Source organism: Nothobranchius furzeri, chromosome 4 (assembly GCF_043380555.1).
Source record: "Nothobranchius furzeri strain GRZ-AD chromosome 4, NfurGRZ-RIMD1, whole genome shotgun sequence".
NCBI classification, from domain to species: Eukaryota; Metazoa; Chordata; class Actinopteri; order Cyprinodontiformes; family Nothobranchiidae; genus Nothobranchius; species Nothobranchius furzeri.
In genome coordinates, this window is record NC_091744.1 from 59,067,250 (window position 1) to 59,172,909 (window position 105,660).

At 43.6% G+C, this 105,660-nt stretch overlaps 4 protein-coding genes and 1 long non-coding RNA gene across 5 annotated transcripts; 2 read left to right on the top strand and 3 right to left on the bottom strand.

Annotated features, from left to right (window-relative positions):
* The first annotated feature begins 7,709 nt into the window (after window positions 1–7,709).
* Window positions 7,710–13,469, top strand: LOC107388452 (ETS transcription factor ELK3). The gene is made up of 5 exons (XM_015963992.3): window positions 7,710–7,849; window positions 9,958–10,166; window positions 10,381–11,127; window positions 12,393–12,515; window positions 13,140–13,469. Exons 2-5 carry the CDS (start codon window positions 9,960–9,962, stop codon window positions 13,236–13,238), a joined length of 1,176 nt encoding a protein of 391 aa, XP_015819478.1. The 5' UTR covers window positions 7,710–7,849; window positions 9,958–9,959; the 3' UTR covers window positions 13,239–13,469.
* Window positions 13,470–14,392: 923 nt separating this feature from the next.
* On the bottom strand, window positions 14,393–59,045 carry LOC107388451 (cyclin-dependent kinase 17). The gene is made up of 17 exons (XM_015963991.3): window positions 58,836–59,045; window positions 43,296–43,444; window positions 29,117–29,275; window positions 28,544–28,677; window positions 24,896–25,021; window positions 21,478–21,534; window positions 21,284–21,398; window positions 21,011–21,105; window positions 20,812–20,874; window positions 18,229–18,352; window positions 17,455–17,575; window positions 17,189–17,286; window positions 16,992–17,097; window positions 16,559–16,601; window positions 16,360–16,450; window positions 16,161–16,238; window positions 14,393–14,686 (listed from the first exon to the last, which is right to left on the bottom strand). Exons 2-17 carry the CDS (start codon window positions 43,420–43,422, stop codon window positions 14,649–14,651), a joined length of 1,575 nt encoding a protein of 524 aa, XP_015819477.1. The 5' UTR covers window positions 43,423–43,444; window positions 58,836–59,045; the 3' UTR covers window positions 14,393–14,648.
* On the bottom strand, window positions 36,105–37,259 carry LOC129153656 (uncharacterized). The gene is made up of 2 exons (XR_008559632.2): window positions 37,081–37,259; window positions 36,105–36,351 (listed from the first exon to the last, which is right to left on the bottom strand). It is a non-coding gene; the product is annotated as an uncharacterized lncRNA (long non-coding RNA).
* A 2,565-nt stretch (window positions 59,046–61,610) lies between the features above and the next one.
* On the top strand, window positions 61,611–65,153 carry ucmab (upper zone of growth plate and cartilage matrix associated b). Its single transcript, XM_015963993.3, has 5 exons — window positions 61,611–61,790; window positions 61,892–61,954; window positions 62,030–62,125; window positions 64,697–64,795; window positions 64,873–65,153. The coding sequence occupies exons 1-5, from the start codon at window positions 61,685–61,687 to the stop codon at window positions 64,968–64,970; spliced, it is 462 nt and encodes a 153-aa protein (XP_015819479.1). The 5' UTR covers window positions 61,611–61,684; the 3' UTR covers window positions 64,971–65,153.
* Window positions 65,154–69,157: 4,004 nt separating this feature from the next.
* LOC107388454 (calcium/calmodulin-dependent protein kinase type 1D) lies at window positions 69,158–103,102 on the bottom strand. Its single transcript, XM_015963994.3, has 11 exons — window positions 102,873–103,102; window positions 84,496–84,627; window positions 83,463–83,537; window positions 80,174–80,312; window positions 78,779–78,905; window positions 76,567–76,642; window positions 75,858–75,970; window positions 73,072–73,150; window positions 72,309–72,396; window positions 72,052–72,214; window positions 69,158–69,523 (listed from the first exon to the last, which is right to left on the bottom strand). The coding sequence occupies exons 1-11, from the start codon at window positions 102,965–102,967 to the stop codon at window positions 69,375–69,377; spliced, it is 1,236 nt and encodes a 411-aa protein (XP_015819480.1). The 5' UTR covers window positions 102,968–103,102; the 3' UTR covers window positions 69,158–69,374.
* Window positions 103,103–105,660: the final 2,558 nt, after the last annotated feature.

Consider the following 105,660-nt stretch of genomic DNA (forward strand, 5'->3'; position numbering starts at 1 on the left):
TCAGGACGGATCTTCGAGCCCGCCGCTGGCGGTTTGGACACGCCCCTGGCAGACGCACCGCATCCGGTCCAGCCTGTCCAGGCAGCTCTCCCAGCCGCGGCTCTGCCTTCGGCCCAGAAGCAGACAGTACCGGCCCATAAGCTGACGGATTGGGCCTAGAAGCAGAGGGTACCGGATCTGGTCCAAGAATCTGCGGTCCAAAAGTCGGCGGTCCAGAAGTCGAGGAACCAGAAGTCGAGGTACCAGAAGCAGAGTTCCCCGGACCAGAAGCCGATGCCCCCAGATGGTGGTCGACGCTCCTTCCTGTTCTGAAGTCGACGTGGCCGAAGTCGTCTCCCAAGTCGACGTGGCCGAAGTCGTCTCCCAAGTCGACGTGGCCGAAGTCGTCTCCCAAGTCGACGTGGCCGAAGTCGTCTCCCAAGTCGACGTGGCCGAAGTCGTCTCCCAAGTTGACGTGGCCGAAGTAGTCTCCCAAGTCGACGTGTATGGCAAGCCAAAACCGTCACAATACGCCACTTTCCCAACCCGTCAAGTTAAGAAATGGCGAAAAAAACGCCGTTTGATGTGCCAAGACGTCGTAAAATACGGCGAAAACTCTGCCAGAACGCCGTAATTTACGCCGTTCTGAACGGCCCCGTAGAACGCCCGTAAAATACGCCGTTTTTTCCGTACATTGAACGCCGTTTTTTACGTCACCCTAATCCCAGACACGTTCTCTGTGTGGGTGTCGTAAAATACGGCGTTTGGTACGGACATGGAACGCCGCTTTTTTCGCCGTTCTGTGACATAAAACGCCGCTTTTAACGCCACTTTGTGACAGTTTTAACGCGTTTAAAATTCAACTTTACTCTCATTTATGCAGAGCCCTCCCCATGGGTTTCTCAGCCACTTAATTTAAACTCCAGTGACCCAATGAAAGACGAGGAGGTTGAGGCAGCATTAATTCATCCCAGATTCGCCGGGCTGTCGGGCTGTGCGGATTGCTGTTTTCTAATACAACTCGGCTCCGTTTCAACTAATTTCACTGTATTGAAAAAGCCTTGAAATGTAGTAATATTATCAACAATGTGTCAACATTATTATTTTTTCTGTCCACCTGTAAAAGGCAGAAACGCTGTTTCAGTCAGACCTGATGATTACTTAAAAGTGTGGCTGCCGTATCAGTCTGTCCTCGTGGCTCGTGAGTCCAGCTGAAACATCAGTGCTCTTTCTGTCCAAAACTCCATTCTTCTTAAGTTCATCCACTTTCAGTATTTACTATTGTGTGTGTGTGTGTGTGTGTGTGTGTGTGTGTGTGTGTGTGTGTGTGTGTGTGTGTGTGTGTGTGTGTGTGTGTGTGTGTGTGTGTGTGTGTGTGTGTGTGTGTGCGCGCGCGCGCGCTGTCGCAACGTCCCGATTGATCATGTGCCCTGGCTACTTGGCCAAGAGGTTGTCCCTTTGGCTGACTGGTTGGAGCGTATGGCTCTTACCCGGGAGTTCGGGGATCGAATCCCGCCCTAGCCCTCGTTTGTCCACCTGGCCACACTATTGTTTTTTTTTTTTTTTTAACGACTGTTATACTTGTCTTACAGGAGCTTCTGAAGATGTTCTGTCTTGCTTCTCCATCATCACTCTCCAGCTCCTCAGACCAGCCACTCCAGAACCTTCCCAGATCCAGGATCAGAGCACTTTAATTAAAGTTTGAAACATGTCTGCTTGTTGTTCTCCTATAGAAGCCTTAAACTAGAATTTGCTAATGAGCTTTCTTGGCTAAAATATGCTCTTAAATGTTTTTATTTACATAATCAAGAAACACGTTTTTCTTTGCTGCTTCACCAAGACATGACTGAAAATGTCCTCATGATCCTGAAACGCTGGTTAAAACAAATTACTTTTAACCAGGGCCGTGCAGAGACCTTTGAAGGGGCGGGTGCTCATATTTAAAAAGGGGCACACAGAATAATATTTTCTAACACCATGACATAACCACAGTATACCCGGCTGAATAACAAATCACATTTATTAGAAATTCAAAATGGAAGTGAATCATTATATACACCCTTACCACATAAGGACAATGTAAAGCAAAAGTAACTTGTTTGGTAAATGGTCGGTATTTGTATAATGCCTTCTTAGGGTTCTACAACCCCCCAAGGCACATTACAACACAGTCAGTCATTCACACACACACATTAAAACACTGATGGTGATGAGCTATGATGTAGCCATAGCTGCTCTGGAGCGCACTGACAGAGGCGAAGCTGCTGAGCACAGGCGCCACCAGTCCCTCCGACCACCACCAGCAGGCAAAGCAGGTTAATTGTCTTGCCCAAGGACACAACAGCATCAATCTCTGATTACAGTCAGGATCAAACCTGCAACCTTCTTATTACTGGACAACCTGCTCCACCTCCTGATCTGTTGCTGTCCTATTTTACCTGATGATATGGGGTATAATGTAGCTGTTGCAGGGTTGCTCCTCTTGCTGCTGCTGGTGATGCTGGAGGGCAAGGCTGTGTTGATCTCAGACTGTAGTAAAACGAACAGAGGAGAAATGTTAGTCAATTACAAAATTAATGTAAGATAATAAAAACTTCAAAGACCTGACAGTCTGATCTGCTTTGTGTCATAAGGTGCAAACACGAGAAACCTATTTAACATCCAGAGATTCTTACAGAAGGAACAACTCCAGCTGATGTTGCATTCATTCGATGTCTTCCTAAATCTATATCTAATTATAAATTTGTAAATATTTTTCATAAATTGTAGTGCTCAAAACCTAAAGAGACAGTTGCTTCAGTCGATCTGTTCTGCTTCTGCAGCCAGACACTAAGCCAATCCAATAAAAGTACAGGCACTGACTCTGTATGCCTTAGTAAACAGCCATTTACAGTATCGATGCATAAAATGTAAATAGTAGGAACTTGAAGTAATCAATTGTAAATATCTTTTCACTTTATTTTATTATTATAGTTTGAAGAATGCCATAACTGTGAAAACCAGTGCAGATTATTATACATGTGCAACACTGTTAAACCATTTTTCAGTAAGATAATTGTAATTTTTCCATGTGTTTATTGAAAAGGAAAAAGCTGACTAATCACAGAAATAATGATTAGTTGATTAGAAACAAGTGCTCAACTAGAACATTTGGAATTTGTGTTACAGCAGTTCATGTTTTCAACTTAAATATCAAATATTACAGAAAGTTAGCAAATCGGTAGCAAGTATGCAGGTGCTTCAGTATAGTGGCATAATCATCAACAGACACGTTTGTTTTATAAGAGGTTAAAAGTAATTTGTTTTAACCAGCGTTTCAGGATCATGAGGACATTTTCAGTCATGTCTTGGTGAAGCAGCAAAGAAAAACGTGTTTCTTGATTATGTAAATAAAAACATTTAAGAGCATATTTTAGCCAAGAAAGCTCATTAGCAAATTCTAGTTTAAGGCTTCTATAGGAGAACAACAAGCAGACATGTTTCAAACTTTAATTAAAGTGCTCTGATCCTGGATCTGGGAAGGTTCTGGAGTGGCTGGTCTGAGGAGCTGGAGAGTGATGATGGAGAAGCAAGACAGAACATCTTCAGAAGCTCCTGTAAGACAAGTATAACAGTCGTTAAAAAAACAAAACAAAAAAAAAAAAAAAAAAAAAAAAAAAAACAATAGTGTGGCCAGGTGGACAAACGAGGGCTCGGGCGGGATTCGATCCCCAGACTCCCGGGTGAGAGTCATACGCTCTAACCAGTCAGCCAAAGAAACATCACTTTGACCAATCAGCCAGGGCGCATCATCAATCGGGACGTTGCGACAGCACACACACACACACACACACACACACACACACTGTCATAATAGTAAATACTGAAAGTGGATGAACTTAAGAAGAATGGAGTTTTGGACAGAAAGAGCACTGATGTTTCAGCTGGACTCACGAGCCACGAGGACAGACTGATACGGCAGCCACACTTTTAAGTAATCATCAGGTCTGACTGAAACAGCGTTTCTGCCTTTTACAGGTGGACAGAAAAAATAATAATGTTGACACATTGTTGATAATATTACTACATTTCAAGGCTTTTTCAATACAGTGAAATTAGTTGAAACAGAGCCGAGTTGTATTAGAAAACAGCAATCCGCACAGCCCGACAGCCCGGCGAATCTGGGATGAATTAATGCTGCCTCAACCTCCTCGTCTTTCATTGGGTCACTGGAGTTTAAATTAAGTGGATGAGAAACCCATGGGGAGGGCTCTGCATAAATGAGAGTAAAGTTGAATTTTAAACGCGTTAAAACTGTCACAAAGTGGCGTTAAAAGCGGCGTTTTATGTCACAGAACGGCGAAAAAAGCGGCGTTCCATGTCTGTACCAAACGCCGTATTTTACGCCACCCACACAGAGAACGCGTCTGGGATTAGGGTGACGTAAAAAACGGCGTTCAATGTCCGGAAAAAACGGCGTATTTTACGGGCGTTCTACGGGACCGTTCAGAACGGCGTAAATTACGGCGTTCTGGCAGAGTTTTCGCCGTATTTTACGACGTCTTGGCACATCAAACGGCGTTGTTTTCGCCATTTCTTAACTAGACGGGTTGGGAAAGTGGCGTATTGTGACGGTTTTGGCTTGCCATAGTCGCCTCCCCTGAAGTCGGCTCGTCTGAAGACGTCGCCTCCCCTGAAGTCGGCTCGTCTGACGACGTCGCCTCCCCTGAAGTCGGCTCGTCTGACGACGTCGCCTCCCGTGAAGTCGGCTCGTCTGACTGACGTCGGCTCGTCTGAGAAGTCGGCTCGTCTGACGACGTCGCCTCCTCTGAAGTCGGCTCGTCTGACGACGTCGCCTCGTCTGAGGATGCTCTCTGCACTCAAGAGGTTGACGCTCCGTCCAGTCCAACATCTCCGGTTCTGATGGTGGTTTTGAAGGCCGCTCCGGCCCAGCCTGCAGAGACTATGTCACCGGTCCAGCCTGCAGGAACTTTGTCACCGGTCCAGCCTGTGTCCCTGGCCCAGCCTGCAGGGCTCCTCTACCGCAGGCGCCGCCCTCCCAGGGCCCATCGCCCCCTCATCTGCCCCAGGCGCAGGCCCCCAAGGGTCCGTCCTCGCCTCCTCATCTGCCCCAGGTGCAGGCCCCCAAGGGTCCGTCCTCGCCTCCTCATCTGCCCCAGGCGCAGGCCCCCAAGGGTCCGTTCTCGCCTCCTCATCTGCCCCAGGCGCAGGCCCCCAAGGGTCCGTCCTCGTCTCCTCATCTGCCCCAGGCGCCGGCCTCCCAGGACCCATCGCCTCCTCTTCTGCCGCAGGCGCCGGCCTCCTGACTCTGCTGATCCCTGCCGCCTCTCCTGTGGTCCCTCTGTTCCTCTGGGCCCTCCCTCCGGGTCCCCCTCCTCCGCCCTGCTCCTGGTTCCTGTGGGCGTCTGGGATACACCCTTTGAGGGGGGGGGTACTGTCACGTCCCGTCCTGTCTACTCTTAGGTTTTGTCTGTGTCTCCGTTAATTGCTCCCACCTGCCTCTTGTTTCCCAATCACCTTAGCTCCCGGTCCTCCTGTATTTAAACACCGTCTGTTTTGTGTCCTTTGTGGAGTCATTGTTTCAGTGTCCAGCGTGTCTCTTCAATAAACTTATGTTAAACGGACTCACCTGTTCGCCTTCTTCCTCCCTGCACTTGGATCCTCCTCTGATCACCACCTCGCTGCCCGGCACGCACGTGACAGCGCCTGGCTCTGGTGTTAATCAAGTTTAAGTTGTAACAATTTTCACAAGAAAACAGAACAGTTAAAAGCAGGGCTTGTGTTGACCGGACAGTTCCCGTATTTGGACGTTTATTTTGACGGAGAAAGAATAGAAATAATTACCCCGACGCATGCAGACGAACTGACACTTCATTCTACGCAAATCGCAGATGTAGCTAAATCACTCAAGAAAAGATTTCCTCCCTTCAGCTCACTGTCAGCGCGTACATAAGGTGCACAGTGAGCTGAAGATGTGGAGAGGGGCTTGGAGCGCATCGCAGAACCAGAGCGCATGTGGGAAGATTCCTTCCACTGAAGCGAGAGTTTTCCAAACCCGGTCTCTCAGAGAGACTTGTCACTTAGAAAATGTTCCCTGATGATTAAACTTTGGCTGAATTGTGCTTGTTCCTGTCTCCAATGTGGCGACACATCCAGGAGCCGTCTGAGGAGAAGCCCAGAATCTCACATCCTCTTCAGCTCATAAAGCGCATATGATTACGCACAAGCGTGACGCGTCAACCCGATCACACAGTAGACCGGGTTGGACGTTCAGGTTTACGCAGACAATCTTTACATTTAGAATTAGCTTACAGATGTAAAATTAATGCAGTAAAATATAAAGCATTTTATTTAAATATCCATTCATTATTTTACAAGCACAGAGAGCCGTATCAGATGGATGGAAGAGCCGCATGCGGCTCCAGAGACGCGGATTGCCGACCCCTGAGCTAGGGCATGTGCGGAGGACACACACACACACACACACACACACACACACACACAAGCAAAATATACTTGTTTTCAATTACTTTTTCTTAGGCCCACTCACAAATGAGTTTATGGCTACGCTAATGGTGACTTTTGACAGACTTCTCTGAGCTCCGCAGCCATTACACTTTTCACCTCGCGCACCCCCTAGCGTCAGCTTGCGCACCCCCAGGGGTGCGCGCACCACACTTTGGGAATCCCTACATCTTCTCCTTCTACTCCTTAATGTTAATTTTCCAAGAAGTAAAAAGAAAGATAAAATTTATTTTAAGGCTGTATGATAGTGAGGCTAATGTATCCCTTTTGATTTAGCCATTTTCTTTATACTTTCAAGGCTGCAATCATGTTTGGAAGTTATTAGTGGCTGTTTCTAATGAACTCTTTAACTTTGTAAATCCAGTTCCTTCTTTTTCTTCTACTCTTCCACCTCTTTCTAAATATTAAGATTCCAAGAGAGCAAAAAGACAGAAAGATAGAAAAAAAGAAAGAAAGAAAACAATTTTTATATAGTGCTTCTAGTCAGTTGTGTAACAGTGACAGCTTAGACATCTACTGAGGAAGCAGGTAGAAGAGGAAGAGCAGAGGCCCCAGCACAGAAGGTGATGGTCAACAGTGTCAAAGGCCGCAGTCAGGTCCAGCAGGACCAGGAGAGAAAAATAAAGATTAAGATTTAACCATTTTTAAGGCTCCATTAAGACAAGGAAGCTAAAATATTCGAATCTAAAATGCTTAAAACAACACAAGTGCAGTTATAGCTGTCAGACATTAGAGAGCAGCAATTCCCCTTCTAAATGCTGCTGGAAACCAGTGTTGTTCTATTTTTTGCCAGCAGAGGGCACAAATTCCCCATTGCGTCAAGGCAACACTGCACAATGCTGGGAAGGAACAAATATTATACATAAACAAACAAATAAATAAATATGGAAGTTTAGAGCAAAAAGCTAGAAACGCCCTAACCCTAACCCTGACTTGTTTCGTTTTTGTTTTATAACACGTTGTTATGGTTTGTTTATTTATTGCGATGGTCTGTAAAGTTCAGATTGATAATGTTTATTTTATAAAGTTTACTACGCTATGAGTTTGTGACTGCTCGTGAGTAGGAGGCCCACTGCTGGCCGTCATCGGGCAGGCAGGAGGAGAGGAGGGGAGGAAAAGTGTGTTTACACAGACGGCTAACTGCCTGGGGAATCGTAGGGGAGAGGAAGTCAGCCGGCTCTGCGTCTGCCTGCTCCAACTTCCTGCTCAGTAAGAGAAAAAGACCAGGATCCTATTTCAGTCCAGCACAACCGTGCAGACCAGAAGTAAGCATGGAAAAACGAGGAATCTCTCAGGCTTCGCCGTAAACTTTCACGGACTGAAGAGACCGACTCACAAATCGCAGGTAAACCCGAAAAGAGTCGCTTCCCCCACAAAAGGCGCTTTGTTAGCTAGTAGTTTGTAGCTAATGATTAACGCAACACCGGGGCGTGCGCGTTAATGACCGTTATTACGGTCTTATTCGGCCTCCGTAAGCTTCTGGTTAGCGTTTCGCTCCTCGAGAGGAGTCCGTTTTTAGGTTTTAGTGAAGAATAGTGCAGATTTGAGGCGGCTTCCGGTTCGAGCCACATCTTGAAAATGAGTCAGTGGGGCAGAAAGATGATCCGGACTTCATGACTAACTTTTACCAGTGCAGATTAAACCAGATTAAAAGGGAATGGCAGAATTAATCCAGACTCTGGCTGTATCCATGATCGCTGTGTGAGAGATGCTTTTCTTATGGGTCCTTGTTGAATTTTCCACCGCCTGTGAACAGGAAGAGAACAGATTTGGTCATGGCTAAGTAATGTCTGCGCACGCACGCACGCACGCACGCACGCACACACACACCACACACACACACACACACACACACACACACACACACACACACACACACACAGTCTAATCTCATTAGGAGTTTCCGTCCAGCCAACACACTGTGTGTCTTTGTGCTTCTCATCCCAGCATCAGTAGAACCCTGACACAAAACACCTCAGAGTTGTTGTGATGTTCCTAGAAAGACCAGGACCATGTTTGGTGTCTTGATTAATCCACGTCCATCTCCAGCTCACTGGTCCCAGTGAAAGACTCTGGGGTCACAGTGGGTCACAGGGTGGAGCTGTGGGCTGGGGACAATGATCTGATCTTTTGACCTTGTTCCTCTGTGGGAAGTGTGGCCCGGATTGGGGAAACGCTCCCCTGCAGTGGGATCCCCTCTCCTCCTTACCATTTGTCCTTGGAAGTAGAATAGCAGGAAGTCCTGAGTCTGACAGGTTTGTAGTTTCACACAGGAGAGGGAAAACTCGGGGGATGGCTGGTGTCGGAAACCAGCTCAGCCCTCTCCGGACGGAGATACAAAAGCTGCTCCGTTATCTTTGTTGGTCATTTGTTGCTCCTCAGATAAGAGAAAAGATCACAGAAGCCTCATTGACGCATTTGTCTACACAGCCATGTTCATTATTCATCTTGTTTAGGAGTCTGAGGCAACACATAAAAGTTAAATCCTGGACTAAAGGTTGCTCAGATAATCTTCTTTATATTAGATTATTCATATTTGCACTTAAGTCAGTTCTAATTTCTGATTCTTCTACAGATCTGACCAGCTGGTACCAACTATGAGGAGATCCCATTAATCTGGTATTGCCAGGGTGAACTAGTGCTATGATGCATTCATGGACAACAACACTAGATTAGGGGTGTGTATTGGCAATAATCTGGTGATACAATATACATCACAATACAGGGGATACAATACAATATATTATAATATTATAAAAGAGGATATTTGCGATTTTTAAGACATAATTTAACTGGAAAACTCGGGCCAGACACTTCCAAACACATCCAGTGTTATTGTGAGATCTCGTTCCGTCAGAATGAAGGCGCCTGAATTAGAAAAACTTGCATCAGCATCAGTCAACTCCAGTTCTTATCGTGTTTACCCACAGAACAGCTGATTACCTGATCTTTTTGTTTTGTTTTTAACAAGCTTATTATTATTATTTAAGGACCACATTGGTTTCTGTCTGTTAGAACTAGAGCAGGATCTTAGAGGCTGGTTGTCATTTTTAGAGGATTAAATAAAACCAGACTATAATCTTGATGTGCCACAGAGTCTATTACAGGTGGTTTAAAATAACTTTATTCAGATTGGGTCTGTGTGCGATGCAGCTTGTCATGGACAAAAGCTGCTCCAGCGTCAGCCGAGCTCCCAGTAGGCAGATGGGATTCTAGAGGCTGCACATTCCTCTATTAGAGGAATAACCAACCCCGGGCCCGCCGTACTTCCTGTGGAGAGAGGGCCAGGTTGAACCGCAGCATATTTCTGGCTTGAGATGTTGTTCCTCCTCTGCTGATGCTACGTTACTCACACATTCTGTTCATGAGGAGCCGAATCATCCTCCCCAGCAGCACATGCTTTTTGCTGCTCAAATGATTGAGTAGTGTGTGTGTGTGTGTGTGACGCTGCAGGCATGGACAGCGCCATCACCCTGTGGCAGTTCCTGCTGCAGCTGCTGCTCGACCAGAGCCACAAACACCTGATCTGCTGGACGTCCACGGATGGCGAGTTCAAGCTCCTGAAGTCAGAGGAAGTGGCCAAGCTGTGGGGTCTGCGCAAGAACAAGACTAACATGAACTACGACAAGCTGAGCCGAGCCCTGCGCTACTACTACGACAAGGTGAGCTGCTCTGTGATCAGCTGCAGGGTTTTTATCCAGCTGGGCTCAAAGATTGAATTATCATCTCCGTCCTTAAGCCACCACCTCCTGTGACGCACACTTTCACTTCCTCTTCCGCTTTGAGCAGCAATCCGGATATCAAAGACGACATCCTGAGAACCCAGTTCCAGTTTGTTTATTGCTGTTTTGTTTGTTTTCTTTTGTTTTGTTGCAGAACATCATCAAAAAGGTGATCGGACAAAAGTTTGTCTACAAGTTTGTTTCCTTCCCTGAGATCCTTAAGATGGACCCGCAGGCGGTGGAGATGGGTCTAGCCTCGGGGAGGTTCCCCCTCCAAGAAGAGGAGGTCCAGGAGCTGGAACCAGAGGAGGAGGAAGAAGAGGAGGTAGAGGAGGAGGCTCAGAGGAAGAGCCTTTCAGCGTTGGGGGTGCAGCAGTGCCGGAGGGATTACCTCCACTCGGGTCTCTACTCGTCGTTCAGCATCAACTCTTTGCAGAACCAACCAGAGCTCCTCCGCGCCCTGCGCGAGCATCAGGAGGAGCCACGCTCTGTCATCCGCTTCGGCACCAATGCCAGCGAGAGGAGCTCTCCTAGACCGGCCAAACTCTCCTCTCACTCCCCGTCTTCCCCAAGTGTCCAGCCCGGCCGGAGCAGGAGCCCTGCTGCCGAGGAGGCGGCGGAGGAGGAAGAGGTAGACTCTGACCAGAGCGCTCAGCCCCTCAACCTGTCCTCATCCCACAGAGAGCGGGCCTTGCCACCTCCAGAGAAGAGGAGTGGCAGCAAATCCGCTAACAGTGGTGCTAACCAAGGAGATGGACTCCCCCCTAAAAGCAAAAAGCCCAAAGCTCTGGAGATCTCCTCCCCGTCCCTACTGCTGGCCGGGAGCGACATCGGCTCCATCGCCCTCAACAGCCCAGCGCTGCCGTCCGGCTCCCTCACCCCCGCCTTCTTCACGGCACAGGTGAGACACTTACCTGAACCATAAAAACAACATTCCTCTCAGGGAGACCAGCGAAGTTCAAACGTGACACGGTGTCCTTGTTCCTAGAGGTGAGTCTTGTAGGTGAGAGATCTGGAAACTGTTGACTCACTCCTGTAGTTTCTGAAGGTGCTTTCCAGCTTTATGGAGGTCAGATGCAGAAACAGAAGTTACACAATCAGCCACAACATTACGTCCACCAAGGCTGGTTGTGCAACATTCTGCTGGGAAACCTGTAGTCGGTGCAGGCCAGAAGGTAAACCACGCCGTGAGACAAGCACGGTCTCTGTCGTGTCTCAGCACGTTTTCACACCCGCTCGAACACCAGCACTCACACTGAACCTGAGGAGGACGGGTCTGTGGTCCGTTTTGGGTGCGGTGCTGTCTCCTGAGGAACCCGACAAACTACAAATTATTTTATTCCATACTCGAGTCTTCACAGAGAGTTAAGAGGCTGAACGGGTAAATATTCCAATCATCTCCCACTTTTACTGCATTGAATTTAGCTAATGGCTAATATTACTGAATTATTCTGCATAAATGCAAATGAGCGCAAACCAAACATGACAACGGCCCATTTTCTGTGTTTTTGCTGCTTAAGCCTCCTTTAGGCGTTACCACAGGCTTCGGCCGGTGTTGGTCACCGTCTTTAGGTAAAGATCTTCTGCTTTGGGACGATTACTGCAGAGCGATCGCTTTGTGAAAAGCATCAGAAGTAAAAACTTAGATCAGAGGAAAACAAGTGGTTTATAGAAATCTTCTGAGTCCAGCCTCCTGGTGGTGGAGGGTGGAGCAGAGTCCCTAAGTGATGCCACATGCTCCAATAATTCCATTAATAATGGGAGCCGGCGGGCTGGTCCCTCCTCAGCAGCTCTGCCTCACTTCACTGAGGTGACACGGGGGAAAGCAGAGGGGGAAGGGATGAGAGCAAGAAATTGATTTCATATGTTTTCTCTGTGGCTGCGTGAGGATCAATGCCTACTCCCCCCCCCCCCCCCCCCCCCACACACACACACACACAATCACCCCTGTATTCTGGACGAGGAACCAGACTTCCTTCCTGCTCCTTCAGTTTGTTTTTCCAAACGCTAATGCGTGTCCATTTACTACTTCAGCGTGTTTTGCATTAACCAAAGTGCTCGGAGTGCCGCTCCTCATACTATTTTGTATAAAATTTGTTTTTTTAGACAATCACTTTCACTAGTTTTCTTATTTATACCGGCCTGTGGACCTGTACTCCCTCACAGACTCCCTCGGGTTTGCTGCTGGCTCACAGCCCCCTGCTGTCAGGGATCCACTTCTGGAGCAGCCTGAGCCCCGTGGCCCCGCTCAGCCCCGCCCGGCTGCAGGGCCACAACTCCCTGTTCCAGGTAAGAAGCCCACAGTTAAAGCGGAAGGAGGCGGCTCTAAATAAAAAAAGACATTGTATTCAAAGGTTTATCGTTTACTGGAAGTTCTCAGAACCAGAGGAGGAAGTTGTGAGTTGTGCAGCAAAATCCTCTTTCTGGTTTGCCAGATATGAAACAAAGATTCAGCTCTGGTTATAAGCAGCACATCTGACCCAGCCTACAGGAGTTTACTCAAGAGGAAGCACGTTGGGAGAAATACCCACAACATGATGTTTTGGTTATCTGAAGTGTCAGACTCCAGCTTCGGGGAAACAAGTTAGGACTTTGTAAGCAGGTCCTGCAGAGGTGTCCTGTTTCAGTGCTTGTGAGAGGGAGAGGAAATCCTGTGAATACTTCCTGTTTGAGCCCAGGGGAGCCGGTCCGAACAGGGCGGACTGGTTTAAGAGCTGCTCCTCATTTATGAAACACACACACACACGATCAGCCTCTTTGTGCACCAGTAACACTTCTGCTGTTGTAGAGTAGAAATGAATCACAGCAGAAACACAAACATGGTTAAATAAAACTAAAGACAGGAAACCGGAACGGTGACGATGCTGCAGTTCCTCACTTGAGAGCTAACTCTCACCCCCTCTTCCTCCACAGTTCCCCAGCCTAATCAACGGACACATGCCTGTCCCCCTCCCAAACCTGGAAGGACCTCCCTCCTCTCTGCTCCTGTCCCCCACCACCCACAAATCCTGATCCAACAACAGTGAGAGAACCATCACCTTCATCATCATCATCAGATGTGCTCTTTATCAAAGTCGGCTTCAGAAAAATGGAACTCTGACCTCACCTTTTGTGTTTTTTGCACTTGAGCTGCTTCAGACTGAAAGCTCTTGGTAAAAGCCATACAGCCCCGTGTCTGAGAGACGTTACAGGACATGTCCGCCCGGCCCGGCCCCTCCATGGGCCTAAACTACCGCTCCGTCTGTGCTGATTTTCTTCTTTTATTCTTTCAAAAAAAAAAAAACTATTTTTTGCTCTTAAATGACCAGTGCGAACGGCCGTTTCGCTGACGTGGTTTTGTATGTAACATACGCACTAAGCTTCTCAGATAGTACCAGCTGTGCCTTTTTGTTTTATTACAAAATCTTTTAATGAAGACGAGATTTCAAATCAATGAAAAAACCTTTTTAACTGTTTCTTATTGTACTTTTTATACTGGACTTGGCATACAGTTTGTAATCTGTGTGTTTTTGTAAAAAAATGTTATTTTCAAATAAAGACAGCATTGAATGCTCAAGCTGTTTTATGTTTAAATTTAATTTTACTCTGAAAAAGAAAAAACTCATGTATGGGATGGGGCGCTTGTGACAAAAATCCCACACCAACAACAGTTATTCACAAATAAAGTTATACAAAAAAACAAAAACCATGATGTAACACTGTTAAATGAACTCACTCGCCGAGGTCAGGACTCGTCACACAACAGAGCAGGCATGCAACAACGACGGAGACAACTCAGGACAACGGGAATCACAGAGGAGTAGGATATCTGCAAAACAAAGGCAGCGATGCAGATTCCCAATAGGAACGCGCGCGCCTGGTAAATCACGGGCGTGATCGAGACCTCGGCATCCTGGAATGGGGCTCCAGAAATCCGCAACAGTCCTCGCCGCTCCTGTTTTGTATCCTCCGATCGGGGTAGAAGTGATCCGGTTTTGGGGTGAAAGGTGAACCCTTCAGAGTAAATGGTCACAGACGATTAGTAACGACCACCGTTGAACTGCTACAGAAACGTTCCTCCGGCTGTGAGCCTCACACGCACCGAGACACACACACAGGAACGCCGAGGTGGTCGTTAAAGACAAAACTAAACACACACCACTTCAAAAAAGAAATCAAAAACAGTCTTTAAAACCTATACACATGGCATGTATTCATTAAAGTGACTGAGCCAGTTAGAAATCTAAACCAGTAGTTGGATTTAGCAGCAAATTCTCTTCTCAATAAATATCCATGTACAGAATATAAACGTCTCTTATTGGAGTCAGGATCGCTAATCCAGCCTGGGAGGAGCCCCCCCACCACGATGTGGATGGTCACCGGTCACCGATGCGCCTGCATGCCGGTGAGCGATCCTTCTCACCAGAAAAAAGTCCAGAAGCTTTAAAACAGCATGCTCTGTCTTCTGCTCTTCCCGTTGCCTGGTGGGAAAAAAGAAACATTATTGGAAATTACTTTATTCATTTTCTGGTCTTTTACTGGATTTCCTGATTTCCTGCAAGTGGAACGTAAAAACGTTGTTACGCTGTGTATCAAGCAAGAAAAAAACTAATAGTATTGCAATATTTAACAATAATGTTAAACAGTTCTTGTTAGTCCAGTGTTAGATCTGAATTTGTTCAGAAATTGTCTTATTTATTTATTTATTTATTTTTGTAAAAAAACAGATAAAAACAGCTCAAATCTCCAGAATTTGCTTTAAAATCAGGTTTAACTGCAATTCCTGGAAAATGTTTCATTTCTCATCTTCTGAAACATCCATCCGTCTATTATCTTTACCCACTTATCCTCGCAGGGGGCTGCTGCCTATCTCCAGCTGCCTCTGGGCATGCAGGCGGGGTACACCCAGGACAGTCCATCGCAGGGCAACACAGAGACACACAGGACAAACAATCACACACACACACACCTAAGGACAATTTACAGAAACCAATCAACCTGACAGTCATGGTTTTTTGGGACTGTGGGAGGAAGCCGGAGTACCCGGGGAGAACCCACGCATGCACAGGGAGAACATGCAAACTCCATGCAGAAAGACCTTGGGTCGGGATTTGAACCCACGACCTTCTTGCTGCAAGGCAACAGCGCTAACCACTGCACCACTGTAAAATAAACAAATCTTTAACTTGAAAACAATGTCTTGAAAAAGTTAAATGTGATGCTAAAGTTGCATTAAGGGTGTACGGAACACACTTAAGCCCTTTTTACATGATGCACCGCACCTGCAAGTCAGCGTAATATTACTGCAACTGTGTTTTCTAAACGCGCCATGCCGGAGTGGCGGTCGCTCGGTAGTAATATTGCGGTAATTGTCTGTCTTATAAACAGTGATTGCACCTTGGTACAACAGAGGAAGATGTCATGACCACGTGGGGAGTTACCGGTCCGCAACTATATTGAAAATGAAAGTGAACACGTGCCGTAAGTTTTGCTTTTGTAAACAGAATCAGCTGAGATGGCAAACTGGTGCAATGCAGCGCTCCTGGAGCTTTTCTCCATTAGATCTGGAGCTCAGATCACCAGAGACTGCACGGGGACTGTGGAGGACAGACACCTTTAGGTGCAGCTTGTTAAAAAAACGTAGTGAGCGTGGCTTCAATCGCAATAAGTTATGTCCAAGAGAAATGGAAGTTCGTGGCGGTGCAGGGACTGCCCCATACCCCCTTTTTACCTCCATCTCGTAATCTTATGTGAAGGACACGATTGCGCCCCATTACCACCATAGTCTGACCACTTACAAATGATCTAAGGCTCCCTGATGCCGCCACGGCGTAGCAGCAAATTGACGGCATTGTTTTGTAAAAATGGCTTTAATGTTTTGATGGGTCGAATTTGTATGTTTTTTGTAGTTCTTCACTCTGCTTCTCAATCAGCGGTCCCCCCTCTGCTGCTCACCTGACTCAGGGTACGATGAGTTCCTGTAGCCGGGGTCTTTCTGCAGCTGCAACCCCCTCAGCGTAAATATGGACATGTCTGCCAAAGATAGAGTCGGTTACAGCAACAACAGTCACCTGAAGAGTCTATCATGAAGCTGGGGTGGATTGAAACCAAGCTCTGAAGGGTTACGTTACTTCATCACAATGTGATTACTCACTCTCTGGCAGCATGTGCACACGCTGCCCCAGGCTCCTGAAGTACGGGTGCCTCATCGCCTCATCAGCAGAAATACGCTTCTTTGATTCGTACTGAAATGTAGGACAGAGAAACAAACTTAGAGAAATAGATAAACGAGTCAGGAAAGGGTTGGATGGTCCAAAAACAAGTCCCCTTGCTTGTCTGGAAGGTGAACTTACTTTTAGAAATGACATGAGCAGAGATATGCCATCACTGTCCAGCCTGTGTGGAGAAGAGCAGAGGAGGAGAGCAAGGTCAGCAAGGTGGGGTGACTCACCGATGCTGCCGGGTGTAAGGAAGGAAGCCGAGCCAAACACAGTCAACTATTCCACAGGATTTCCTCACAGGAAGTGACACAGAGCACACACTCCCAGCTAAACAACCCGACGTCTAAACGCAGAAATACTCAACAGATGGCCTCTTCTTTTCATTACCTGGGTCTCTGGGGAAATATCTGCTCATTTCCTTCTCCAGAAGTTAGTGAACTAACAAGAAAGGTGAGCCGGTTGTGTCAGCTAAATGGTAAACTTGCAGTAAAAATGGCTAAAGTACAAACGTGTTAAATGTTTTCCACATTAGGGCCATAAAAGGGTTGGAACGACTCCGTCGTACCTGGGAGCGTGATTGATCAGAGGCTGGGGCTTGTACTTCTGGAACTTGTAGGACTTGAACTCGTCGACTGAGGAGATCCCAGGCCAGGTGTCTTCAGTGGGAGTGCCTGTGGAGGGACGTTCAAACAGTTAAAGGGGGTTCACGTGCCATGTTTGCTGTGATTAAACCTTCCCCCGTCAGCAGGGGGCAGCACTGACCCAACAGCCTGAAGATGAGGTGCAGCTCATCCTCCACTGTGGAACCAGGGAACAGGGGTCTGCCAGCAGCCATCTCAAAGAATATGCAGCCCACACCCCTGTGGGTTAGGGGGGTGTCAAAGGTTATCAGGGGACTGTTCTCAATCTGACTCTCAATGAAAATAATGTTTGATTCCAACAAATTATTAGTGATGACTCTATTTTCAGATGATCCTATCTGCGTCTTCGACATGTTAACATATGGAAGTGCAACCCCACACACTCACCACATGTCTATCTGTGTGGAGTACTCGGAGGAGCCCAGCAGCACGTCGGGGGGCCGGTACCACAGCGTTACCACCTCATTAGAGTAGGTTTTAGTGGGCACGGACTTGGCCCTTGCCAGGCCTGTGGAGCAGGTGACAAATGCAGAAATGTGGATAAAAAGGCTTTAAAATGAAGAATAAAGCAATAACTGGATTCACTGGAAGGAGAAATTAAGATGTTTCAAATCGTCTGAATATATTAATTAAATACAAGAATATTCTCTGATGTCAGAAAGACTCACATTTGTGAGAAAAAGTCAAATTTCCACCAAATAAAGGAATTCAACTGTTATTATCTGATCTCTAAATAGTCACAGTTTCTGAGGTCATTCTTATAATTGAAGCACTCGTTTTACTCTACAGTAGGGTTGGGCATGCAGCACTGATTAGAACCAGGACTCATTTTCAGTTTTTCCCAGATTTGATTCCAGTTTCAATGCCCAGTAGCTGCCGAATGCTGATGAAGAATCCACCGGAAGTGTTTTTGTTACCATGTTCTAAAGTGCGGATTCACTTTGGCACATCCACAGAATAAAACTTCATGGAGACGTTCAGACCATTTCATCGAGCAAGACCCTAGGTTAGCTGGTTCATTTCAATAATATTATATAATTTATTATATAATTCCTTTTTTGACCCTGCCTCTTGGAAGAATTGAGAATTGCAAAGAGCCAGAATTGTTCAAGCGAGGCACAGCCCTAATCTACCGTGGCCTTATGAAATAACTGATTTTACCAAAATCAGCCAGTTTGAGTTCTCCTCTGTCGTTGATGAGCAGATTTTGGGGCTTGAGGTCTCTGTGGAGAACTTTCCGTCTGTGACAGTAAGCCAAACCTCTGAGGATCTGGTATAGAAACAGCTAAAGAAAGAAAAGGTATAATCAGTTAAATATTATTTAATATGATGATTAAATGCACATTTTCCACTCATTTAAAGGTTCCAGATCATGCTATTTTAAACATTCTAGAGCAAAGGTAGGCACAATACGTGATTAAATATTAGTTTGCACTATTGAGATGTTATTGATCCTAAATATTAGTTTGCACTATTGAGATGTTATTGATCCTAAATATTAGTTTTTTTTTTCGTCAGCCTGAATTTATTTTGCAGTTTTATTCTCACAGGTGGAGCGTTATAGCTTCTGCTATAACACTACTGATACCAAAACATTATTAGAAATATTTTTGTTTTATTTAAATACCAACGAACACGGAGACAGAAGTGTAAGAAAAAGGGGGAGAAGCAAGGAAGTGGTGGGGGAGGGGGGATTAAAAAAATAAACCACAAATGATGAACAAGATTCTGCTTCTAGACCTGCAGAAAGAGAGAGAGAGAGAGAAAAAGGGGACACATAAAATACAAGAAGACCAAGCACGTAAACGGAAGTGACGCCACGAACAGCTGGTGGCCCAGACGACGGCGGAAGTTCCGGCCGAAACATGTCAGCCGAAGGCAAAAAAACAACATCTAATTACTGGGCTGTGTTAAATAAGAAAAAAGAAGATGACAACAAGACCTAAATATCACTGCACCAACAACATGAGGATATATAAAAGTAACAATTTTTTGCTGAGAAACACACGCTAATAATTCATAGTGGATTTAGTGTAAACCACACAGGTGATGTGTTGAAAATGCCCAAGTCCATCCTTGAGAGAGCACCATGTGAGCACCTGTGTGTGTGCACTGGCTTTCTCTATAAGAGTGTCCAACAGTGAGTGTGAGGGGCCACAGACCTGCTCCCAAGGACGTGTGGAAGATGGAGGAGTTCCAAGCCCTAGAGATCCATGGGTCTCCCCGAAGCACAGAAACCCCAGGGAGACAGCCACCGGACTCCCCCCCCCCCCCCTTTCCTGTTTATGAGGATAGTTTTCTTTGTGATGCATATGGCAGTCAGAACCACGTGAACAAAATTGGTTTCAATCAGGACAGCCTGATTTTATACCTGGAGCTGAAACAGTTTGTTTTAGCGAAGCTCCAACAAAACGTGCCTACAACAGTGTCTTTGAGGCTAACTTATGCTTCTGCGTCCACACAGAGACATGCGTCATTGTGAGGGCTCTCCAACAGGTTGCAAGGATGGACGGAGTTGAGCCCACTTTTCTAAACGTTTGTCAAACAAGACAGAGAACCCAAGCTTGTGATTTGCCAGGACTCTTCTTCCTTTAAACTCGTCAACATCACCGCCATTGACCTCTCAAAAACATTAATAAAAAGAGAGCCAAAGATATCTAGCGTCAGATACAGAGCAGCTTGAAGAATACCTCGCGGAAAGAAAACGTTTATTCACCCGTGACTGGAGGAGTAAAAAGATACGCAGCCAGCATTTTATTTGAGGACGGAAATGACTGGAAACGTGGGTTTAGAGGTGGCGAGCGCATGCGAGGTGGAGAAGAATAAGGGACAAATGTGTCCGTGTTAAAAAAGTCTCTGAAATACAAAAACACAATATAAACACAATAGTAAATAATCTTGGACCGGATGCATGACATATATTTTAGTTTTATTGATTATTCTCTGCATAATATTTTGTGTCTCTAAAGATCTTTGAGTTTGGTCATTTCCAAGCAGCATTTTAGTTGATTTACTCTGCTCACCTCACATGGTCTCACACTGGCTAAATAAACAAAGAATTAAAAAGAATAAAAACAGATTAGTCCTTATTTTTTAAATAGTTTACCAATAAAGAGTTGAAAACATAATACTGGTAAGTGTAGCTAAAACCATGAAGAAGAACATTACTGCTGCAGCTGGGAGGCTAACCCTAACCCTAACCTGCACACAATTACATGCCAGTCTGGCGTTTTAACCTCAAAATTACCAAGTTTGTTACAAAACAAACGTCGCCTAACACACCTGTGCTGGCCATTATGTGCATCTTTATACAAGATGCATGGTTTTTAAGAGCAGTGTTTTGTCCCCAACGCAGAAGTCATTTGTCAGAATATCCAAAGAATATTCAGGTTTCAGAACTGAGACCAGACCAGGTTCAGGGGGAGGAGAAATGCCCGATGATGCAAGTGGGATAATCTCTTCCGTTTGCAGGAAAAATCTTTTACATCTATTAAATTGCAGCTGAGACAGGGAAATGCATGAATGCAGCCATACAGGGTTTGGAGGTATTTCTTATAAGGAAATGACAATAACACGTGGTAAAAAGCTCCAAAAAGTGGATTTTTCATGATATGGAACCTTTAAACTTCTAAATAAAATAAAGACAGACAAGACTACATTTCCCCACCAGGGGGCAAACAAACGGGATTCTGGCATCATCTTGATGAAGGTGGCTGGGCCAGCGGGCCATCTGCAAAGGCTCACCTTGACATTCTGCATGCTCAGGATGTTCCCGCAGTCGTCCATGTACTGCTTCAGGTCTTTGTCCTGGAAAAAAGGAGGGCAGAGAGCAACAGTTGGTAAACAAGCAGTACTCTCCAGAAGGTAATGAATAATAATACGTTTGAGCATCCATGAAAAAAAGTCTGAAGCAAGGTGACTGCAGACGTTCACCCAGCCTCACCAGGTATTCAAACACCAGAGTGAGCGACTTATCCGTGTGGACGATGTCGTGCAGTGTTACAATGTTGGCGTGTTTCAGGTCCTTCAGTAGAGACACTTAGAAAAACAACAGGAAAAAGACAAATAGGATTAATTGGAAAACTGGAGCAAATAAGTCAGAAATGATGTTGTGATTTTGAACTCCTTTACATTCAGGTCAAACACAAACTCATGTTAAGAGTTGAGTAAGGATGAACTCTATAGATCCGCCGGAGCGTGATTTTTTTATTCTAACCTTCTCTGATAGCCGTGCATGGAGCCCCCTCCTCGTGCTCAAGCCGGATCTCCTTCAGCGCCACGAGGTTGTCCGTCAGTTTACTCCTCCCTTTGAAGACGGTTGCGTATGTGCCCTAGAGAGCAGGAGAAGGGGGGAGTTTTACAACTTTCACAGCTGCATTTATGTTTAATTAGGTGAGCTATCTCACATACCTCCCCCAGTTTGTCCAGTTTGACGTAAGTCTCCAGCTTCCCAAATCCAATTTCTGACTGGAGGATGGAAAGGGACAGACAGAGTTAACATTTGAGGCTTTTTTATTTGCAGCGACGAGCTAAACGGACACCATCTGCCTGTCCAGCAGCATCTGAGAGGAGGAGTAAGGAGGCCAAACACCATCCTAACTAATGTGTTGTGACTGTTAACTTTACAAAGTGTTTATCTGTAGAAGAAACATAAACTTCTTCATAAAGCAGATTCAAATCTAGACCAACCACAGCAATAGCAAAAGATTAGCTATGCAGGTCGGTCCAGCCACGTTCCACTTTACCCTCAGCAGGTCCACCATTGGCCCAAACAATTTTAGGTCCAGCCAATCACAGAGCTCTATGTTTGTAGCGAGACTATGGTAGGCTTCGTGCCAGAGCTGTGACAGAAAAACTACAAAGATGGCGTCAGCTCAGGAGTGGCGCTCATTTGAAACGGCTTTGGCATCAACTTTGAACGATTTAGACTTTTGAGACATGAGCAGATAGAGGTCATTTATTTAAAAAAAAGATTTTTTTGCCTTTTCTTCTTCACCGTGTATAGCAGACGGCCTTACTGACACATTGTCGTAGCGATGACTACGTTGCTCTGATTGGTCCTAGCACCGTGGAGACAGTTTGAGAGACAACCTTAGATTCTGCCCCAGGACTGGGCTCTGTCTATGGGTCGTGGTCAGGCTATACATATACATATGTAGGAGGGCTTGCCAGGCTCAGTTCAAAACTGCATGAATAGTAATTTAATACTCATTTGATTTAAAAATTCACTCCCAGATTTGGATTTCTTAATTGTTGAAGCTTGGCATTCCTCTGCATGGGAAGCACTTGGCTCCAAATCATCTTTTGTGTTGTAAGTCACAACATAAACATATAGGAACTCATGACTAAGATGTAAGTCATTACTAACAGGAAATTAAGAGTAGCAATCTAGGTGATTTGCACTGACTACAGGTTAAAATGCCACTCAGAGCTTTAGAAACACTGCAGAGCTGCATGTCTGTATGTGAAGCAGGTGTTCTACCTCTGTTCTGCTTTAGACACATGCAGAGTCAAATAAAACCACAAGCCAATTACCGAGGCTGCTGACTGGGCTGTAGCGTAAACACACGGCCACAAGCTGAGAGGATAAGATTAGACGAACTAAAGGCAGAGGATGACCTCTCACTTCTACTTCTTTAAAATAAAACCTGACCCACAGCTGTCTTTATCAGCCTCTGTTTGACCTTTGATCTGTTCCCGTTTAACTTTTATTTTTTGTTAAGAACACTCAGACATGAGCTGCCTGGAAGAAAGTTTGGGAGCTCATCTGCCAAAGTTCTACCTGTAAAACGTTATTTTTTTAAACAGTTTCACACTGATAACAGCAAAAACACAATAAAACTCTAAGAACAAAGTCTGGTTAAAACTCAGCAGGAATAAATAATTGATGTTTTTGACAACTTCCCGTTACTTTTTATCGAAGGGTTCATATTAAAGCAACACTAAAGAGTTTTTAACACTTTAAGCTACTGCTTTCAAACTGGGTTCATTAACTGAGCCATTAACGTGAGCAACTTCTCATTGGACAGCACTTTGTAGCCCTTTGCTGACCAGAAACCATACTTAACAGTTTTGTGGTTCAGGCACAGACACCAGTGGGAGCTCTCTCAATAATAGCTGTTTACTGTGTCGGTAGCTCATATAAATGGTAAATGGTAAATGGCCTGTATTTGATATAGCGCCTTCTAGAGTCCTGAAACCCCCCAAGGCGCTTTACAACACAACCAGTCATTCACCCATTCACACACACATTCACACACTGGTGGGGATGAGCTACAATGTAGCCACAGCTGCCCTGGGGCGCACTGACAGAGGCGAGGCTGCCGAGCACTGGCGCCACCGGTCCCTCCGACCACCACCAGCAGGCAACGTGGGTTAAGTGTCTTGCCCAAGGACACAACGACAGCGACAGACTGAGCGGGGCTCGAACCTGCAACCTTCCGATTACGGGGCGAGCACTTAACTCCTGTGCCACCGTCGCCCCATATAAAGGCTAGCAGTTAGCTTTTCAGTTCTCTGACCTTCAGTTAAAAAAGCACAAGACTTTTGTTTTGTTGTTGGCATCATAACGGAGTCTGGAAGTAAGAGTAATGTTGTCGGTGGTAAAGCAAAGACGTAAAATCTGAGAGAACAATGCCATGGACTACACTTGTTTGAGGGAGCTAAAGGAGGCTACAAAACCACAGACTGATGGTGACCTGGCTTTGTTGCTACTGGACTTGTAAGTACTAATATTTTAATTTGTAGCTTATTTAGTGTCCGTTGGATTACTTTAGCATTAGCTCATTTTTAACTCTAGCTACTGCAGGCAGCAACATGGATATTTATGACAGTTGTAATTCCTCTTTAAACCAGTAGGGGGAGAAGCGAGAAACTTAAGTGTTGATTTAAAGTTGTCTCAGCAATTTCAGATTCAACCTGTCTGCACGAGCGACTCGGTCTCGTGACCGGACAGATTTGTCTGAAACAAATACAAATGTGCGTTCACTTCCAGCAACTATTTATGTGAGAAACACTAAGCAAAGTACAGCATCGTTAAAGCATCTGAAACTGTTCTCACGCTGAATTTTCTTTTATAATCCCGGCTCTTATCCCAGCAGATTTTTCTGAGGTAAATCTCCTTGCTTAGCGTTTTAACGAGTGAGAAAATCTTGGGATGCAGCCCTTTTACTGACGCTTAATTCAATGAGAGTCCTCCAAACAAAGAAGCTCCAACAAGGACTTATTGACTGGGATGCCTTAGATCACTGCTCGTGATTGATTTATAAGTTGGCAAATGTTTTGCTGTCGATCCATTTATTATTCTGCCGTGTTTAAGCAGCATTTGTTCTTTTAGTTGCTTGTGCGTTGGGAAAATATGTCATGAAACATTGAGCAGATTTTAATGAAGGTTTTCATTAGATACAACAGCTTTCTGGATGTGTATCACAGCTTAAAAACTATTTAAAAAAACACAAAAAATGGCTCCAAATCAGTCGCTTTTACAGACTTTGAGCTAAAATTGGGTATTAGATGAAAATTATTCATAGCCATGTGATAAAGCAGCATGAAACAGGCCTTTAATGTATTGAGTGTAATTCCAGTAGAGCAAAATTAAGAAGCTGATTTCACTTTTTAATTTCAACTGTATCTGGTTTAGTTGGTTGCTGCCTCTTTTCAGGTTAAAACTCTCAAACCTCCATAAGTTAAAACCCATAATATCACATTACTGTAATCCTCCCACAGGAAATGTCCCTTCTGTTCATTTATGCCACATTAGCTGTCCTCTCATCAATCTTTTTCTCTCTAATCTAATCAGATCCCATCCATCACTACTCCTCTTACTCACCAGCGATGCTCTGCGGGAGCGTCGGCTCAGCGGCTGGTCGAAGGGGGGGCTGCTCAGCTGCAGCTTCTGTAGGTAACCGTCAGGTATCCGGATGTCGGCCGGCAGGGACAGACGTTTGTTCAGGTCCTGCGTGCAAACGCGCAACACAAACCCTGTCACAGCTGCAGTAATGAGGAAAATAAATAAAACTGAAGACCAACAGAACCTTTGACAAACTGCCGTCTCTGATCAGAGAACGTTGTGGATTTGTGTATTATTAAACAAACACAAAGGAACATCTGGATTCCTCCCATCGTGCATCTCTGTTAATCCTAAGGTCTCATTAAACATTTACACCTTTTCCTTCTGAACCAACACACAGATTTGCAACTTTTAACGTTATTTCACGTTTCAACAGATTCAGCAGATTAATCTATAACCAGAGGTGCTGAGGTAAACTCAGGATTCAGATGCTGCTGATCAACAGAACACCAAAGAATTATGAAGGACGAATGATCAATGCAATTTCAAAAATGTTGTTTAAAATACTTTTTGTTCAGCTATTAATTAATTTTATAGACTATATTAATATTTATATGTTATTTTCCTTATTATTTTTGCTCTTGTTTAGTAAAACAATGTTTAAAAAATTATTTACAGGCTCAAAAATTGAGCGCTTGTTCTTATAAAAACATGAAAATTAATTTTTGGAAACTAATAGACATTTTCTAGGATTCTCTAGTTGTTCTGTAACCACTGACTTCTGGCAAATTATTTAATAGTCACATAAACACCAGATGCTAGGTGTAGTCACAGCTGATATGTTTGTATGATAGAGACATTAATCCCAGCTCTGTTGTCCCGTTCGTTCTCTTTGCACAGCCAGAACTGGTGATTTATTCTCAGATTGAGAGATGTCGTCCATCCCCTGACCATTGCCCTCGGACCACCCTCCTCCAGTCGTCCAATCGACTCTTTCTAATCTGTTACAACAGAGGTCCATCTGGACCGTATTACGCTAATCCTTGTGATGTAATCCCAAAACAGTCCTGCTTCCTCTGCAGTGAGAGCAACGCGCTCCACCACCTGACCAATGGGATGGACGATCTCACTCCTCCTGCCACTTCCTGTCTTAACACCTGTTTCTCTGAGTTTCGCAGCAGCATGAAAGAAACAAAGATGGCCACACGATTTCACAGCTGGATCACCTCAGAAAGAGAGAGCCACGAGTCGATCCAGCTGCACGGTTCACACCGAAGAAACTGTGTGTCAAAATTGCAATCATACAAATCACTCACAGGAAATATCACACACGCATGCACACACACACAACAGGAGGTGATGTGTCTTGTTTGTCAGGGTATCTGCAGGTTTAAGGGAGCCAAATTTAAGACTTTTTAAGACCTTTTTAAGGCCTCTTTGACCAAATTTAAGCTATTTTTTAAATTAAATTTAAGCTATAATTTCCAGCTATTGCCTGGGGCCGGTGCTAACCACGTCGTGAACGTGGGATTAGCCATCCAGTTACCATTAAATTTGCACTTCCCCATGGCGCAAGCTCCCACTAGCTTAACCAGCTAATGTGCTCATCTAAAAATAGCCCCCTTTCACAACCAACTGAATGTGTACGGTTCCGCTTACGCCAACATCGTACACAAAAAATGCTGAACGCTAACTAGAAATTCACGAAAATTTTTATAGAAATAAAATAATCTTGTTTATTGGGTCTTTGGTAATTTAAGACCTTTGGAAACAGGATTTAAGGATTATTTGTCATTTTTAAGGATTTTCAAGGCCTTAAATTTGGAAAAGCTAATTTAAGACTTTTTAAGACTTTTTAAGGACCCGCGGATACCCTGGTTTGTGTGTGGGCAGCTAAAACAGGTGGTTCTTCTGCACACGAATCAGAGTTCAAGAAACAAATGATTCACAAACATTTATTTGACTTTAACTTCCACATCAAAATCTAGCTCAATATCTGTAACACAAACTTTGTTGTGGCCTTGCTTGTGTTGCTGAAGGTCAGCGGATAGTGGCTTGGATCACGCTAATTCCAATGGTTAATCAGTTGTTGACGTTGATGGTTAATTCTGAAAGTGTAGTTTATATCCATCCATCGAATAATGAAATAATTTCTAACGAACACACTCAGAAACACGCAAAAACCGTATTTCCTGCCTTTTATCTTACGGCAGCGGACAATAAGTCATAAACACAAATCATAAATGTGTTTCACCTATGCACAACATAAAATATGAGTTATTTCCTTCCCTTTTCTTTATTTCACTTTTTCTTTAACAGTTTTTACTTGATAGTTAAGGATTTTAATCATCACATGCCATTATGTTTATTTCCCGCCTTCACAATTTAATGAGTACAACCTGAAGTCCATCTCAGACCACTAAGCTGTTCATTACAGCAAACCTACATGTGTGTGTGTGTGTGTGTGTGTGTGGTGGTGGTGGTGGTGGTGGAGGGGGGGGTCTTAATGGGCTAAGTGATGCTAATGGGATTTAAAGGAGGAACAAATGGCACAGATCAGGGTCAGGACAGCTGGTTGTTGACTTACTCAAGATAAACCAAATTACCTTTACCTCTTTAGTGCAGCAATCCAGAGTCTACCCCTTTTTAGGAATTATGTATGATTTTTTTTTTTAAGAAATCCATGAAAGTGATAGTCCTACCATGTCTTTTTGTCTTGAGTCCCCCCATCCAGTTGAAGCGTCGCTCAGCAAAAGCCAATGGCGTTAAACATCTGTTTACTACCAGGACGTACCTAGACTGATGCTGTTGTGGTGAATTTGCAATAATGCTAGGTTTTGAATCCAAACACGGTCACTCTCCCATCCCCTCAGCTGTTCTGCTCTCTAAATATGTATTGCAGAGTGGGTTATCCATGATTCATGCAACAGGAAGTAGCTTCTGCACATCAACAAACCCTGCAGAACAGGAGAAACTACTCGGTTTATCAGGTAATTAGAGCTGGCCGAGGTAATGCCCCTACATGTACATAATCTGCATAACGGTGTTTAGCTGGAACTTCTAGGAAAAGGCTTAACCCTTCAAATACGGCAGAATAAAGGAGGCATTCACACAGTGCATTTGGTGTGTGTAAGTGTAGTCAAAATGTTAGCTATACTGCACTGATTCAATGTAGAGTAACTAAATTCCTGTAAGAGTGGCTTTATTCATCGAGGACACAAAAGCTTTCATTTGGAAACAGCTTAGACTAAAATAAACAAAAGAAAATACCTGAGGAAGAATTACACTAAAAAAGCAAAGTGATCTACTAGTTCTACATTATGTTGCTATTAAAATGATGTTTAAATGTGTGGAAATAGTCAAATCTTTTCATTTCTGCTCAGAGGAACAATGAGTGGAAGCATTTGTGGTTCTGCTAAGATGACGTGAGAGGTCCGAGGCCTCATGTGTGCTCACAATGAGAAAATGCCCACGCCGAGTCACAGGATGGAGCGCAGACTCTTCTGAATGCAGCGCAACCTCTGAATGAATGAGTGATTCAGCCAGACAACAGATGATTGAATGAGTTTGAAGAGACACACATCAGGGTTCTTTCAGGAGGAGGTGACTCATACAAAATCAAATGATTTAATAAAGCAAAAGGCTCCACAAGGATGCCAACAGCAAAGCAACTGAAGCAGAACTCACCTCCGCAGAGATGCGTCTGTTCCCTTTGTTCCTCAGACAAACGCCCGTAGGCGACTGCACCTCGTCAGAGGACGTACCCGACGCCTGGTCGCTCTCCCCGTCTGACCCCATCTTCATATTCTCGTGGACGATATCTGAGGATGAGGAAGGGCAGAGATAAACAAGTCTGTAGGAGTTCTTTTGGTGACTTTATGAGCGGACCAAGCTCCGGCGTGAATCAAGTCAGGGACACAGAAGAAGTAAATAAAGTTTAAAGACTGACAGTTTTCTTTTCAGGCCAGTGACTCAGAGCCTTATGAGGAAAACGCATATTTTTACCCGAGCCTGAGCGATGTCAGACATCATCATCTGGACACCGTTCCTGTAGCAAAGTGCTGACAATATTGTGGTTCAACCAAATAAATTAAGACTTAAATATGTAACTCAAGGATGTTTGAGGGTTTCTAATGTTTACCGTCAGATTCAGTCAGTTTGAGATCAACTCCGATGTTGACGGGAAACACAAGTTTTGCCTTTAAAGGCAGCAGAAATGCAAACTTTAAATGTGAGCATGTGCAATGTGATGCATCTCACCAAGGCGACTGCTGTTTCGAGGCATCAGCGAGCCCAGACCTCCTCCGATGACGCTCTGCGGCCGTCGTATCGGAGGCTTTTTAAAAGATCCTGTGTACTGGTGAAGGAAAGAGTGGACACTGTGGGCTGAAGGAGGACGGCCATTCTTCACGATGGGCTCTGCAGAAGACCAACATCCACTTAAGACTGAAATAAACCATCCGCTATGGCTCTTGTGTCAAAAGAGATGAGTTTTACAAACACAGAATCCCTCACTACAGGACATCCTTTATCATCGGTGAGAGTAAATTAGGTCAGAAACAAAGAAAAGGACACTTTCGTTGTTAAATCTTGTAAAAAAACTCTTAAATGATTTTGTAAATATCTGTCCACTTCAGAGACAAGTACTGATTTCATCCACAAAATACGTTTTTAAAGTGTTTAAAAAGCCACAGAAGATTTAGTTTTCACTTTCAACAGATTTTTTTTAACAAACAACTAAGAGGTAAGCTATTTCATCTTTTTCTTCTTTACTTAGTTTTTTCGAGACTGAACCTAAAGGGGAAAAAATGTTTTTAAATCCAGGCTTCTGACTAAAAATGTATAATAAGAAAACTTTACATTTAATGTTTGGGAGTAACTATTAACGCAAGTCAGATACAATAAAGTACATTAGCCAAAAAACACCAACCGTAAATGCAGAAGATCTGTATGACTACACTTTTAGTTACTATTTCTATCAAGGCCTAAACGTTTGTCAGCCGATGTCCAGGAGAACTATGCATCTGATTTCTTTCAAAGTAAAGGACAGATGCTAAATCCTGGAAAACCACGCCATGCTGATGACCTCTAGGTCGTCACAAGCTAAAGATGCAAATGCACAAACATTTTCTTTTTGGAAAAATGTCTGATAAAAACTGCAAAAACTCCTGATAAATAAAAGAAAAGTCCCTGTGTTGGACCAAACGTAGGCCGAGGTTCAGAAACAAACACTTACGTAAACAAACAGATGTTCTAATATGAGTTGAGTGTTGGAGCTGATCATCACTGTTTTATTATCCTTTGTCCTGCAGCAATAAAACCACTAGGTCACAGTGTTTTTGCTACTCTAACTTATTAGCAGCACATTAGCAGGCTGAGGTTTGAACTTCCCAACGCGTTGACAAACACCAGACTGTAAACAATGGCCACTATTACACAAGCTGCAACACTTAATCTGTTATAGATTAGCATTGTGACGCTAAAAAACCAATCAAACTGTTCCGTGAACAAACGGATGCATCTTTTTATTTATTTATTTATTTTTTAAATCTTTTATTTTCATTTATTGACATTAAAATAAAAATACAATCAGAACTAAATTGCTGCAAGCCAAAATGAAAAAGGGGACAGAAAGAAGAAAAACTTATGTTGTCTGCCCCTTTTAACTAAAATAGCATTAATACAAATGAAATAATCATATGATTCTTAAGGAAATTGAACAATATAGTTCCTGGACTTGTTGGCCGACAAAATCTCAACCCATGAATTTGAGAAAAAAATAGAAAAAGAAAACAATTTACACAGAAAGAAGCATTAAGTTACAGATCTATATACATACATATATACACATACAAGCACATACTAGGTTAATATTTTGTTCCTTTAATCCCCCCCACCCCCCTCCCCTCACACATTTATGTAACGGATCTACATAAGTTAATCGTTTTATTTTTTATCTCTTTTTTGAAAGTCAATATTGTTTTTGCACTCTTGAGTTCAGTATTCAATTTATTCCACAATTTAACTCCATATATGGAGACACAATGTTCCTTTACGAGTATCCGATGTCTAGGTATGTTAAATAATTCATGTCCCTTTAAATCATATTTACTATGTCTTTTTGAAAATCGTTTAATTAATCCTGCAGGTACGTTCCTTTTGTTTGCATTATACATAAATTTTAAAATAATGTAGTCCACCAGATCATAGAATTTTAGTGTTTTTAATTTAATAAATAATGGATTGGACGGATCTCTGTAGTTGCTCCTTGTGATTATTCATATTGCATCTTTAAATTCAGTGCAAGAAAAAAAATCTTTCAGAGAAAAGAAATAATAGCAACGGAAAAGGAGAACGTTCAGACGCTGTTCAAACCACTCAACAATGTGAAAAGTTTATCACACTGGTGTGGTTTGAAATAATCCAACCTTAAACTGCTTTTTCTAATAATAATCACAGAAATCCCACCGTTCTGGGCACTTGTATTAATAAACATAGACAAAGCCGAGGGGGGTGGTGTGATCTGTTCTCTCCACGTGTTTCTCCTGTGATCTGAACTATAAAATATAAAAAGCAGAAACATAAGTAAACACATCTGTATTCTGTTGTTCAGGCTGGTACAAAACAGGTCTGCTGACTAACGGGAGTGTTTTCTCCAACAGGGCTGAAAGATTTATTAGGTATAAAACAACACCCAGTTAAACAGCAGCTCTGCCACCGAGGAGATCACGGAGCTACAGAGAGCGGGTGGGCCAAGTTTGGACCAGAGGAGGGGTTAGCATCAGGCTCTGGAGAGGATATGGTCCTATCAGAGGGCCGAGTTATGGATTACACAGATTAGTGTGTGTCTCTGTCAAAGCAGGGTCAGAGGGAAAGATGTTTTTATGTGTTTATGGTGGACGGATTTGTCTGGTTTCCAGTTTTCAGCATTAGCAGATCCCCAGAGTGTTTTTGACATAAATCTTGATGCTAAAATAAAACTAAAATGAGGCTCAAAAGTGCCATGGCTGTTTGGTTTGAGTTATGAAATCAGATTTCCGAAATAGTCCGATTAATCCCTTGTTTCAAAAACTTTTTGTCCCACCACAAAATCAAATTAGGGTTTTTTCTTCCATCTTGTACCACTGCTGAGCACACAGTGGCTTTTTATAAGCCATTCCTAGAATTTGCATGACTATAGGAAAACATACAGCCGTGTAATTTCAAAGTCCTTATGTCAACTCCTCTCTATGGCCGAGCAGCTGGGCCTAGTTCTAGGGTTACATAAGCAGATCAGAACCAGAACGCTCTCCCCAACCGTTCAGTTCTAACCAAATCTCATCTGGTCTCTGCCCTGCTGGCTGCTAAACAGCCTGTTATGTCCTCGCATGTCTCACACACACAGCAAGACCCCCCTCCCTCCAGCAAGCACATAACACTGCGACCAAACTCTGCATTTATCACAACACAAAAGGATCGTTACAAAGCTCAGTTGGTTCTCAGAAGGAGGAGGCGGTGCGGTGAGAGGAGAAAGGATGGGGGAGCTCAGATGTTCTCACAAGGTAGAGGAGGACGATGGAGGGAGGGACAAGGGGGTCAAAGCTGAAGACAAACAGCTGAGACATGAATAAAGATGCTTGGCTGGTTTCTCCAAGTTATCTCAATTGCCGTGGCAATGTCATGGAAACTCTAGAGGGTTTCCAGACCCTGGGCGCCATGGCAACAGCGTGGCAGCAAACCCAGGCGTGCCCCCTCTCTTGCGCCTAGCAGATTAGGTAAATCCAAACAGAGATGGGTGCAGCGGTGACACCCTTCATCAGGATCCACACCAACAGTCAAACGTGTCAGTGTCAAACCCACCAGAACAAAGTATCTACAGAGAAGTAAAGAAAGATGGACGTCTGACAGGCTGACCTCAAGCAACAACCGGTTGTTTATTTTATGTTCTCTTTGTTTATAAAATTTTTAAGACAAAAGAAGTTCAATGAGTAACAGACTAGAAATAAGAACAGAAAACCCTTTGCTGTTGACAAGGACTAAAGAGGAAGTCTAAAGTGGTGTTGCTGACTGAAATCTAAAGAAAACACCTGGTGGTGGTGCATTCTTACTCGGTTTAGTAAACAATTAGAGTGGTGCCAATAATTATGTTTGTGTTTCACTTTCGGTTTTATTTCCACATAAAGTTTAACCGCCACTAAACAGCTTGAAATAAAAACAACAAAACATTGTTTATGATAGGTTTACATGTATAGACATAAAATCTAAACATACAGCTACAGCCAACAAGGAAGGAATACAGTGATCCCTCGTTTATCGCGGTAGATGCGTTCCAGACCTGGCCGCGATAGGTGAAAATCCGCGAAGTAGGGACTCCCAGCATGCCCCTCGCGGGGATTCCCTCCACGTCGCACCTACGTCACAAACCGCGGCTATAAACGGAAGTCGCCTTTCCAGCTCACCACTCAGTCATCGTTTCTTCAGATTCATGATCAGAGTTTCCAACCTACCAATCAATCCAACGAACTGTCAGCTCATAGTAAGTTATCTTACTTACTTCTGGAAAGCCCGGCATTTCCGTGTCACTTCGTTGACGCTCGAACGCTCGGGGGTTTCCTAGATTACAGGTGCTGGCCAGTAAATTAGAATATCATCAAAAGGTTGAAAATATTTCAGTAATTCCATTCAAAACGTGAAACTTGTACATTATATTCATGCAATGCACACAGACCAATGTATTTCCAATGTTCATTACATTTAAATTTGATATTCATAAGTGACAACTAATGAAAACTCCAAATTTGGTATCTCAAAAAATTAGAATATTCTGAAAAGGCTGAATATAGAAGACACCTGCTGCCACTCTAATCAGCTGATTTACTCAAAACACCTGCAAAGGCCTTTAAAAGGTCCCTCAGTCTTGTTTTGAAGGCACCACAATCATGGGGAAGACTTCTGACTTAACAGCTGTCCAAAAGACAATCATTGACACCTTGCACAAGGAGGGCAAGACACAAAAGGTGATTGCTAAAGAAGCTGGCTGTTCGCAGAGCTCTGTGTCCAAGCACATTAACAGACAGGCGAAGGGACGGAAAAAATGTGGTAGAAAAAAGTGTACAAGCTCTAGGGATAACCGCACCCTGCAGAGAATTGTGACGACAAACCCATTCAAAAATGTGGGGGAGATCCACAAAGAGTGGACTGCAGCTGGAGTCAGCGCTTCAAGAACCACCACGAGGAGACTCATGAAAGACATGGGATTCAGGTGTCGCATTCCGTGTGTCAAGCCACTCTTGAACATGAAACAGCGCAAGAAGCGTCTCGCCTGGGCCAAGGACAAAAAGGACTGGACTGATGCTGAGTGGTCCAAAGTTATGTTTTCTGATGAAAGCAAGTTCTGCATTTCCTTTGGAAATCAAGGACCCAGAGTCTGGAGGAAGAGCGGAGAAGCACAGAATCCACGTTGCATGAGGTCCAGTGTAAAGTTTCCACCGTCAGTGATGGTGTGGGGTGCCATGTCATCTGCCGGTGTTGGCCCACTCTGTTTCCTGAGGTCCAGGGTCAATGCAGCCGTCTACCAGGAAGTTTTAGAGCACTTCATGCTTCCTGCTGCTGACCAACTTTATGGGGATGCAGACTTCACCTTTCAACAGGACTTGGCACCTGCACACAGTGCCAAAACCACCAGCACCTGGTTCAAGGACCATGGTATCCCTGTCCTTGATTGGCCAGCAAACTCGCCTGACCTTAACCCCATAGAAAATCTATGGGGTATTGTGAAGCGGAGGATGCAATACGCTAGACCCAACAATGCAGAGGAGCTGAAGACGACTATCAGAGCAACCTGGGCTCTCATAACACCTGAGCAGTGCCACAGACTGATCGAGTCCATGCCACGCCGCATTCCTGCAGTTATTGAGGCAAAAGGAGCCCCGACTAAGTATTGAGTGCTATACATGCACATTCTTTTCATGTTCATTCTTTTCAGTTGGCCAACATTAGAGAAACAAACATTTTTTCATTGGCCTTTAGAATATTTTAATTTTCTGAGATACCAGATTTGATGTTTTCATTGGTTGTCACCTATAAATATCAAAATTAAACGTAATAAACATCGGAAATACATTGGTCTGTGTGCATTGCATGAATATAATGTACAAGTTTCACGTTTTGAATGGAATTACTGAAATATTTTCAACCTTTTGATGATATTCTAATTTACTGGCCAGCACCTGTAATCGTGAGCCGGCGTTTCACCGACGCTATCACTTCCGCGTCTGTGAAACCACGCTCCCTACAAGCTCAACTCCCGAATCCAGCCGACCAGTCTGACATACAGTACTATATTGAATTATCGTATGATCACATTCTCTTTTTGTGGGTAAAACTCAAGAAAAAAAATTTTTTTACTTGGTTTTTTTATAGTTTTATTACAAAAAGTGCATTTTATGATGAAATTGATGAAAATAAACAGGAATTTCTTGACATTTCGCATAGAAAAATACCGCGAATCGGCGAATTTCTCTTGAATAAGGCTCCAAAAAAAATCCGCGAAGTCGTGAATCCGCGATAAACGAACCGCGAAGTAGCGAGGGATCACTGTACTTCAGTGGACAAAGACTACACTATATACCAGTGGTCCGCAAATGGCGGCCCGCTAGCCCTCTCTTTGTGGCCCCCAAACCCCGCGCGCACCCCCCACCCCCACCCCCGACGGCCGACTGGGAGGTGTAGGATAGAGCTGAGAAAAATAATCAAATAATCGATGCATCGGGATGCGGACATAAACGATTCCGCATCGTAGGAGCGTACGCCATAATCGATTATAGTGGAATGTAGTTTTGTTTTTTTAACGGCGGCACCAGCGCAGCATCCAAATCTGTCAGAGTGAGCGTCCTCCACATTTACCAAGTGGTTCCGCCTTAATGTGGTACTGCAGGGCTGAGCGCTGGATTTGTAACCTGAGACCAAACCGAAACTGAATCAGCCCGACTGGTTCTGTTGGATTTGGGCGGTGAATTATGTTAATTGAGCGGGTTGTCATGCGGCGCGCTCCGCTCGCTCGATCTGCAACTGAGAGAGAGAGACACTGTCTGCTCACACAAGAGAGAGGATCGGAGGACTAGGGCTGCAACTAACGATTATTTTCATAATCGATTAATCTGTCGATTATTTTTTCGATTAATCGATTAATCGGTTTGTTATTGTTTAGCTATTTAACCTATACAAGTGATAGATGCATTTCAGTTAAGAACAAAAAAACATAAGAGAATTGTGCAGTTGACTGCAATCTATTTTATTGCACATGAACACAGTCAGCAGTATAAAATGAGCTAAACAGTGCAAAATATCAGTCCAGAATAATTTTTAGCATTAGCTGGAAGCCTGCTCCTTCCACCATGGATAGTGGCCTCATTTCTTTTACCAGCATGTTTAGAATAGAGTTTGTAAGTGGTATGAATTGCTGGGGGGTGAGTGTCTTCTTCCCCATGTAGTTGTCCATCGTTGCTTGTTTTTTTCTGCATAAGAAACACAAATAGACTGAAATAAGTACACATATAAAATAAAGCAGCACACACACTACAACACTAAATCAATATTATATTATTTGAATTAATTAACAATATACAGTGATCATTTATTTTGAGGGTTACGTTCTACAAAATAGCCCGCAACAGGAGATATTCAGAAAAAAAGTAAAACATTTTTACTATTAAAAAGCTCTAAGTAAGAAGCTCATGAGGTTTTTACTTTGAGTCGGGAGTGTTTAAATTAGCCAGAGAAATGTGAAAAATGTTTATTTTGTGTAATACTGTTTAAGAAACATGATAAAAATGTGTTGTGAGGCGTTTTACAGCGTTAGATAGTAAAACAGCCTTTTAATAGTAAAAAAATGACTTTTTCTGAATTTCTCCTGTATTTAAAAATTGAAAGTGTACAACTATGCCGCGTTATATTCACCTGGACACAGCTTGTCTGTATATTTTTCTCCGCGGAGTTGTCCTTTTTTGAATGAGGAACATAGTTATGGGTTTGTGCCGTTTTTCTCTTAACGAGAACATTCTTATAAACAGACGTGCTAAATTTGGCAAGCGCATGATACACAACACGGAGGAGATTCATGATTGCATCTAGTCAATCAGAAGTAGAACACCGCAGACTGACGCGGCAAAAAAACATGTTTAACATCCACTATAACGAACTCAGCTAAAACACTAAGTCCAGCTTGTTTATTTTCTGTTACTTACCGGGCTGGCTCTTCCAAATGACGGCTCACTTGACCGCGGTGCTCTTCCTCTGCTGCATCAGCCCCCACATGCTTTCGTCTCAAATGTGCTCCCATACTCGTGAGGTTTTTGTCCGGGGTTTCTCTTCAGTTTTGTCGCTTCTATTTTTCTTCCGTATTTCCTCTTGTTCCGCCATTTTCTCACAGCAAGATGAGCGTCAGTAACGTGATACGTCATGAAAACCGAGGGCACCCATTGGCTCATTTCTTCTTCTACGGCTCCACTGGTAGATCAGTGGCTCATTACTGCCACACACTGGCGGCAAATTTAACAGCTTGTAACCGATGTCAGATTGTGGTAAAAAATAGACTTTATGCGGTAAAATATGATTATTAAACAACTAATCGATGACTAAAAAAGTTGTTAACTATTTTAATAATCGATTATAATCGATTAAATCGATTAGTTGTTTCAGCTCTACGGAGGACGCTCCTTCAGACCGATGCTCCAAACACGCATTATTATTTTCATAATTTAATTATTATTTCTCCTGGAAGCGCTCAGTCAGACTGCTTGTTGTAATGTAGGGAGATCCGGTCTTGAGGAGGGGGCAGGGTCAATGACGGCGGCTGCAGCGTAATCATCCGTCTCTTTTATTTAGGGACACAGAGAAGTTAAAAGGAGAGAGAAATAGAAGATAGAAGTTCTTGTTCCACTTTATTCTTTTGTTTCATGATGATAAACTGATGTTAAATTCAGCTTAAAGAGAAACTGGGAGGAAGCTTTGGTTCATTTTAAGTTACAGGAGATCTTGTTTCCTATCTGCTCCTCCAGAGAAAGCATGGACATGAGGGTTACATGATGAGGGTCACACAGGACAGGTTAGTGCAGTCACACAGCCGAGCTGGAGGGGCACAGATGTTGTCCTTTATATTGCAAGCTTGTGTGCATTTGGGGAGTAAATTTTTTAGCTCTACCTGCCACCTGGCGAGTAAATGTTTGCACCAAATTAGTTATGTTTATCAGTCATCCTCCATGGATGTCTGATACTCCTCCCGCCTGCATGCAACGTACACAAACGTACGCGAAACGTGAATGCCGCATCCAACGTCATTTCCACCTATCCCATTCAATCAGTTTATCAAGTTAGCGGTTAGCTTCGTGTTAAAACTAGCGGTGAAATGTGGCGGTTTTTAACTGGAGTCAGCCAGCCTTCCAAAAGAAAACTTGTCGAACTGGAAGAAAAACCACCAGGACCAGTGGCAACCAGAAGATTTTGTGAAAAGTGGCGAACTGGAGATGGCGGAGTCGTGAGACAGGCTACATTATGATGGCCACGTAGCGTTGCTGCCTTTCACAGACAACTGTCCCTCGGCATTCTTCAAATATCCAAAAAATGCCCGTACTTCCGACTTTGTCTTCTTTGAGGGATAATAAATGTCCCAAGTGCTGCCGTCTCCTCCTGCCATTATTTCAGCTTTAGCTTAAAGAACGTTTTGGTTGTAAACAACAAAGTGCGCATGTGCCGCCGGCAACTTCAGATGATACGGTGGCTGGTAAGGGTCACCGCGCCTACACCGCAGCCACGGTAATCCACCGAGATAATATTTTTTTTTTTTAAAACAAGACGGTTATCATTATTGTCAACTTTTTTACCGGGGTTTACCGCTACACCGGTTACCGTGACAACCCTAGCCCTGACACACTTTCAGATATTCTCATGGTGCAGCTGTGTTCTCCAGAGATCAAGGACTATGACCCAAATGAGGCTGTAATGCTTTGGCACAAAGACGGTGTCAGAGGCAGGAGGCCAGACTACATGGACAGAGAAAACAAGGAGTCTGACTAGATTTCAATGAAAGAGTTCATAAAAACATCTCTAAAAATAAATAAATAGTAAAAATGACAAAAGAGTTGTTTTTCTTATTAATTGATGTTTTAATTATTTTGTCACTCTGTTTGGAATCAACATAATATAGAATAACATGCTTTAGGTAGATCTAAATCATTTAGAATTTTGGCCGTTAAAAATATGCTTGGCCGGTAGATTTTCATCATCTACCGGCCAACTTGGCCGGTGAGTAAAAAATTTAATTTCGGACCCTGCTTGTGTGTTCTGAGCATTACAGCCAGGGATCCAAACAGCAGCAGCACCCCCTGCATGCATGCAGTTTCTCAGTGACTTTAAAACATCACCACCACCATAAAACTTTTCTGATGCTCCAAATAAAGAAAAACATCCCTTACCAGGTTTTTTTGATTAAATAAAAAATCTGAAAATAAGTTTAAATGTTAAATAATAGTTAACATCACTTAAATGCAACAGCAAATTCTCTCATTGCTACTGAGCATTTTCTCCACTTATGTGGTTATGATATAAGGCTGTTGCTGTAATTGGGAAGTGAACTGTGCCGGGCCAAACTAGGAGAAAATTAAGATTTTCTGAGGGAAAGAGAAAAACAATTGTCTACCTTTCAGAAGAGGAACTGGCAAAAAACTACATGGAAAATATGTGAAAACGTTTGGTTTTAATCCCAAATTGAACAAGTTTACCTAGATCTTAAAAAGCAGCTCAGATGATGAAACTGCAACTACGATTCTGATAACAAGCTAACAAACCGGAGCCTGGGGCTAACATCACCACCCGGTGAAACACTAGCGACATGAAGGTGGGTTGGTTCACCGGCACGTGTCGGAGTCAGCCCTGTAAAAATGATTAACGACACCGAGCGGACTCACATTCACGTTTGAAAGCAGCGCTGATTCCAGAAACCTCAGTACAAAGTGCGTTCGTTAATCTGAGCCAGCATGACGAACAAGGTAACGGCGCCGCTAACTCAGTTCGGGTATTGCGTTCCACCTAGGGCTGCAACAACGAATCGATAAATTCGATGAAAATCGATTACTAAAAGCGTTGGCAACGAATTGCGTCATCGATTTGTTGTGTCGCACAACTCTTACAAAAGCGCCCCCCCTTCCCGCCCGCCATTGCGCGCAGACCAGAGCAAGTCAGATCAGCGCGAGGGAGAGCCGGCAGATCAGCGCAAGGGAGAGCCGCAGATCAGCGCGAGGGAGAGCCGCAGATCAGTGCGAGGGAGAGCCGGCAGATCAGCGCGAGGGAGAGCCGCAGATCAGCGTGAGGGAGAGCCGGTACCGGCAGATCAGCGCGAGGGAGAGCCGCAGATCAGCGCGAGGGAGAGCCGGCAGACTTGCGCTGTTGCGAACCGGTTCCGCATTGTTGCGCAGCGATCCAGGCAGCTGCTTCCAGCGCACGGTCCATTCTCAAAGTGGCGCAACCAAAAAACTATAATTAGCACACGATCGTTCATGTCCGCACATGTTCTCTATTTTCTGTCTTATTTGTGCCTGAAGCTCGCTACTGCGGAGCTCATCACCTGTGCTGTGGTGATGTCACCTCACGCAGCATCGAAAACGCGCTCTGCGCTTTTTGGTCAGGAGATCTCTTTGATCTGCTCAAAAGTAACTGATGAGGTGAAAAGGTAAGAATCCAGGCAACAGATTTTCTGAAGAATTAAGAGGAGATGCAGGAAGATGAGAGACAGACAGGACAGGAAAATAGTTAAATAAAAACAAGAAAACGAAACAAAGTGTTGAAAAGTCAAATGTAGGTAGATTTATCTCCACTACACGTTTTTACCAGTAAAAAACAATAAGTTATACACATGTTATATTTATACATCTGATACAATTCAGATCACCTTCAAAACTCAGTCACACACCCAGGGCCGTTTCAAGACATTTTGGGGGCCAAGGCAAAATGCCCCCCCCCCCACCACCCCCACAATAACTGGGCTCCCCAATTCATGCCCTCTCCAGTAGTGTTAGTTATATGGTGTTTATAAAAGCCCCTCAGACATTACTGACATGTTCTAATATTATCAGATGAAAAACTAAATTATCAGACATGCTGTCTCATCTGCTTCTTTTATAAACTTGCAAAAAGTAACAAAACCATTTGAAAGCCACTATTTGTGGATTCTCTGAAAGTTTCCATGGAGTGTGTGACAACTTATTTTTTCATTGATCCTATCGTCTAATCTCACAGCTGAAACAAGCATCCTTAATAATCTGTGCACAGGAAGCTTACCGATGCTGTAGTAAAACAAAAGGTATAATAATTTATTATTAATAAAACCTTGTTGCAGCACTAAAGCAGAAAAATTAGATTTTGCATTAAATATGCAAAATATTTACATATGAATTGTTTTAGAGCCCTTTAATTGGCAGAATCTGATATTAATTTAGTTCTTACAAAAAATGGGTCCCAACATGGTTTGTGTGGCGTTGCCATAGTGTGACGTCATAGGCACATATGACCTGTCCTCTTGTTTGGAAATGGAAATATGGTCACCCTACATTAAACAAACTGTCCACCCGGGCTTTTACACTGCACAGAGACGCTTCGCTGCCTACGACTGAACGTCAGTTGAGTCAGTCTCATGCAGACTGACCAGTGAAGAGAGGGCCTCAAGTTAAGACCCTCTCCTCATTGGCCAGTCCACACGAGGTGGGTCAAAGGTTACTCTGGGCGGGTTAAGTGTTGTCAGGCATTCAAGTATTGAGTATATTTACTGCATATTACAGTAAAATATTCTGTATGTGACCACATTATGGTGATCCTTGGGTCGTGATGATGGAGCCCTTGAATATTGTTGCCCAGGGTACAACAAAGTGTTAATCTGGCCCTGGTTCCGCCGTCACATTCCCACAGAAACTGGTTGATCACACCGGGGCCAGACTACTAGCATGTGGTTTTACAACCACAATGTCCTCAGAAGCAAAAACGCTTTTAAAAGGGAGGGAGGAGTCCTAACTGTTGCTGCAGGCGTGTTGTGTGAGAGTGCAGTTATATACTGGTTAATATATTTTTGGGTTCAGTTGCTTTCATGTGGCCTAATGTGAGTCTATTTGGGATCATTGGAATGATCAGCAGCATTTCTTGATGTGACTTTATGGCAGTTGCCCAGGGCATCATCGCAAGGAGGATGGCATTCATTTACTTTTGTTTTATTTGGTATTTTTTCAGTCATTTTTGGAAATAGTGATCAATTTTGATTAATTCACAGCCTATGTTTAATTACATTTAAAATAAATGTCAACAGATGAGATCAAACAAAACAGATGAGAATTGCCCTTAAGCTGTTTAACTTGGACCAAGCATTTTAGGTCACAGATAGATGTAGCTTAGGGTCTCTGTCTATACACCTTATAAGACAATTTAGGTGATGGCATGTTGTTTTTCTGCTATTGAACTGTTTTCTAATAATGTTGTGTTAAATAAAGTGAAGGAAGGAGAGAAATAACGTTTCCCTAGCAGTTTTTAAAAATTTCCCCATGTAATCCGATTAATCGATTAATCGTGTCGAGACCCCATCCGATTAATCAATTATCCAAATAATCGTTTGTTGCAGCCCTAGTTCCACCCATCCTAAGGGTCTACGTAGGGGGCGGGCGTATTACGTGAATGGACCCATCTGATTGGCCGCATATCAGAAGGGCTACATTTGATTGGTCAAATAATACTTCCGCGTAAAAACCAGAGCTGGTTTACAAAAAGTTGATGTATGACACGGATGGAAATGTTGAACCAAACATTTATCGCCGTTTTTGACATCCTTGCGATGGGCCTATCGCACGTCCTGTTATCGCGATGACGATAATTTTTCGATATATTGTGCAGCCCTAAATGATCCTGAATTTTTCATTGTAGACATCTGATGTGACATGCTTCTCGCAAACCAGATGTTGATTATTTTTTTTATCCACAGGTGTTGTTGGTGAAATTCCCAGGGCAGCATCCGTGCGTCATGATATTGTGGCTAGCAGCAGTACTTTGTAGCAGCAGCGCTTTGTAGCAGCGGCGCCCTGCGGCAGCGGCGAGGCCTTGCAGCAGTGGCGCCCTGTCAATGTGTTTTTGTTTTTATGCAAAACAATTGTGATTAAAAAGTTTTATTTAATCGAGCATCTTGACCCCACCTCATGTTTCAGCTGTGCATTTCATTAGATAATCATTTGGTCTAGTTGAATCAAACAGAATTTATTTAATCATCCTTGACTTGTCATCAATTATTCAGATTTTTGTTCTCAGAAAAAGTAAAAAAAAAAAAAAAGTATTTTCTATCTTGAATGACAGCGACTCAAATCAGGAGTAATAAACAGCCACAACAGAGTCACATTGTACACTTCAGCATTCAGAAGCAGCTAATAAACCTCACCACTGTCCTTCAGGCCATTCTCCTCTATGGTTATCTGCTCGGCCAGCTCAGACAGCGACTCGTCAATCGTGTGGCTGCCTCGTAGAGTCTGAGTGAGACGCCGCTTGAATCTCTTCATCTTCTCCATGGAGCTGCCGGGACGGGGAGGCCTGAGGATGATAAAAATAAACAAATAAATAAATGTCATACATAAGAGAAGAAAACGGCTTGGGTTAGCTCCAGAGGAACTGACTCATGGTCTGTTCTATTGATGTCTGACTGAATAAAAACCACTTTCACCTGCCGCCATGTTTCACATCCCACACCACGAGTACTTAGATGGTTAGATCATCAGTGATCTGACAGACGGAACAATAAAAAGTATCAACTTTCAGATGTTAATCATGACTCAGCTCATCCAGACATCACTTTACATTCCTCCCTGGAGCTAAATGGTAAATGGTAAATGGCCTGTATTTGATATAGCGCCTTCTAGAGTCCTGGAACCCCCCAAGGTGCTTTACAACACAATCAGTCGTTCACCCATTCACACACACATTCACACACTGGTGGGGATGAGCTACAATGTAGCCACAGCTGCCCTGAGGCGCACTGACAGAAGCGAGGCTGCCGAGCACTGGCGCCACCAGTCCCTCTGACCACCACCAGCAGGCAACGTGGGTTAAGTGTCTTGCCCAAGGACACGACGACAGCGACAGACTGAGCAGGGCTTGAACCTGCTACCTTCCGATTACGAGGCGAGCACTTAACTCCTGTGCCACCGTCGCCCTCCCTGGAGCTGGTGAGCGATTCCTACGGAAGATTTTAGAGTGCATTTCCTGGTACTACGGACTTTAAAAGCAAATCCTAAACCAAGGGGATTAGCATCTGAATGGTGCAGGATGGGCCTGGGCTGCAGCTGGTAGAAATCGCACGTTGCTGCAGCGCGTGACAACGGGATGATAGTGGTAGCTAGAGACTGTACGCAGCTGTCCGAGGGCGAGCGAAACACGGAGAGATGGTGAGTGTGAAGAGAGAAAAAAAAAGATTAAAATCAGCACAGATTATCCAGATTATAGAAAGTCTCTGTGTGAGATCTGATGTGGAGCTCCATACTCTTCTGCAGATCTAGACATGTGTGTGTGTGATGCTGATGAGTAAGACCAGACACACACGCACAAACAATTGCACAAAGGAAAATCCCTCAGGGTTCATGTCTGTCAACGGCTGTCTTTTGACAGCTTTTTGGCATTTAAATACCCTCACAGCTGAAGTTTGCCACGAGAAGCAACAAACTCACTTCATTAATACGAAAGAAAGGAAGTGAGGTAGGGCTGGGCGACATGGCCTAAAATCATTATCACAATATAGTGAGGATTTCACCTCGATAACGATAAATGGACGATAACTAAAGGTATGCGCAGAAACAAAAGTTTTCCACTAGATGGGGATGTCACATTTTTATATGACTCAAGGTGGTGCATCTTCTTAAAGGGACATGGATGTTGCCAATCTACACACATCTTTTCATTTTTTATTATCAAATTTATTGCGATGGGAAAAATTATCTTGATAAGAGTCAGAAATTTCGATAACGATACATTTTCGATTTACTGCAGTGCCCAGCCCTCAAGTGAGGTCAAAAAGAAATTTTCCACAAACAGATTTGTAACTTACAGTAAAGACTGTTTATGTGACGTGTAATCTGAGTGTGTGTGTGTGTGTAAATAAAAGACTCTTTGTTAGTTACTTGTCACTCTGACACATTTATAAAATGCCGATTGTTCTTCTGCATTATTAGCTTAAGAGGCTAAATAGAGTAAATTAAAGCTGCAAGCAGCGTCGTTCAGCCCTCGCAGCTCCGCGCCGCTCCGGCCTGGCCAGCAGCCCGGGGCACCAGGCTACATCTGCGAAACAGAAACGTCGACCACCCCGACACCAGAAACTGCTAACGTTCACCTCTGCCTCACCTCACCCTGACTCAGCATCCCCTTTGAGCCCACCATTATATTTTATGTCTCACCACTAGGGAATCCTCTGTCTTTACCACACTTGTGGTGTGATGACAGTGACCAACTTTAATGCTATTCTGACCATGTTTTTTAAAGTTATCGAAGGATAACTATCTAGGGGGCGCTGTGACCAACTACAGAAAAGTCCCATTGAGGTCAGCTTTGGTGACATTATATAACATTCACCAACCGTTTGTGCCTCCTTGGCTAAAGGGCATGATTGTTCATTGCCATGTTCAGTTTCGGGCAAATCGAAGGCCGTTTGTGGAAGTTACAGTCAAATGTAAGGTCATGACGTCACGCCAGCATTCACCATGGCATCAAAGCCCCTCCCTTTCTGGAAAGCTATCAGATCTGAATGGTCATTACAACGTCATGAAGTCAGTGTATGACCTTAGTGTCATGTTCACTAAATTAGAGGGGACGAATATGGGCATTTCAGCATAAAACAATAGACTTCCTGTATTCAGGGGGCGGGGCTTAGGTGATGTCAGCTGTCCACATTGTCATTGTGTTGAGATGTGGTCAGTGATCACACAGACAAAGTTTGATGTAGATCTGATAATGCACATGGGAGTTATTAAGTCAAGTAATGTATTGGCGAAAGGTCAAAGTTTGAGGCTTAGCCACGCCCACACATTTATACTTATTTAAAATCCGACGGTTGAATTTTTTCCCCTTTGTCTTAAGAGTACAAAGCAGAAGTTTGAAGGCGATTGGTGAAAAGGGCGACGGAGCATCACTCTCCAAACAACGTGTGCGAAAACCACTAAATCGAGTACTTGGACCAAAATGGCCGACTTCCTGTGCGACTTTCCACTTGGCTCCAAGAGACTTTTTTGTAGGTCCTGAGACACCACATTAGTGTACCAAATTTCGTAATCCTCAGTTAAAGCATGGCTTGGCGCTGACAGTTTAAATGGTCCTAGGGGGCGCTATTTCAGAATGTAGGCCACGCCCACAAACTTCAGCTATCCATTTCTATTGGTGGTCAGACTAGGATCACTCACAACGAATTTCGAGGTGATATCGAAATAAATGAAGAAATGAGAGGCAAACGTATTTCCATGGCGTAATGGCGAATTTCGCCATGCTCCCAAAGCCCCGCCTTTTTTCAAAACCTGCCAGTACTGGAGACCAAGTGACCTCAACTTGTGTGCTGCTATTTGCCAGAAATTCCTGGTGATTGGGTAAAAGGAGTCCAATAGGGAGCTGTGAAAAAAAGAGTGGCGTGGCGACACGTCAAAGTTTGAGGCTTAGCCACGCCCACACCTTTAAACTTATTTAAAATCCGACGGTTGAATTTTTTCCTCTACGTCTTAAGAGTATATAGCAGAAGTTTGAAGGCGATTGGAGAAAAGAGCGACGGAGCATCACTCTCCAAACAACGTGTGTGAAAACCACTAAATCGCGTACTTGGACCAAAATGGCCGACTTCCTGTGCGACTTTGCACTTGGCTCCAAGAGACTTTTTTGTAGGTCCTGAGACACCACATTAGTGTACCAAATTTCGTAATCCTCAGTCAAAGCATGGCTTGGGGCTGGCAGTTTTAATGGTCCTAAGGGGCGCTATTTCATAAAATAGGCCACGCCCACCGGATGTTCACATCAGATCTTTTGGGGGGCCGGACTAGGATCACTCACAAGAAGTTTCGTGACGATATCTTTAGAATTGACGAAATGGGAGGCAAACGTAAGGCCACGGCGGTACGCCTGACTTTGCCGCGCCGCCACAGCCCTGCCCTCTGCCGAAAACTCCCATAAAGTGATGCTAAGCAACCCCACATGTCTTGAGTTACCAGCTACAAATTTCTGGTGATTGAGTGAAATGGGGCCATTTGGGACCTTTCACAGTAAAACTTGACCTTTTTGGATCTGAGGGGGCGGGGCTTGTGTGTTGTTATCATCCGACCATTCATTTTACTTTGTGGGTGGATGACGAATGACCACAGAAAGTTTGGTAACTCTATTCCTTTCAATTATGAAGTTATAGCAGTTTAAATTTTTTTGGCGAGTAGTCAAACTTCTAGGCCTGGCCCCGCCCCTTCAGCATATACGAAAAGTCAGAATCCTTGTCTCATTTTGTTCGCCCATCCGTTCTGAGCAATTTTACACAATTTTTGAGATGATTGTGCGAAAAATGATCGAGCAATCCAATCAGAAACGGACCCTAAAAACGGCACAAACGGCCAAAAATCGCCATTTCAACCAAAAATGGCCGACTTCCTGTTTGATATTGATCATGCTTGCAAGAGACTTTTCTGTGCGGACTGTTGAGTACTACAAGTGTACCAAATTTCATAACTGTACAATAAACTAAGCTTTATGGAGAGGGTTTTTTTTTCACTTTCTAGGGGGCGCTGTTCAGTCATTTTCTTTGCGATTTTTTCGGAACCTTTGAAATATCAAATTTTTCAACAGGCCTGACAAGTCTGCAAAATATTGTGAGTTTTGGGGTATGATAAGGTCCCCAAAAAGCCGTTCAAAGTGGGCTAAGAATGATAAATAAAAAGAAAGAAGAAAGAAGAAACAGAGCAAAAACAAGAGGCCTTCGCAGCGCTTTCGCTGCTCGGGCCTAATTAAAATTGGTCAGAAGAAGAAAAAGCAAAAATCTAACTGTGAAATTTAGGTTTCACATAAACAGCCAACAGAACTGCTCTAGTTGAATTTTCCAGCTGTTTTTTAAAGTTTTACTAAGTGTGTAGTGAGGGTTTTTAGGGCAGAGCGTCTGTTCTCTTTCTCTGCACACAGCAGTGCACTGAGCTGGGCTCAGAGCCAAAGCAAATGAGGACGGGCCAAAACTAAACACTAATCTCCACATCGCGGCTGAAAACATTCACAGCTCCAGTTTTTAGGACTAAAGAAAATGTATAGATTTCATATTTGGCATAACTGCTGGGTTGGGTTTTAGAAGTTTACGTCACAAAAAAATGATCTAATTTTCATTGGGTTTTTTTCCTACCCAAGTTATTCTCAATCAGAAAACATAATCAGTCTAATTTTCCATGAGACAAGAGAGAGAACAAACAATGACTCAGCTGTCGTAACAAGTACAAATCAGCCAGTTCAGTTTCATGACTCGTCAGCTTCAGAATGAGCGTGCAGTCTGTCGTCACCCCAGAGATGCACCAACTCTCCTGCTGCAGTCCAATAATCAGAGTAAACCAGAGACAGAATACATAAAAAAAAATGTTGGGCAAATAAAAATGCATGTCACCCACTGATGTCAGATTTAAAATAAAATCTGAAGCTGAGAAATTAAGACGACTCTTTTGGATTTTGAATATTGCATGAACCGAGTTTGTACCTGTTGTGAATGACCCTCATCTAGTAGCACACGCTAGTCCAGCATACCTGAAATTGACGGCTATAGCCATGTTCAACTGGGCTGACTCCTGATGCAAATCCTTAGTCTGGCAAGCCATCCTAAACATATATGTAAATATATGGTCACGCCACGACCCATAGACAGAGCTCAGTCACGGACAGGAATCTACAGTTGTTTTTCAAACTGTCTCTGAGCGCAGTTGGACAGCGCTAGGACCAATCAGAGCAACAAACAACCTTGCATAGTCATCGCTATGGAAATTAGTCACTGGGGCAATTCGCCACACACCATCGAAGAAGAAGCAAATACACCCTTTTTCAAAACAAATGACTTATGTACCTCTGTCTGCTCATGTCTCAAAGAAAAGTTAAAACAATCCAAAGTTGATGCCAAGCCGTTTCAAATGAGTGCCATTCTTGAGCTGAAGCCATCTTTGTAGTTTTTCTCACTCACAGCTCTGGTGCTAACTCCGCCTATGCCTCGCTACAGACATTGAGCACTGTAATTGGCCTGACTGTCTAAGCCAACTGTAGACCCATTGAGGCTAATATGCTAATATGGATCGTGGCTAGACAGACCTGCAGAGCAAATATTCTGCTACTGCTGCTACGACTGGTCTAGTTCTCTAGGCTATGTTGAACCTGAATTTTGAAGAAAGTTAATCATTAGTTGATGGTCACAAGACTTTAGTTAGGATGGTGTTTGGTCTAACGCCTCCTCTCAGATGCTGCAGGACAGTCAGAACAATTAGTCTTGGTGTCTGTTAAGCTCATTACTGCTAATAGAAAAGCTCCAAATGCTATCGCTGTCCTTTTCAGAGACTGGAATTGGGAAGATGGAGACTTACGTCAAACTGGACAACCTGGGGGAGGTATGTGAGATGGCTCACCTAAAAAAAAACAAATTCAGCTCTGAAAGTTTACCAATTGTAAAACTTCCCGCTTCTCCTGATCTCTGGGGCACATACGCAACTATCTTCAAGGGGAGGAGTAAAGTGACGGACAACCTTGTGGCGCTGAATGAGATCTGGCTTGAGCACGAGGAGGGGGCTCCATGCACTGTGCTTAGCCCGCCCAACAAATGTAGAGTGCTGCGATTAGCTAGACCTAAAATTCTTCAGGCCAATGGCATACCTGCTGAGGCTGCAATGGAGCGTGACTTGGCAAAGCTCCAGAGCAAAATCTTTTGCTGCTGCTACACTTTGTCTAGATTTCTAGGATAGTAAAACCTAATGATTGCTTTTAAATCTTCCAGTGGTTCTTGAGTTATTTTGGCTGGTAAATTTCAATAAATTGGTTTAATGATGGAACATTCTTGAACATTTTGTTGTTTTAGTTACTCAAGCATGCTTTTGAATTTTATGTAGTTTTCAGGAAAAAAGTAAAACACATCCACATTTTCATGATTGTTGGAAATACTGATTCAGTGTCACAGCAAGAAATAAATACTCATTCAAAAAGTAGTGCACATCTCATAAATAACTGGACTAAAACCTAGAAAAATCATCTTCACAGAAAGAATAATAGCATCAATAGAAGAAGCGTTTCCTGTGCTCCCAGCCCCACTGGCCAACATTCCAGTTCTGGGATTGAATTTGGAGCTTTGGACATGATCGCTGTTCTGAGCTTCATCCCTGCTCTTGTAAATAGGCTGGTTCAAGGTCTGAGCTCCAGATCCTAAGGAGGAGGGGGGGGGGGGGGGGGGTTGTCAAAAGGGCCTGAGCTCCAAGTCGGTTCATGATTTGTTGCCATGGAGACCCTCACAGCTTCTTCCATGTTGAAAAATGCAGAGCACTGCAGGAGACTGCGTGCTGCTCACCGACTTTCCAATTCCCTTCATCTTGTATCCTGGGGGCAAACACCCCCACACAAAGATCCACCGTGACTGGCTCCTTGGTTTTATCACAAAAGTGCCAAGACATCTTCTGTAACTTTTATAAACATCTGATTCCTTGCAGGAAGAGAGAAGCAAGGAGAAGGGGATGATGCACTGTTGAGACAACACCCATATGTCCTGAGTGGACTCTGTCATCCTCCTGCTGTGCTTACAATCAACACAGAGCTACTAAAAGCCTTGCAGTCTGTGCAATCGTCACATTTCTGCAGCACACATAACAACACTGCTGTCTTGGCAAAGCAGCAAAAACAGAAAACGAAAGGTCACAACAGCCGTCTGACCTCTGTAGGACACGGTAAACCTGCAGGAGGACAGGGGAACCTCAGAAAATACCCACATCTTCTTCTCACAGATTTAGATAAAAACAGGACAGTGGGCATGATTCACAGCTGAGCTCAGCCACGGATTTCTAAAGAGCAGCCTTTTCTAAACTTGACTGAGACAATGAGGACATGAGTGAGGGAGCTGGCTCCATTATGAGGTCTTACATAAAAGATGCATTGTGCAGAGTAAGAGGAGGTCCTTTTCCCCCCTCCCCCAAAATGAAGTGGGGGGGGGGGTGTAGTGCAGTGTAGTTCTGAGCTCAGCAGCGTGGTGCTCAGGCGAGCATGCACCCGTCACTCACCGGAGTAGCTGGAAACCTGCTGGAGCAGCACAAAGTGGGTCAATTTGCCTCATCTTTCAGCTGTTTTCAGCCCGAACCTGTTATCACACCACTCACACACGTCACCTGTTTCACAAGGCTGACTGGTGCCGTCAGACGGGTCAGTGCTGATGTTTACGTGGATCCAAGAGTGACACCAAGCAGGCTTGATTTACCTGGTTACAGTAGCTTAAGCCTCCCACTGTCCTAATGGGTGTGACCCCGCGAGGAAAGTGTACCATTGTGCAGGGTTGATGGTTCATCCCTTGGGTCCACGTGGCAGGGGTGAGGAGTGAGCACCGCCTCACCCCTGCCACGTGGACCTCAACGGATAAACCATCAACCCTGCTCAATGGTACACTTTCCTTGCGGGGTCACCCATAAAGGCAGTGGGAGGGTTAAATCACAGGTCTGGTCCCCATGAGTCCAGTCAAACTGTAAATGATCAGGAGTTGTACTGCAGGATGCTACTGGTCATTTTACTGTGTGGAGAAAAGAACATCTGATTTGTTAAAGTGTAACAAAAAGGTGGCTGATACCAGCTTGATAAATGGTTTTACTCGACTGGTTCTTGAATTGTTTTCCCAGAGCTTTTCAACTGGCGCCTCATGACTGTAAGCTAAAGTGATTAGCCAGAGAAATGACTGGCCCTTTTATTACTGCAGCTGATATTGTTTTGTACGCTCCTATATGAGTGAGCGTCCAGGAGGAAGTACCTCCATGTTACGTATCAAAGGCTGATACGACGCCGACCAACAACAACAGCCGTGATGAAAACAGCTAAACAAAACATCACAGTCAGTCTATTATTAAGATTATTTACATAAAATGGTGCAAACAGGAAGAAAACTTACTGTAACTCACTGTAAACTTTATTTTAAATCCTGTAGAAAAACATCCATGTTTAACAGCTGGATTTTTTTCTGGATGCTAAAATGTATGATATTTAAAAGAAGCAGGGGCCTCATTTATCAAGCTTGCTTACGCACAAAAAGGGGTTGGAAAACTGCGTAAGCAACTTTCCACTCAAACTTTGGGATTTATGAAAGAAAACTTAGCGGAAAAATGTGCGCAACTTTAAGTTGACTAAGGACCTGGCTTACGCACATGTTGGCCATGGAGAGCACCTGCAGTGCTGCTGCTGAGAAGGATACAATTATGAAATCCTGCAGCATTATCACTTGTACTGCTTCGTTTTCACACAGAACAAGACCCACACACACACACACACACACACACACGCACACAGCCTGAAGCGCAGAATACGGAATGCAGAAAATCAGCAGGGGAACAGATTGAGACAGGATGTCATGCGTCTGTGACAGTGTGTGTCCTGTCACTGTGACCCGATTGATCATGCGCCCTGGCTACTTGGACAAGGGAGATCTCCGTTTGGCTAACTGGTTAGCGCACGTGACTTTCACCTGGGAGTCTGGGAATCGAATCCTGATCGGATCTTTTATTTTTATATCCGCCACAGATCTCTCTGAAGAACTCAGCATTGAGGGCTTCAGCAACGCTGTGCCACTCCATGGATTCTCTCTTATTTGTTTTGCAAAAGCACTTCCTTTCATTTCTCCACCTCATCCACAAGTACCTCAATTTCTGCTCGTGAAATAGCGCTTCCTTGATCTGCGGTCGTGATCGAAATGCTGCAACAAGCCGGCTTATGTATGTGCATGAGGTCCACAAGACACTTTGCATCGACCATTTATGGCAGAAAGTGGGCGTGGTGAGGGTGAGATGTGACTAAAATGCAGCTGAGAAACATTCTAGTTAGTCTCCGATTTATGAAGTGGAGATTGCGTGCAGCCGTGCGTACTCCATGTTTGATAGATCACAAACCTGCTTGGCGTAAGTCCATTTTTTTGCTGAGCTTAAGTATGGTTTTAGTAAGGATTCTACGCAATGTTTGATAAATGAGACCCCAAGACTGTAATATTATAACTAAATTGCAGCACTAAACACTAGGAGTGCACCAATTGCAGTTTTTGGCCGATCACCAATTCTGACTTGCCAATACTGATTTTTGCCAATACTGATTTTGTCTTAAAGGTGTAGCAATCGATCAACTAAAAGCAGATCACGTCAATGTTTCAATTTCCTTTTATTGAGAAAACCAATATGAATACTCATGAAACAATACTATTTTCAACTGGACATGAGGCAATGTTCTCAGATATAAATATATTTACCAATGCTGTTTGAGCTACAAAATCACATTTGTTCCTTCAGACTTTCTTTTCTTTTTCTTTTTTTTTTGGAAAACAAAACCTCTGTACCCTTTTTAACACAATTGTCCAAAAAAAATAATTCTACAGCAATGATTTGATTTAACGTTAACTAGGGGTGCACCCCTACTCAACACTTAATTTGTCTCTAGTTTAACATTTACTGCTTTATTGAAAATTGTATTCAACTGCATTTAATTTATGTAATTTGCATATTTTTTTCATCTTGCGTAGATTTTATTCTCATTTATGATTAGTTTTCACTTTTTATGTAGCGCTGTACGCTAACTAGTTCAGTACAGTAAATCTAAACACATTCAGAGATGTTTATTATGAGTATGATGATTATTACAGCTTCTATTTGCCCCATTATGGAGATAATCACATGTCATGGACTCGTTTCATCTGAATCACCTGTCATCCATTTATGAGCTGAACATTAGCATCAAAGGGAGACACAATTAGCCTCTTCTCACTCTGGCTATTAAAGGGAAACAAGAGGCCAGTAGCTTTCTGATGCAGCTGAGGCCAGCTGGCAGGAGGGAGTTATCAGTTTATCGTGCTCACATCAAACTGGAAACACAATCAAGAATGCATTTAAATAAAACCAGATTCTTTTGACTTCATCTGCAAAATTTAACTAGATATTTAAAAACCATGAAAGCAGATGTATTAATAACACATAAGCCAAGCTGGTTTGCTGCCGCACACTTCTAAAAACTGATCATTATTGTGGTTTTGGCTGCTGATTTTCAATTAATAACAAATAAATGTGTATTATAGTGATAATTCCACCTCTCTACTCAAACGCTGTGTCAAACTTCCAAATAAATTCAAACTGTTTCGTTTGACAAAAGAAGAATTAACCATCATCCTTCTCTGGTAAAGATCGTATCGTTGATGCAAACTTGTTGGCTGCAAAATGTGGTAAACGCAACCGACCAACAATCCTCATTCAAAGTTAAATAGTGATTCACTGTAACCATCTGGAATAATACAAATGCTTTGAGTTAATACTGGATTACTTATGGAAGGAGCCATGAATTCAACCAAATAACTAAACAGCACACTTTGATCTATGAGTTATTTATTAATCTGAAGAGAATGTGGTCATTGCCAGACATGGTGCATCTTGGGTATGCGCAGCTGGTAACACTGGCTCCAGTAAATGTGTGCGTCTGCATGTTTCAAAATAAAAGCCCAGCAAATGTTGATAAACCATCCACAAAGCCATTTTTCTCAGCTGTTTCTGTAATTAACACAGACTTTCCCGGCACGTTATTTCTGTGGGAGCTTAACAAGTTCTGGCTCCGGACTGGATGGGGATCAGAAGCATCTTCAGATGCTTGAATTAGATGGGAGACAAAAGAATCAGGGAGTGGAGCTGCCAAACTGTCCTGTGGGGGCACATGCATGAGCTGCATGCCGGTTTAAAGGAGGAAGAGTTTGTGTTCATGGCTGCTATCTATAGACGGGAGTGGTGCGACATAGCAGCTGCCCCTCTGACAGCAGCGACGCGTTAACCTTCAGCCAGCTGTCCCGGCCTGCAGCTTCAACATGACCTCACTAACAGAACCCTTACTCACTTTTTACAGTAACTTTGCCCATCACCTTTAAACTTTTATCACTGATGTAACGGAGAGCGCTGTCCCAACAAGGAAGTCTCCAAGAACCATCTGTGTAAACAGAATCAGCTCAGGTTAACATCTGAGACTATGCCAAATATGAAAAAAGTACTGTTTCAGCCAAGTCCAGTCGTGTGTGCTCTCACACACCACATACAGCCGCTCACATACTGGACCATCATCTGATCCACAGTGGGACTGGGGAGGGGGGTCAGCACAGCGTGGCTACTGGCTACAGCTGTCTCACAGCAGGTCAGGTTACCCTGCCACCGCCATCCCCAAGGCCTTCACCAAGGGAACGACCCCACGTCAAAACAACACACTCCGACCCTTCCTCACCCTCCGACCCAGTCTGAGAGCTCAACGTGGACGCTCGTAGAAAAGGTGCTCACCTATTAACACCTTGTGTGGATGCTCAGCATCTAATAGTCATGTAAGGTAGAAAATAAACCCTTATGAGCAGTTTGCTTAATTGCCCTTTTAAGTACAGCAGAGGAACAAAATGCCAGAGATTTGTTTTTTTAAGGTTGTACAATCCAGGGCTTAACACTAACTGAACCACTGAGCCAAAACTGTTGCTGTGTATTTTAGGGCTTCTGCATTCATATTTGCTCTTATCGCAGAATGGCTAAAAAGTGTGGTTTACATCAATAGCTCTGGATAATTCAGATGTTTATAATCACGTTATACACCATAGTAATGTGCACCACATGCTTACAACTGAAAGAGTGCCCATAACATTATGACCTAATTACAGGGGGCTTAGAAATCAAAACAATTAAATTACAGACCAAACAAAACTATTTACGACAGGGATCGCCAGCTCCAGTCCAGAGCAAACATCCTGCATAGTTTAGCTACTCTCTGGCTCCGACACACCTGATTAGAATTAGGGATGCACCGATGGATCGGCATTCGATCCCAATCGGCCGATAGCGTCCCTATCGGTTTTGATCGGAGTTTTCAAAATAAATCAAAGCAGACCGATCAGGTAGGGTTGTCACGGTAACTGGTGTAGCGGTAAACCCCAGTAAAAAAAAAGTTGACAATAATAATAACCGTCTTGTTTTTAAAAAAACATATTATCTCGGTGGGTTTACCGTGGCTGCGGTGTAGGCGCGGTGACCCTTACCAGCCACCGTATCATCTGCTGAAGTTGCCGGCGGCACATGCGCACTTTGTTGTCTACAACCAAAACTTTCTTGAAGCTAAAGCTGAAATAATGGTCAAAGGAGGAGACGGCAGCGCTCAGGAGGACATTTATTATCCCTCAAAGAAGACAAAGTGGGAAGTACGGGCATTTTTTGGATATTTGAAGAATGCCGAGGGAGTTTATAGAAGACGGACAGCTATCCTGTTTGCAGCACGTGCAGAAAAAGTGTCTGTGAAAGGCAGCAACACTTCAAATCTCATGACACATCTGCGTGACCATCACCCACAACTCTGCAGTCAACGCAAGGCAAGCTAACGTTAGCGTTTTAGCTAAAATGGGTGATCCGAGGATTTGGGTTGAGGGAGAATGCAACGAGTCGCTATATAAAGCAGCCGCAGCGCCGCTACCTGCATATAAACCGTGTCGCCGACACCCCCATGTTGAAATGACGCTATGCATTACGGGGCTCCCAGGGGCAGATAAGAGTTGGTCTCTCTCCGAGAATAATTATGAATTTAACAATGATTATTGCCTGATGACATTTTCCCTTAATCTGCAAATCTCACTGGAAGGACACAAACCGAGGACAATATTTTCCTGATATAGGGTTTAATATTCAAGTAAGGGTAAAAAAGTATCTGATTAGAAGGCTACTTGAGTACTGAGTATCATCTGATCTAATATTTTTAATATGATGACATCAAACAGACAAAAAATAAGAAGTTATGGGCAAATGTTGGTATTTTAAAGACTAAAGGGAAAAAATGTAAACAAATAAACAACATAATTACAAAATAACACATTTAAGGCAAAATTTAGACACAAACTGAGGACAATATTTCCTGACATACAGGGTTTATTTAATTGTGTGAAAATGTAGCACGTTAAAAAAATACCACGATAATACCGGAAACCGTGGTAATTTTGGTCACAATAACTGTGAGGTTAAATTTTCACACCGTGACAACCTTAATACAGACCATTTTAGATTAGGTTACATTTCCTTTATTGCCAGATTATGTAGTTTGTAGCACTCATTATAATGTTGTAGAAAATATCTGGCCAATCCACATGATCGGTATCGGTGATCAGCATTCTTTGATACCGGTATCGGTGATCTGCAGCAAAAAACCTGATCGGTGCATCCCTAATTAGAATGAAAGTGTAATTAACAAGCCGTGCTGAACTCCACAGGCAATTTGATCATATGGTCCAGGTGTGCTGAAGCAGGTAACAAAAAACCTGCAGCTTGGTAGCCCTTGAGAACTGTAGTTGTTCACCCCCCTGACCTAGTGATGCCAAGGGACAGAAGGTCTCATGTAGGTGTCTGATGAGTTCAGAGGCCAAAGGAAATACTCTTTTTGTGTAATTTGGATCATTTTTAAGACTGTGATTGTGATTTTTGCTGTTGAAACTAGTCTCAAAGCATCAAAGAAACCTTCTTTCTAGAATCAGGTTTTTCCAGGAGAATGTTGCAAACTAGCTAATGTCACGGCTGATCAGTGCAGATGATTCATGTGATTCAGAGTGAAACAAAAACTGGAAAAACTTCTACAAATCCGCTTTTGATGGAAACGTTGCAAAAATAACTAATTAAACTGACTTAGTTTGACTTTAATGACCCAGTAAAGTCAAACTAAGTGTTAGATGTTTGAAACACAGATGGTATGCTGCTTTAGAAGTGGTGCTGAGTTCACTTCACCTACAACTACAAAATTATAGAAGGGTTATTAATGCTTTCTAATATACGGTACTATACAAGTTCTCGGCCACTTTTACTAAACTTTTAAGGAGATCAACTGTATTGTAGATGAAAAGAAAGCATTTGAAAGACGTTCAGAAAGTCTTAAAAATTTATAAGCACAGATTATTTAAAAACTGGTTATTCGGGAAAAAGGACGAAAATAAAAGGAATACTTTTGCCTAGTACTGTTTAGCCAGCAGACTCATATGATTGATTATATATGAATACATATGTAACAATAAAGCTTTTGGGTATATTTCCATGAGTTTTGTCCTCAGCAATGTCCTTTTTTCAAAGATGCTGCTGATTATTCAGGTTTGCTCCCTCCACGAGGGAAGCCTGAGTGCAGGAATTCACAGCAAGATGATTAGATTGATAGAAATAATAGGAGTCTTCCCCCAAAGTGTTCCCCTGCAGGCTCCTTCCTGTCCGGGCCTTCATACAGCAGCTCAGGCGGATTGAATCTGCAGGTGAGCTCTGACAGTCGTCCAAGTATCATGGACATCATGGACCCAAAAGGTGGAACTTCTCAGAAATGTGGGTCACTGAATGTTTTGGTTTCTGCAATGCAAGATGATACACGCGGAGCAGCCACAGCCAGATCTCTTTTACAATCAAGCCTCGAACAGCTCAATGACAGCCGCCCTCGCCGACTGTTTGTTCAGCTCTCAGTGGTGTGAAAACAACAAAGCTGACACTAATGTTTACCTATGAACTCTCCAGGACAGAAATCTCCAACCATGAACATCGCTGTAGTTTTAGACGGAAGACACGCTACACAGCTCAGAAATCCTACATTCAAAACGAGTCAGTGAAGTCAACATTTCTCTATCGTCAACGCAGGCTAAAGGAAGTATGTCCGCATTGGAGAGTGCCTCCAACTTGTGCTAAATTCACAGAAATTAACTGGAAATAATGAGGACCCATACCAGAAGCGACTAACTCCGCTCCGACCGAGGTCCCCGACCTCGGAGCTTCTTTTCAGGCCGGATGCCGCCGTCTTTCCTTCCAGAGTGTGAAAAAACGTAATCTGCTTCTTCTTTGTGGCTTTTCTGTGTGCTCGTTACTTTCTCCTCCGCAGTGTCGCCTATAACAGCGGGCTAACTGCGCCCGGAACCATGGTTTGTTTTTAGCCGTCAAAGTTTGTCTCCCTGTGGGAAATGGGACGCTCTGTCGATGATTTGGTCAAGACCATAGCGGAGAAGATTACTAGTTAAACTGAGCGAGTCCACTCCGCCAGTTGACGCTGCCTTCTACCACCAGTCTGCCGATGAGATAACGAGCTGCTGGGAAGCAGCGACCCCTGTTGGTAGGTGCAGGAACAGCGGTTACTGCAAAGCAAGTGGGGCTGCAGCGACCCCTACTGGATGAAATCCTATTTTCACAGTGTTGAATGAAAACCTGCATTTTGGGTTTCATGTCAACTTGATTGACTTGATTGGTTTGTACTGTTGAGTTCATTTGGAAATAATTTAAACACACACACAGCAGGGCCCTGGGATCCATAAGAAGCAGTAGCCCAGAGTCATAACCAACCAGGGGAGAACCTACTTTTTACTACTATGCTGCACACAAAAGGAATCCTCTTCTTTTTGTCTTCAACTCTTGACTTTTTGATAAAAATTGAAAACTTTGATCTATTTATCTGCATTGTGTTATCTCTTCTTATGCTGCATCTTCTGTGCTGTAAATACTTGCCTTTTAAGCTTGCATTGTCTTTTAAATATTATTTATGCAATATATGTCATTGTAAAATCTACAGTTTTGTGATTTTACAGATTTTTTTCTCTTGCACTTGAAAAGCACATCAACTTGCCTCTGTGTATGACATGTATCTAAATAAAAATGCTTGAAACTATATCAAGCCCCCAATATCAAAAAATGGTCTTGAATCAGTCTCCCCCTGGGAGTAATAAAGTATTTTTGAATTGAATTGAAATGAATAAATCAGAACCACCAGATTACCATCATGTTATTCCCAGTGAGAGATGGACTCCGTCAGGGCTGCCCTATGTCACTGATTCTGTTCATAACTTTAATGAACAGGATTTCTAGGTGCAGTCAAGGTATTGAGGGGATCCGTTTTTGTGGCCTAAGGATCTTTTGTGTGTGTGTGTGTGTGTGTGTGTGCGTGCGTGCGTGCGTGTGTGTGTGTGTGTGTGTGTGTGTGTGTGTGTGTGTGTGTGTGTGTGGTGAAAAAGGCTCTTTTTTTTTGATGGTCTCTAAAATTCCAGCCAAGGATAAGGTTTGCAAATTAGCAATGCCCAAAGAACCTCTGTACAAAATAATGGTTTAATTGTCCTTATATGTCACAGTGTTGTTCGTGCTGTCTTTGTTCTGGAACCCAAACTATAAAAGTGGCTGAAATGAGTTTTCTTTGCAAAGTGACAAGGCTTTCCCTTAGAGTTAGGGTGAGAAGCTTTGTCAACCGGAAGGGGCTCAGAGTAGATCCTTTGCTCTTCATCATCGAGAGGAGTCAGTTGAGGTGGCTCAGGCATCTGGTTAGGATGCCTCCTGGAGCTGGCCCAAGTGGCTGGGGAGAAGGAAGTCTGGGCCTCCCTACTTGGGCTGCTGCCCCCGTGACCCGACCCTGGAAAGGTGCATTAAAATGGATGGATGGATACAAACACTAGAAATTACTGTCAGAAAATCTGAAGTTTGCATCAATAATCTGATTTGGATAAACCATAAGAGATCACTCAACACAACATAAAAAATGGAGAACGCAAAAAATGAGGACATGTGTTAAATGTTTCGAGACATTGTTATTTATGGTGCGTCTTGAGAAGCCTGGAAATAACTTCAAATTCACAAATACAATGTTTCTTCATCAGAAATCAGGACAGTCATGAACTAAATCAAACTGAAACTTTCTCTGTAGCAACAGTCTCTGATTCCTGTTGTAAATCATCTTCATTATGAACGTGCTGCTGAATAGAGAAACCAGGTGAAAGTATTTTTTTTCACCAAGTCTAGTGATGCTTTGTTGATGAATGTAAAGACTAATGATGTTTTGATTTGGTGCATTTTTCCATTTCCAAAATTTTTACTAAAACTTGCTCTTAAGGATCTCATCAAAACAGTTAGATTCAAATCTGATGTTAATTTTAAGCACCGGTTTCCAAGTGAGAGGGGTTTTCCTCAGTTCTTCCACTCTTACCTGAACAGAACATCCTTTCTTCTTGAAGCCATCCTCCAATTTCCTCCAACTTCCCAGAGCCCAAGTATAATAACTTTAGACTTCCTCTCAAAAAATCCAAAACAATTTTAACATTCATTGTTTTTCTGGGGCACAGCCCAGATTTAGGAAAGGAAACGCAGAGCTGCATACTTTCTTGCAGAGAGAGAGAGAGAGAGAGAGAGAGAGAGAGAGAGAGAGAGAGAGAGAGAGAGAGAGAGAGAGAGAGAGAGAGAGAGACTGTGCACCATTTCTAGACCTTTTTCGGTTTTCTGTCACTTTGTTCTCCAGGTAATTCTGTATTTATCCCGTCCCGTTTCCATCTTCTGCCTAACAAGTGTTGGAATCACTCAGACTGGTCCTGACTAAAAAGTCCTCTCTGACCAAACCTACAATACAGAGGAACACTACATTCTGATATTGAGATTCAAAATCTGGAAGAGATGTAAGAACCTTTGAGTCTAAATAATCCCTCCTCATTTTAGTAAAGCTCTGACGCATTTGTTTAATTTCAGCTCCTATCAGACCTGCAGGGACACGCCCCCATCATCCCGTGCTGTTGCTCCAGCTTCTCCACCCCACTTCTCCCCTCTCCTCCTCATGCTGCTTTATTTCTCTGTCACCATTACTTCCACCTCAGAGCCAAAGATGTCTTGGACGTATGCAACCCTCCTGGCTCTGCTCGCTGTGCTTCTTGCACTCAGCTGTGAGTCTGATGAAGGAGAATTAAATAGTATTTTTAGAAAGCAGTTTGTTTTCTTTGCACCAAAATTTAATTTAGACTTCACATTTTGTCCTCAAACGCAGCGTCTCCAGAGGCCGAGTCTGCAGCTGTGCGCCGGAGAGCAGGCAGAGCTAAAAGTCCCCAAGGTGAGGAGTCACATCAGGTGTACTTGTGTCTGCTCTGCAGCCTCTTTCTCTATGGTGAACCTGCTTCCACTGCAGATCCAGCCAGGAGGATCTTCATGAAAGAGTCTGAAGCCTCAACCTTCTTCAGCAAGCGCAGCAGGCGGACCACAAAATCTCAGGATGAGGTCGACGGTGAGTTCCCGGCAGACTGTGGTCAGCTGAGCTGTTTGTACAGCTCGTGGTCGTGTGACTGTGGTCACCGTGGGCCAGTTTACACACATTAGATCTAACTGCAGCACAGTTCTGATTCTGTGGGGTTTGGTCTGAGCAAGAAACACTTCAAGGTCAATTAACATTCTTGTAAAAAATATAAAACTTCTTGATTATTGTATAAATTACAAGATTCTTCCCCAGGAGACAAGGCTGACCGTTTGATGAAGCACATCCTTGTCTCCATTGATATTTTCAAGAATGTTTGAAATAAACCTTTCAATAAATGAACTTAGATTACATTTAAATTTCTCTGAATAAATTAAATGTAAAAACTACATCATCACTACTTTTCACTAAAACTAGGGAAACTCAATATTAGCTGTTTTAAACAATATCTAATGTTGTCGACTCTTACTTTCCGATCCCGATATACGCTGTGTCCCCCTCTCACCCAAAAGAGAAACTAAAATATTTTACGTTACTGGCATCAAATATTTCTTATCATGCATGCTTACATTTTAAAATAGATCAGTAAAAGATTTATTTAATTTCCAACAGCAGCTGAATCTCATTCTCCCTAAGTAATGTTTTTTTCTTATTATTATGTAAATTGCAGCGATGGTGATAAAACATTTATAAAGATCTTTAGATAAGAGCAACAAGGCTCGGGTGAATATTCTTATTTTAGTTTTAGTTGTTTGTCACCACACAGGGCAAATTTCTACTTCACAAGCTGTGCCAAATAAACTAAAACAGCTCAGAAACCTTACCTCAGATTTCTCATATTAGGGTATTTTGAGAGAGAGGAGCAGAAGCTGTTTCACTGTGCATCACTATTTTGATGTAGTCTGTGTGTGGTGTGTAACTGAAGTTTCAGATATTACATTTTAATGTCATTATCAGCTGATATCAATGTTGGACCGATAATATCGAACATCCCTCTAATGCTAACTTCTGAAAAGGAAACAGATTCCTGTGCAAGAGCCATATTTGACTGTTTTGGGGGAAATAAACATGCCACCCTTTGCCCTTCATTAGATATTAGAATGAAAATAATCTACCAACTAAAGGTAGATGGATGTGTTGTGTGCCCTGCGGTGGACTGGCTCTCTGTCCAGGGTGTATCCCGCCTGATTGCCCATTGACCGCTGGAGATAGGCGCCAGTCCCCCCCACGACTCTACATGGACAAGCAGGCTCAGAAAATGGATGGATGAATGGATGGATGGATGGATGGATGGGTGTGTTGTGCAGCATGGGACCGTCTCATCCCAGGAATCTTTAATCTCATGTTTGTAAAAGAATTCATAAATCTCTTCAGGAAAATAATTATTAGCATTATATAAACAATTAGGCCAGTTATAACCAATCCTGTCCTGGAGGCCTGCCCCCCACATGTTTTAGTTGTTTTCCTGCTCAAACACATCTGAGTCAATGGCTGAATTGACTTTTCAGCAGCTCATCAAGCTCCATGGCTGCTCTGAACATTAACCCTCTGGAGGCAGGCGTTGCAGATTAGCAGCGTTAAAACCTACCTACCTGGTTACTCCACATACGTATTTCATGAGCATTTTTTTAACTCAGAAGTTCCCCTGAAGGACTCAGTTGTTTGTCCACAAAGTAAAAAACAAATCCGTCAGAAGGATTTCTTCTGATAAAGCTTCCATTGTCCTTTTTTCTGAAGATGAAGACATTTGGTGGCTGAATTATTTAGTTTTCTTGCAAAAATATTCATATTTTTCCTTCACGGATTCTTCGATAGAGACCTGTTAAGTTGCACATCTGTTGCTGTCTGTTCACGGTGATCTGACTGTTTTTGATGCTGGTAGCAGCCAGCATCTGTTGAGTGTTTTCTGTACTCAGACTTGTTCCTCTGCTGCAGCAGGAGCCAGGGGGCTGCATGGACCTCGCACGCACACACAAACGCACACACACACACACACACGCACGCGCACACATGCACACACACACACGGACGCATGTCTGTCAGCTGTCCCCAAGCAGCCATGCCCTTTGCCACTTTTAAAAATCTCAACGACACCTTCTCGTGCAGCTTCACAAGCAGGAACACAAACACCACTGCTGCTGATTCTGAACTGAAGCTGTGTAAGGTCTGTGTTTCTGGCAACAAACTGACATTTTCAGCAGTCAAAGGAGGGGCACAGCGAACACAAAGCAGAGTGCAGATCAGGACGAGTGAGTGGGTGAGCAGTTGGGAGATGAATGTGGAATGTGGAGAAATGTTGCCAGACCAGATAGGGGTCAGAAAAGTGGGACAAACAAGCTGCTCAGCAGAGATCCTCCTGCAGAACACCTCTCCTCCTGCAGGCAGGAGCAGCTTGTTCTAGAGAAATACAGAAACCGAGATCAAGTGACGATTCTGAGACTATTAAACTTGAACATGACTCCAGTGGTAAGCTCCATTCCATTTTAACTTCTGTGCACATTCATGATCATTTAAATTAAGCCAAAGGATAAAGTCAATAATCCAAAAATACTTTATTATGATCATCACCCATTAGAGGTCAACTGTGCTCCACTGTGTTTGCAGCGGAGCAGAGGTTAGTTCTGGCTGCAGACAAGCAGAGGAGAGAGTCGTACGAGGAGAAGAGGAATGCATTTGAGAGCTACGCTGAGAAGGAAAATGACGGTACAAGAACACTTTACGTCTGATGCATGTGAGAGGAGAGTTGATTTACTGTTCACGATCCTCTCTTCATCCTCCAGAGCAGAATGAGAGGACCAGAGAGAGCACCGAGCAGTGGAGGGAGTTCCACCATGATGGGATGCATCCTCCCCACGAGCACAACCATCACACCGTCTGAGCAGCAGGAGTTGGAGATGCTGGAGGAAGACAAGCTCAGACAAATTATAATTAACCAGATTTTTATTGCTATAAAATAAGATTTTTATTCTTTTGGTAACTTCTTCCAATTGTTCTTTTGATATGAGGGCGAAAGCAAATGAAAAATACTTTAACCCTTTGATGCATAATGGTCACTACAGTGGGCAGGTACTCAAAATTATTTAATTTTGCTATTAAGCACAGCTGCATTTGAGCCCCTCCATTTGCACTTCAGTAAGTCAAGCCAACATATTTCATGTTCAGAATGCACGCTGTCCACTGAGGTGGACATGTAATAAATTATTTGTAAATGAAATGTTACAAAAAATAAGTAAATATGAAATTTGTTTCATTCACACCTAAATATGAATGAAAAAATTGTTAAAGAAATCATGGTTGAAGATTTCATAATTCATGCATCAAAGGGTTAAATTTAATCTTTTTTTTTAAATAAATAATTTGGTGGGGGAATAAATCACCTTTGTTGTAGAAAAAAGCTGTAATAAATATGCAGCAAAATAATTATAAGCTTTCTCAATGAGCTAAAGCTTTTATTTCTGGGATTTATCACGGTAAGAACTAATTAAAAGGTTATTTTCCCCACATGTTGGCAGTTTTAGGTTAGGGTTCAATCATGAAGTGATTTAAGGCTGAAGTTGATCATTTCATCACAAAACTAAGGAATATTTACATTAAAAGTACCACACAAATATGCTTTTGTCACTCCAAGACAGATAAAAGGTCAAATAAGACATTTAAAAGTATTTTTAACTCAACTTTAAGCTGATTACAAGGACCTAAAGATGATTTTAAAAACCATGATTCAGAAACAATTTGTAATTTATAAACTGAAAGAAAACAACCAAAATTAAATGTATGTAGCCAAACTATACTATCCTCTTTGAGCAGCAATACTTGATTTTCAACAGTTCCAGTGAGTGTTAAATGAGTCCTTGTAGCGTGGATAATCTACATACTGGGTTTTAACGCTGTTTGCTATCAGCTTTGTTAGATCCTGAGAATGATCAATCAAATTAGCACATGAAGCTTATATAATGTATAAATATCCAGGATACTTATATAATCGATATAAGTTCATACACCAACCTGCTTGGTCTGTATTTAATCCAAAGATTAATATTTAATTCAAGAGAATTAAATCTAATAGCAAAAGTTTATTTATTGAATCAGAAGTTAGGAATCTTTGCTTGTTCAATAACCAAGAATATTTATACCATTCTGTGTTTCATTTCAAAGAAGAGGCAGAGTTTAAAAGTTAGGAATTTATTACTAACAATTTTAAACTTGACAATTTGAAACAAAAATTAAAAATGACAATTCATGGATGACAATTTATATGACCAGCTTTGATATTAAACTTGGTATCAAAAGCTTTACCTGTGTCTGGATGGAAAGCCAAAATGAAATGAGAGCTTGGATGCTTGAATAGATTCTCAGAAGTTTTCTGTCAGAGAGAGGAACTCGTTCTGGGTGAATGCTTGTTTTGTCAGTCGTTACTTAGAGAGAACAGCATCAGACACAATCTGTGTGCCACCTCACCCATTCAGACGACCCTTGTGTGGATCCGGAGGTCAAGGGAGGATGTTGTCAGCCTCAGGGTACTGAGTCCAGTAGCGAAGACTCGAGTAAAACCGACTCTCTGGTCCAAAGATGTTGCAGGGTACACAGTGTCGAGCGTCTGGCTTAACTCTGAAGGAGTTTCTCGTCTTCTTCGTCTTCGTCTTCGTCTTCCTCCGCTTATCCGGGTCCGGGTCGCGGGGGCAGCATCCCAATTAGGGAGCTCCAGGCCGTCCTCTCCCCGGCCTTGTCCACCAGCTCCTCCGGCAGGACCCCAAGGCGTTCCCGGACCAGATTGGAGATGTAACCTCTCCAACGTGTCCTGGGTCGACCCGAGGGCCTTCTGCCGGCAGGACATGCCCGAAACACCTCCCCGGGGAGGCGTCCAGGAGGCATCCTGACCAGATGCCCAAACCACCTCAACTGGCTCCTTTCGATCCGGAGGAGCAGCGGTTCTACTCCGAGTCCCTCCCGAATGTCCGAGCTCCTCACCCTATCTCTAAGGCTGAGCCCGGCCACCCTACGGAGGAAACTCATTTCGGCCGCTTGTATCCGCGATCTCGTTCTTTCGGTCATTACCCAAAGCTCATGACCATAGGTGAGGATTGGGAAATAGATCGACCGGTAAATCGAGAGCCTGGCTTTCTGGCTCAGCTCCCTCTTGTTATGGGAGGGAGGGAGCTGAGTTTCTCGTCTTAACTCTCAAAATCAATAACTCTGAAGGAGTTTTGCGTCAGCTGGTTACAGATGGGTTTATTCGAAGCTATTCTATCGGCGTGACAGAACAGCAGGTGGAGGCTTCAGGGCCGCCGACCCTTATCCTCAGGATGGTGGTTGGTTCAAGAACTGAAGTTACAGCTGCGGAAGATAGTTTCAACAAAACCCTCACAAAACGCCCTCTCAGAGCAAGAAAGCTTTGGTCATGAGTCAAAGACATGTGATGGCAGTTTAACTTTTACCCTGGATAAGCCCTCTGCGTTGGATGGATAAAGTGGAGGATGACCTTCTGGTTTACTGAACCACATCCCTTGATTATAAACAATTATTATTATCCAAAGAATAATAAGTCATTCCATTAATTGAATGCATTTATAATGAACCATGATGATTATTGTTGATAATTATAATAAACAGTAATAAAGTAAAAAATCTATTTAAATTATTATTTAAAATTATTATTGTGAAACTTGAAGTGTCCTTCATTCTGGGACGGAACGGCAGCAGATAAAGATGATTTTCAGCAGACATCACGGCTCCTGGCATGTTTAATCTGTGGGGCAAAGTTACAGTCGACCCAGCTTGACCCAGCTGGGAAAATGTGACCTTTGTCACAAATTAGAGGCCAATCATGACGCTGCATCCTTATGTGTGTGGAGGTTTAGCAATTGTTTACACAGCAAACTGATTTGCTTAACACTTCTGCACCATGCAGACAGATATTTAAACATTTCAGAAAATCCTAAAATAAACACACAAACCCGAGCAAATGTGGTAGAGGCTTGTATTTACAGTAAGTAGATGCACCACATTCTTAAATAATTCATGATGGCAAAGCCCCTGGTTCTGGCCATGCACCGCAGGAACAGTATCTTGTTTTTTTCCACATTCATGTTGAGCTTGAAGTTAAGTAGAAGAACCACAGAGGAAATACAGACAGATCTCTTCTCTGTGTGAACGCAGATATGGACAGTCTTCCTGCTAAATTCAACAGGCTGATATGAAAGCACAGTGATGACAGAGTGCCTGAGCTGATCTCAGAGCAGACACGTCAAGAGTGGAAGCAGCTGTACACCAACAATCCCACTGAAGCAGAGTATTTTTAACCAGGATCCCTTAGCATTCATTAGTCATTTAACTTTCTCTTTTTTCCGGGTGGGATTCAAGGTTTTGAAAAATTGGATGTGGCGACTTTAAAGTAAGCATCTCTCCTTGTGGCGGTTGGACGAAGCGGGTGTTTGGTTCACTTCCTGTTCAGATCCCTGAGAACTGGTCATAAAGCAACAACCTGTGGCGCCCTCCTGTGGTCAAAGAGGACTCCACAGTCACATGAAAAAGAAAACGCTAAATAAAACAGCCAAAAAACCAACTATTACATATTTATATATCTGACCGTACAATAGTTTTTAGTCGAGTCTCATTAAACATTTACACATTTCTTACAAAAGTCATAATATAGTATAAGAAAATAAATATTTCAGTAGATGAGTAGAATGCACTGGCCGGGCGGTGACAGCCGTGGCACATGGTCCCACTGTAACGTTCACACACTAAACAGCAAAGACACAACACATCCTGTTGGAAGTTATGACGGTGTGCGGCAGAAACCACAGCAGATTGACACGAGCTGTCCAAACAACGACACGTCCAGAGTGTAGAAGATAGCACGAGTTTTCACCACAGCAGGAAGCTTATGTTTCACTTGACTCCACGCAGCAGATCCAGGCAGGATATTTACACAAGGCATACAGCAGGACGTCCCATCAACACTCACACGAGCTTCAGTTCCCTTTTAGTCTAGGGCAGGAGTCTCAGATAACCATCATTTCCACAATAACCACGTCAGGTGGAGTTTCCCTTCCTGTGCAGGTCAGAGAGGGACGAAGCAGTGGGCGCCGCTCTGAGCCAGAATAAATAGAACCGAGCCAGTGCTCCTAAAGTCCTCGCAGATTGTGCAGAAACTGACGGGAGGCTGCGGGACGGGCAAACTGAGTAACCACGTTGAAAGACGAGGCCTGGGGTGTTTAATTTTAACCCCCTGGTCTTAAAGCTCCGTGGTCTCCCAGCTGACCTCCCGCGGAACCTGGCGTCATTTAGTCCCAGTGTGGATGACTGTGACAGTGGAGGGGCGGGGCCGGGTGAGCTCGGGCACCACCGGAGGGTCGTCTTGTGGAACAGGACCGTCAGAGTCCTGGTTACACGGTTTAACGGCAGAGGGAAGAGGAGCTATGGGAGGACCTGGGAGACAGAAAAGACAGCTTCACAACAGAGTCAAACGCAAGCACCTGAAAATTATAGTAAACTGTGCTACATTCAGTCAAGAAATTTATTAAAAAAAACTTTCTTCAAAGAGAAGATGAGGCTATAGCAGGTACTTATAAACGAACCCAGCTGTTTAGATCAAGTTAATTATTTAATTTATTTACCTTTCAGAATAAATTTTTCTTTTTTAGAAGTTAGAAACTTAATTATTAAAATTATTACTGAAAAACTGTAATCAGATCAGGTTTTTTTACTCCTGCAGAACATTTTGCTAATTTGACTTTAAGTTAAAAATGAAAGATTCACAGAACAGCTTAACTTTTAATTGTCATCATTAAATGGATAGTTCAGATTTGCAGTTCATGCAAAGGTGATTTCATGAAACTCCAATTAACTGCAAATTTCCCAGTACATTGTTACATTTGTTGAACACTCAATCAATACATTTGCAATGGATTGTGGGTAATACTCGTAAGCAATGCAGACTTGGGCAAAGAGCAGACCAAGAGTGCAAAATAAACTTCAATACTTGGAAATGTACACCCCTTGCACCCCTGGTTGGAAATGCGCAATTGAAGAGCCTAAAGGTGGAAGTGTGAGTATTGTAAGAACAATAAGATGTTTAAAAAAACAAAGCAGATCCAAGCACCCCCCACCCCCACCCCCACCTGGAACGCAGTGCTGATAAAGTCAAATGAAGCAGAAATAAAATCTCTGGCTGCTGCTTTCTAAGCTTAACGCTTTGAGGAACATGAATGGGTTTAAAAGATTGCTGAACTCAGACTTGTTCCTCTAAAAGCCAAACATGTTTGAGTTGGTCTCAGTTGGCATCTGGAGTCTATCGCGTCAGACCCGTGCCACAACCCGTGCACGCGCATTGGGTCCACAGCGCGCGTGTGAACGGGACTCGCGAGCGAAAATATACATGGCGAGAGGTCATTTGTGCACTGAGAGGGAGCAAACTGTGTCTGTGAGCGCACAAGGATGTGCACAAGTGACAAACCTGCGTGCGCGCGTTGCCAACGAGCACACGGCAGAGGAAAACGTGCGCGCGCGGCAGCCTCTCTGCGCGCTCGGTTTCTAATTCTGCTCGCTCGGCTGTGAGGAGTTTTGGCACTCTGGAGGCGTGGCCTGTGGCAGATCTTCCCTGTCCTCTGATTGGTTAGTTTACCCCGCACTTTACTCTCTACCTATCTATATAAAAAAATCGGAGAGTCAGCAGTTGCTGTCATAGCTCAGCTGGGAGAGCGGGTGACTCTCACTCTGGAGGATCCAGGTTTGAGTCCGGCCAAGGAACTTAAGAGTTGATGTCATATTATTCTTTCCTAATTCCTGTGATTTGGTCTCCTTTCTTATTACAGCCCACCACTTCCAGTCTGGGTTGTAACAATCTGCAGACAGATTTCTGAGTATCTCCTCCTTTGGTACACAGATCCTCACTGAGCCAAGTACTGTGAACAAATAGTTTCTCCGTGATATTATCCAGCAAGGTCTTGTTTTTGTCAAAACAAGGGTGAGGTAATGAAAAAATAGAAATATTTCAATAAATTAACATTAAAATTATTTATATGCATAATTAAAATAAAAAAAAAACATGTTTTGAAATATATAAAGTGCACCAAACTTGACTCAGCCCATTCAACAATTCTAAATGGACAATTGTGTAACTCATCAATTAATTATTTGAAAGGATAATTTGTCAATTAAATGCTGAAAAAAATAAACAATACATTAATGAGGCAAGAACTTTTTAAACTTGAACATACCTACACCCACAAGTCTATTTTTACCTGGTTAAAACCATCTAGCTTATGTGCACTTTTTAAAACACTGCCCAGCAAACATTCGGACGTTTAATGACAGTTGAACGGTCACAACTGTAAAATAATATCACAGGAATTAGGAAAGAATAATATGACATCAACTTTATGTTCCTTGGCCGGACTCGAACCAGGGTCCTCTAGAGTGAGAGTCACCCGCTCTCCCAGCTGAGCTATGACAGCAACTGCTGACTCTCCGATTTTTTTATATAGATAGGTAGAGAGTAAAGTGCGGGGTAAACTAACCAATCAGAGGACAGGGAAGATCTGCCACAAGCCACGCCTCCAGAGTGCCAAAACTCCTCACAGCCGAGCGAGCGGAATTAGAAACCGAGCGCGCAGAGGCTGCCGAGCGCGCAGAGAGGCTGCAGCGCGCGCACGTTTTCCTCTGCCGTGTGCTCGTTGGCAACGCGCGCACGCAGGTTTGTCACTTGTGCACATCCTTGTGCGCTCACAGACACAGTTTGCTCCCTCTCAGTGCACAAATGACCTCTCGCCATGTATATTTTCGCTCGCGAGTCCCGTTCACGCGTGCGCTGCCATGTATATTTTCGCTCGCGAGTCCCGTTCACGCGCGCGCTGCCATGTATATTTTCGCTCGCGAGTCCCGTTCACACGCGCGCTGTGGACCCAATGCGCGTGCACGGGTTGTGGCACGCTTTAAACGCCATAGGAGTCACTCACAGTTCTTCAGAGAGAGCGGGGCACAGTCCACGGACTGGCTCTTGGCTGGAGCTCGGCTCTGAGGGTTCGGCACCGAGTTGGTGCTCTGGATGCTGCTTCCAAAGCTGGAGCCCAGCTGCAGACGCCTCATGTGTCGGATCACAGCCGTGGCGTTAAACGCTTGCTGCATGGGCAAAGAACACATGGTTAAAACACACACACACACACACACACACACACACACACACACAAAGAAAGGTAAATGCGACTGCGCTCACCCTCCATTTGCTTTTGGCAAAGTTTTTCCGCATCTGTCGGCTGACTGACTCGTGGATATTCTTGCAGAGGGCCGTGTCTCCAGCAATCCTGAATTAAAACAAGACACTGTGGTAACCACTGACACATACCAAAACAGCACCAGATGATTTATAGCTGCTCCTGTCACGCCCGAGGAATCATCCTCATGCTGTTTTCACATTTGCTCCCTTCACTTCTGTTTGTTTGGCTACAACGCTGCTGATCGATGGGCCTCTGCTGCTGCGGGACCCGTTTTCACATTCATCATAATATCTCTTTATGAAAGCCTGTCAGTGAAAGTCATTCCTCTTCATTACGACATCTGTTACCGCCGTCACACGCGCCTATCAGAGGGCCCACCTGCCCACGACCCAAAATGCCCATTACTGCCTAACAGACTTATCGCCACCTCAGCTGGAGACGCCGACCCACGCAGGCTCAGCCTCATTAGAGCCAACACGGGCTCGAGAAGACATCTCAATTGTTCATTAGGCTTAGAAATTCTTCAAGGATCCTTCAGGAGATGAGCTGCTAATTGGCAGCCATTTATTCAGCAGATTTGTCTCTGCAGAGGTGAGCTCGTGTATCGGCGCCATGGTGACAGATGACAGTAGGAGGACAAGCTCGCCATGACAAATGCATGAGCCCGGCAATCTGCGTCACACTGCTGTGTAAGCGCGGCCCGGTGTGTGTTTCCCTGTGATTGAAGGGCTGTGGCGCAGTGTGGTGCTGAGTTCTCCTCACCAGGGGTGCTCCAGAGCCTGGTCACACGTGAATCTCTTCTCTGGGTCCTTCTCCATCAAAGAGCTGATGAAGTCTTTGGCTGTGGAGGGAAGTGGAAAATAGTCAAGAGTGCATCCAGCTGAGGAGATCTTCTTCCCTTTGCAGCACTCAAATGTGTAAATTTTAATCTGATGCTTTGCTTTACGTGTCCTGCAGCTCAGTGGGACAAACATTTGTGGATAAAATAAGGAAATTTAACGTTCTTAGACTGCAGGAGCTATTTATGTGTCTTTCAGAGAAGAAACAACAAATGTTGCACAACAAGTAATCCATTTTAACATCTAATGGATTCAACATCTGTAAATAATTTAAAATACACTGAGACTTTTGTCTGCTATTGAACAACAAACAGGTTAGACTGAATTCAGTGTTGTTTTTATTCTATGTTTGATTTTTGTTCAATTCATCACCATAAAATATTTTCTCTGTTTTCTTCATAAATCTGAGAAAACGGTCAGAGTGGGAGCAGACTGTAAAAGGTTTTGTTGCTCCAGCGAATGAACAACAAAACATGGAGCCAATTAATGTTGGCTCAACTGACAGCCTTCAAAAGCGAGCCTGTTGCTGATCGTAGCGACAGTTTTCTCAGCGGCCAAATCTCTCTTCATTCATGCTGAATCAAACGAGCAAGAGCAATCGAGAAAATTAAACAAACAGATAATTTCAAAATAATAAATAAACTATATGTTTCTACTATTTGCTTGACAATCATTGTAATGTTTGTCTAATTTATTTTATCAGCCAACTAGAAAATGAAAAGAAAATCTTGAGTCTCTACATAATTGTACTTATTGTCAACTTTTTTTCTAGAAATATAAGAAGCCATTTAGAAAACTGTTGTTACAATAATCCGATCCCCAGGTTTTGATCAAGGGGCAAACTCCAAGTGAAGCCAAGGCAGAAGCGATATAAATTGCAGTTCCCTTCTCATCCAATAGGGGCTGGCTCTAGGAAGGAGCAAGTTCCTGTTAGCTCCCATGCTAAAAACGCCAACTTCACAGCAGAAAGAAACATGTTTACAGCTTGGTACAAAAAAAACTTTTGGGTTTACCAGGTTACGTTTTCCATCATGACAGCTCTGAGGGGGATGATTTTTTAATGTAATTAAAGTTTGAAATTATGAATACTTAGGGGTGTGCCTATTTGATTGACAGGTAGCAGAAGGGGCCGTCAATGTTACCATTATCGGCTTGCCTCTTACTTTCTCAAGGGAAGACCTAACCCCTAATCCACGACTCTGCCTCAAATAGAAAATATTAATCTACAGGTTGATCCAAACACGCCGTGGCGTGGAAAATGTTCTTATATGTTTAATGGCAGATGACATAAACAAACTGTGACCTTTGAAGTTTCGAGGGATTTTGTGATCTTGCAAGTCCAACTAGGAGGAAGGCGGAGATGCCGTGCTGTGTGTGAGACGCTCCCCAGCGTAGACTGACATGGCCACAAAGAACGCGAGTAAACCGTCCCACTGCCAATCCGTGCCACTGATGTCTTCGGTGTAGATTTGGGGTGAGCCTCAACCTCACGTTAAAAATGTAACAGCCTAGAAGGCGGCACAGTTTTCTGGCTGCACGGTTTTTCTGGGCAAAAGCACCCGCAACCTTTATCAGTTTCAGGTAAATCAGTTCGCTCTTGGCTACACTGACTCATAGTTCGATGGGTGTCAATCATCTGCCCCCAGCCTCACAGCCCCACTCTCAGCTCCACCTCTTTGCCTATTTGTGCTTTTTACAGCAGTAACGAGACATGTGGCCAAGATGTTTGTGAAGGGAACCGCCCACTGGGCTTCAATTCAGCTCTTCAGCGCAGATTCTCTGACAATCTTCTATATGCAGTCTAAGGTTTTGATACATAAACTGCTTAAGACACGTAAAGAGAACCAATATCTAAAGAAATGTTAACACTGCTGCTCGTTGGGGTCACCATGGTAACCACACACCTGTAAGGTACAAATACACTCATAAGCACAGACCTATGTAAAGTCCAATCACCTGTGAGCTGTTTGAACTTTGAATGATATTTTTATTGTAATGTTTTCTGGTCTGTGTCACCAAAATCTCGTTGTTTGTGTGGAAACTGTGCTTCAGAGCTTCTGCTCCTTTAATAATTAAAGTTTGCTGCTCCTCCATGTTGAGAGGAGCCAGTTGAGGTGGCTCATGCATCTGGTCAGGAGATGCCTCCTGGACGCCTCCCTGGTGAGGTTTTCCAGGCACGTCCAACTAGGGGGAGACCCAAGAGAAGACCCAGGACACGCTGGAGGGACTATGTCTCTCGGCTGGCCAGGGACTGCCTTGGGATTCCTCCGGAGGAGCTTGCCCAAGTAGCTGGGGAGGGGGAAGTCTGCGCCTCTCAGCTTAGGCTTCTGCCCCCGTGACTCGACTCCTGATTAGCGATGGATGGATGGATGGATGGATGATGCCAGAAACATTTATAAGTTTTAAGCTTTTCAAAAAGCAAAACATTTTAAAAAAACTCACCAAAACAGATCTGGATGGCTTTGAACAAAGGTAAAACCTGCTCTTGGTTTTTAAATAATTGTTTCTTTCATACTAAATGTGGTGTGCAGTTCTATTAAGGCACCATGTTACCATGGCAACAGAGCCCTGCTGAACCTTTGGTCCCCTCAGTAATTTATTTTTCCAGTTTTGTGGCTTAAAAAATGGGTATTGAAAGCAGCTCGAACAGATTTAGAGAACCTTGTTTTATGAGGTGAAATGTTATCTCATCACAGACACACCGCTCACCAGAGTCTGATATGTCATCCCAATAAGGAGCGTCAAACTCATAGTCGACTTTGAGAATCTGCTCAAACAACTTGGAGTCATTCTCGTCGTAGAAAGGAGGGTATCCACAAAGCCTGGGAAGTTCAAGCATTACACGTTAGTCCATGTGACAGTATGCATCATTAAACGTCTCAATTCTGAAAGCGTCTGCTGCGATCGGATCTCATCTACTTGCTGTCTGATGCATTTTTTCTGCAACAGCAGACGGCTCAGACGGATTATCGGGAACGCCCACAGCGTTAATAAATCCTTTCTCACAACATATACATGAAGCAAAACCAAACTCCATAGTTTGCATTTAGGTTTTGTGTTTGATTCTAAAACATCAAATACAAAGCACAGTGATGGAGTAATAACCATGGATTTTGTCCTTGGCTCCTAACAATTGACTTCACTTTCATTAAGCTGGCAGCTTATGCAGCGCATTCTCATGGAAGCCTCACGGGCTCTGTGATATAGAAGCAGCAGATGTTAGCATCCCTCGGGCTGCCGACAGGCTGCCCCTGCACTCACCAACGGGATTTCATTTAGAAGCTGGATGTGTTTTTGTTTAATTGCTTAATTATTTTTTAACTCATTTGAGCTTTTCCAGGAGAAGATGCTTGTTTCTCACTTTATTTATAGCAAAATAGTTTAATCAGACAAATTTGTGTTGGTTTTAGGCACTCACAGAATATAAGCGATGACGCCGATGGACCAGCAGTCCACAGCTTTGCTGTAGGGCTTCTGTGCTAAAACTTCAGGAGCTGCAAAAATTCATATGTGTTTCGTGGATTAGAAAAGAAGGTGCATGAAAGGAAACAATGCAAACTTTTCACCAAGAATCATCTTAACACTGAAATCTAAAAAAATATCTTTGATAAATCTGCAGTGAACCCAGGCAAAAATACTAGTAAATGATCAATAATTAAATATCCTCAAAACAATGTTACCATCAAAGGCACTCTGAAACATTGGAATGGGGATCTCTTTACCCCGCTTTTATTTTGATAGGCTCCTCCTTCCATTTAACCGTATTAATTTACATCTTAACTATAAATTTAGTTTAAAAACACCATATTACAACATTTAGGTGGAGGGATGTGTACAGCGGGGCAGAAATAGTATTTGGCAACTACCGATTGGGCAAGTTATCCTACTTAAAAAGATGAGAGAGCTGTAATTTTCCCATGAGAGACAGCATTTTTTTAAAATGCACGTTGTCAAAATGTAAAAATGACGTTATCTGATTTTTTTTTTCAAGAATATTTTTGTATAACTGTGCAGAAAATAAGTATTTTGCACTGACAAACAAGCAAGAATTCTGGCCCTCACAGTTACTTTTTTAAGAAACTCTGCTGTCCTCAACTCACTTCCTGTAATATTGTCACCTGTTTGAACTCATTGTCTGTATAAAAGACATCTGTCCACACTTTCAACCAGTCAGACTCCAACCATGGCCAAGAGCAGAGATGTGTTTACGGACACCAGAAACATGATCGTACACCTGCACAAGACTGAGCCAATCTACAATAGGCAAGCCGTTTTGTGAGAAGAGATCCACTGCTGGAGCAAATATTAGAAAATGAAATAAATATAAGATTAATGGCAATCTGCCTCAACCTGGGGCTCCATGCAAGATCTCACCTTGTGTGCTACAGACGATCTTAAGAACGGTGAGGAAACAGCCCAGAACTAAAGGCCCCCTGCTTAAGTCAGCATATGTCCAGGCCTGTCTAAACTTTGCCAGAGACTATCTGGATGATCCAGTGGAGGATTGAGAGAATCTCGTCTGGTCATATGAAACCGAAATCTAACTCTTTAGTATAAACACAACTCACCGTGTTTGAAGGGGAAGGAATGCTGAATTGCATCCCGACAACAACATACCCACTGTGAAGCACGGGGTGGAAACATTATGCTTTGGGAGTGCTTTTCAGCAAAGGGGACAGGACGACTGATCTATATTAAGGAAAATATTATTAAGGCCATGTATCGTGATATTTTGGGCAAAATCTTCTTCCATCGGTGAGAGCATTGAAGATGAAACGTGGATGGGTCTTCCAGCATGACAATGAACCCAAACATTAAAAGCATTTCATGAATATTGAGTGACCTAGCCAGTCTCCAGATCTCAATCTAACAGAAAATCTTTGGAAAGAGTTGAAAATCCATGTTGCCCAGCGACACCCCCAAGAACATCACTGCTCTGGAGAAGATCTGTATGGAAGAATGGGCCAAAATACCAGGCACAGTGTACGCAAACCTGCTGAAGACCTACAAGAAATGTTTGACTTTTGTCATTGTCAACCAAGGTTATATTACAAAGTATTGAAGTGAACTTTTTTATTGACCAAATACTTACTCTCTGCACTATTCATGCTGTACAAATACTTTCTTTTAAAACAGGACAGAGTCCTCATCTTTTTAAGTGGTGAAAACTTGCACAATCTGTGGCTGACCAGTAACTTTTGGTGCCACAGTATTTGACTCAACATTTATTTTAAACAATATAATTTGGATTTTGTCAAACTCTTTTTACATAACATCATCATTTTATCAAAAGGACAACTAAAAGTTCCAAACCCTGTTTTTAGGAGCTAAATGTGGCAGAAGATTAAAGATATATCTTAAAACATAGCTGTTAAAAAGCTAATTGCAGATAAACATAGCTGAAAATATGAACTATAGTCAAATTTTGCTTATAAATTGCTAAAGGGGCCAAATGTAGCTGTTACACTCCCACATTTGATAAAATGCAGCTTCTTACCTTTTAATGTCTTTTAGAATTGTGGCCTTGTCATGCACGAGCCTACAATTTAACTGGGTTATATCATCTAATAAACATCCATTTTTCTCAGAGACCATTTCCACAAGTCTCAGAGCTTCAAGGGCACCCTCACCCACGTATCCAGGAGTCCCACAGGCCGTGGCCATCACTCCACCCGTGCCCTCCATCTTGGACAGGCCAAAGTCACTAATCATGATCTTTGAGTCGTCATCGGGGCTGAAGTAAAGCAGGTTCTCAGGCTGAAAATGAAATGATAGAACAGTCAAAAAGGTCAGTGCACACTCGTCAGTGATATGCTTCTCTTTTTTTCCTCCTGTGTAGAATAATGGTAAATCATCTGGGGTCTCATTTATCAAACATGGCGTAGAATCCTTACTAAAACCGTACTTAAGCTCAGCCAAAAAAATATATACTTAAGCCAAGTAGGTTTGTGATCTATCAAACATGGAGTACGCACAGCTGCACGCAACTATCTATCAGAAACTATCTAGAAAGGTTCTCAGCTGCTTTTTAGTCACATCCCGCCGTCACCACGCCCACTTACTGCCATAAATAGTTAATGCAAAATGCCTTGTAGATCTCATGCATATACATAAGCCGGCTATTGCAGCGCTCCGCCAATGACGATGGAGACCGTAGATCAAGGCAGATCAAGGAAGCACAATTTCACAGAAGCAGAAATTGAGGTACTTGTGGGTGAGGTGGAGAAAAGAAAGGAAGTGCTTTTGCAAAACAAATAAGAGAAAATCCACGGAGTAGCACAGCGTTGCTGAAGCCGTCAATGCTGAGTTCTTCTGAGAGACCTGTGGTGGATATAAAAAAATAGTCCGATCAGGATTCAATCCCCAGACTCCCGGATGAAAGTCACGCGCGCTAACCAGTCAGCCAAACGGAGATCTCCCTTGTCCAAGTAGCCAGGGCGTATGATCAACCGGTCACAGTGACAGGACACACACTGTCACAGACGCATGACATTCTGTCTCAATCTGTCCCCCTGCTGATATTCTGCATTCTGTATTCTGCGCTTCAGGCTGTGTGTGTGTGTGTGTGTGTGTGTGTGTGTGTGTGTGCGTGCGTGCGTGCGTGCGTGTGTGTGTGTGTGTGTGTGTGTGTGTGTGTGCGTGTGTGGGGTCTTGTTCTGTGTGCGTATGAAGCAGTACAAGTGGTAATGCTGCAGGATTTCATAATTGTATCCTTCTCAGCAGCAGCACTGCAGGTGCTCTCCATGTCCAACATGTGCGTAAGCCAGGTCCTTAGTCAACTTAAAGTTGCGCACATTTTTCCGCTAAATTTTCTTTCATAAATCCCAAAGTTTGCGTGGAAAGTTGCTTACGCAGTTTTCCGACCCCGTTTTGTGCGTAAGCAAGCTTGATAAATGAGGCCCCTGGACAGTAAAGCTGTCAGGCAAAGGATTTGTCTTTTAAAGAGCTTCCACTGCTCAGCCTTTAACAGTTTTCCGAGGGCAGGAGTGTGCAGACAACAGATGCTTATTTAAATGTAAATATACCTTCAGGTCTCTGTGCACTATAGCCATGGAATGCAGATAGTTGACTGCATCCAAAACCTGCCGAATGAGCCGACTGGCGTCCATCTCTGTGTAGAAACCCTTCTCTACAATCCGGTCGAACAGCTCCCCTCCAGACACACTGATAGGAAAACAGACAACAGGAGACCAGCGTAAATATGTCATCATACCATTACAAAGCCTTGCTGCGATTGCTCCAGCCCTTATTCAACCCGTTTCTACAGCTATTAGAAAAGGCAGACAGTTTAAGTGTGTGTCTGCTTTCTGAGTGTGATGGGCAATCAGACTTTAGATAGGAGAGAAATCAAGGCAGCATTCAGAGATAAAGAGAGGAGCAGATCGTCACCACCTAAATAACAGGTGCATTAGTCACAAACAAAAATGATTATGTGGGAAAACCGTGCAGTGAGGAGAAAGGTCCTGATGACAAAAGCCACAACAGCTGAATGTGTTCCTTTACCAACAGCGAGTTAATTATGTTTCGCAGGATATTCAACAAACATTGATGTGAATATGTTAAAATAAAAGGTGATGAGACCTCAATGAGATTTATCCTACTGGATCTAATATAAACTTTTAATGTTTGGGATTATTCAGTTTTAAACACATTCAGTGCCAACCAATTAAAATGTATTAAAAAATTTATGAATGATGCATTTGGAAAACAATTGACGGACAACACTGCTATAAAAGCAGAGAAGAGCTGCTACGGAAGCCCGGATGTCCAAGCTGGAAGTTATTGTGCATTTGCTACATTGGTAAATGACCTGTTTTTGTATAGCGCCTTATTAGGGTCCTACAACCCCCCAAGGCGCTTCACAACACAATTAGTCCTTCACCCATACATTAACACACTGGTGATGATGAGCTACAATGTAGCCACAGCTGCCTAGGGGCAGACTCACAGAGGCGAGGCCTGCTGTACACTGGTGCTGCGAGTCTCTCCAACCACCACCAGCAGGCAAGGCAGGTTAAGTGTCTAGCCCAAGGACACAACAGCAGCATTCTATGCTGGGACTGGGATTGAACCTGCAACCGTTCGATTACTGGACAACCCGCTCTACCTCCTTTTCATAAGCTGTAAGCCATAATCATCACAATTATAACAAATAAAGGCTTGAAATGTCTGGATTTGCATGTATTGAGCCTGTCTCATATATGTTTCACCTTTTTAAGTTACAATAGCAAATCTGCAAAACAAGCTTATAACATTTTTCATGCCTCTTAACATTGTTCTAGCATAGTTAATAATGTGGTTCTCAGGTCCTGCTGGACCTGACTGCAGCCTTTGACACTGTTGACCATCACCTGCTACTGGAGAGGCTGAGAGACTGGGTAGGCCTATCAGGAACTGCTCTGGAGTGGTTCTCCTCTTATCTCTCTGAGCGCTCCTTTTCTGTGGCGTCTCCAAGTTTAGGTCCTCCACCACCTCCCTTACCCATGGTGTCCCACAAGGTTCTGTGCTGGGGCCTCTGCTTTTCCTCCTCTATCTGCTTCCTCTTCAGCACATCCTGAGCTCCTTCAAAGGAATCTCCTACCATCTTTATGCAGATGACATCCAACTGTACATCTCCTTTAAGCCCCATGAGAGGTCTAAGCTGCAGCTGTTACACACCTGCTTAGACTCTATCAAAACCTGGATGGCTGGGAGCTTTCTTCAGCTGAATGAAGATAAGACTGAGATCCTCATCTGTGCCCCAGACAAGCTGGTTCCCAAAGTCAGAGACTCTCTTGGTCAGCTTGCCTCTCACACCAAACCTTCCGTCAGGAATCTTGGCGTGACCTTTGACCCAGCTCTCACCCTGGATTCTCATGTCAGTTCTCTTGTTCGCTCTTCCTTCTTCCATCTCAGGAACATTCCTAAGCTGAGTCCCATTCTGTCCCGCTCTGAACTTGAGACAGTTCTCCACACCTTCATCTCCTCACGCTTAGACTACTGTAACTCTCTTTTCACGTGTCTGAGCAGAACCTCCCTGAACCATCTGCAGGTGGTTCAGAATGCCTGTGCTCGGCTTCTGACCAAGTCCTCCAAACACACGCACATCACCCCGCTTCTCCTCCAGCTTCACTGGCTGCCAGTCAACTTCAGGGTTCATTTCAAGATCCTGGTTCTGGTCTATAGGGCCTTACATGGACAAGCACTATCTTACATTGGTGATCTTAGTCCCTACACCCCCAGCAGGTCCCTGAGGTCCAGTGATCAAAGCCTACTGGTTGTGCAGCGCACCAGGCTAAAGACCAAAGGTGACAGATCATTTGCTGCTGTGGCCCCCAGACTCTGGAACTCTCTCCCCCTGAGCCTGAGATCAGTGGACTCAGTGAACTCCTTTAAAAAGCAGCTGAAGACTCACTTGTTCAAGCTGGCTTTTGTATGACCTTCTTCAACCCCTCTCTCTTTATTCTGCTCTCCCCACCTATTCCACCTTCCTCAGGATCCACTGATTTCCTTTCCTATTCACTCTCTCTCTCTCTTAACATTTTTTTAATCACAATTGTCTATTTTTGCTCATTTTAAATATATTTTTACACAATTTCTAAATGCTTTTTTATATTTTTGTTTTTGTGAAGCGCCTCGTGATTTTTATCTTGAGAGGCGCTATAGAAATGATACTTTCTTCTTCTTCTTCTTCTTCTTCTTCTTCTTCTCTTGCATTTATCAAAACACCTCGTCAATAATACTCGTTTCGTCTGGCAACGTGTGTTCCCACATTAGGTGGGACTTGGCCTAGGGATATAGCTGACGAGAGGAGTCAGAGTTCTGCGTTTGTGTTTAAAAGCTAGCTTGTTTTGCAAATTTAAAATGGCAGCTGTTGTTGAATTACTGAAATAAATGAAATTTTGTACCATTTTCAAAATTTTTGAGTTTCACCCTGTATGTGCTTGTTTTTATTTATTTAGTTATTTTTGTCCTGTTGCAATGGAAAAATGAGCATTCAAGTCTTTATTTGCATGTGAAAAACCTGTATTTCCTCAACAAGCATTACAATCTTGTTGTCAAAAGTTCACAAATCAAACAGATCAGGGTCTAAAATTCAGTTTTTCATTGACCAGCTTTGATGTTAGTTGCATTATTTAGCCATGGGATTGTGGAACACACCTTATGAAAAAAGGACGGGTGCTTTCATAAAGAATAACTGCCTTCACTTAGACGCCTGAAGGACACAAGAGGCGCTCGCTCTGGCTCGGAACACAGCACATTAACAAAATGACAGAACAAATGGGAGGCCAAGGGCTGACCTAAACAAACAGCATGGTGGGTTGACGTACTTACAGCTGCATTATCAGGTACAGGTGATTGGAGCTCTCGTAGATGTCCTCCAGAGCCACTATATTCTCATGCTTTATCCTGGAGGGAAAAAACAGAAAATGATGCCCCGCCGACTGCAAGAAAACCTTGTTTTGCATTTTGTCGCAAAGTGCTTGTCAAGCATTGGAAAAATCTTTTTTTTTTTTGTCAGGTGAGGAGAACATTTTGCAAGTGAGAGTTGGGGAGTGGGGATTCCTAATGGATGCTGACCAATGAGTGTGAATAAACAAAGTGATGGATGAAGATGAGTCTGAGTCCAGGAAAGTAAAAAAATTAAAAGGCAGGAAAACAAAGAGTCTTTAAAGGGCTGGTGTTGGAAAAAGGAAAAGACTGAAGATGAGGAGGAGGAGGAGGAGGTCTCCGAGGACTAAACAACCTTCACAGCTTTGCTTCTTTCTCAGTCTGGAATGAAAATGAGCTTGCAGTTTGAGGAGTGTCAGAAATAAAAAGATAAAAAAGGGAGAACAAACATATGAGAACCCAACAGAAAAGAGAGATTATTGAGCTAGTTAGAACGGTAACCAAGCAACTACGCCCGACCACAGCAATGCTCACGTTTAAGGTGACTGATAACTGAGCTTTTCTGAAAATTTTACCCATCAGGCCCTGGAGGACGATGCGTCACCTGGTGTCAGTGCAATCCTATCACAAGTTGTGCAGGAGTGTCTATGCACATGTGTGTGTGTGTGTGTGTGTGTGTGTGTGTGTGTGTGTGTGTGTGTGTGTGTGTGTGTGTGTGTGTGTGTGTGTGTGTGTGTGTGTGTGTGTGTGTGTGTACACTCTATAATCCCACAAAGGTTGATAGATGGGATCCGACGGGGCGGTTACTTAAGCCTGTCAGCGACTGTTAAATAAACTGAGACTAAATAAACCAGCTGAGAGCCGCGGGAGCAGAGGAACACAAGCTTGTCAGAGAAAGACCAAAGCCGGTCGCTCTTCTCAAAAGCGCTGCTCTTCTTTTTTAAACACCTTCATCACTCAGTCATGCTGCACCTACTTCCTGAGAACGGCGATTTCGTTCTCGATGCTCGTCTCCTTCCCCTTCAGGGCTTTCTTTGGAATGCACTTGATAGCAACCATCTTTCCTGTGACCTTCTCCTGAGCCATCACCACTTCAGAAAACGCACCGCTGCAAGAAACAAAGAGAAATACACATTAAAGTCCCATTTGTTACCAGCTCAGACAATATTGACATATAGTCAGGGGCACTGAGAGGACAGAGTACACAAACAGCATATTGTGAATATTTACTGAGAACTGACTAAGTCTACGCATGTGGTAAGCAGCCTGCTGTGCAGGGCTTATGTGCAGCCAAAAGCATGACAAACACTTTTAAAACCCTCCATTTAGGAGGGCAGACAGTGCATCTTTTCCTCTGCCATATGCCATCAGCGTCTTCCAAACAAATACAGAATTAAGGGAATATTTGTTCAAGCAGTCTATGTGTTGCTATGATACCAGATAGTTGATAACTATTGCTGAGCAGGCACTGTTATCACTTTTTCCCTCACTGCTTTTCCCCCAACAAGCATCTTAAAGATTGGCTTCGTGCCGAGATCTTGGAAATAAGCAGTAATCTGCAACTCTCTGGGTCAAGCTCACAAGCAGCAAGACTTTAAAATGACCAAAGTCTGCACAAATCCTTTTGTGATTTAAATACAAACAAATGAGCTTTAAAATCTCCAAATTGATCTGTAGATCATGCCATTTACAGCTGTGTAAATCTTTCCAGCATGAGCTCAAGCACAAACTTGATTCCACGTAAAGTTCAAAGAGCGTAACCTTTCTTTGAAAAGGTAATAACTGCAGTCTCTAACTCTCCCTGTCACAGCTCTTACACATGCTGCTACCAGGTCAAAATAGACACTTACAAGAGACACAACCTTTTTTTATAATAGTTCTATGGTCGATACAAAACATGTTTAAGAAGTTCTTTGCATTAAAATCATCTCACATAAATTTATTTCAGCACTTTTATTCTTGACATTTTCATTACCTTCCAGAATGAGCCAGTTCAGGGCTCTGTCACTTTAAGAAAATAAGCGGGAGTTGGCCACGCCCACCCTCCCCTATAAGCAGCTATATGCTGAGAAGCTCTGATATCTGGGAGGGGCTCGGAGTAGAGCCTCTGGTCCTCCAGCAGCAGCAGCTTTCTCTTGCACGTCAGAAGTGACTCTTCTATAATTTTTCTATATGTTACGTCACAATCGAGGCCGTTTTAAAATGGCTCATTTAATTCCTACAATCGAACACGGACGTAAACAGTTGGGTTTTTTTTCTCACTTTTGAGTATTTAACGATGCAGTAGGGACCCATATGGCAGCACAAAAGATTTCAAAAGATGAGCTTTGCATAATATGTCCCCTTTAAACTAAAAACGGAATCGTTTTGATAATTTGATAAGCAGTCGATGCATTCTTAGCTTAAACGAGAAAGCATATTAGAACCAGACTGTATTAGAGTTAAAGTCAGTTCAGAGCTGTTTCAATAATGTCCCATCTTGCTGCATGAACACCGTAGGACAGCTGGTGAGATAAAATGACATTGCTCAAATCCTACAGAAGTTAAATTGCATAACTTGCCAAAACCTTAATCCAGACTACGGTTTATCTCAAATTGCTGCAGGAAGGATTATGAGGCTGGAGATTACCCTAAACATACCATACAGACATTCTGTCTGTGATACAACCTCCAACAGAGGGAACATCACAATTAAGCCATGAGCTACAGGAGCTGATGTTCCGATGGCTGGAGCAGGTTTTGCATCACGTTTTACGTCTTTTACATCAGGCGGGGTTTTCATCATTTACCTGTGGGAAAAATGGCTGCAGGCATAGCAATCTATATGGGAAGAAGTCAAGCTGGAAGAGGATTTACAATGTTCTGGGAAAGGCTCTGCTGGTACACTTTGAAGTGCGTGGACTTTAAATATTTAAGGAGAAAAACTCGGGGTGGACCAGCTCTTTTAAAGCTTTGTGAGAATGAGACAAACTGCTCTTCCCCTCACAAGATTATTCTACTGTGAAGCAGAGACACTTCTACCTGATATTGTGTTACAACAACAGCCAGGACTTTTCCTAATTTCACAGCTTGTCATGCCAATATGCCACTTTTTGAGCCTAAGGACGTCATTAACTCAACTGGAGGAATATCTCGGTGTCTTGCTCTCGAGTGACGGACAAATGGATCAGGAATTCATCTTGAGATGAGAAATTAGAGCTTCTATACCCGTCTATCATGGTAAAGAAGGAGCTGAGACAGCTTTCAGTTTACTGGTCCATGCACAATCCAACCCGTAGTCAAGAGATTTGGATTGTGAACAAAAGGATAATATCCTGGATCCAAGGGGCTAAAACCAGCATCCTCTGTGAGGTGGTTAGAATCATTGCAGTGGTCTGTCATGGTGAAGAGAGCTGAGCAGGAAGGCAGAGCTCTCAATTTACTGGCTGATCTGCATTATCTGACCGAACGAATGAGATCACAGATACAAGCACCCTAAATTGAGTTTTCTCCGCAAGGTGTCTGGGGTCTCCCTTAGAGATGAATACAGCTATTGCTGCAAAGGTTCAATCCCCTCAACATCTACGCTTAGACCTAGTTACCACCAAGCAAATGGGGATCTAGAGATAGCATACTTCTCCAAAAGTGCTGATAGGAACGACGGAGCTGCCCAAACTAGAGATGCAATGTGAACAGAAGCACCTTAAAGTCTATCTACAACTTTACCGGAAGCCTTCGCAAAGTGACCAGGATCGGGGATGCTCTCCCACAGCAACATTTTGAACCTTTTGAAGCCTTGACAGTGTTGACTTATTCAGTGCAACATAAAGAGAATTGCAGTAGTCGAGCCTAGACAGTACAAAGACGAACGAGACAATCCCAAGATTGTTTTTTTAAAGCATGGATTTGATCCTGAAAAGGTGTCGGAGCTGGAAGAAGCAGGATCTCAACACTGCATTCACTTGTGCGTTGAACATCAGTGCAGAGTCCAGCCTTCTCTTCAAAACAAGCCAGCTGAGGTGGTCCTGTCATCAGATTACCGTGCATCTCTTTAGAGGTTTTCCAGGCATGTACCACAGACCCATAACTCAGTAGGAGTCCTGTATTACTGGAAAGTGTTGCTGAGGAGAGGGATGTCTGGGTTTCCCTGCTGTATCTGGATCCTCCTTAATCGAACCTTGTAAAACCAGCAGAAAATGGATGGATGGATTGATCCCTGCAACGGAAAATCACCCCTGACCACTCCTAAAAAAGAGGAAAGCAGACGTACTGAAGTGTCACATAAAACCTACCACCGTGGACGCTGGAGGGTTGATTATGTGCACAGATTGTAATCAGTTCCACCAGACAAGCTCTGAACTCAGCACCACAGTCGGCTGCTGTACACCATCAAATCCAAGGTAATCCCTCACTCCTCCATCACACGGAGGGCGAGGGGGGGCAGGGTCAGTCAGAGCCACAGCTCACAAACAGCCTATTGATAAAAAAAACAGCACCTGGCTGCAGGTGTGACGAGATGGAACACAGCCACGACTAACAAAACAGCGTGAACTCAGAGCGTCCGACTCCTCTGACCTGACCTCACTCTGGCACATGCATGTGGGGCAATATGTAAATACAGTCAGGGAGCCGGTGGACTATGTTGGCCCATTACGGCACCGTCTGCCCACCGCAGCTGATACCGCTGAGGACAACGAGCATCATTTCTATTCAGCACACTCCACAGAGTTCCACAGCTGTGTGGACGTCAGTAGAAGTGCAAAATTCCTCAACCATCTGTGCGCCGAGCCTGTCAGGCAACTTGTTTCTGTTGTTCAAGAGGTTGCACTCTGCTTTCTGCAAGAGGACAGACACAATGATGAAAACCACAGGAAACCTGTGATCTAAAGGAGCGTGCTGCTGAGCTCTGCTTCACCCCACCACACTGACAGGCAATAACATCACTTCCTGTGAGTGACAACTTGACACAATCCAAGGCAGCCATTACCATCACTTTGTCAGCACACGATGCCTGACAAACTGGGCCGCAAGCCCCAAACAAGAGGCAGAGAGGGGATCTGGAGGTTTCTGACTCAGCCACAGAGACAGCTGTGACAAATGCTTCCAATTATCTTCTTTCCAAATCTGAAACAAAAACAATGACTATCCATCTGAGGTGAAGCGCATCTGGGCCTGCTTTGCATTACAAATAACTCCTAAATGTTCCTGACCTCGTGTCACAGGCGGCTCAATCGGGTCAGCGCTCTGCGGAATAATAATCTTTATTGAATATTAAATTCCTTGCAGAGCTCTCTGTGCTCACAACCTGATACCACTATGAGCAGAGTGTGACAGTCTGCAGTCACGCAGCGAACACCACACAATGTGCAAAGAGCCACGGCTCTGGGTGAATGCGTCAGCTGTTGCTGCAGATGCAAGGCCAGTCTTATCTAGCAAATTTCTTTGTTCAAGGCCAGGACCTCAGCTGCTTATTCTGAAAGAATAAGACAAATGCATGCTGGTGACGGAAGAGTCTTGTTGCTTTTGCAGGCACAGGTTTGCTTATGGGTATTTGGAACCGGTGTGTGTATTCTGTTGCTACTGCTGAGTAATCTCACTGAATCATCTTGGGTGAGATGCATTACAGCAGCTGGTTATGCAACACAATAGAAATGCTGAGGCCTAATAATCGAGGTGAAGCTGCTGGATGCTGAAGCCTCCTGGTCAAAGTCATCTCTCTACATATATAAAAAACCTGGAAACCAGACAGGAAGTAGACAAAACTAAAATCATAAGAGCACAATTTTGAGCCTCATTTAAACAGCTATGGAGCCAAGTTCCTACAGTTAAACATCGAAGTAAAACCATTTACCCAGCTTTACTCTGCTGCTCTTCCGTGTCAGTTTTCTAGTTGCTAGAAAAAGGCAAACAGACGGACATTATTTATATCCGACAGGGACTCGTTCTGCATAAATCTCATCAATCATCTTCTGAACCATAAAGGTGTTCTAAACAGTTCAAGATGTTCCCGTGAGGAGGATGAAACACGATGAAGAAGCAGCGAAGCATCATTGAATCCACTGAGTGGCTCAAAACACCAACAGAAGATTTCAGGGATTTTGGCACATTTGTTTAGCTGATTCCAGACGTGCATGATCGTCATAGTAACAGGAAAGAATTACAACAAACAAAAAAAAAACACCCAAACACACGTTCCCTCTTGTGCTAAATTAGTGGTTATTATATAAATGAGATTTTAACTCCTCCTCAGATTATTAATGACAGATTAATCAGGTATTTGTTCATGCAGCATTTAGAAAAAGTGTTTGTAGCATCTCCACATCTACAGTAAAACCATGTAACAACCAGTAAGAAAAAGACAGGCGTAGTTTATTTTTAAAAAGTAATCTTTAGTTTTTAATTAGCTCCCAATTTCTTATTATTTATCATATTTTATTTAGCATTTTTTTAAAATGCTTCTTCTGTGGCTCTCCAAACGTTTTTACAGGACTTTCAAAGTTTTTCGTAGGACTTCAGCAGTTTTTTGAGAGGGTGCTCGCTGCAGAACTACAAAGGCGGAGCTGCACCATAAGGTGGAGCTGCACCAGAGTCAGCCCCGCCCATTCACGCAAACTCAGCCTAGCCCACTGACTTCCGTTTTTGTTTTCAACTTTATCGCAAACTGACCTGACCCACATGAATTACGGCTGTTACTAGTTTACAATTGTTAATGCTATGTTCTATGCTCCAATTAAACAAGATAAATATAACTTGCTACATGACAAAGTCTGAATATATCCCGAAATAAAAAAGTTTCTCTTAGCGAATATCTGCCCACAGCCGCTCTAATAAAACTCCTGTACAACAGCATGTACCACAACCATGTGAGTTCTGTTAGTCCAGTGGCAAGATCGTCTGAGTTAAGTTTTGCTTTCCCCTCAGCTGATGCTGGTTCGATTCTCGGTGGGGTCGGCAACAATCTATTTAGCCAGCTGAAACATTGAATTTGTTCATATTTTAGTTGTAATGTTCATTTTCAGCAAAATATTTATGTCTCTACAAGTTCTTTGAATTTGGTCGTTCCTAAACAGCATTTTAGTTGAAACTCTGCTCACAGATGGACTCACACTGGCTAAATAAACGAATGAATAAATAAAAAAAACACATTAGTCATTATATGTTAAACGGCATACCAATAAATTGTTGTAAACATAGTACTGGCAAGTGTAGCTAGAAATGAGGAAAAGAGATTATAGGATATTTCCACTGCTGGGAGGCGAACCCGCGCAAAACTGCACGTCAACCTGACACCATCACCACTACACCACCATATCTGATAAAACTAGGTGGAGTTACATTTTATTATGCTATTTAGTGTGTCTTTGGAGATGGGATGTATGGTTTATTGGCGGTGTCTCAGTAGAAGTCATTTCAGAAATAATTTGTCAGAAAATTCACAGAATATCCAGATTTGAGAACCAAAACCAGACCCGCTTCGGGGGAGGAGACCAAATTGAAGCTGAGATGGGAAGAAAATGCATGAATGAGGCCAAAAATGGCTTTGGCGTGTTTCTTATGAGGAAATGACAATATAACATGATTAAAAGTTCCAAAAGTTAGATTTTTAATTATATGGAACCTTTACAAAAACTGTTCAATTCACTTCTCAACTCCGTCCTCAATCTTGCATTTTTTAGCCATAACACCCTCTTTGGTTCCAGAATGCTATAAAGCCTGACAACTGGAAGGAATTGGACTGACTCTGATAGAATGGGCGGGGCTGATTCTGGAATGGGCGGGTCTGACTCTGGTGCAGCTCCACCTTCTGGTGCAGCTCCGCCTTTGTGGTTCTGCAGCGAGCACCACTTGAGTTTTTTCACTCATTTTTGGTCTGATCTTTAGACCTGACAACAGCATTTGTAGAGTGTGTGCTTGGAAAAGTGATATTTAGCAGATTAGAGTTTAGTGACCTAAGGGAACAAAAAGTAAAAAAAATCCCCTAAATGGTCAGGACCTAAACGTTGGTGTAAAAGAAGCCACAGTCCCAAGAAAGACTGAAGAAAAAACCTACAGAAGGTTGGATAAATTATTGATGAAGTTCCTTTACGAGGATTACAATAAAGTCTGGCAGCTTGGAGGCAAAATAAAATAAATAAACAAAGGACTCAATCAACATTTACCTGACGACAGGTATGAATGAGGACCAAAAGCCTCTACTGCGGCTGTAACGGTAACACAAATATGCCACCATTTCACAACTGAAATGATTCATCAAGTGAGAAATAAGAGTAAAGGTGTCAGCGCGTGGCGGTGAGTGAAGCAGATGCAAGGATCCACATGCGGGTGAGGGAAGCAGGCAGGCAGACAAAACAGCACGAGTAAAAGTATTTAATGATCACACGCTGGACAATGAAACTTGGGGGCCTGCATCTGCAGCAGAGGAGGAGGCGACGACGACGGGCTCTTGGGGGCCTGCGTCTGGCGAGGGCGGGACCGGCGGTGACCTGAGGCAGAGACGCTGGAGGGGACGTCCTCGACTTTTGGACTGGAGGCGGCTGCGTCGACCACGGGGCTGGAGGAGACGGCGTCGACCTCTGGAGTGGATGAGGGGTCGACCTCAGGACACGAGGGGGCGTCGACCACAGCACTGGAAGAGGCGTCGACCACAGCACTGGAAGAGGCGTCGGCCACAGCACTGGAAGAGGCGTCGGCCACAGCACTGGAAGAGGCGTCGGCCACAGCACTGGAAGAGGCGTCGGCCACAGGACTGGAAGAGGCGTCGGCCACAGGACTGGAAGCGGCTTCGGGTCCCGGGGTGTCGGCTTCTGGACCGCCGACTTCTGGACCGGAACCGTCGACTTCTGGAGTGGTGGCGGAGCCACTGCAGGAGGAGCTGCCAACTTCTGGACTGGCCGGCCCGAGGGAAGAGCCTCTTGGGTCACCGCCGGGACCAGAGCAGACCGAACTGGAGGCGCCGCAAAGTTGGGAGAGCAGGGAGGACAGACCGTCCAGCTGGAGCTCCTGGAGACTGAGGATCTGATGGAGTTGGGCCAGCTCAGCTCGGAGACCGGTGAGCTCTGCTGGGTGGACCGCGGGCTCGCTCCTCTGGCCCTGAGATGAGGGAGTTGCTGACTGGACTGAAACCTTCTCCTGGTGATTCGGGGAGGATAGGGTGTCCAGGTGGGACTCCTGGAGGCTGACGAGCTGACGGATCCGGCCAAGCTCCGCCTCGAGACCGGCGAGCTCTGTCAGCTGGGCTGTAGGCGTGGTTCCTCTGCCTGCAGATGAAGGAGGCGCTGATTGGACCGGAGACGGGACTGCTGGTCTGACTGGGGGCGGGTCCAAGCCGGGGCAGCGGCGAGCTCGCGGCTCCGTCCTGGGACACAGGGTTGCGGTGGAGCCCGGCATCCTTCCCCACGCCGTGGGCCAACTCCGGGGAGCACACAGCCAGTCTGGTGCCCACGTAGCAGGAGCGGTCTTGCAGCGTCTCCCGGTCCAACCTCTCATCTGGCTCCAGGAGGGTGGAGAGGATCGTAGAGGCTGAAGTTCGGTGGCGGCGTCTGCGGCGAGACGACGCCGGAGGAGGAGAAGCCGGCCGGTGGTCCGAGGAGAGAAATTGGAGCAGGCACTCCCAGGGGAGAATCTCCCCGCTGGATCCTTTAGTGAGGTGGATCATTCTGTCAGCGCGTGGCGGTGAGTGAAGCAGATGCAATGATCCACATGCGGGTGAGGGAAGCAGGCAGGCAGACAAACAAACCAGCACGAGTAAAAGTATTTAATGATCACAAGCTGGACAATGAAACAATGATCCACAAAGAGACACAAAACTGAAGGGGTTTAAATACAAGAGGGCTGGGAGCTTGGGTGATTGGAAAACGAGAGGCAGGTGGGAGCAATTAACGGAGACGCAGGCTGAACCAAATGGGGAGACAGGACAGGGTGTGACAAAAGGAGCCCTTTGTTTAATAAAAATTGAACTTTTCTCATTCTTTTCTTTCAGATGTTTCACAAATCAGAAATCCAGCAGCTCTCCCAGTCCCAAACACAGCTGCAGGGAACTGCAGGCATCCTTCCAGTTTTATGGCCCTCGCCTCTGGAACAGTCTGCCAGAGGACCTCAGGGCCGTACAGAGTGTTCTTGTTTTTAAGGCCAGGCTAGAGACTCACCTTTTTAGAATATCTTTTAAGTGATTATGATCTATTTTAGCCTGTTTTTACCATTTTTTATATATTTATCCGTGCTTTATTACTTACTCTTTTTAATTAAATAACACATATTTTCCTATATATTTATTTTAACTTGTCATAATTATTAGTTTTAACCAGTCTTAATACTTTGTTGTACAATATTTTATAAAATTAATTATATGTTTCTACTTGGTTATCTTTTATCACTGTGTTTTATTTTTATTTTTATTTATCAGCTGTTTGTTTAATTTGTTTCTTAACTGTTATCTTAGTCTCATTAGTAAACCAGTGTTTCTTCTGTGGGGGCCGACTGCCCCGGGGGCAGCGGTGGGCTGTGGCGGTCGGGGTGCTTCCCATATTTACTCTTGCCAAGGTTATTGCTGCCAATCTTGGTGCTCCCGGTGTAGTTGGCTCCTTTGATGGCATTTTTGTCTTGTTTGTATCCACTACATCTGCACTCAGCCAGCTGCCCTTTCTCTATTACGTGTGTGTGTGTGTGTGTGTGTGTGTGCGTGCGTGCGTGCGTGTGCGTGCGTGCGTGCGTGCGTGCGTGCGTGTGTGTGTGTGTGTGTGTGTGCGTGCGTGCGTGCGTGCGGGAGTTTGCATCTGCTTGGGACGGGATTGAGGGTGGGAGGAGGGAGAAACAAAGGGGATCTCTTATGTGAATCTGTGTGGGAGGGGTGGGAAACCGACTGCTGTCTGTTGTTTTTAATATTGTAAAGCGCTTTGAGCTGCATTTGCATGAAAAGCACTTCATAAATAAATTTTGATTGATTGATTGATCATGATGCACACAAGGGCCACCTTTCAGGAACAAAGCTCAAGTTCAGACAAACATTAAAAACAATTCTTGCTGCTAAACTTTCCCTGGAAGAATTAAGACAATCTGGTTTGAAGCTACTAAACTATTTTTCAGGCAGAAGTTGAATTATTTCACTAATGATGTTTACGGCCCCGTTCAGTTCTGTCCGGAGGACAGCAGTGATGGAGGTGGTGGCCTTCTTCAGAGGGACTTCTACAGTCCTTGTTGCCTAGCTGCCATTTTCAAGGCCTCAGAGTGCACGCCGTGTTTCAGAGAAGGATCAGTGCTCAGATGCAGCAGCTCCCAATAAAAACCTGTCTGTTAATACAAGACACTCATGTCAGAAAATTTCCTTTTTCCTCGTTCGGAGCGACCCGTGTTTGAACTGTTTTTAGCGCTGCACTGGGAACTGACAACAGAACAACGGCGGCACTTCCTCTTAGAAAACAGGACTCTAAAATACATAATAATCCCTTAAAGCAGCTGAAAACACACAACCAAGGCCTGCTTCTGCACGCCTGTCCAGTAACCTGGATGTGTGTGATAAAGTCTTTAGTCACAGCACTGTGCATGTTTGTTTCAAACAGGCTGTTAAAAAGGAAGAGATCAATGCATTCACTTTCATTAGGTGCAGATGCACTGAAGAATATAAAAAAATATGGGATTGTTGAAATAAAAAAGTTCTTTAACCCAGTTAGGGTGTAAATGTTGTGTTTGGGTGATGCAAACAACCTCCAGCGGCTCCTTCTAGCACCAAAAACTCAAGCTGATGCTCTACGAAGAAGGTCAGGTCAGAAAACATGTCAAAGTGTTTTCTGAGAACCATTTCCTCACTTCCTCATATTATTATGGAACAGCAGTTGAGAGGAAGGAGCTGAACTCTGAAAAAGTGAGAAAGGCAAATTAGATCCACTGCTGAACGACTCTATGCCTGATTACAGACAAGTGCGGTGCATTTGCCACAAGACAGGAAGCAAAAGGGTGTGAGGCTCCTGTTGGAGAACATCTGTGCTGTTAAAAACATATTTATTCATAAATGCAGGAGTAAAACAACAACAACTCTCAATCCATAAACAGATCAGAGGCAGATCCTGTGGATCTGGAGCATTGTTGCTCTGAAAACCCAAAACTGGGTTAAGAACTGCCCAAAGCATTTTTAAAACTACAGGATTTAGAGGAACTGTCATCTGAGAGGGTGAAATGTGGCTGGGGAAGTAATACTTGAATGGTTATAATAATGTCGATTTAGGACTATTTCCATATGCAGAATGCAACGGTAACATGACATAAACTGTTAAATAGCTGTTTGTCTCTAAAACATACTCTCACTGGCCACTTTATTGAGTACACCTTGCTAGTATTGGGTTGGACCCCCCTTTGCCTTCAGAACTGCCTTAATCCTTCATGGCATAGATTCAACAAGGTACTGGGAACAATCCTCAGAGATCTTGATCCATACTGACATGATAGCATCACACAGTTGCTGCAGATTTGTCGGCTGCACATCCATGACGTGAATCTCCACTTCCACCACATTCCAAAGGGGCTCTATTGGATTAAGATCTGGTGACTGTGAAGGCCATTTGAGGACAGGGAACTCATCAGACCAGGCAACATTTTTTCCAATCTTCTATTGTCCAATTTTGGTGAGCCTGTGCGAATTGTAGCCTCAGGTTCCTGTTCTTAGCTGACAGGAGTGGCATCCAGCGTGGTCTTCTGCTGTTGTAGCCCATCTGCCTCAGGGTTCGAATGTTGTGCGTTCAGAGATGCTCTTCTGCTCTAACCAGTCTGGCCATTGTCCTCTGACCTCTGACATCAACAAGGGATTTTCGCCCACAGAAGTGCTGCTCACTGGAAGTTTTCCCTTTTTCAGATCATTCTCTGTAAACCCTAGAGATGGTTGTGTGTGACAATCCCAGAAGATCAGCAGTTTCTGAAATACTCAGAGCAGCTCATGGCACCAACAACCATGCCACATTCAAAGTCACTTAAATCACTTTTCTGCCTCATTCCGAAGTTCGGTTTGAACTGCAGCGGATCATCTTGACCACGTCAACATGCCTAAATGCATTGAGTTGCCACCATGTGACTGGCTGATTAATAATTTGTGTTAACGAGCAGCTGGACAGGTATACCCAATAAAATGGCCAGTGAGTGTAGTTATGGGTAACAGTATTATGATGCAGGGTTGTTTAAGGAGATCAGGTGTGAGTTTAGTAAGGCTGTGTGTGCTCACAGAACTGGGTCACCTTGAATAAACTAAATGACAACATTTCCTGTTCTGACATTAAAAGCAGTTTCCAAGATGGCACCCAGTGAAATGACTGGATTTTTCAAACTCCAAAAGAGCAGCTGAAATGTTGTTTTATACACAGACTAACCACCACAAAAAAACATGACAAAGATAAGCTGAAAAAGAATGAATTAGTTTGACTTTTTATTCATGGATTACTGGAAGTCATGAATATTTCACCAGAAATGAAATGTGACATTGAAATAACTTATCAAAACCACGACAGCAAAGTCATAATTAAAGCTGCAGGGGATCAGCTGGAGCCACACTAGGAATAAAGGTGCAGCCATGCTGTAAACTACAACCAGAGGTATGAAGTAATTAAAGAGTTAGTTAGTGGAAACCAGTCCCCCCATTTCAACCCTACCCCAACATTTAGCAGGTTCATGCCAAAAAGTAAAATTGCAATCCAGAGTTTAGCCCTTCTCCAGAATTATGTATGATTATTTAGAAACTCTTAATTGTGATGGTCTTCCTCTGTACTTTATATAATGAAGGCAATATGTCAATTTTATTTTCCGCTAAGCCCGCCCCCGTCTCCTAGAGCTCCATGTTATTTTTGATTGAGCACCGTTCAGCATTAGCCAATAGCGTTAGACATCCGCTTACACACAGATGTCAATCACAGAGCGTGTGTGAGCGTTTGAAGATGTGATGCCGCGTTAGCCAAAGGACAAAGTAGTTTCAAAATATACGTCTAAGAATAAACAGCAAAACGTGAGGATAGGAAAAGTAAAACAATGTGTTTTAGCCCTGCTGCTCGGCTAGAGGTTCACGTTCAGGAACGAGAGGCGTTGCTTCCAGTCGTAATCACGGGAGTAGAGAGAGGGGCTTAAGGTGTGATACATTTTTCAGCCTTTAAGCTTGGTTTATGCTTGATGCAAGGATGGAACGCGTGTCAGAACTGGGAACGTACTCTAACCAATTTCCTACCTGTGCAGCCAGTGAGCCAATATTCTCCCAGACTATAGGGGGCAGCATGAGGCTCTGCAGCAGTGGTCCGCAAATGGCGGCCCGTGGGCCACGTCCGGCCCGAGAGCCCTCTCTTTGTTGCCCCCAAACCCGGCGCGCACCCCCCACCCCCGACGGCCGACCGGGAGGTGTATGATAGATAAAGCTGAGGAAAATAATCAAACAATCAATGCATGAGATGCAGACATAAAAAGATTCTGCATCATAGAAGAGGACCATAATCAATTATAGTGGAATGTGGTTTTGTTATTTTAACGGCGGCACCAGTGCAGCATCCACATCTGTCAGAGCGGTGTTCTCCACATTTACCGGGTAAGAAACTTTGGTCCACCTTTATGTGGTACTACAGGGCTGAGCGCTGGAGTTGTAACCTGAGACCGAACCCAAATCCAATCAGCCAGATCGGTTCTGTTGGATTTGGGCCGTGAATTATGTTAATTGAGCGGGTTGTCACGCGGCACGCTCTGCTTGCTCGATCAGCGACTGAGGGAGAGAGAGAGAGAGAGAGAGAGAGAGAGAGAGAGAGAGAGAGAGAGAGAGAGAGAGAGAGAGAGAGAGAGAGAGAGAGAGAGAGAGAGAGAGAGAGAGAAAGAGAGAGAGAGGATCGGAGGACGCTCCTCCAAACACGTATTATTATTTTCATAAGTTAATTATTGTTTCTCCTGGAAGCGCTCAGTCAGACCGAGTGTTGTGATGTCGGGAGATCCGGTCTTGGGGAGGGGGCGGGGCCAGTGAAGGCGGCTGCAGCGTAACTGTCTGTCTCTTTTATTTAGGGACACGGAGAAGTTAAAAGGAGAGAGAAATAGAAGATAGAAGTTCTTGTTCCTCTTTATTCTTTTGTTTCATGATGATAAACTGATGTTAAATTCAGCTGAAAGATAAACTGGGAGGAAGCTTTGGTTCATTTTAAGTTACAGGAGGTCTTGTCTCCTATCTGCTCCTCCAGAGACAGCATGGACATGAGGGTTACATGGTGAGGGTCCCACAGCCGAGCTGGAGGGGGACAGGTGTTGTCCTTTATATTGCAAGCTTGTGTGTTATGTGCATTACAGCCAGGGATCCAAACAGCCCGCCCCCGCCCGGCCCTCTTGCTTCTGGGTCATTTTTGTGAGTGGCCCTCGGACCATTACAATTGAGAACCTCTGTCCTATGGGTTCCTGGCACTTAATTCCTACTTTTTTAAGTGCTTCGAACTGAGAATTTCAGAAAATTTGTCCAGGAACAAAAAGTCATAAATGTGAGTAGTTTGTTTAAAAAATGTAAAGAAAAATTCCAAACAGAATGAAATTATGTGGTGTGATTTATTTAGTTTGATATTAATAATTTTCTTTAACAAACAGTATGCCTATATTACATTATGATACCTGTTTATATGAGATTGTAATCATTTATGTTTGCTATGAAAGTTTTTAAATCTCTTCTTGGGGCGACGGGTCAAAATTAACCTTTTGTTCATGTTCACAAACATGTTTTTCATGTGTTGTTCATCAACACGTACTGTCCAAAATAAAATTAAATTAAATGAAAATGCTAATATGTCAGGACACCTCCAAGAAGGAACCAACACATCCATCAGCTAATTAACATTTGGAGACAACTCAATTCAAGATGCCCACCACAGCTAACTGATATCAGCAACAAAAATGGCTTTAAGTCTGTGTAATCTGGCATGGTAGCAGCTTCAAGTACACGGAGTGCTAATAGAAAACATAAAATCAGCTATAAGGCCATCCTCTCTCAGCACCTTAGCTTAAATCACAGGTGTGAAAGATGGTGGAGTAGGGCTGGATGATAATTCAATAGTTCAATATATCCATCGATAGACACGTGTTGCGATAGACAAAAAAAATGAGTCGATAAAACTTTGATAAAAGTTTCCTTTTTTTCATTATAACCTAGCAGCATACTAGACTCACTACTTACTCCTAACCAATCAAAACCACAGGGGCATGCTAGTCACCAGGCCCTCCCCTTCTCAAGCCAAAACCGATCATGATGCCTCAGCGAGAAGAGGCGGAGAAAAAATAATAACACCGAAACTAAAATGGCCACGGCTGCTCATAAAATATATTTTCTACAATTTATCAATATCGATCAATATAAATAAATTGATATCGATACACTTTTTTCTATATCGTCCAGCCCTATGGTGGAGGACATCAGTCAGGTTAAAGTGTATGTTAAAAACTTTTATTCTTTAAATAAGGTATTTTGTTAACCAAATGAAAACTAAACGTCAAAAGGCCAGGCTCTATTTGAGTGGTATTACAGGCAAAGAACACAAAACCTCCACGGTGAGTGCTAATCCTGCCTCAAGCTTTACATCAACAGCACTAAGCCCGCTGGGATGTGGGAACATACATGCGGTCAGGTTATTTAATTCAGTTCCTCAAAGTATCAGCAGCTTAAGGGTCTGAAATTAGCTCCAAGGCAAGAGGAGGCCTAGTGTGGATGGTGGAGATCTCATTATGTATCTTAAACAGGAACGTGTGGAAGAAGTGACACTCCCGCTGCTGCAAAACTATTGATATCTAATCTGTTCACTGTTTTGTTTGTTTTTTTTATAAGAAAAGGGAAAACAACAGAAATGTTGCTCAACCTAGCAAGTTTCAACCTACAGTTACCAGGTGGAACAAGAAGAAGAGGAGGGGGATAATCTGTCTCCTCCTCTTCCATTTTTAATCCTCGAGGCGAGCAAAGCTGCAGGCTTGCTGGGCTTTTCTAGCCCACGTGTCCTGCTGGGAACCCCGCTGTGAGGCAACAACCCTTCGCCTGATTAAGACACATGAACAAGGAAAGGGACCTCTCTTAAAGTCAGACAGGACGCTGAAACAACATGAAGCCTTGAAGGCCAAGTCGCGACAAAAGAGGAGATGTCGTCGTGGGCGAAGGTTGCGCGTTCCTCCAACCTGACTGCTAAATCACAATGATTCACTGGTGTTACTCACAGGCTCCTGAAACACAAATGAAAGCCTGGAGGAAATCAGAAGTGCCTCCAGGTAAAGAAGCTCAATCCAACAGCTGAAGAGTGGAGTTTGCGCTGTGAATCACCAACCTGTAACCTTCTGTTCAAAAAGCAGCAGAACGGGAAGTCAGACTGAGCAGTCTCACGAAATGAGATGGTGAGAAGAGCCAGAAGGAGGGAAAGGTTCCCACTAGATAACTCTGCATTACTTAGAAGGGAAAATCTGCATTTTCTTGTTAATTACAGATTCAGCATTAGCCACTGAGAGAAGGAGCCATTTCTGCAAAGACTGACACCGGCTTTTGGGGCCAAATCAAAACAAACGTATTCCCTAAAGGCGAGGCTTCTTCCCAGCACAGGCCCTCCATTGAATCTAAATAACATTACATATTTTTCTCAGCCAAGCAGGACAAGATGCGTCTTTAGATGGAAAAGTGTGCCACACAAATGTTAAATACGCCATTAAATGTGTGATAACACCTAGCAGCATCACGGAGCTTGACAAGGCACGTTCAGGGGAACACTCTCAGAGTCTCTGTTGGAGGAAACAGCTCAGAACAAGGCAGCTCTGACAGTATGCAGACAGAAATAAACTCAGGAATTTGACTGTTCTGAGCTCAGAGAGACTAAAGTCAGCCAAAATGGACTCCAAAACCCACTGCAGAGCAGCTCTCACCGCTGTTTTCAGCAGAAAGAAAGGAACAGAAAGCCAGACATAATGTTTTTGTCTGTCCAGATCTGTTTTGCTGTTTGAAGAAGAGAAAGAGGCTGAGTACAAAAGTCCCTGCAGATGGTGCCAGCATTTCAGAACCAGTTTCATTATTTTGTGATTGCAAATCCATTTTTACAAAAATGAGCCAGGCCACAGATAATAGATGGCTGCATAGGGTGTTGATGGTAAAATTATATTAAAAAAAAAACAGCAAACTATTAGCTTCTTTTATATATTTAGCATCAAATATTCATAATATTCAAAAATAAAATCTAAATATGTCAAGTTTAATTTAATTATTAAGAATTAAAAAAAAGTTTAACTACTTCTTCTTCACCAGTGTTGAGGGGAACTGGTACCTGACTCCTCATTAGGCAAGAGGCGGGGGACACCCTGGACAGGTACCAAAGGGACACAAACACACACTCATATAGGGACAAGTTAGAGTCCTCAATTAACCAGATCAGTTTTGTCATCAAAAGGACTTAGATGTTAGGAGATGTTTCTTTTTTTGGTAGATTATTTCTATCATAAATATTTACTTTAAAACTCCCACATTTAGATTTCAGCACTTTAAAGCAACAATGTGTAATTATTACCATTAATTTCTAGAAATATCCATCAAAATGTTGTTGAAAATGAAATGATGCCCAGTTGTTGAAAAATATTAGCAGCTTTATAACTTATAACCATAAAAATCTGGTCTAAAATACATGGGAGCAGGTCTAAGTCTCTCGGCGACGCCATATTAGATGCCATGCTTCCTTCTACGGGAGCCCATGAGGATGAAATGCATTTACTGATTTGTAAGAAACGGTTACAAACTTTCGCCATTCTTAAATGTTGTTTAACACATTTACCTCTTCACTTGTTGCCAGTGATGAAAGGGAGTCTGATGTGCTTGTTATTTTGCTGAAGTTTGAACTCCTCCGGCTTTCTGACCCTAATGGGCATCCGTTGGTAAGGTCTTACTCCAACACAAAAATACTGCTGCTTGCTGCTAACGATTTATTGCCCCTTATGGCCAAGAAAAATACACACTTTAAACTATTCAGATTTATTTACACTTCAGTTACATTTTACATATTATATTTTAGATTTAAACGTTTAGACACATTCCTCTATAAATGTGGTAGAGACGTGATTTTGAAAAACGTATTTTACTATTTAAATGTACTGTTTTACAGTCGGCTCCCCATACACATGCTGCAGTAGTTCTGAATGAACTGACAAAAAGAACACTACGCAGCTGTTGTTTATTACAAGGCTACTGAAGCATCTATTGAATCACCTCCTGTGACTGATGATTACCAGATCCTGGAGCTGCAGCTAAAAAGAAGTTTAAACACATTCAACAGTCTGCTCGTTTCCGTTAGCGCCACAGTGTGGTATTGTTTTCTGACGCTCAAATGGGTGCAAACTTTAGGATGGCCCGAGAGGCTGTTCTTGTCTTGCGTTACTCACGTTCCGAGGACTTCCTTGAAGTCGAAGATCTTCTTGATGTCATCTACATGCTTTTTCCAAGACCCGTGGCTGGACTCGCCGTTTTCTTTCGCCATGATTACGCACCGGGGGACCAGGAGGAGGGGAGGAGGGGAGGAGACGCCGCTGGAGGATCACCACAGTCAACCACAGAGAGAGAGGCACGAAAAAGAAAAGTACTGTAGTTGTTTGCGCCCAGCTTCCTGGCTATGTGACAGTGTGTGAGTCCATGCGTGCAGCAAGGCGAGCCCATGAGGGGGGAGGAAGGTATGTCCTACCCCCCGAGGTTATTTGACTAATCTGCCTGACGTAGCGGTTCCCGAGCCTGAGCCTCCACGCTGTTCACATTCACAGGAACAACGGGAACCGGGTCCGTGCCGAGCCGAGCCGTGAGGTGAGGTCGGGCAGCTGCAGCTGGAGGATGACACTCAGCAGTGGAGCTGCGGTGCCATCGAGACACGCACACCGACCGCCCTGTGGTTGTTATAGCAATAGGAGTGGGAGGTCCCCGCCTTTCGATCTGACAGCACATGCAGCGGTTCGCATTGCACCAAATCTCAGGTCCGCTGGAAACTCCACATCCTTAGGACCGCTCTCCGTTTTGCATAAATCCAGTGTTGGGCTGCAGCAGATCATGCCTGCTCTTAACTGGTGCACTAATCAGGAACAGGTATTACAGGTACAGAAGTGTCCAGTGGCGGATGTAGGATTTTTCTGAGTACAGGGCCATCAAGGGGCCACAATATTTATACAGGCCAGAGGCAAAGGATAAATGAGTGACAGGACAGGGGCACTTCTGAGGGCCAATCAGATTTCAGCAGGTGCCAAGGCCCATGTTCTCCCACCCTCCAGAATTGCCAATGGGGGGTGCCTCAATGAAAATTGGGGGTGGTGATAATTTTGGTGTGGCAAAGCAGGATTTGTGTGGAAGTCATATGTAGGCTAATAACGAAATGTTGGACGGGAGTTGGGTTAACTTCCTCACCAAGAAAAACATGTTTCACCTTTTTGGATTTTGAGCAACATTAAGGGCTTCACTATAATGTAAATTACCAGCTCAGTGACCTAGTGGTAGGGTGTCTGCTCTGAGACTGGGAGATCAGGGTTCAATTCCTGGTCGGGTCATACCAAAGACTTTGAAAAAATGGAACCCAATGCCTCCCTGCTTGACACTCAGCATTGAGGGTTGGATTGGGGGGTTAAACCACCAAATAGTTCCCGAGCGCGGCCGTGTTTGCAGCTGCAGCTGCAGCTCACTGCTCCCGCAGGGGATGGGCCAAATGTGGAGGACAAATCTCGCACACACATTAGTGTGTGTGACAACTGGTGGGACTTTAACTTTAATTGTAATAAAATAATAATTGTAGTAACATTAAGGTAATGACAATGCAATGTAATAATGTTATGCACTTTTCTTCAAACATCTCCATATTTGTTTTTTTTCTTGTAGAGACTTAAAATATGCTCTTCCAACTTAATGACCAGGCAGGAAAAGAGACATGTCTTGGTTCTGATTTAGCAGAGGTTTTGTGCTTAAACAACACAGCAGCCATCCACTAGGGGACATTTTGGTTTCTTTCAGCTTCAACCTCCACATTTAAGCATCCATTCATCCATTGTCTGAACCCGCTTTGTCTACGTAGGGTCGCGGGCGGGCTGGTGCCTATCTCCAGCAGTCAATGGGCAATCAGGTGGGGTACACCCTGGACAGAGAGCCAGTCCATCGCAGGGCAACACAGAGACACACAGGACGAACAACTATGTGCACGCGCTCGCGCGCGCGCACGCACACACACACACACACACACACACACACACACACACACACACACACCTAAGGACTATTTAGACAGACCAATTAACCTAACAGTCATGTTTTTGGACTGTGGGAGGAAGCCGGAGTACCCGGAGAGAACCCACGCATGCACAGGGAGAACATGCTAACTCCATGCAGAAAGATCCCAGGCCGGGAAGCAAACCCAGGACCTTCTTGCTGCTAGTCAACAGCTCTAACCACTGCGCAGCTGCGTAACACAGACATTTCATACATAATCCTAACAAACAACCATTTAGATGTTTTTTTTAGATTGAAATGTAAAGTTGTATAAACTGTTCCCATGGGAAACTAAGGAGTTTTTCCTGTCTGTGCTCATGAAAAAGACCAGATCCCAAATGACTCAGATTCTCAGAACCCAACTCAAGAGCATGACACTGAGTTGTTTCCTTTGGCTGCGGTTCATCTTCAACATAAACACTTATAGGTTACAGTTCCAAATCACATAAAATTAAAACTTTCTTCGGCTCCTTTACCTACTCATTAGGTTAAAAACATGTAATGAAAAGTATTTGCACAACAAAGGAAGAAAAATGTAATTAACAGAAACTTATAAAATGTGATTTCAGAGTAAATTCATACAAAAGTACCACAAAACGGAGAAACGGGGTGATTATGGGTTAACTGAGCACGCTTTATGTTAAAAAAAATGGAAGATTGTCATTGAGGTGCTTCCAGGTTCTGAACAATGCAACACAATAGCATCCTCTACTTTACCACAAACACGTGAAAAATCACGACTACAACTTCACTTTTTAAGTCGTGCTGGCGGAAGTAGCTTGTTGTGTGTAGTGCATGCTGTGCTTCTGTCTCACAAGAGGGATGACTCCTCTGTTGCTGCTTTTATGTTTTCCCCAATGGTGCTCAACGTTTGGCTGTAAAATATGCTCGGACAATCAAGAACAAAGAGAAGCTGGAAACTGAATCCACTCGAGT

What these genes read in the sequence shown, in the direction of transcription:
- LOC107388452 (XM_015963992.3), top strand. Translation starts at nt 9,960, where the DNA reads ATGGACAGCGCCATCACCCTGTGGCAGTTCCTGCTGCAGCTGCTGCTC. An exon ending in CCGCCTTCTTCACGGCACAG is followed by an intron (nt 11,128 to 12,392) that starts GTGAGACACTTA and finishes ACTCCCTCACAG; the next exon opens with ACTCCCTCGGGTTTGCTGCT. An exon ending in GCCACAACTCCCTGTTCCAG is followed by an intron (nt 12,516 to 13,139) that starts GTAAGAAGCCCA and finishes CTTCCTCCACAG; the next exon opens with TTCCCCAGCCTAATCAACGG.
- LOC107388451 (XM_015963991.3), bottom strand. Translation starts at nt 43,422, where the DNA reads ATGGAGAAGATGAAGAGATTCAAGCGGCGTCTCACTCAGACTCTACGA. An exon ending in GCTCCCGCAGAGCATCGCTG is followed by an intron (nt 21,535 to 24,895) that starts GTGAGTAAGAGG and finishes TCCATCCTCCAG; the next exon opens with TCAGAAATTGGATTTGGGAA. An exon ending in TGCTCATGTCATTTCTAAAA is followed by an intron (nt 16,451 to 16,558) that starts GTAAGTTCACCT and finishes CCTACATTTCAG; the next exon opens with TACGAATCAAAGAAGCGTAT.
- ucmab (XM_015963993.3), top strand. Translation starts at nt 61,685, where the DNA reads ATGCTGCTTTATTTCTCTGTCACCATTACTTCCACCTCAGAGCCAAAG. An exon ending in TGTGCTTCTTGCACTCAGCT is followed by an intron (nt 61,791 to 61,891) that starts GTGAGTCTGATG and finishes CCTCAAACGCAG; the next exon opens with CGTCTCCAGAGGCCGAGTCT. An exon ending in CAGAGCTAAAAGTCCCCAAG is followed by an intron (nt 61,955 to 62,029) that starts GTGAGGAGTCAC and finishes CTTCCACTGCAG; the next exon opens with ATCCAGCCAGGAGGATCTTC.
- LOC107388454 (XM_015963994.3), bottom strand. Translation starts at nt 102,967, where the DNA reads ATGGCGAAAGAAAACGGCGAGTCCAGCCACGGGTCTTGGAAAAAGCAT. An exon ending in GAAATCGCCGTTCTCAGGAA is followed by an intron (nt 83,538 to 84,495) that starts GTAGGTGCAGCA and finishes TTTTCCCTCCAG; the next exon opens with GATAAAGCATGAGAATATAG. An exon ending in TGGGACTCCTGGATACGTGG is followed by an intron (nt 76,643 to 78,778) that starts GTGAGGGTGCCC and finishes GAATTTTTGCAG; the next exon opens with CTCCTGAAGTTTTAGCACAG.